Here is a 144,179-nt window from a genome sequence, read left to right as displayed (position 1 = left end):
TAGGAAAAGGTGTGCATGATCTAAATTACATCTGAAAAATCCGTAAACTAATATCAATTACAGCCAATACATAAATAGTAATTGCCAAGTACTAGACATTTTACATATTAATGCAGCATATCTCATGAGGAAATCTAAACCTCCTTTCAGAAATGAGCAAACAAATTCACAGAAAGGCTGAGTCATTTGCTGATGTCCTGATGTTAATGAATGACAGGACTGAGAGCTGAAGTTAATCTGTCACAGTTTTAGCTACAGCAATCTGCTGAATATGAGCCATGATACAGCAAATAGCTTTCTTTTCAGGATGCATTTGTTTTAGAGACCATGTTGTAGAACTCTTTGACTACAACGTGGAATATTATCACAGAAAGACACACACATACACCACACACTTACGTATCAGTTACCGTCACATCACTGTGACTTCAATACCTGGTTGCAATATTCTTTAAAGAGGTAAGATTTAATTCTTTGCAATGTGGAGAGGAAGCACAGTGGAAAAACTATGTAAGTGGTTGTGGGAATCTGAGCTAGAGGATGCAGAAAGCAGAACAGGGAGTGGGGGTGGGGGCAACTTGGTATAATCTTCAAAGATCTGCATATCTAATGATGTACTTTTTGACCCATCCTTGTAAAGACTTCATGGAGGCTAAAATGTATTCTATTAGCTAGAGAAAAATGAGACTTGAGGTAGGAGAATTTCAGATTGAAACCATCATAACACTCCAGCCATCATGCAAGAACAGACACCTGAGGCTTACCAAAGCAAAGACATTCTAGAACAATGCACATTGCTCTTACTTAAAAACAGTTGAATAACTCTATTTTCCATATTGCTACTAGATCCTCTGTTAGCTGCTACATATAAACATGCACACTGTATCAGCTACATATCTATCTATCTATCTATCTATCCATCTATCTATCTATCATCTATACATATAAATCACATATAAATTTCAATATGACTATCCAAGTTTAAAATGTAAGCTATGTCTAAGCATGTTCAGGAAACATAACCAAATTTCACAGTTGTGTGAACTCAAGCAATTCCCCTCTCTTTCTAGCTTAAGCAATATTATGTAGGTTAATGAGATGGTGCTCTTTACCCATATCAGATATGTAGTTCCCTTTATTTCTTCCATATAGCACTTTAAAAAAAAGTAAGAAAACACAATATTACAAGGCTTGCTGAAACCAGAAACCAGATTGTTGTTCTTAATTTAGAACTTAACAATATCTGGGCAGTGAGTGTAATAACTCGGCATTCAGGGATTGGTAGGGAAACATGGACGCCTTTTAAGCTTTGCTATGAAAGTTTGGATTCTGGACTTGCAGTCATCTATAAAGTTGCATGTCTTTGTCTCTCTCTCTCTCTCTCTCTCTCTCTCTCTCTCTCTCTCTCTCTCTCTCTCTCTCCCTCTGTGTGTGTGTGTATGTGTTTGTCCATGAGTGTGTCTGTGTGTGCATATCTGAGAAAGAGAGTTTTCTTTCTTGTCCCAGTTTCTATGAACTGCTTTGCCTTTTGTATTCTTTGCCAAGAGGAAAGAAAACAGATTGTTCTTGCTCAGAGCATTCATCTGACTTGACTGATGCCAAACCAAAAAGAGCCCTAAGCACATAATAATAATTGCTCATGTGTACACATCACTTTACAGTTTACCAAGGGCTTTCTGTTGCACTGATAGACTCTGAAAACTATGTGATAAGAAGTCTACTGATGATTTCATTTAAGTTTGGGCAAAAGAAAGCCTGTTCTGAGAGGTAAAAAATAAGGACTTTGGCATCATAACACATTTGTATATTCTAGATCCTCTTCTTTTCCACCAATATTTTCTTCATATGGCCTTAAGGAGCTTTTGGGACATAAAGGACAATGCTTAGTTCTTCCTCATTTACAAAACCCTTTTCTCTTGTCACTTCACTTTCACCATCACAAGACTCAAGCTGTTATCATTTGAGAATCAAAAATGTTCAAACTCATATTAGTAGCCTGATGTAGAATGGAAATTATTGCCTAGTTCTCCCTTTAAAGCCCCTTGGTGGCTCACAGGGCTGTTTGAAAATGAGGGGCATGAAGACAGCATCTTCAACAAATGGTGCTGGTACAATTGGATGTCTACATGTAGAAAAATGAAAATAGATCCATACTTATCAACCTGCACAAAACTAAAGTCCAAGTGGATCAAAGACCTCAACATAAAACCAGACACATTAAATTGGTTAGAAAAAAAGTGGGGAATACCCTTGAACTCATTGGCACAGGAGACAACTTCCTGAACAGAACACCAACAGCACAGGCTCTAAGAGCAACAATCAATAAATGGGACCTCATGAAGCTGAAAAGCTTCTGTAAATCAAAGGATCCCGTCATCAAAACAAAACGACTTCCTACAGATTGGGAAAGAATCTTCACCAACCCTCTATCTGATAAAGGACTAATATCCAGTATATATAAAGAACTAAAGAAGCTGAAAAGCAGCAAACCAAGCAATCCAATTAAAAAATGGGAAAAAGAGCTAAACAGAGAATTCTCTGTAGAGGAATATCGAATGGCAGAAAAGCACTTAAAGAAATGCTCAACCTCATTAGCCATTAGAGAAATGCAAATCAAAACGACCCTGAGATTTCACCTTACACCCATCAGAATGGCCAAGATGAAAAACTCAAGTGACAACACATGCTGGAGAGGTTGTGGAGAAAGGGGAACCCTTCTCCACTGCTGGTGGGAATGTAAACTTGTACAACCACTCTGGAAAGCAGTCTGGCGCTTTTTCAGACAAAAAGGAATAGCGCTTTCTCAAGATCCAGCCATACCACTCCTGGGCATATATCCAAAAAAGGCTCAAGTACACAATAAGGACATTTGCTCAACCATGTTTGTAGCAGCTTTATTTATAATAGCCAGAAGCTGGAAACAGCCCAGATGCCCCTCAACTGAAGAATGGATACAGAAATTGTGGGACATCTACACAATGGAATATTACTCAGCAGTGAAAATTAAGGAAATCATGAAATGTGTAGGTAAATGGTGGAACCTAGAAAGGATCATCCTGAGTGAGCTGTCCCAGAAGCAGAAAGACACACTCAGTATATACTCACTCATATAGACATAACATAGTATACACCTACTAAAAACTGTACATCTAAAGAAACTAAGCAAGAGAGAGGACCCTGACTAAAATGCTCAATCCACATCCTGAAAGGCAAAGAGGCTGCACATCAGAAGATGAAGAAAACAGGAAACAACCTAGGAACCTGCCACAGAGGGCCTCTGAAAGCCTCTGCCCTGCACACTATCAAAGCAGATGCTGAGAAGTATGGCCAACTGTTGGGCACAGTGCATGGAATATTATGTAAGAAGTGGGAAATAGTAAGAGCTGGAGAGGACAGGAACCACACAAGGAGAGCAACAGAACCAGAAAACTTGAACACAGGGAACTTCCCAGAGACTCATACTCCAACCAAGGACTATTCATGGAGATAACCTAGAACCCCTGCACAGATGTAGCCCAGGGCAGTTCAGTGTCCAAGTGGGTTACATAGTAATGGGAAGAGGGACTGCCTCTGACATAATCTGATTAGCCTGCTCTTTGATCACCTCCCCCTGAGCGGGGAGCAGCCTTACCAGGCCACAGAAGATGACAATGCAGCCACTCCTGAGGTGATCTGAAAGACTAAGATCATAAGGAAGGAGAAGAGGACCTCCCCTATCAGTGGACTTGGTGAGGGGCATGCATGAGGAAGGGGGAGGGGGAGTGGGATTGGGAGGGGAGGAGGGAGGGACTTATGGGGGAATACAAAATGAATAAAGTGTAATTAATAGTAAAATAAATTAAAAAATCTGAAAAAAAAAAGAAAATGAGGGGCATTGGATCCTACTTTAAAAGGGAGATTTAAGTAATTTGAATGCATGAGCAGTGGGAAGGCTTCCACACATCTCGAGCCCAGGTTAACTGAATGAGGCCAGGTCATCAACAGTGAACAGTGGTTGGGGTTAAGAGCAGCTGTCGCTGTGTGCTCATAATTGAGAATAATTGAGATTCTGTCTCAAACCACAGAGCTCTGAATTAGCCAACTCAGCCTCAACCAGGAAGCATCTGTTTCAATCTCCAATGGCAACAGTTCAATCCTCACTCCAGCATGCCATTCTTCCCTGCCAACTGGCAAACAGCTACTACTCAAAGTATGCAGGTTTGTAGACCACACTGAGGCCCAGGAAAAATCCAGTTATATCAGCTTCTCATGGTGAGTGAATAGCTGTATAAGAAATGGAGGGGCTTAACACACTGCCAAATAAAGACAGGGAACTGACACCATTAAGGACATATGAGCCATCATATTTGTAGACTAGTTTGTTGAGATGTGCCTTATAACACAGTGGGCGAGAGATAATAACACTTTGCAGAGGAAGAGATGGACCCAGAGAAGGTAGCCTACTGGTTCCCGATCACCGAGCTAGAGGATCACAGACCTAAAACTAGATCTTTCATATCCATGGTGTAAAAGCTATGACCTTGCCACATTTCCACTCCCACTCATGCTCATCATCAGGGTTGTTTTTCAAGCAAATGGACCCAGAAAACAAGCTGGAGTAGCTATCATAATATCCAATAAAACAGATTTTCAACCAAAATTAATCAAAAAAGATGAGGAGGGGCACTTCTTTCTCATCAAAGGAAAATTCCAACAGGAGGACATCACAATTTTGAACATCTATACCCCAAATACAAGACCACCTACATTTGTAAATGAAACATTATTAAAGCTGAAATCACACATTGATCCCCACACCTTAATAGTGGGAGATTTCAACACTCAACTCTCACCAAGACACAGATTATCCAGTCAGAAGCAAAACAGGGAAGGAAGGGCACTTACAGAGGTCCTAAAACCAATGGACCTAATAGATGTCTACAGAACTTTTCACCCAAATTCAAAAGAGTATACCTTCTTTTCAGCATCTCATGGAACCTTCTCCAAAATAGACCATATAGTTCGTCACAAAGCAAGCCTCATCAGGTTCAAGAAGATTGAAAAAATCCCTTGTATCATATCTGACCACTATCGTCTAAAGCTGGACCTCACTCAGGATGATCTTTTCTAGGTCCCACCATTTCCCTGCAAAATTCATGATTTCCTTGTTTTTGATTGCTGAGTAGTATTCCATTGTGTAAATGTACCACAATTTCTCTATCTATTCCTCAGCTGAGGGACAGATGGGTTGTTTCTAGGTTCTGGCTATTACAAATAAAGACAGATAGTCTGATGGTGAAAGGATAGGAGCTCCACAAGGACCAAATATATCTGGGCACAGGGTCTTTTCTGAGACTGACATTCAACCAAGGACCATGTATGGATAGAACCTAGAACTTCTGCTCAGATGTAGCCTGTGGTAGCTCAGTAGCCAATTGGTTTCCCAAAGTGAGGGGAACAAGGACTATTTCTAACAGGAACTCAATGACTGTCTCTTTGGCCTCTCCACCCCCAAAGGGAGGAGCTGTCCTGTTAGGCCACAGAGGAGGGCTTTGTAGCCAGTCTTGAAGACACCTGATAAAATAGGATCAGATGAATGGGGAGGAGGTCCCCCCCCCATCAGTGGACTTGGAAAGGGGCACAGTGGAGATGAGGGAGGGAGGGAGGGACTGGGAGGGAATGAGGGATTGGGACACGGCTGGAATACAGAGTTAATAAAATGTAACTGATAAGAAAAAATAAAATTAAAAAAAAAACAAACTGAAGGAGAAAAAAACACATGATCATCTCCTTAGATACTGAAAAAGCATTCAACAAAATCCAAAACCCATTCAGGTTTAAAGTCTTGGAGAGATCAGGGATACAAGGTACATACCTAAACATAGTAAAGGCAATATTTAGCAAGCCTTTAGCCAACATCAAAGTCAATGGAGAGAAACTTAAATCAATCCCACTGAAATCAGGGACAAGGCAAGGATGCCCACTATCTCCATATCTCTTCAACATAGTACTTGAACTCCTAGCTAGAGCAATAAGACAACTAAAAGAGATCAAGAGGATACAAATGAAAAAGGAAGAAGTCAAAGTATCACTATTATTAACACACGATATGATAGTATACATGAGCGACCCAAAAATTCAACCAGAGAAATCCTTCAGCTGATAAACTCATTCAGCAAAGTGGCTAGATACAAAATTAACTCAAGAAATAAAAATCAGAAGCCCTCCTGTATACCAAAGACAAAATAGATAAGAAAAAAATTATGGAAACAATACTCTTCAAAATAGCCACTAATAACAAAAAGTACCTTGTTGTGAATCTAACCAAGCAAGTGAAAGACCTGTTTGAAAAAAAAAAAAACTTCAAGTCTCTGAAGAAAGAAGTTGAAGAAAATATCAGAAGGTGGAAAGATCTCCCATGCTCATGGATTGGTAGGATTAACATAGTGAAAATGGTCATCCTGCCAAAAGCAATCTACAGATTCAATGCAATTCCCATCAAAATACTACCACAATTCTTTACAGACTTTGAAAGAAAAATTCTCAACTTTATATGGAGAAACAAAAAATCCCAGAATTTCCAAAACGATCCTGTACAACAACAGATCATCTGGAGGTATCTCCATCCCTGACATCAAGGTGTACTACAGAGCAACAGTAATAAAAACTGCATGGTATTGGCATAGAAACATAATGGTGGATCAGTGGAATCGAATAGAAGACCCAGAAATAAACCGACACACCTATGGATACATGAGTTTTGACAAAGAAGCCAAAACCATTCAGTGGAACAAAGACACTATCTTCAACAAATGGTGCTCGTCCAACTGGATGTCTACATGCAGAAAAATAAAAATAGATCCATATTTGTCACCCTGCGCAAAACTAAAGTCCAAGTGGATCAAAGACCTCAACATAAAACCTGATACTCTAAATCGGTTAGAAGAAAAAGCGGGGAAGACCCTAGAACTCATTGGTACAGAAGATTACTTCCGGAACAGTACACCAACAGCATAGGCTCTAAGCCCTACAATAAATAAATGGGACCTCATGAAACTGAAAAGCAAAAGACACTTTCATCAAACAAAACTACAGCCTACAGACTGGAAAGGGTCTTCATCAGTCCTATATCTGACAGAGGGCCAATATCCAGAATATATAAAGAACTAAAGAAATTAAACAGCAACAAGTCATCCAACTAAGAAATGGGGAACAGAGCTAAACAGAGAACTCTCTGTAGAGGAATATTGAATGGCAGAAAAACACTTAAAGAAGTGTTCAATGTCTTTAGTCATCAGGGACCCTGAGATTTCACCTTACACCCATCAGAATGGCTAAGATCAAAAACTCAAGTGACAACACAGGCTAGAGAGGTTGTGGAAAAAGGGGAACACTCCTCCATTGCTGGTGGGAATGTAAACTTGTACAATCACTTTGGAAATCAATCTGGTGCTTTCTCAGACAATTAGGAATAGTGCTTCCTCAACCATCCAGCTATACCACTCTCAGGTATATATACCAAAGATACTCAAGTACACAACAAGGATTGTTCAACCATGTTCGTAGCACCTTTATTTGTAATAGCCAGAACCTAGAAACAACCCATATGTCCCTCAGCTGAGGAATAGATAGAGAAATTGTGGTACATTTACACAATGGAATACTACTCAGCAATCAAAAACAAGGAAGTCATGAATTTTGCAGGGAAATGGTGGAACCTAGAAAAGGTCATCCTGAGTGAGGTATCCCAGAAGGAGAAAGACACACACTGTATATACTCATATGTGTGGATACTAGACCTATAAGATAAGATAAACATACTAAAATTTGTACACCTAAAAAAGCTAAACAAGAAGGAGGACCCAGGGTAAGATGATCAATCCTTACTTAGAAAGGCAAATGGGATGGACATTGGAAGTAGGAGAAATCGAGAAACACGACACCATAGAGGACCTCTGAAAGACTCTACCTAGTAGTGTATCAAAGCAGATGGCCCAACTTTGGGTAGAGTGCAGGGAATCATATGGAAGTAGAGGGAGTTAGTAAGACCAGAGGAGGACAGGAGGTCTGAAAGGACCAAATATATCTGGGCTCAGGGGCTTGTCTGAGACTGTTTCTCCAACCAAGGACCATGCATGGATATAAACTAGAAACCCTGTTCAGAAGTAGCCCATTACAGCTCAGTATCCAAGTGGGTTTTCCTAGTAAGGGGTACAGGGACTATCACCAACATGAATTCTGTGGCTAGCATTTTGACCTCCACACCTCCTGTGGGAAGAGTTGCCTTGCTAGGCCACAGAGGAGGACAATGCAGCCAGTCAGGGTGAGACCTGATAAGCTAGGGTCAGATGGAAGGGAAGGAGGACCTGCCCTATCAGTGGATTTAGAGAGGGGCAGGGAGGAGATTGAGGAAGAGAGGGTGGGATTGGGAGGAAATGAGGGAGGGGGCTACAGCTGGGATACAAAGTAAATAAACTGTAATAAATATATAAGAAAAGAACTTTTGAAACAATGCATTCCTGGCCTTGTTTCTCCATCTAACTCTAGAAGATCAAGAGCTGACTTCTTGAGCATCTGTGATGTAAATGAGAATGAAAATATTTCAGTAATCTGGAAGAGATATTACTTAACACTAATTCAAAAACCATGATGACAGAAGAAAATGGCAGTGAGGGCTTATAAATTATAGCTTTAAAGTAGTGCAATAGTTTTCTCTTGGGAGAGACAGTACAGTCATCATAGTTGTATGTTACATAGGGAAGGATAGGATACTCTAGAGCATAGAAAGGTATAAGACTTCAGTTTAAATGGTTGTATTATATTACATTATTCATAAAGTCTTGCTACTATGCTATGTTATCAATAGCTAAAATAATAATAATGACTATCACAGTGGGTGGGAAGAGTTGTCTTCTTTTTGAAAGCCCATGTCTCCTCATGAGGAAGGCCTGGGTGTTGGTAGTTCCACAATTCAACAAACCAGATGAAGCCCTCAGAATAGAAACCTGGCAATTGCTGAGGAACGAAAAATGATTGTTTTTATATTACCTTGCTTGTGGACTGCTGAGAACAGGCTTGTGTTTATTATGTTAATGGATCCTCTGTGATTCTCCCTCTCATGTATAATTGAGATGGCCTTTTTAAAAGCACCTCCTTCTAGGGTTGGGAAAAAATGAAGTGTTTGTTTGGATTGGTAATAACTAATAACAGGAAATAAGCAACTACATCCAAGAGAACTGCAGGAAATGAGGATAATGGTGAGGCAAGGGGGATAAGGAAGAAAATACAAGTTGCAGCTTTGCAGGAATTCAGAACAAGCAGAGCAATCACCCTTTGCTTCTCCAGTCACACCTTTTATGATGTTGTTGGCACTTCATTTTAGGAAGTGCTAAGATGACTCAGTCAGTGCCAACCAAGTGTTCCCAAGAGACAGAGGACTAAAGATTCCACAGGGAACTGGAAAGGGCTGATGTATTCCTCTGAGCCTCATTTTTACAATTTCAAAAGTGGTCAGACTGAAAGAAATTGAAGTTTCTCAGCTATACTTAATTACCTTTTGTTGTTTGTTTAATGAGGTTACCCTGCTTTAGTGAATTGTATATTCCTGTAGGTTCTAGAGTATCAAATATATATCAAGTACCTACCCCGTCCCTGAAAACAGCCAGATTCTCACATCCATCAACCAACATAGACATTTGTCTTACTTAGCAGAAAGATGGAATGAAATATTTCAATAAACCAACATATGGAGAAGTTATTTTCAGATTGTGATAGGAGATACCAGGAAAACAAAATAGAATTATAATCATGTGATAAGCAATGCTTACAAAAGCAAATCATTTGAGTGGGAAAAAGGTGATATTTAAAATTGAGAGCTGGTGACCAGAAGAAACAATCCAAGTTCAGATGTAAGGATAAGGCGTAAACAACAGCTACCATGGATTTCCTGAAGCAAGAATCTGTCGTATTTTAGAATGGGGAAAATGCTTAGATAACTGTGGACCAGTGAGTAATGGGAAAGGGTAGAAATCAGGTCAAACAACAAACAGGGGTTGCTGCATAAAAGGCCCAATAATCACAATGGATTTTAATTCAGTTACAAACATTCAGAGAGCTTTTTGTAAATTGTATGAAGTTTATGAAAAATTGAAATTCTCATACTCATATGACTGATTACTGTTTAGATGAGCTAAACCATTGGGTAGGGCTTAGATCGATAACTTTTTTGATTTCATAAAATTCTGAATCTCATTCTTTTATTTTTTTTTGGGGGGAGGAAATGGTTTATTTTCCTTACACTTAAACATCAGAGTCTACCACTGAGGGAAGTCAGTACAGAAACTCAGGGTGGAATGTGGAAGCAGGAGCTGATGCATAGGACATAGAGAAATGTTGCTTACTGACTTGCTCCTCATGGTTTCCTCAGATTGATTTCTTATAACATCCAGGACCACAAGCCTAGCTAAGTTACCATACACAGTGATTTGTGCTCTCACACAGCAATCATTAATTAAGAAAATGCACCATTCTATATTCCTCTACAGAGAATTCTCTGTTTAGCTCTGTACACCATTTTTTAAATTTTTTTTTTGTCAGTTACATTTTATTTTATTTTATTTTTTTTCTAGGATAGGAAAGGTGTTTTTTTTTATTAATTACACTTTATTCATTTTGTATCCCCCCATAAGCCCCTCCCTCCTCCTCTCCCAATCCCACCCTCCCTCCCCTTTCTTTTTTTTAATTTTTATTTTTCTTTAAATTTTTCATCACTTACACTTTATTCATTCTGCTCTATATCCCAGCCATGTCCCGATCCCTCATTCCCTCCCAGTCCCTCCCTCCCTCCCTCATCTCCACCGTGCCCCTTTCCAAGTCCACTGATGGGGGGGACCTCCTCCCCATTCATCTGATCCTGTTTTATCAGGTATCTTCAGGACTGGCTGCAAAGCCCTCCTCTGTGGCCTAACAGGACTGCTCCTCCCTTCGGGGGTGGAGAGGCCAAAGAGCCAGTCATTGAGTTCCTGATAGAAATAGTCCTTGTTCCCTCACTTTGGGAAACCAATTGATTACTGAGCTACCACAGACTACATCTGAGTGGAGGTTCTAGGTTATATCCATACATGGTCCTTAGTTGAATGTCAGTCTCAGAAAAGACCCTGTACCTAGATATATTTGGTCCTTGTGGAGCGCCTATCCTTTCCCCATCAGACTAACTCCCAATCTTTCTTATGATTCCCTGTACTCTGCCAAAGGTTTGGTCATGAGTCTTTGCTTTGAAAACACTGCTAGTTAGAGTCTTTCAGATGCGCTCAGTAGACTCCTGTCATACTTTCAATGCACATCCCATCTGTCTTTCTAAACGAGGATTGATCATCTTACCCCATGTCTGCTCTCCTGATTATCTTTTTTAGGTGTATAGATTTCATTATGTTTATCATATCTTATAGGTCTATATAAGTGAGTATATCCCATGTTTGTCTTTCTCCTTCTGGGATATTTCACTCAGAATGATCTTTTTCTAGATCCCACCATTTGCCTGCAAATTTCATGATTTCCTCCTTTTTGATTGCTGAGTAGTATTCCATTGTGTAAAAATACCACAATTTCTGTACCCATTCCTCTGTTGATGGACATCTGGGTTGTTTCCAGGTTCTGGCTATTACAAATAAAGCTGCTATAAACATGGTTGAGCGAGTATCCCTTTTGTGTACTTGAATGAACTTTGGGTATATACCTAGAAGTGTTATAGCTGGGTCTTGAGGAAGCACTATTCCTAATTGTCTTAGAAAGCGCCAGATAGCTTTCCAGAGTGGTTGTACCAGTTTACATTCCCACCAGCAGTGGAGGAGGGTTCCCCTTTCTCCACAACCTCTCCAGCATATGTTGTTGCTTGAGTTTTTCATCTTGGCCATTCTGATGGGTGTAAGGTGATATCTCAGGGTCGTTTTGATTTGCATTTCCCTGATGGCTAATGAGGATGAGCATTTCTTTAAATGTTGTTTTTTTTTGCCATTCGATATTCCTCTGTTGAGAATTCTCTGTTTAGCTCTTTTTCCCATTTTTTAATTGGATTACTTGGTTTGCTGCTTTTCAGCTTCTTTAGTTCTTTGTATATACTGGATATTAGTCCTCTGTCAGATAAAGGGTTAGTGAAGATTCTTTCCCAATCTGTAGGCAGTCGTTTTGTTTTGAAGACGGTGTCCTTTGCTTTACAGAAGCTTTTCAGTTTCATGAGATCCCATTTATTGATTGTTGCTCTTAGAGCCTGTGCTGTTGGTGTTCTGTTCAGGAAGTTGTCTCCTGTGCCAATGAGTTCTAGGCTGTTCCCCACTTTTTTTGCCAATTGATTTAGGGTATCTGGTTTTATGTTGAGGTCCTTGATCCACTTTGACTTTAGTTTTGTGCAGGGTGATAAATATGGATCTATTTTCATTTTTCTGCATGTAGACATCCAGTTGGTCCAGCACCATTTGTTGAAGATGCTGTCTTTTTTCCATTGAATGGATTTGGCTTCTTTGTCAAATATCAAGTATTCATAGGTGTGTGGGTTTATTTCTGGGTCTTCTATGCGGTTCCATTGATCCTCCTTTCTGTTTCTATGCCAATACCATGCAGTTTTTATTACTGTTGCCCTGTAGTACAGCTTGAGATCAGGAATGGAGATACCTCCAGATGATCTGTTGTTGTACAGGATCGTTTTGGAGATTCTGGGTTTTTTGTTTCTCCATATGAAGCTGAGAATCTTTTTTTTCAAGGTCTGTAAAGAATTGAGTTGGTATTTTGATGGGAATTGCATTGAATCTGTAGATTGCTTTTGGCAGTATGGCCATTTTCACAATGTTAATCCTACCAATCCATGAGCACAGGAGATCTTTCCATCTTCTGATATCTTCTTCGATTTCTTTCTTCAGAGACTTGAAGTTTTTCTCAAACAGGTCTTTCACTTGCTTGGTTAGAGTCACACCAAGGTACTTTATGTTATTAGTGGCTATTGTGAAGGGTGTTGTTTCCCTAATTTCTTTCTCAGCCTTTTTGTCTTTGGTATATAGGAGGGCTTCTGATTTTTTTGAGTTGATTTTTGTATCCTGCCAGTTTGCTGAAGGTGTTTATCAGCTGAAGAAGTTCTCTGGTTGAATTTTTGGGCTCGCTCATGTATACTATATCATATCATCTGCAAATAGTGACACTTTGACCTCTTCCTGCCCGATTTGTATCCCCTTGATCTCCATTAGTTGTCTTATTGCTCTGGCTAGGACTTCAAGTACTATGTTGAAGAGATATGGGGACAATGGGCAGCCTTGTTTTGTCCCTGATTTCAGTGGGATTGATTTAAGTTTCTCTCCATTGAGTTTGATGTTAGCTATAGGCTTGCTGTATATTGCCTTTACTATCTTTAGGTATGTGCCTTGTATCCCTGATCTCTCCAAGACTTTAAACATGAATGGGTGTTGGACTTTGTCAAATGCTTTTTCGGCATCTAAGGAGATGATCATGTGGTTTTTCTCCTTCAGTTTGTTTATGTAGTGGATTTCATTGATGGATTTCCATATGTTGAACCACCCTTGCATGCCTGGGATGAAGCCTACTTGGTCATGGTGGATGTTATCTTTGATGTGTTCTTGGATTCGGTTTGCAAGTATTTTATTGAGTATTTTTGCATCAATGTTCATAAGGGAGATTGGCCTGAAATTCTCTTTTTTTTGTTGGGTCTTTGTGTGGTTTAGGTATTAAGGTGACTGTGGCTTCATAGAATGAGTTTGGTAGTGTTCCTTCTGTTTCTATTTTGTGGAATAGCTTTAGGAGAATTGGAGTTAGCACTTCTTTGAAGGTGTTGTAGAATTCTGCGCTGAAGCCATCTGGTCCAGGCTTTTTTTGGAGGGGAGACTGTTAATGACTGCTTTGATTTCCTTGGGAGATATAGGGCTATTCAGTCTTTCTACCTGATCTTGACTTAGTTTTGGTAGATGGAATCTTTCAAGAAAATTATCCATTTCATTTAGATTTTCAAATTATGTAGCATATAGGCTTTTGTAGTATGACCTAATAATTGTCTGGATTTCCTCAGTGTCTGTGGTTATGTCCCCAATTTCATTTCTGATTTTGCTGATCTGGATAGTTTCTCTCTGCTTTTTAGTTAGTTTGGCTAAGGGTTTGTCTATCTTGTTGATTTTCTCAAAGAACCAGCTTTTTGTTTCATTGATTCTTTGGATAGTTTTATTTGTTTCTAGTTGATTGATTTCAATCCCTAGTTTGATTATTTCCAGCCATCTGCTCCTCTTGGGTGTATCTGCTTCTTCTTTTTTTTTCTAGGGTTTTCAGTTGGGCCATTAAGTTGTTTGTATGTGATGTTACGAATTTCTTCTTGCAGGCACTTAGTGCTATAAATTTTCCTCTGAGTACTGCTTTCAATGTGTCCCATAAATTTGGGTATGTGTGCCTTCCTTTTCATTGAATTCTAGGAAGTCTTTAATTTCTTTCTTTATTTCTTCCTTAACCCAGCTGTCATTGAGTATTAAATTGTTCAGTTTCCATGTGCGTGTTGGCTTTTTGTTGTTTCTGTTGTTGTTGATGTCTAGCTTTAGTCCATGGCGGTCATATAGAATACAATGGATTATTTCAATCTTTTTGTATCTGTTGAGGCTTGCTTTGTGACCCACTATATGGTCTATTTTGGAAAAGGTTTCATGCGGTGCTGAACAGAAGGTGTACTCTTTTGAGTTTGGGTGAAACGATCTGTAGATGTCTATTAGGTCCATTTGATTTAGGGATTCTGTGAGTGCTTTTATTTCCCTATTTGGTGTCTGTCTAGTTGATCTGTCCCTTGGTGAGAGTGGAGTGTTGAAGTCTCCCACTATTAAGGTATTAGGATCAATGTATGATTTAAGCTTTAATAGTGTTTCATTTATGACTGTCAGTGCTCTTGTATTTGGGGCATAGATATTCAAGATTGTGATGTCCTCTTGGTGGATTTTTCTTTGATGAGAATATAGTGGCCCTCCTTATCTTTTTTGATTAACTTGGGTTGAAAGTCTATTTTATTATATATTAGGATGGCTACTCCAGCTTGTTTTCTGGAACCATTTGCTTGAAAACAGTTTTCCATCCCTTTACTCTGAGGTAGTGTTTATCTTTGTTGCATAGGTGTGTTTCTTGGATGCAACAGAATGTTGGATCCTGTTTCCTTAACCATTCTGTTAGCCTGTGTCTTTTTATTGGTGAGTTGAGTCCATTGATATTGATAGATAATAGTGACCAATGCATGTTGGTTCCTTTTGTAATGGCGTTGGTGGTCTAACCCTGTTTCATTGCTTGTTTTCTTTTCATTTTTTGTTGGGATATTATCTGTATGCCATGTTTTCTTGGGTGAATTTGTTTTCATTGGATTGGAGTTTTCCTTCTAGTATCTTCTGTAGGGTTGGTTTGCTGTGTAGATATTGTGTAAATTTAGTTTTGTCATGGAATATTTTGTTTTCTCCATCTATGTTGATTGAAAGCTTTGCAGGGTATAGTAGTCTGGGTTGACATTTGTGATCTCTTAGAGTCTCCATGATACTTGCCCAGGCCCTTCTGTCTTTCATAGTTTCTGATGAGAAGTCCGGTGTGATTCTGATAGGTCTACCTTCATATGTTACTTGGCCTTTTTCCCTTGATGCTTTTAATATCTTTTCTTTGTTTTGTAGATTTAGTGTTTTGACTATGATGTGACATGATGTGTTTCTTTTCTGGTCTAGTCTATTTGGAGTTCTGTAGGCCTCTTGTGTATCTATTTGTTTGGCTATGTTTGCCTGTGTTTCTTTAAGGATATTGTCTATTTCTTCTTTCTTTGCCTCCAATTGACTGGCCATCTCTTTGAAAGACTTGTTCATTTCCTCCTTATGAGCCTCAAATAATTGGGCAAGCATGGCTTTAAAATCATTTTCCTGTGCTTCTGCTGAATTGGAGTATCCATCGATTTTGGGGTTTGCTGGTGAAGTCATGATGTCCTGATTTATGTTGGAAGTGTTCTTTCGCCTACCCCTGGCCATTGGCTTACCTGAAACCTTCCCTGTTTGTTTTTGGATTCTGCAGATCAGACTGGTACTGTCTCTCTCTGGCGTCTGGAGAGTTCTTCAGGAAGCTGAGAACTCTCAGCATGTGCTGAGGACTAGCTGTACCTGTGTGAGGAAAGTACACAGGCGCAAACGGGGCAAATGCAAGCGTGTGTGTGTGTGTGTGTGTGTGTGTGTGTGTGTGTAAGTGTGCGTGGACATGTGTCTCGAGGGACAGAGTGATGGCTAATGTTGAACCCTTCAGTGTTTTGGAGGGGCTCTGCACTGTATATGTCGCAGGTGCTAATGATGATCGCAGCGCAATTTCTGGCATTAACTGCCTTAACTTTTCAGTTAGACCCACAGGGCAGGAACTTCAATGTCCCTAGTGCCCCTCTGTTTCCCAAAGTGGGTATGTGGGTGGGAGGGGGTTCGATGCCTGGCTTCTGTTTTAGAAGGACCCAGGATCTGGGGAACTGCAGATTCTCAAGGGTGCACTCACTTACAGTCAGGTCACTTGGCAGAGATCTTGGTATCCTGGTTTGGCCCTGCTTCTTTGATGTGTTCCACCAGTTCTGTGCTGCTGTCACTGCCAGGTTCTGAGGTCTTGCTGCAGCTGGAGATTTCAGGGTGGTCACATCAGCAGGGATGGGGTAACCAGGCTCTCTGTTTTCTGGTTTGGCCCTGGTTAGTCTTAAACTGGAGGGTTGTTGTGCCCTGCCAGCTCAGTGCTGTTCTGCCACCAAGTCCCGCTGTAACTGGAGACTGGGTTGCTAGTCCCGATGCTTTCTGAGAAGTCCTGGGGTCTCTTCATTGTGCTCTCCAAGCTTGGGAGGCCCAGTGCCTGGTGTGTCCAGGTTGTATGACGTTTCTGCCTGGTTTTGGTGAGTATATAGCGTATTCTCTGTCACTGTGGGATTGGGCGGGCCGTACCGTCAGTGATGGCGATCCTGAGGAGCTAGTATGGCGTCTAGCAGATTCGCGCCCTGGGAGGATGGTGCAGCCGCTGTGCAAATCTGGGACTCCGGGACAGGTACTGCTGGCTTTTGTCTGCCGCTAAAGTGCTTGGGGCTCCGCCTCAGAGGCTGTATACCCCAGGCAGTTAGGTCTCCGCTGAGAAAGATGAGTCCACTCTGCTGCTGTGTGGAGGGGGAAGGAGGTCTGGGGGAAGGGAGTGCCACAAGATCAAAGGATCATTTCTCTCCTTCCCCAAACAAGTCCCCAGGTGACCGGAGACCAAAGTTTTCACCTCCTGCGATGTTCCCTGTTGTTTAGAAAGCCTCACCATGGTTTTCCTGGGTTAGAGGGCCTTCCATTCACCAACTCAGAAGTTCAGGTATCCCACTGCTCAGAAACTGTGTGTGCTAGTCGCCATCTTGGCTCCGATCCGGTACCCTGAATCTCCTTCTATTCCTTTTTTATTTTTCATTTTTATTGATTACAGTTTATTCACTTTGTATCCTCCCTGTAGCTCCCTCCCTCCCTCCTCCCTTCCCAATTGCACCCTTCCTTCCCCTTCTCCACCCATGTCCCTCCCCAAGTCCACTGATAGGGGAGGTGCTCCTCTCCTTCTTTTTGATCCTAGTCTATCAGGACTCATCAGGAGTGGTTGCATTGTCTTTCTCTGTGGCCTGGTAAGGCTGCTCCTCCCTCAGGGGGAGGTAATCAAAGAGCAGGCCAATCAGTTCATGTCAGAGACAGTCCCTGTCTACATTACTATGGAACACTCTTTGACACTGAACTGCCATGGGCTACATCAAATCTATGGAGTACAACTTTTTAATCAGATTAGGACTGTGTGCCTCAATGGCAACCTTGGCAATATTTAGTAGAAAGACAGAGTTTAGATTCCTGAAGTGTGTAGCTGAAGCTGCTGAGTCCAGCTTCTAAGCCCGTGTGTCTTCTGCTCTGAGGTCCTTACAATGGCACCTGCTCATTTTTGCTGTTGGTTAGGATAACTACAGTTTTACTGAGAGCTGCTATATATAAATGACAGGCTGAACACATCTTATTTTATTCAAGTTTTAATGTTCTCACTAAGCTTTGCAAACACTTGTGTAGCATTTCTTTTTGATTATGTTTTATTTCTTCAATTTAAATTTAAACTCCCAAGTGCTGTATCCTTGCAGGGTTTATATTTATATAAAATCTCGCCTCTATCACTAACCTGGAATAATCTGAAAAGTAGAGACTGTGCATTTATATGTGTGTATGTGTGTGTATGTGTTGTGTGTATCTCTGTGTGTGTATCTGTGTGTTTTTGTGTGTGTGGTTGTGTATATGTGTGTATGTGTGTGTGTCTGTGTGTGTTTGTGTAATGTGTGTATGTGTGAGTCTGTGTATATGTATATGATGTGTGTGTCTGTGTGTTTCTCTCTGATATAGAGCTATAGATCTAGATATTGATTTAGATATGGATATTGATATACCATAAGTTATATCATTGTTAGCCTTAAATCTTTATGTTGAAATCCTAAACCCAGAAACTCAGATTGCATCTGAAGACCCTTAAAGAGGTAACTAAGGTTAAAAGAGGTTATAATAGAAGCCCTTATCCAGTAAGACTTGTGTCTTTCTCCATCTATGTTCATTGAAAGCTTTGCAGGTTATAGTAGTCTGGGTTGGCATCTGTGATCTCTTAAAGTCTGCATGACATCTGCCCAGGCCCTTCTGGCTTTCATACTGTCTGAAGAGAAGTCCAGTGTGATTCTTATACGTCTATCTTTATATGTTACTTGGCCTTTTTCTCTTTCTGCTTTTAATATCTTTTCTTTGTTCTGTAGTTTTAGTGTTTTGACTATGATGTGACATGATGTGTTTCTTTTCTGGTCTAGTCTATTTGGTGTTCTGTAGGCCTCTTGTATGTTCATGGACATCTCTTTCTTTAGGTTGGGAAAATTTTCTTCTATGATTATTTTTGAAAATATTTTCTGGACCTTGGAGCCTGGAATCTTCTTTTTTTCATCAATTCCTATTATTCTTAGATTTCGTCTTTTCATGGCGTCCTTGATTTCTTAGATATTCTGTGTTTGGGTCTTTTTTGATTTTACTTTTCTTTCAGAGAAGTATCAATTCCTGGAAGTGTATTTTCAGCACCAGAAATAATGCTTACCTTTGTGGTTACTGATCTTTTCTCCAAGTTCTCCAGCTCTAGGGTTTTCTCAGTTTGTGTTTTCTTTATTGATTCTAATTGTTTTCATGCCTTGCACCATTTCCTTCATCTGTTTGCATGTGGATTCCTGTCTCTCTATGATGGTCTCTATTTTTTTGTTCGTTTCCTCTCTATATGGCACTAATTGTATCTCTACTTGTGCCTCTATTTGTTTGGCTATATTTGCCTGTGTTTCTTTGAGAATTTTGTTCATCTCCTCTGTCTTTGCCTCCACTTGGTTGGCCAAACCTTTGAGAGATTTGTTCATTTCCTCTTTAATTGTCTGTATTTGTATGGCTATTGCTCTGAGAGATTTTTTTGTTTGTTTGTTTCCTCTTTATGTGCCTCAAATAATTGGATAAGCACAGCTTTAAAGTCATTTTCCTGTGTTTCTGATGAATTGGAGTATCCATCAGTTTTGGGGATTGCTGGTGAAGCCATAATGTCCTGATTTATGTTGGATGTGTTCTTTCACCTCCCCCTGGCCATTTGCTTATCTGTAACCTTCCCTCTTTGTTCCTGGATTCTGCAGTTCAGACTGGTACTGTCTTTCCCTGGTGTCTGGAAAATTCTTCAGGAAGTTGAGAGAGGTCCTGTGATTTCAGTGTGTGTGTGCTGGTGTTTCAGCTGTACCTGTTGGAGGAAAGCCAGAGGGCACAAAAGGAAAAAAGCAGGCAAGCGTGTGCATGGAAGAAGTGTGCCTTTGAAGGACAGAGTGATAGAAAATGTTGAACCCTTGAATGCGTGAGAGGGGTTCTGCCTTGCAGGCATCTAAGGGGTTACTTGTGCATGCACTGTAGCAGGCTCTGGTGATAATTCCGGTGCAATTTCCTTATGCAATACCTGAATACCTCAGTGGCCTACAGGCTACTGGTATTTGGCTCTGTCTGATCTCCCAGCATTATCCTCCTGAACTCTACTGTTGGACCTGCAGAGCAGGGGCTTCAATGTCTCAAGTGACCCTCTAATTCCTGAAATGGGTATGTGGGTAGGAGGGGTCTGATGTCTGGCTGCTAGTCTAGAAGGACCCTGGATCTGGGACTGTGTAAGCAGCTAGGATCACACTCACTCCCAAGCAGGTCATATCAGCAAGTATCAGGGTATCCTGGCTCTCTACTGTCTGGTCTGGATTCGCTTAATTATATGCAAGAGGACTGACGAGCTCTGCCAGCTCAGTGTTGCTAGGAAATCCAGTAGCAGCTGAAGACTGGGATGTTGGTCCAGATGCCTTCTGGGAAGTCCTGAGGGCCCACCACTGTGTTCTCCAGGCCTGGGTGGCCTGGTGCCTGCTGTGCCTAGCTTGTTGGCGGCTCTGCTGGACTTTGGTGGTTATATAGCCCAGTTTCTGCCACTGAGAGTTTGGGCAGGCCATACAGTCAGTGGCTGGGAGACCCTGTGGAGTTGGCATGCAGTCCCCAGGCAGTGAGCAGAGATCTAGGTGAGCTGGCTGTGGGCTGTGCTGAGGAGGAGAGAGGCCTGAAAAAGGGGAGTGCAGGAAGATCAAAGGATCGTTTCTCTCCTTCCTTGAAGAAGTTCATGGTGACCTGAGACTAAAGGTCTCAACTCATGTGATGTACCCTCTTGTTCAGAAAGCCTCACCATCGTTTCCCTGGCTTTAGTCGTTTCTCCACTCACCAACTACGGTGCTTCAGCTCCTCTGCCTCTCAGAAACTGCGCGTGCTCGTCGCTGACATCTTCAAGATCCCCGACTTGTGTCTTTCTAAATCTTTCTAGAATCCAGAATGAAATACCTTCTATGGAGGCCAGTATGCTAAGCACTTGTGCACGTACTAAGCTAAGAAAAGAGCGGGGAAAGCGCAGTAGGAAGGCATCCAGACGAAAGTTGCAAAACGAGGTGTGAGGAGGCGCCAAAAACCCTACCTGCTGACCACTTACCTCCAACTTGTAGTCACTGGAGGAATGAGTTCTGTTGTTCTAAGCCCTTCAATCAGGACAGTTATATACATAATTAAGTCCATTGTGTACTCTGATAATATATCACTCTTCCAGTCACTGAGAGTGCAGTTGTATTTTTATCTGGGTCTGTCCTGAGGTTTTGCTTTTCTTGTAGTTCATGTTTCTCAAGAGGAAAATTTAAAAGCACTGACTTATCTGTCTGTCTTCAGTAAAAGTGCAGACACAAAATGAGGGCAGTACCAAATTTTCATCCTGCTTTTCATTATCTTGTGGACTCATGTGACAAATCAAAGTGTTTTAGCAAATCAGCTTCTAAATGCCCAATTTGATGTGTGTTTGTCTTCTTCATTGGTGTGCCTCACTCAGCACATAGTAGGAACTCAAGTCTGATCAATGAGCAAACAAATCATGCTTGTCATGAAAACTGATCTTGAAAGTGACCCAAGGTATTAGTTATTAAACTCTCTTGTGCTAGTAGAATCCAGAATAAAATATCTTCTATGGAGGCCAAGTATGTTAAGTGTTAAATTTAAAAATCCTGTGACTGAAGAAACAGTTGACAGGTCAGGAGGCCTCTGAAGTAGAACTGAGAACATTCTTGTTGTAAGATGGATGATAATCTACAGCCAGTGCCAGTAAACATTTTTCATTCCCGTGCAGCTATTCAACTCTGCCACAATAGCACAAACACAGCAATGTTCAATTTGTTTATAAACGACTAGGAACTTATTTCAATAATTTTTCACTAAGAGAAACAGAAAGGCCAGGCTTTCCGACTCAAACCTGTAATTACCGGTATCGAAAAGCTAAACACTAGAATTGTAAGTTTAGGGCATATCCAGGCTACAGAGCAAATTTAAAGACACTATGAGAAACTTTCATGTGTCTTAAAATAAAGCTTTGGGAAGAGCAGAAGATGTAATTAAGTGGTTCAGTGCTTTTCTCTATGCACAAAGAACACGAGAAACACGTGCATTCACAAAACCACATATATATAAGCATATTCACTGACACACAGACATGATCACATTCACACATACATACAAAGAACACATGCACATAAATACATGCACTTACATACCTTCACACCATACATATATGCATATAGCCTCACAGGCCCATGCTCACATATGTTTCATACACATACATATATTCACATTTGTGTATCTCACAACCAAAACCTGTATGCCTGTACACATTCACATTTATACACATTTAATTTATGTAGCAGTCCCCACACAGACACATGCACACACTTAATCACATATTAGCACATAATGCACACTTATGAACACATGCTTACTTTCACACACGCATGTATCTTTATGTTTTTCCACACATATACTCTCTCTCCTCTCTTTCTCTTTTTCTTTCTCTCTGTCTCTACTCCTATCTTTCTCACATACACAAGGACACACACATGCAAATTCACTAAACATACAAAAACATATAGGGATGTAAATTTACAAACACATAAATATACACAGTCATAAACATGATAACACACATTTGCATGCTCATATACATATATACATACTCTCATAAACTTTCTCTCTCTCTCTGTCTCTCAAACAAAATATTCTAATTTAACTCATGCTCCATACTTTATTTCTGATACGGAACCACGTTTTTTCCCCCACCGTTGTATGAGTGTGCCCCAGAGACACTGGAAGATTGGGTGTGCTAAAGTCCTATTATAAGTTTCATGTCTTGTGCTCTATAATACAGGACATCATCTGTAGGGCATACATGGTTCTAGTTTTCTTTAGTGAGATCACATTTTGGCCAGCTCTCAAATATCAGCAAAATAAATTCTGAACTTCTTAGACATGCACTGAATTTTTATGAGTCTATTTTTTTTAATTTCAACCATCCTTTGTCACTAGTACTTCTATGTGTTCAGTATTTCCAATCACATTTAAATAGGGGACATTTTAATTTATTCTTTTTCATGCACATGAATATTTCAAAATTATATTTAATTTATTTTATTTATTTTTTTGTGAAAATCAGGTACGTTTTATTCTTGTTAACATGCGTGCGCGCGCGCGCGCGCGCGCGCACACACACACACACACACACACACACAATACAACGGGAGAGATGAGAAACTTACTAAAACCAGCAAGTGCAATTTGGGCTTGTACATGAAATCCAGGCCTTCTCAAGAGGACAAACCAAAGATGACGCTGTTGTACTCCTAATCCTCCAACTGTGGTGGCTCCGGACACTCAACAGGAGTCAGAAATGCTGATGGACGGAATGGGAGGCAAAACCAATTATCCCGGTCTGTCAGTTTCAGGTAACAAGAAAGTATAAAAACAATGTTTGGGATAAAGGTTAGGCTGCTCAGGACTGAAAAATTCTCAAATTTCAAGCTAAGGATTTCAAAACAAATGTACACGAATACTTGGTTGTTTTTCAAGTTTACTGTCTCATTTTGAACTTGTTCTATTTGGTTCTATGTGGTAGCCACTATCTGTACATACAAAGCACTCCATAAATCACGTAAGTCCTATCTGTAAACTTCCTCCTTAGATTTACACTGTTCAGAGCCAAAGAGACAGATGATGAGACTGGAAAGTGACAAGATTCTTCAGGACATGTGTGTACATATGCACTTTTGTACATGAATGCCCTAGAACATGTTTGGAGAACATGAACTGCAGAGATCAGTCCTCTCCTTTCACCACATCAGTTACAAAGACTGAGGTCAGGTCTCCAGACTTGGCTAGAAGCTTCTTGGACCCCTCAATAAGTTATTTTCTTCCTGGAGGCTGTTTTCTATTTATATTCATCTCATTCATCCTTTCCTTTATATCTTTTGATGTTTGATAAATGTTAATCCCTCTACCACACAGAAACTGTCTTAATTTGGGCATAAGAAAAGGACTACAAGAGAAATAACCAATACAATAGTTTATACAAATTCAGTTTGCACAAGAACACAAAGTAGCCCCCAGGTTATCCTGGATTTTATCCTTAGTGGATTCTGTCTCCCACAGACAATTATAGTGGCTCACTAGCACTTGTGCTCATCAGGATATGATGGTCAAAAAGATTTCAGTTAAGGACTTAAATTTTCTTTGTAAAAGTCATGACCCATTAGGTGTTTACATTATTTCAGTTTTCACCCTTTAGTCAAAACTAAGCTCATCTATGAGGAAGTGTAATGCCTATACATCAAGTTACATACTGGCAAGCTCTATTGTCAAGAGGGCTAAGGAAGAATAGATGGATTCTTTTATAGAGAATAGAGAGAGAGTTAACACTCTCTGTGAAAATGTCTGAAATATTAGTTATTTGGTGTCACTGTAAACAACCTTGTCACTTGTTTACAATCTGACAGAAACAACTTGTAGGGGAGAAAGCTGATTTTGACTCATGGTTTCAGAGTGGTTTTGCCTACCACCTTATGGAAAGATCAGTCTAGAGTATTGTGTGTGTGTGTGTGTGTGTGTGTGTGTGTGTGCGCGTGCGCGCGCGCGCATTCATGTGCACATGTGCACAGAGCTCCCTCATGGCTGTGGTAGTTTTGGAGGGGGCAGTTCACCTCACAGTGGACCAGAAAACTGAAATTGTGGCAGGAACCAGGGCTAGACAGAAGTAACAAAGGCCTGCCCTTAATAGGCAGCTCCTGTCAGCTAAGCTCCCACCTCCTAAAGGCCCCAGAGTCACCACAAAGTGCATCACCAGCTGGCTGCCGACCACTCAAAACACAAGACTGCAGGGAACACTCCAGATTCACAGCAAAACAACTGATGACCACAGCTCTCTTTGCCCCTCTCCCTCCACAGATCTGTCTTTCTTCCCTGGCTCACCTTGGTTCATCATCATTTTCTAACTTGTTTACATAGTGAAAACTGCAGAGGAGGTAGGTTTTCTTTTCTTTGTTTTGTGCTCATGGTTCTCAGCACTAGACTTATCACTAGACAGAAAGAGCAGTGTCTTCAGTTCAGTCAGAAACCATCCCAAGAGATATTTTCTTCATATATATGCCCAGATATGAAAAAGTCAGAGACATCCAAGTAATTCAGACAGTTATGAGAGCCAGAGTCAAGGTAAAGAAATGCTAATTTTCTGTCCCCATAAAGAATATCTGAGATAATTAACCTGATAGAAGGTAAAAGTCTATTTCTGCTTACAGGTTTAGAATTTTCAGTTTATGGGCTCACAGACATATTGCTTTCAGTATATGGTGACAGTGTATATCATGGAAGAAGGGTATGGTAGAGGATTCTCTTTCCCCTAACTCCATTGTAGCAGGTAATCAAAATGGAGGAAGTGGGAGTAGGGAATAGGGTCCTACTATCCCCTTCAAAGGGAAGCCACCAATGATCACTCCCTGGCATCTGAAGGTTTTACCTCCCACCAATGACACTGCATCCTAGGAAATAAGCCTTCAGTGCTATTGGGGACAGTGAGGATCCTAACTCTCTCAAGAACTATACACAGTGGGAGCAGAAGATCAAGTTGGTTCAAGAAAGTGTTTAGAACCAGTACCGAGAACCTACTGTGTTGTTGCTGAGAGAACCTGCTCTGCTCCTGATAATAACAAGTGGGAACAGTCCCAACCTCCTCTTCCCAGCATGCTATTCTCTACCTAAATCCCAACTTTTTTTAAAAGCAGGAAAAGCTCTATGGTTCCAACTGGTCAAGTATGAATCATTAACTGGCTGTGATTAATACCTGCTGATCTTATTATGCCTTAAAAATCAGGAACCAAGTGTCAGATATTAGCATAGTTTTTTTGTTTTGTTTTGTTTTGTTTTTGCATGTCTTTGACCTTTTCAATAGGCACTCTGACATCAGCATCTTCACAGAAAACACTGTTTTTCACTCTGAAGTAAGCAACTCAGCCTGTGGTGCTGGGAATTAAGAGCAGAATAAATGCATGCATTTAGGCCTTGAGTCTGGGTATAATTTCCAGTTTAGCTGTTTACACTGTACAATATATCCATGCAAATGGGAAGTTAGATGGTTAAGGGGTCATTATCTCTCTATATTTAAAACATATAGTGGGTGATATCAGGATAGGTTTCATCTCCTTTTTCAGCCAAACATCCTCCTTAGATACCCTAACCCCTTTAAGCCCTCATGCTCCCTGTATCTCCCAAATTCTGGTATGTTTACAAAGACAGTTGGGCTGCATGTCTGTGGGAGGCTTAGGATGCTGTGAATTATGCAAATCCTGGCTCTTATATGATCACTTATTCTGGTGGTGCGTGTGGGCCTGTGTGGGCTGAATGGTGTGACTTCTGATTCTCACCCTGCAGGGACTCTTAGCTGCCTGACCTTTTGAGGTACTCAAGCGGACCACTTTTCTTAATTCCTAATGCCCTCCACCTCTACTTCTCTTGTCTTAGCACTCTGATTTTTGACTCGTGCCTGGTTCTTGACACACACAGCTGTATTCTCAGATTCATATTTTTTTTTCTCCTGCAAGTGTGAGGTTCATCACCTGGCTAAAACAAATCAAGTGCAGTTTCCACCCCCCCATTCCCGCTCTAGTTTCTAATCATTCTTTAAAGCACTGATTTATTTTCTCTAAATAATGGGAAAAGTGCAGCACTCTAAAAGGATAATGATAAAAGGAAACTTTCTTGCTCTAAGCATCACTATATATATATACACACACACAGACATTCATCTTAGTTAAAGAACACTCATATCAGAAAAAAACCATTGTGGGATACAACAGACCGAAATAAAATATATAAATGTGCATATAGTTGTATATGCAATTTTATGCTTCAGTCTGCTGGCAGAAATAGCCTCCTGAGGTCAGCTGCTTGGAAGCATCCTGATCCCATTCTAATAAAGATCCAATGGCATTTACGTGGGATGTGCCACCAGGTAATTCTAACACCACTGCCACTACTTTATTTCAGTAGTACCCTGAAGTCACCATAATGCCACTAATCTAAAGGAGGAACATAGGAAAGTTGGGTAACAACATTCCTTTCTGCTAAAATCCTACAAGGATAGCAACCATAACCTTGGGATGATCAAGTTCTATGACACATACTGGTCCTCACCTCACCTGTGTTCTGGGAGGGCATACTGTCTCAGTATAATGACAGGTGATTTGGTTATACTTTCTTTCTCTCAATAATAGTCATTTTACCACACCTTGAGTTTAAACATTCTCAGCTGTATTTAATTATAGTTGTCAGTCTTTCTTCCCCTATAAATTTCTCTGTTGAATATGCAAATAGAAAATGATCATAGATGTATAAAGATAGTGCTTCTCTCCAAAAATTCCCTAAGGGTACCACACTGTGGAATCTATGTTTAGAATCATTTATAAGGTCACCTCGAATTCACTGCTCACTTTAGTAGCACTTAAACTTACAATTAGTACTGTTATAGTAATATCTTACAGTTATGTTTGTATGTAGTATATATTTCTGAATACAGGACATTTATTTCTATTACAATTGCAATTTGCTAAAGAATAAATGTTTTCATATATTGATCTTATAAAATTATTTAGGTATTTAATAATGCACCATATGGTTTATCTTGGAGCACATTTTCTGTATACTTGAAAAATATATATCAACAGTTTGTTGTATGTTGTGCTATCATTGTCAGCTATACTAATAGATCTGATAACTTTGTTTAGATATGTATATGTGACACTTCTTATAAATTGTCAATTTGGCAGCATCTAGGACCACGTGGGAACAAGGCCTCTGAGCTGTAATGAGAGATTATCTTGATTTATGTGGGAAGGCTCCTCTTAAGTATGGATTGCATTAGGCAGGGTATCCTAGAGTATATAAATATGGGGACATGGAGTTTAAAAGCAGCTGACAGTCAACTATCTTTTTTCCTGATTGTGGGTGGGATATGGCCAATTTCTAGAAGCTTTTTCTATGTACACTTCCCTACCATGAAGCACTAGACCTTGAACTGTGAGCTAAACCAACAATAATAACAGCAGCAACTAAAAATTATTACTTCTCTTATAAGTGGCTTTTGCCAAATATTTTATTATGACAACAGAAAAACAGGACAATGTCATTATCATTATTATTATTACTGGAGAAGAGTATCATCTTTTTAAAATTTAATCTTAAAATGTTTTCAATTTTACATCCTTATTGCAGCCCCTTCCCTCTGCTCCTCCTCCAATTCTCTTTCCTTCTTCCCTCTTCCTTTCTCTTCAGAAAAGTGGAGCCCAACCCCAGTGTGCCCCAGCACATCAAGTCCTACCAGGACTAAGTACATCCTTTTCCACTGAGGCCCAACAGGGCAGCCCAAATAGGCAGAATGATACACAAGCAGGCAACACAGACTCCATGTCAGTGACAGCACCTGCTCTAATTGCTAGGCACCAAACTAACTGAAGAGTGGATAAAGAAAAGATAGTACATTCACACACAATGTAATACTACTCAGCTATTAACAACAAGAAAGTCTTGAATTTTGTAGGAAATGGATGAAAATAGAAAATATTACCCGGAGTGATGTAACCAAGACCCAGAAACACACACAGGGTATGTATTCATTTATAAGTGGATATTAGTCATATAGTACAGGATAAACATGCCACAGTCCATAAACGAAAGCATCTAAGTAACAAGGAATGGCCAAGGGAGGATTGAGTCTCTTCCAGAAGGGAAAATAAAATAGACATTGGAAATGGATGAAAAGAGAGAATGGGAAGGAAGAGGAGATGGGAAGGGGAACCAGTGTGGGGAACAGGTTGGGGGAGAGCAGGGGTGGTAGGGGAGAGGGAGGGAAGAGACACCAATGGAGGGCATCTCTGAGTATCATAATTGTAAACGTGCTTCAAGTTTTCTCATTTTCTTCATTAATTTTTTCTATTATTAGCCATAAACACATTTATGACATCTATTGCTTTTGAATGACTTGATCACTTTCTTCACCTCCCATGGTAAAGACCATAGCAACAAAGGTTCACTAACAGCAGTAGTAAAATTTTAATGAGTGATAATGTATTTTGATGGACTTTAGCTCTCTCCCAATTAGACACATATTATTTTTTTTTCAATGCAGTTTATTCAGGAACCTTGAACAATCATCTGACCCTGGGTAAAGCCAGCCCACTTTAAATAGCCTCTGGGTAACCAACCTCAGCATGCCACGTGGGCAATGCAGATAGGTCCACATACATGGAAGCAAGCCAGATCCTCAGCCTTAGCCAAATGTGGAGTTGTTTGTGACAGAGAGCACTCACCATCGGGAAGGTGGAAGGCGGAAACCAGCTCTGTCTTTCAGACATAGCATTCCGCAGCTCTCTACAGTTCCCCCTTTTTGTTTTGGACGCATCAGGCAAGAGTAGAGGTCTGATCTCTGATAATAGAAATAAATTGGGACTTTGTACCGATGTTCATTTAGGTGTCATCCACCCAAAGAGCATCACACCCGTCAGATACATTTTTCTCAGAGGCGGGACCTGGGGCATCAACCCGCATGCAATCAGACATGCTCTTCTCTGGGTCGAAAGTGGCTGACCCTGAGTGCAGTGCTTAGCCTTGCATCCTGAGCATAACATTTTGGCTTTTTATGGTAGCCAAACATGCTTGGGGAGACTGTCCTGCTTCAATGGCTGTAAAGGCCTGAATGGTCATGGCTGCATTACGATGTTGTGAGACTCTAATCTTGCATATATACCACAGGCAAACCAAGGTGACCAACACCAGAAGGCCTGCTAACGCTCCCATGCTCACCCATTCCTTCAGATGATTCATGGCTGCAGCAAGCCATGATGATAATCCTGTGGCTAGTCCTGCGTCCACTCTGGTAGAATTTACTGTGACAATGGCCACTCTCAGCTGCTCCATCGTAGTATCGAATTCTCCAGTCCAATTACCTAAAATATAGCTCGACAATTGTTTAGACAGATTTGCAGCACAGGGAAAATTCTCATGTTGTATGCTAGTGACTCAAAGTCCAGCATACTTTCATTGACAGCCAAGTTGAGCAATTTGCCATAGGGTATCAATTTGCTCCTGCACGAGGTCAATCCTCTGATTGAACACCATCAAACCTCCTTTTGGTTGAGCATTAATTCCTTTTTGTACATATAAGGCATGAGCTACATTGGCTAAAAGGTTATTCAGAGTCTGAGCAGTCTGCCCAGTATGACTCATGGCTAATGCTGTGGTGGTAGTTCCAACAGCCGCCAATGAGATGGCAGTAACAATGGCAGCTGTTATTCCAAGATCCCTTTTCTGTCTGAAGAGAGTCATAGTGTGAGGGCATCAACGGGCACAGGCACCCAGCGAGGCATGCGAGTAACCAGCTAGTAAATTTACTAGCATTACAGCCTTGGGCAAAAAAGCAAGTATCATTATCACGATTACTTGGCTCTATCTGGCTAATAATGAATAAAAATGGGGGATATATACAAACAGGTGTGGGCTTATAGGAAATATTATGAGAAGCCTTAACCCCCTCGTTGGAACATCCTGCATCAGTTCTAGAACTAGCAGTGGTGGTGTCCGAGGTCTGAGTAGGTTCAGGAGACCATTGCCCCCAGGGGCGAGACGTGCTCCATGTAAATTGAGTAACTCCATGTTTTCCTCCACTTTTGAAAGTCATTTAAGGTTCTTAAATTATTTTTCCCCCTTTTTTAAAATTTTTCATCAATTACACTTTATTCATTCTGCATCCCCCCATAAGCCCCTCCCTCCCCTCCCAATCCCACCCTCCCTCCTCCCTCTGTATGCATGCCACTCCCCAAGTCCACTGATAGGGGAGGTTCTCCTCTCCTTTCTGATCTTAGTCCATCAGTTCACATCAAAAGTGGCTGCATTGTTCTCTACTATGGCCTGGTAAGGCTGCTCACCCTCAGGAGGAGGTGACTAAAGAGCAGGCCAGTCAGTTCATGTCAGAGGAAGCCCCTCTTCACATTACTATGTAACCCAATTAGACTCTGAACTGCCCTGGGCTACATCTGTGCAGGGGTTCTGGGTTATCTCTATGAATAGTCCTTGGTTGGAGTATGAGTCTCTGGGAAGTTCCCTGTGTTCAAATTTTCTTGTTCTGTTGCCCTCCTTGTGGAGACCCTGTCCTCTCCAACTCTTACTATTTCCCACTTCTTACCTAAAATTCCATTCACTCTGCCCAACAGTTGCCCATCAGGCTTAGCATCTGCTTTGATAGTCTGTAGGGCAGAGGCTTTCAGAGGCCCTCTGTGGTAGGTTCCTAGGTTGTTTCCTGTTTTCTTCTTCTTCTGATGTCCATCCTCTTTGCCTTTCCGGATGGGGATTGGACATTTTAGTTAGGGTCCTCTCTCTTGCTTAGTTTCTTTAGATGCACAGGTTTTAGTGGGTTTGTCCTATGTTTTTATGTCTATATGAGTGAGTATATACCATGTGTGTCTTTTTGCTCCTGGGACAACTCACTCAGGATGATCCCTTCCAGATCCCACCATTTACCTGCAAATTTCATGATTTCCTTATTTTTCATTGTTGATTAATATTCCATTGTGTAGATGTACCACAATTTCTGCATCCATTCTTCAGTTGAGGGGCATCTGGGTTGTTTCCAGCTTCTGGCTATTACAAATAAAGCTGCTACAAACATGGTTGAGCAAATTTCCTTTTTGTGTGCTTGAGCCTCTTTTGGATATATGCCTAGGAGTGGTATGGCTGGATCTTGGGGAAGCACTATTCCTAGTTGTCTGAGAAAACGCCAGATTGATTTCCAGAGTGGTTGTACCAGTTTACATTCCCACCAGCAGTGGAAAAGGGTTCCTCTTTCTCCACAACCTGTCCAGCATGTGTTGTCACTTTAGTTTTTGAACTTGGCCATTCTCATGGGTGTAAGGTGAAATCTCAGGGTTGTTTTGATTTGCATTTCCCTAATGCTAGTGAGGTTCAGCATTTCTTTAAGTGCTTCTCTGCCATTCGATATTCCTCTACAGAGAATTCTCTGTTTAGCTCTGTTCCCCATTTTTTAAGTGGGTTACTTGGTTTGCTGCTTTTCAGCTTCTTCAGTTCTTTATATATACTTGATATGAGTCCTGTGTCAGATAAAGGGTTGGTGAAGATTCTTTCCCAATCTATAGGAGGTCGCTTTGTTTTGATGATGGTGTCCTTTGCTTTGCAGAAGCTTTTCAGTTTCATGAGGTCCCATTTATTGATTGTTGCTCTTAGAGCCTGTGCTGTTGGAGTTCTGTTCAGGAAGTTTTCCCCTGTACCAATGAGTTCTAGGGTATTCCCCACTTTTATTTCAAGCCGATTTAATGTGTCTGGTTTTATGTTGAGGTCTTTGATCCACTTGGACTTCAGTTTTGTGCAGGGTGATAAGTATGGATCTATTTTCATTTTTCTACATGTAGACATCCAGTTGGACCAGCAACATTTGTTGAAGATGCTATCTTTTTTCCATTGTATGGTTTTGGCGTCTTTGTCAAATATCAGGTGTCCATCAGTGTGTGAGTTCATTTCTGGGTCCTCTGTTTGGTTCCATTGATCCACCATTCTGTTTCTATGCCAGTACCATGCAGTTTTTACAACTGTTGCTCTATAGTACAACTTAAGATCAGGGATGGAGATACCTCCAGAAGATCTTTTATTGTAGAGGATTGTTTTAGCAATTCTGGGTTTCTTGTTATTCCATATGAAGTTGAGAATTTTTCTTTCCAGGTCTGTAAAGAATTGTGTTGCTAATTTGATGGGAATTGCATTGAATCTGTAGATTGCTTTTGGTAAAATGGCCATTTTTACTAAGTTAATCCTACCAAGCCATGAGCATGGGAGATCTTTCCATCTTCTCATATTTTCTTCTAGTTCTTTCTTCAGAGATTTGAAATATTTTTCATACAAGTCTTTGACTTCCTTGGTTAGGTTTACTCCGAGGTACCTTGTGTCATTTGTGGCTATTGTGAAGGGTGTTGTTTCCCTAATTTCTTTCTCAGCCCTTTTGTCTTTTGTATACAGGAGGGCTACTGATTTTTTTTTAGTTAACTTTGTATCCGGCCACTTTGCTGAAGGTGTTTATCAGCTGTAGGAATTCCCGGGTAGAGTTTTTGGGGTCACTCACGTATACTATCATATAATCTGCAAATAGTGATAATTTGACTTCTTCCTTTCCAATTTGTATCCCCTTGGTCTCCTTCAACTGTCTTATTGCTCTAGCAAGGACTTTCAGAACTATGTTGAAGAGATATGGAGTGGGCAGCCTTGTCTTGTCCCTGATTTCAGTGGGATTGCTTTAAGTTTCTCTCCGTTCAGTTTGATGTTGGCTATAGGTTTGCTGTATATCGCCTTTACTATGTTTAGATATGTGCCTTGTATCCCTGATCTCTCCAATACTTTAAACATGAATGGATGTTGGATTTTGTCAAAGGATTTTTCAGCATCTAGGGAGATCATGTGGTTTTTTTTTCTTTCAATTTGTTAATATGGTGCATCACATTGATGGATTTCCGAATATTGAACCATCCCTGCACACCTGGGATGAAGCCTACTTGGTCATGGTGGATGATATCTTTGATGTGTTCTTGTATTCGGTTTGCAAGTATTTTGTTGAGTATTTTTGCATCAATGTTCATAAGGGAGATTGGCCTGAAATTCTCTTTCTTTGTTGAGTCTTTGTGAGGTTTAGGTATCAAGGTGACTGTGGCTTCATAGAATGAGTTTGGTAATGTTCCTTCTGTTTCTATTTTGTGGAATAGTTTGAATTGGTGTTAGCTCTTCTTTGAATGTCTGGTAGAATTCTGCGCTGAAACCATCAGGTCCTGGGCTTTTTTTGGTTGGGAGACTTTCGATGACTGCTTCTATTTCCTTGGGGGATATGGGACTATTTAATTGATTTACCTGGTCCTGATTTAGCTTTGGTAAGTGGAATCAATCAAGAAAATTGTCCATTTCATTTAAATTTTCAAATTTTGTTTCGTATAGACTTTTGAAGTAAGTCCTAATGATTGCTTGGATTTCCTCAGTGTCTGTAGTTATGTCCCCCTTTTCATTTCTGATTTTGTTGATTTGGATGGTGTCTCTCTGCCTTTTAGTTAGCTTGGCTAAGGGTTTGTCTATCATGTTGATTTTCTCAAAGAACCAGCTCTTGGTTTCATTGATTCTTTGAATTGTTTTATTTGTTTCTAATTGATTGATTTCAGCCCTGAGTTTGATTATTTCCAGCCGTCTGCTCCTTCGTGGTGTGTCTGCTTCTTCTTTTTCTAGGGTTTTTAAGTGAGCCATTAAGTTTCTTGAATGCGCTGTCTCAAATTTCTTCTTGAAGGCACTTAGTGCTATGAACTTTCCTCTTAGCACTGCTTTCATTGTGTCCCACAAGTTTGGGTATGTTGTGTCTTCATTTTCAGTGAGTTCTAGGAAGATTTTAATTTCTTTCTTTATTTCTTCCCTGACCCAGCTGTCTTTTAGTACCAAGTTGTTCAGTTTCCATGTATGTGTAGGCTTTTTGCTATTTCTGTTGTTACTGAGGTCCAGCTTTATTCCATGGTGATCCAACAGGATACAAGGGATTATTTCAATCTTCCTGTATTTGTTTAGGCTTGCTTTGTGACCAACTATGTGATCTATTTTGGAGAAGGTTCCATGAGGTCCTGAGAAGAAGGTAAATTCTTTTGTGTTTGGGTGCAAGGTTCTGTAAATATCTGTTAGGTCCATTTGATTCATGACCTCTGTTAGAGATATTGTTTCTTTGTTTAATTTCTGTTTTGTTGACCTGTCCTTTGTTGAGAGTGAGCTGTTCAAGTCTCCCACTATTAGTGTGTGGGGATCTATATGTGGTTTAAGTTTTATCAATGTTTCTTTCACAAATGTGGGTGCCCTTGTATTTGGGGCATAGATATTCAGGATTGTGATGTCTTCTTGGTGGAATTTTCCCTTGATGAGTATGAAGTGTCCTTCCCCATCTCTTTTGATTAATTTTGGTTGAAAGACTATTTTATCAGATATTAGAATGGCTACTCCTGCTTGCTTCTTGGGTCCATTTGCTTGAAAAGCTGTCTTCCATCCCTTTACCCTCAGGTAATGTCTATCTTGTGACTTAGGTGTATTTCTTGTATACAACAGATTGCTGTTTTTTGTTTACACATCCATTCTGTTAGTCTGTGTCTTTTTATTGGAGAATTAAGTCCATTGATATTGAGAGACAGTAATGACCAGTGGCTGTTAAATCCTTTGACTTTGATGTTGGCTGTGGTCATACGGTTGTGTGCTTTGTTGCTTTTTGTTTTACTGAAGTGAGGTTATTTATTTCCTGTGTTTTGGACACATATTATTATAAAAGGGAAATAGTAAACTTTACTGTGACAATTAGAAAAATTAAGTAGCCCTTTAGATAAGATAATAATACAGTTTCAATATTAATTTTAGTATTTCACTATCACTATATTATGAGAGAAGTAACAATGTGGTAAAAAATTTAAATATTTAAAAGACTTAGTAAGCTATTTCCAATGGATACATGTAAAAATACTTCTTACGTTTCTCTCTCTCTCTCTCTGTGTGTGTGTGTGTGTGTGTGTGTGTGTGTGTGTGTGTGTGTGCGTGTGTGTGAGTGTGTGTGTGTGGAAAGAAGGAACTTCAGTCAAGGAGTTTTTTCTATCAGAATTGACATTGGGCAAATCTACGAGAATTTTTATGAGTTGATAGGACAGCACCCAACCCACTGTGGATAATGCTACCACAAGCAGTTTGATCCTGAGTTTCATAAGAAACAACATGAGCAAGCCATGAAAAGCAAGTCAGTAAAGAAAATTTCTCCATGGTCTCTGCTTTAGTTCCTGCTTCCTGGTTCCTTTCTTGAGTTCTGTCCTGGCCTCTGGCAGTGATAAGCTGTGACATGGGAGTTCTAGGAAGAAATAAAGCCTTTACAACTAAATCAGTTTTGGTTAGTGTTTTATTACAGCAGCAGAGATGCTTAACTAAGACACAGAGAAAAAAATTAAAAATATGATAAATATCAATATTTTGTAAAATTGGGTAAATAGCATATAGATATTCCCATGAGTCGTTTTCAACTTTCTCTAAAATTTATGCATGCTTTATTTTGTAAAATCCTGAAATATGCTTTTTCACAAGAGAGTTTCATTTGGTATCCATAGTGTCACTTCAGCTCCTAATCTCACTGTTTACATGGCAATTTTATTCCATCATTTTCTTTTTAGTTTCCTTGACTTCACATGTAAGTACTGCTTGGTGACATTGCCTTTTGCTTTTTTAAATTTAGTTTGACAATCTCACTCTTTTGATTGCAATGCTGAGTTCAATTACATTTACCACTACTCATATAGTTGGATTTAAGTGTGCTTTTTAAAATTAGTTTGCTATTTGTCCTCTCCTACCCTCATTTAGGTTAATCAAATATTTTGGACTATTTCATTTTACTTCTTCTGTTTATTCTCAACTATGCCTCTCCTCTTGTTTTCAGATGGTTGCTTGGAGATTTCATGGCCTCCTTTCCTTACACAGTCTGCTAGAGCTCTTGTCACTATTCAAGTAAATTGAAAGCTTTGAGCATTAGGATTCTATTGGCCATTTTCCTGTTTTTTGGTGTCACGTGTTTAATTCCTTTGAAATATATATACCAAGTATAATTTTGATCAAGTGCTTTGCGTTTATGCTAAATTAATAAAATAAAAATGTTTTGTATTTACTCTTATAACAAGTATTTCTAGTTATCCCTTCCCTGTAAATATGTCTTGGTTTTCAGATCATGAACTACTTTTGTGATTCTTGTAATTCCAGACTTTGATAGACATATTACTTTACTTTCCCAAACCTACATATATTTGAATTTTACCTACATTTTGGGGGGTTGGGAGAATACGTTTCAATTTTTTCCCAATGCTTTGTTGCTTAAATATCTAGGCCATGACAAGACAGAGTGGAATACCTTATACTAGATTCTCAAAAAGCACCAAAACAAAACACAACAGCAAAACAACAACAACAAAAACAAACCACAGTAAATAATCACTTCCATTTTAGAACATTAATGACACAAATAATATAAAATTAAAAGGTCAAACAAGGACTCTCAGATGTTCAAGCCTGGACAGTGTGTCATCATCTCTTCCTGCTGCCTGAAAATCAAGATGTAGAACTCTCAGCTCCATGTATGCCTACACACACCATGTGTGCCTATACATAGCCATGCTTTACGCCATGGAGATAATGGGCTTAACATTTGAAATTCTTGATTAATCAAGTAGTTTCAAGTCATGAATAAGATGGTTTCCCCTCCTCTTGAGTAAAGAGGAAATAGAATATTTCCTCACCATAAAAAGCATTTAACAGGGCTGTTTCCAGCTTCTGGCTATTACAAATAAGGCTGCTACAAACAAGGTTGAGCAAATCTGAGCACAGGGGTCTTTCCTGAGACTGCTATTCCAACCATGGACTATGCATGGAGATAACCTAAGACCCCTGCACAGATGTAGCCCAGGGCAGTTCAGTATCCAAGTGGGTTCCATTGTAATAGGAAGAGGGACTGTCTCTGACATGAACTGATTGGCCTGCTCTTTAATTTCCTCCCCCTGAGGGGGAAGCAGCATTACCAGGTCACAGAAGAAGACAATGCAGCCACTCCTGATGAGACCTAATTGACTAGGATCAGAAGGAAGGAAAAGAAGTCCTCTCCTATCAGTGGAGTTGGGGAGGGGCATGCATGCAGAGGGTGGAGGAAGGGAGGTATTGGGATGGGAGGAGGGAGGGAACCACGAGGGGGATATAAAGTGAGTAAAGTGTAATTAATAAAGAAAAAAATGCATTTAACAGGACGGTGTATGCAGGCAGAGGACATCAAGAGGCCCACCTGCCATGGGTACCACAGTGATGTCTAAGTGTGTGGTGCAGAGATGGGCGAGAAAGAGAAGCAGAATGGTTTGAGCACTTTGAAGAGGCAAAAAGGAAGAGTATGTGAGGGAACAGAAGAATAACCTGATGTGAGTAGCATGCCCCACCACATAAGGTCATGGTGAAATCCCTGCCTATGCTGCTGCTGAGGGCCATATCTGAATCTATGGCCTTGCAGAAGCCGGGATCTGTGTCAGTGCCCATGGCCCATGTTGCCACAGAAGATCATGTGAGTGTCCCTGCTCTGGGCTACTGACTGAGACCAGGTTGATGTCCAAGGGCTGTGCAGAGCTGGTCCCATCCTTCACTGGCTGCAGCACTCAGGAGAGCTGCTCCCCCACCACAGTAGAACTTGCCCTGGTGGCAGGTGGGGGACAGGCCTCATGGCAGCCCCATGGGTTGTGTCCAGTAGATCCAGCCCTGCCCATCATTTGCCCTGTTGTGGTATGTGCAAGGGAGAGATACCTTTCACTACCCTGCACCCGTCTATACCTGTGGCATTCAGGAAGAGCTGAGCCCAAGGTCATGAGAGTGGGAGAGTCAGCCCCATCTCTCACCAGCTACAGCACTTGGGTGAACTAGCCAGGACAGTGTTGAAAAACTGGCCATGATGGCTTTGGTGCAGGAGAGCTGGTGAGGTGATTAAATCAGCTACCACCCAGGCCAATATCCATGGCTTTGAGTTGACCCACTCAAATATCTACCCCAACTATGAACTGCTGGAGCCTGTGAAGGGTCCACTCCTGCAGATCCATAGCTGCAGGATCTCCATGACACAGGGCAGCAATAGAATATCTCAGAGTAAGGATTCAGTATTGATAGTGTAGCAGTAGCCATTTGCAAGTAAAGATGCTTGGACAAAGCGTATATACTATGTAAAGCACAGTGACACACTACACCATCCACAGTGAAATTCTGTGTTTGTTTGTCTGTTTTTGTTTGTTTGTTTATTTTCTTGTGGTGGAAGGTTGCAAAGGCAGAAGGCAGATATGAAACGATTAGGAGAAGAATGGGTTAGGATACCTGAAGTGAAATTTACAAAGAATCAATAAAAAGTTTTTTTAATTAAAAAGATAACACTTTGTTGTTGTTGTTGTTTTATTTGTTTGCTTTTCACCAAAAGTAAAATTTACCTAATCCAACAGGGTTCACAGATTCACGCTAAAGAGTGGTAGCAGGAAGCAAGTCTGCAGTCTGGTTCTATATAACTCAGTAATATAGTAAGTCCCAAACATGCTCTGGTCTCTAAGGTACTAAAGCGCTTCTTAAAGCAACTAGAGACCCATAAATAGTAAACATGACCTGACAAAAGAATGGAAATGTTAAATAAAATGCACTCAGCATAGTCAGAGACAGTTGTATTTGCTTTCTCTCTCCTTCTCCACTCTCTCTGTCTCTCTCTCTCTCTATATATATATGTATATATTCATATCTAAAGAGTATATGGATATACTTTTTTTATCCATACAAAAATAGTCAGAGACAGTTGTATTTTCTCTCTCTCTCTCTCTCTCTCTCTCTCTCTCTCTCTCTCTCTCTATATATATATATATATATATATATATATATTTGTATCTAAGGAAAGTATGTATGGATACACATTTACACATTTTTGGCTTGTTAACCTTGTAATATGCATTGCCCTGACCTTGCCTTCATCTTTGCTCTCACCCTTTCTTCCATTAAAATTTTTACAGCACCCAGAGTCATACTTCTGGCTTACATACTTCTTTGGACTGATGCACATTGATTTTACAGTAGTGTTTACTAAGAGTCTGGACTCTCTTGTCTCCAAAGGACCAAAGACGTCTTCACTGTGTCTTCTTTAAGACTTATTTAAAAAATACCCCAACCTTTTGTTTAACCTCACGTCTCCTGGGAGCCAAATGGTCCCAGTCTTCACAAATCCACTAAAGTCCTCTAAATCTTTTCCTCTGTGACTTTAAGATTCAGATCATAGTCTCTTTTGAGAAGTCAGGTGTGATTTTGATGGGTTTGCTATTATATGTTACTTGGCTTTTTTCCCTTACAGTTTTCAGTATATTTTTATTTTTTTGTTCTGTATACTTACTGTTTTGATTATTATGTGGCAGGAGAATTTTCTTTTCTGGTCCAATTTATTGGTGTTCTGTAAGCCTCTTATAATCTTATAGACCTCTCCTTTAACTTGAGGAAATTTTCTTCTTTGATTTTGTTGAAGATATTTTCTGGACTTTGGAGCAGGGAATCTTCTTTTTCCTCTATTCCTATTATTCTTTTTTTATTTCTTTTTTAAATTTTTTATTAATTACATTTTGTATCCCCCGTAAGACCCTCCCTTCTCCCCTCCCGATTCCACCCTCCCTCCCCCTTTTTCATGCATCCCCCTCCCAAAGTCCACTGATAGAGGAGGTCTCCCTCCCCTTCCTTCTGATCTTAGTCTATCAGATCTCATCAGGAGTGGTTGCATTGTCATCTTCTATGGCCTGGTAAGGCTGCTCCCTCCTCAGGGGGAGGTGATCAAAGAGCAGGCCAATCAGATTATGTCAGAGGCAGTCCCTCTTCCCATTACTATGTAACCCACTTAGACACTAAACTGCCATGGGCTACATCTGTGCAGGGGTTCTAGGTTATCTCCATGCATGGTACATGGTTGGAGTATGAGTCTCTGGGAAGACCCCTGTGTTCAAATTTCTGGTCTGTTGCAATAGAATCATCTTATAATTTTAAAACTGTTCCTTTCGAGTGTAAATTTCAATTGGTTATAATATACAGAACAAAAATAAATAACAAAGATGAAAATAGAAGGTAGGTGATGATGCTTCACTCTATGAGAAATTAAAAAAATAATTAAAATCGTCAAAGAAAATACATGTAATGAACTGTCTAATTTGACAACAAATTTCACAGTGAATGTATAGAATTGGAAAGAACACCAGGAATTTAAAATATATATTCTATGCTAATATACTTCTAATGCATATGTACATATACACAGGCATATATTGTGTGTCTCATATATCAATGGATCAAAAATACTATTTCTCCAATAGAAATTGACATTCAACCTACAGTTTAAGAATGAACATTAATAGTATCCATGAATTTATAAGTAGAGTAAAATAATTCCTATTATTCTTAGGTTTTGTCTTTTCATATTGTGTTGGATTTCTTGGATGGTCTGTGTCAAGAATTTTTTAGGATTTAACATTTTCTTTGATGGATACATCGATTTCTTCCATTGTATCTTCTACACCTGAGATACTTTCTTCCATCTCTTGTAGTCTGTTGGTTATGCTTACCTCTATAGTTCTTGTTTTCTTCCTTAAATTCTTCCTCTCCATTATTTCCTCCATTTGTGTTTTCTTTAATTTTTCCAATGATATCTTCAGATCTTGAGTAGTTTTGTTTAATTCCTTCACCTGTCTGATTGTATTTTCCTGTTTTTATTTTAGTTCCTTCAGCTCTGTTTCTTTTATTTCTTTCAGTGATTTAATTATTTCTTCTCTGAAGGCCACAAACTGGCTGCATCTTCCCGTATTTCTTCACGGATGGCTATAATTTGCTTTTAACTTTCTCCATTTCTTTATGGATAGCCATGATCTGTTAAACAGAGAATTCCTGACAGAGGAATATCAAATGGCAGAGAAACACTTAAAGAAATGCTCAACCTCATTAGCCATCAGGGAAATGCAAATCAAAAAGACCCTGAGATTTTACCTTACACCCATCAGAATGGCCAAGATGAAAAACTCAAGTGATAACACATGCTGGAGAGGTTGTGGAGAAAGGAGAACCCTCCTCCACTGCTGGTGGAAATGTAAACTTGTACAACCACTCGAAATCAATCTGGCGCTTGCTCAGACAACAAGGAATAGCGCTTCCTCAAGATCCAGCTATACCACCATTTGGCATATATTCAAAAGAGGCTCAAGTACATAATAAGGACATTTGCTCAACCATGTTTGCAGCAGCTTTATTTGTAATAGCCAGAAGCTGGAAACAACCCACATGCCCTTCAACTGAAAAATGGATACAGAAATTGTGGTACATCTACACAACGGAATATTATTCAGCAATGAAAAACAAGGAAATCATGAAATTTGCAGGTGAATGGTAGGATCTGGAAAGGATCATCCTGAGTGAGCTATCCCAGAAGCAAAAAGACACACATGGTATATACTCACTCATATAAACATATAATATAGGAAAAACCTATTAAAATCTGTGCACCTAAAGATACTAATCAAGAGGGAGGACTCTGGCTAAAATGCTCAATCCCCACTCTGAAAAGCAAAGAGGATGGATACCAGAAGAAGAAGAAAACAGGAAACAAGTTAGCAGCCTCCCACAGAGGGCCTCTGAAGGCTATCAAAGCAGATGTTGAGTCTTATGGCCAAACGTTGGGCAGAATGCAGGGAATCTTATGAAAGAAGTGGGAAATAATAGTTAGATCTGGAGAGGACAGGAGGTTGAGAAGGAGAGCAACAGAACCAAAAAATTTGAGCACAGGGGTCTTCCCTGAGACTCATACTCCAAGCAAGTACCAGGCATGGAGATAACCTAGAACTCCTACACAGATGTAGCCCATGGCAGTTTAGTGTCCAAGTGGGTTACATAGTAATGGGAAGAGGGACTGCCTCTGACATAATCTGACTGGCCTGCTCTTTGATCACCTCCCCCTGGGGGTGAGCAACCTTACCCTGCCATAGTAGAGGACAATGCAGCCACTTTTGATGAGACCTAACAGACTAGGATCAGAAGGAAGAAATAGAAACCCTCCCCTACCAGTGGGCTTGGGGAGGGGAGTGTGTGGAGAAGGGGGAGGAAGGGAAGGACTAGGAGGGGAGGAGGGAGGGAACTAGAGGGGAGATACAAAGCAAATAAAGTATAATTAAAAAAAAAAGATTCAGATCCCCCAGGAAGGATTTTCTTCACAGAATCTTTCTTCATAGTCATGGCCAATTTAGAGTGAATGGCCTGGCCGTGAGCCCATCCTCATAGTTTTGGACTTTCCCACATTTACAGTATTAGTGGAGAGGATAAATCCAAACTCTCTTGAATCTTCATTGAAGGGCTCCATATCTTTTAGTGTACAATCAATGATATTTCCTGGTTTAAGCAACTGATCTTTCAAATCTTCTTGTGTCTGTCCCTATAAGAACAAAGATCATCTTCTGTGAATTGCCATGTCCTTGCTAAGTAGACTGGAGTGGCCTTCAGCCTTCTCTAGCTCTTGTTTTAGGTTTCTGCTGCACATGGCCCCACTAACACTGCCATGTAATGCGGTTCTCCAAAGGAGTCACCCTCAGGATTTCAGGAGCTCAGGTTGCCAGGGCACTTCTGACATGACATGTCTGTCTAGGCCTGGATGGTTTTTGAACCTTAAACATCATAGGACACTCTTACCCTGCTTGGCTACAGAGGCCGAACCCTGAACCTTCTACTGCCAGGATCTCTTTCTGGACTTTCACTAAACCTTGACAGGTGGATTTCCTTCCTAGCCTCTGCCACCCAGGACAGACTGGCCCTCAGTTTCTCTCTGGCCTACATGGTGCTTCTGCCTGCTTCCTTGATTTTGCACCCATATATTTGTCTTATATAAGATTGTTGTTTGAATATGTTGTATCTCCCTTAGAACATGAAGTATAAGTCACTGTCTCTATCTGACATGAATTAACTTGCCAGCTTATTTGTTTGTTTGTTATTGTTAGTTACATTTTATTAACTCTGTATCCCAGCTGTATCCCGCTCCATTATTCCCTCGCAATCCCACCCTCCCTCCCTCAGTTTCTCCCTGCCCCTTTCCAAGTCCACAGATTGGGGAGGACCTTCTCCCCTTTAGTCTGGCCCTGTTTTATCAGCTTTTTGATCACTTTTCCACTGGAAGACTGCCTTGCCAGGCCACAGGGAAAGAAGACATCCTCAGTCCTGATGTGACTTGATGAGCTGGGATGGGTGGGAAAGGGACCACCCCTTTAAGAGGAAAATGGGAGGTGGAGAGAAGGAGGGAGAATGATATTGGGAGAGGAGAAGGGATGGAGCTACAACCAGGATAAAAAGTGAATAAAAAATAAATGAAAAGAAGCAACTTAAAGTACGAGAGGCATGGAGGCTGAAGCGACTCTCACTGTGGCAGAAAGGAGTGAGGCAGCCTCTCTTTTGGAAGGAGAGTGATGAATGTTACTACTCAATCCCTTCTCTGTCATTCCTTTCCTGTTTGTCCAGGACCCAGGGCACTGCACAGTGCATTCACATTTACTGTATGTCAGGCTCTGCAAACTCTCCCAGAGGTTCTTCTGCTACCAAACAACTTGGCAATGAAGACTTATCCTTACAAATGGTGTTTCATCTTCTAATCTCTTTTTTGCATTGAGAAATCAGCCACCAGTTAAACCAGTGTTTTGTTTAATGTAATCATCATGTGTTTGCATTATATAATGGGTTATGATTTCACATTCCTCAGAGTTCACTTTTGTATTTGTTGTAACTGCCTGAAAGAACCTTCACATATTTTGTAATCCTAACACTTGGGTAACATCAGTCATATTTTTTACTCCAACGGCCACATTTTCCCACTTTTTTTTCTGTTTCATCTAATATTATTATTTAATGCTGCTATTGTTATTATGTTCTGGGGATTTCAGAGATTGCAACATTGAAGATTTTCATAGCTACATAAATTGTACTTATAGGAGGTTTTTCATTTGTTTTTCACAAAAATGTCAGATTGTTATAGACAATTCAATCTGTAGCATTCTAACAATGCATCCCATTCTTTAAGTACCTCTTCCAACAGTGAGCCTACTACCACTTTAAAGAGACTGAACTCATCGTCTGAAACCTCTTTTCAAAACATCTACCTCTCGGTTTATCATAATGAGCTGCCTTTGTGATTTCACTCAGGAGCCATAGCGACAGGCCTATTGTCTTTTTTAAATGACAGTATTTCATCTATCTAAAAACAGTGATCATATTTCCTATCACTCATATCTTTCTGAAAATGTAAGTTTTCATTCAATCATATCTTTTCTAACAGATTTTAAAACAGGTTTCATAGAAGATCTTCAGAATATTTGAGAAGTCCTGTAATTGACTGCCAAATTGTTTACCCATGTGTAACAAATTCTCTGGGAGTGGCTTCCACAGTGCTTCAGATCTTCAGACTTCTCTGCACTGCTAACTGCTTCACAGAATATGGTTAGAGCTTTATCTCCACGCTGGATTACGTGAAGATTTCAGCAGGAAGGCTGCAGTTCTATGTGGTTTGCCATAAGTGGATTGCCTATCATGTATCCAATAGAAAAACCGGGCGTTGTTGAGTACAAGTGGGTGGTAGTACTATTAGACACGTTGGTGCATTACTTACTATCTTATCGCTATTGTAAAATGCCCTGACAAGAGCAGTTTAAGGAAAGGGGGCTTACTTTGTCTGATAGTTTGACAGGAAGTCTGTGAAGGCGTGAAGCTGAGGAGATAGGACTGTAAGGTTGAAGCTCACACTGTGTCTTCAATCAGGAACCAGAGAACAATGAATCCTGCTCAGCTCACTTTCTCCTTTGCTCACAATTCAGGACTCCAGCACCTAGAGAATTTTCCCCATTCAGAGTGGGTCTTCCCACCCCAATTAACCTAGACTGGATGATTCCACATAGACATGCTTGTCGGCAAAGTCAGTCAACATAATCTCTCATAGAGGCGTCCAGTGGTTTGTCTCTCAGGCGACCCTGCATCCATTCAGCTGTACAGTCAGTGTCGACCCCACTTGGTGGTGCAGCAGCTGGGAAGGGTAGAAGAGAGAGTGAAAGGCAAGTGCATGTGTGGGAAAGTCTCACTGTGATTCACAGAAAAATGCAAAGATCAGAATAAGGCACTTTTGCCAGAATAATCTGCAGAGTGTTTCAAAGCTTTCTATTTGTGTTTCATCTCAGATGTAAGTTAGAGTTACTAGGGGAGGACCTAAATAAATCTGCATTAATTCAAATGGTCACACCGACAGCTAACCTCTCTTTTCCCCACCTTTAATTTCTGGGCCACTCTGTTAAGCCAAAGAAGCAAGGCCTAGAAACAAATGGTCTGATAATTCGTAAACACATTCCATCAGAAAGAACAGAGGATTCTGGTGAGGCAGAACTCAGCAGCTTTCTTGTTCTGATGTTGAATACATGGAGAATGAGAAAGAAAAGGTGACTTGGCTCTATTCACGCTGATAAAAAATGAAAAGGTCAGGGCAGAACCATGTCTGCTAACTTCACAGATGGCACTTTCTCTGCCATACAATTTTATCTAATGATTATTTGGTTTGACTCACAACTCAGGCCTCTATCATCTGCCTCACAGGTAATTGTGACAAATTATCTGTCTTGATTTTGTCCTTTGTGAGAGTCATTATCATCTCAGTTTATCGCTCTGTAAACTTGGTACAGTCCTGACTTTAAAGATTCTGATGTTTTGAGGTTAAATTAATATGGACCCTAGTCCTAGGATGTCTCAGATGAATAGTGCCCTGTTGATGCAAAATATTATTAAAATTTACCAGTAGTCTGGACTGTGACTCCTACTACATCATGTACCATGTTGTGTTTAAGAAGGAGCAAGGAATATTCTTTTATATTATTCTTCATTTGTTTATGTAGAACCAAATCAGTGAATAGATAGATATATCCAAGTCAGTGAGACACACACACACAAGTGTATATGTACATGTATACATATGTGTATGTATATGTACATATACATATATACACTAGAAAGCTTCTTTAAAACTTTTCTGCAAGGCACATGATACATGCAATACATGAAGGTCAACAACACTTACAGGCAAGACTTGCAATGGAAGGATGGGTAAACCAATGTACCCACAAATCCTTTGGCCCCAAATTTTTTCTGCTTACAAGATGTGCAGGTATAAAGATGGAGCAGAACCCAGAGAATGGTTAATCAATGACTGGCCCAATTTGAGACACATCCTATGAGAAAGACACAACTCTTGATACTATAAATCATATTCTGCTATACTTGCTGATAAGAGCCTAGTATAATTGTCTTCTGAGATGCTTCACCCAGAAACTGATGGACAAAATGAACAGACCCACAGCCAAGCATTAGACAGAGCTTGGAGAATCTTGTAGAAAAGGAGGAGAGAAGCAAGATGCAATTGGAACATAAAGTAGATGAATAAGTAATGAAAAAAAATCAAATGGAACAAGGCAGAAAAGCCAGTGTCTCCGCTGCTGCTCGGAATTCCACCTTGGCCTTGGGCTTGCCCAGTTCATTCATATCTTATAACTGAATTTTAAACTGATCCCAGATCACAGGGAGAATTTGTAGGTTCCTAAGTGCTCTAAAAAAATGTTAAGGCAATAGGGTGATGGGAAAGAGCTCCAGCTAAAGAGAAAAAGGGAATATGGACTTACATACTGGATTACTACTCATCCTTTAACCTTCTTGGTGACCTGGAAATAATGTTTAACTTTGACAGGATACTTTATATAAGTTAAAGTATGCCAGCTACTTTACATAGCATCTGATACTTGATAAATAAAGACTGCCCAGATTATGGATTCTGGAGAGAGAAACTGCTGTAAATATAGCAGGACACAGCATAAAGAGTAAAGAAGGGCAGCCTAGGCTATAACCTTCCAATAACAATTATGTAGCAATACTGAGGCGACTGAGGAAGCAATGTGTAGCTAGTATCTTCAGCAGATATTTAGGAATCTATTATCTTCTCTGGCAACATTAATAACTCACGTCTATTTTCCTCATTGCTTTTGAATGTGGTAGCTCAAGTTCCGGATACACTTGCGTTTTCACAGGTTACTGCTGCTCAACATGCGCGTGACCAATATTCTTCTGGCTTCCTGACAGCTGCCTCTCACATCCGCACAGTAAATGGAGCACGTGGGACTGATGATTGCATGTTCTGTTTTCATCTTGATGCTTGATTTGGTATTTGACAAAGTTCCTTCTGAGAATCAGAAGAAATAGAATCAGCTTAAAGGATAGTTTTAATATGTCAAAATTAATTTGAATCCTGCGTTTATCTCTCACAGTGCTCTGTAGGGGAAGATGAAGACACATGTTTTCCCCATTTTATTGCAACAGCAATGGAGATCTGGAAGCAGTGAAAAAAGTTACTAGTTAACACCATGCAGGTAGACACCAACTGCTAACAGGCGGAGACCAACCCTCTGGTTCCCTGTTCCATCCTCGTTCACAATTTATTAGGCTCAATTTTTGTAGTTCTTGTTTTGTTTGTTTATTTGTTTGCTTGAAGAGTCTCATTATCTAGTCAAGTTTGGCTTAAAACTCTTTATGCAACACAGACTGTCTTCTAAGTTGTGATTACTCTGCCTCTATATCCCAAGTCTTGTGACATTATCCATAGATAGTTACATAAGAAGCTTAGACTGGCATCACAACATTGTATATTGACACTGTCTTGATGAACAATCATAATAAAACAAAAACAAAACAACACGAAAGCAAACAACCAAAAAGAAACAAGCTTTCATCACTGAGTCAAACAGGTTCTCTCTAAAATAAAAGAGGGTTTCACCAGGAAGACATTTCTCTCAACCAGTCCTGAAGTTCCCAGGTGGCTTATTTTATACTTAAGATATATAATGCCCAAAGTTCCCTGTTCTTTTGTTGGGTCCCAGCACCTGAGTGAATAACAGCATCCCTCACACTATGGCTTCAGAGACAGAAACGGTCCAAGGAGTCGTCTGAGGTCTGCAACTCTGGGAGAAGGCACAGCCGAGCCTAAGACATGGCAAGAGCCATAGAGGTCTGGACTTACATTCTGCTTTTTCCCTGATTAATTTTGTGGCTAATGAATTTTCAGGCTTTGTGATATATGATTCTCTGTCTAGGACTGAAGGGGGAAAAGGAACTTTTACTTATTAAATAGAACATCTTTATGTACTGAGTGGTTGAGCAAATGAATGTGATTCACACAGAATTGTGTTGGCAGGATAGTCCTACAGAAAAAACCTAAGCATTTGGGAGCCTAATGTGGGAGAGAAAGAGACAGGAAGAGAATGACACAAATGTCTAGCAATCAAAAGGGAATAGAAAAAGGAAACAGTTCCAACTTGAGACTGAGATAAAGGGTCACAATATCAAAGGAGAGAGAAATGACAAGATCTCTCTCTCTTTCTCTCTCTCAAACACACACAGACATACACACATCTCTCCAAATTCTCACAAGAAAGATATTCATTAAACAAAGAAGAATAAAAGCAATTATCTAGTTTTAAGTTGTGATTACAGTGATGGATCATTCTATGGGCATAGAACTTCATGCTTAACAGCTGAGTTTAATATGTAATATAACTGGCAAGGAATGACAGAAACATAAAATCTAGTTGTTCATTCTTCAATTTTAGGAAGAAAATGTAGAAACAAAACTGACAAAGCAAAACACATTGAGCCAATATCTATTTTATATGTGTTTTAAACAGATAACATTTTTGATTTTGGAAATTACAAAATAGCTGAAACATAGAAAATTATGCTATAGTAAAACATGCGATCCACATTCCCACAGCAGTCTACCATATGTTCTGCTATGATTTCATGTTTCTGTGTACCTAAATTTTATCTGTTGAAATCCTAAGATGATTATATCAAATCCCAGAGTCTTAACAAGGTGATTATGCCAAGAGGAATATGCTCTCAAGAGTAGGAGTAATGTCCTTACAAAAGAAGTCACAGAAACTTTCCATAACTTTTCTTACTCAATGAGGACACAAAAAAAGTCACAGAGACTTTACTTCTTTCAAGGTGAGGATACTGCTTGAATGTCCCTTTCTAGATTTCAAATGTGTGTTGGTGCCTTAGGCTTGACCTTCTAGGTTCCAGAATGTGAGAAATTAATTTGTATAGTCTAAAGCACCAAATCATGGGTATTCTGTTAGAGTCAACTCTGTAGATACACTTTTTTTTTTTGTAAGTCTGAATTTAAGCTGTCTAGGGAAAGGTGAAGGTTGACTTGGGATACAGCTCAGAGGGAAAAGCAATTTCTCAGCATGCAGATGGCATTAGGTTCAACCCTTAGTATGCAATAATAATGCTCATTTCCAAAAGAAAGAGAAAGACAGACAGTTGAGTGAGTCCATTGTGTTATCTGCAGCCTGGGAATCCCTATCAATTTCATAACTCAAGTATAAACCCACTTTTACTGATGAGATACCTGAGCTTCAGAAGTTTAGGAACTTTCCCATGTGATAGCAACAAACTAGCAGAAATTCCTATTTATTTAACGATATGTTTTCTTCAGAGATGACATACTGCTCCAAAGTAAAATGTCGTTTAAGAATCAGGGTTTTTCCACCCTGATTTGTGGAAAGAAGACACTAGACTACGTTGATTTTTCTCTTCTGTCCTGCTCACACTCTTCACTTTTTATTGGCTGGGTAATTAGGAGATTTATTTTTGTTCCTTAAGGATTAAGCACACATTCACCCCCACTTCATCTCAGGTCTAAGGAATGTTGACAGGAAACTTTGCACACTGGTTTTCCTCTTCTTGTTTCTTCCCTTCCTGTTAGCATCAGGATCTCAGGATGCCTTATTTGTTAATTCATTGCTGTGGCTTGTAATTAGCTGAAATCTTTGTGCTTCCATCTCATAGACGTTGCTATAGTAATCATGTTAACATAGGTGACACTGTGTTACATGAGTATGATGAAGAATTATTTTCAAACAAATATTAATTTCACCGGTATAGAATGCTAGATGTTACCACACACACACACAAAAAAAAAAAACTCATTCAGAAAGCCAACATTAGTACATATTTTTCTTCTAGTAATCAATTTGAATGTGAAAATTCCATATGGTCTTTTTCTGCTGTATGACTTCATAATTATGGAGTGCAATAAAGAATTATTGCTCTAAGATAGAAACAGCACACTGACATAGGTTGACAAGGTTATGACTTAAAAAGAACTTTGAATCAAAGAGCAAGGTGGTTTTCTGGAAAAACTTTGCGATCTGGACTAACTTCCACAGACTATCCATGAGTCCTTCCTTGCCTAATGCCTCAGTTCTACCATCTGTTAAATAGGAATGGGAGCATCTACTTTGACTGAGATGCTTTGGCTGAGAAAATATGTTCAAGGCACTTGGCAAATCATAACTATAAATCAGGGCTACTCTCTTAGTTTTATATTATCATAAAGTTGTATCATTTCATAGCAAGAAGAGGTAATTCATCTTTTTTCTTTTAGGCATGGATACTATATTGCAGTTAATTAAGACAAGAGGGCTTGAACTAGGTAAAATTATTTAGATAAAAGATCTGCACAGTCAAATGCACAAAAACGGGGAGATGGAACAGCCATCTGGCTCTGGACTCCAGACTCTAGAATATAAAAGGAATCCATATTTGGAAAGACATTGCTGTTTTTATTGTACATTTCAGTTCTCAAATACATCTACTTATTGCCAGTTGAGATTTAGGATATGTTACATGGTGTATGCTAAAGAATCCTTTTCAATCTAAATTGTTTTCAGTGCGTGTGAATGAGTGAACTAGAGCCCAAAGAATGGGACCACTAATTTCGATCCAAAAAGAATTCCTACCTAGATTGGCTATTTGGATATGAAAGTAGAGTCTTTTAAGGAATATGTATCATTCTCAAAGTTGTGAAGGTTAGATACTTAAGAATAAGGACTTCAGTGTTTGAAGTCACAAGTCAAAAAAATTAAAGATCATGTACTTAAGGAGACATTTCTCATGAACACAGACTGCAGTGGATAAGTTTGAAGCTTCAAGGTTAAAGAGTACGTCGAGTGTGGCTGAAAGTAGTTTATGCATGGCATAAGAATTTACACCTTGTTTGGAGGAATGGCCAGACACTTCCTAGACAAGTAGACAGCCTCATGTTTTAGGGGCATATAATATGGGTCATTTTTATTTGCCCTCAAAAGAAAAATTTGCAACTGACTTTTACACTAAAAAATAACCCTCATGGATGTTTGTATAAAATGAATTTTCCATTCCAAGTTAAATTAAATTACCAACGTTTCATATTTTGGGGGCATCTTCAATACATGGGATCTGTATTTGACATTGAGAGCAGTTATTTATAGATGGTGTTGGGAATTGTTATGGTAGCAGCTGGACAGTGGGGAAGTGAAAAGTAGTTTGTCCTTGATTACAAGCAGTTTCACATGAATTCATTAAGCACGCATGATCCTTTACAGCACCCTAGTTCAGTTGGCCCCCAAGTTCTGGGAGTTCTAGGTGCTGAACACAGGCATATAAGAAAATCAAGTTACTGCAGAAAGAAGTATCAAAAGCACTTTATCCAACAGTGATTGGACTTAGAAAACGGGGTCGGGGGCCTGATGTTGGCTCAACATAGATGAGAGAAATTTTATGCCCCATCAGTCATAAACTTTGCTCATCTGTGAAAAGCTGTAATGTGTTTTTAAATTTTTATGAGTAGCCATTACAAAAACAAGCAGACCATTAATCTGATCATCTTGAACCATAGGCCAGAAAGACTGCTGGACAAATAAAAGGCAAACATTGCGTTAGAAGCTCTACTGTGATCATTCAATTCTACTTGGTGATCTTAGCATTTCCACCCACCTCTCTGTTAGATGCACACATCACCTTCAATGATATGAGCCTCAATAATATTCGACTAGCAACAGTCCAACATAGTCTACAGCTCGATGGCCAGGCCCTGACTCTCATTCTTTCTCCACTTCCTTTCTTCTCTGTGATATTGAAAATGTTGATTCTCATCCAGAAAAAGCAATAGCATATCAATACAAACAAACTTCCTCTTCAGTAACAGGATTTACAAGGCCTTCCTGCATGAGCACCTGCTGGATCTCTGACCTCTCTTTCTTCTTGATGTTATGAGTCTTTTATCCTCCATTGTACTAAAGTTTGCATGTCCTGTGGCCAAATAGCTTTTCTAGTCAGTTTTTACTCATTTAACAAATATGTACCAAATATTGAGTCAGGCTGGTGAAATTTTTATAATAGGGACAGAAAATAAATGCTATAGGTTCTGTGTTGAATATGACTACCATAGTAGGAAAAAAGTAGAATAACATATAATTCAATGGGAAAGGCTGTTTTCCAATAAAACTTTGCTTTTTGAAAGTAAACAGAGAGTCATATTCAAACCATTGACAGAGCACTGAGCCACATACAGGATATTATGAGTCAAGTAAAATATGGTATTTCTTATTTAAATTCAAACTCTCCATCCAAGCTATTTTTGGGCTATGTTTGTTTGCCTTTGTACTATGAGGCAGGATTAAGTGGTTATGAACGAATTCTTAGCACCTATAATGCCTAGAATACTGACTATATTGTCTTTTCCAGAATAGAGTTTCCAGATTCTAGTTTATAATAACAGAAAGGTTATTATTTGAGAACAACGGAAGGAGTGAGACAGATTTAATTTAGAACTTAGCCAACACACTGTCAACAATAAATAGAAATAACTGTGTGTCAACCCTGTGATAAGTGATAAGTATATTCTTAATATTTTTCAAAATTGTACTTAATGTGCTAATCAGAACATTTATATAACATAATTATTGCTGAGTTCAATTTATAAACTTGAAGATAGCTTACCTAAGGTACACAGCATTTAGACTGCAGTAATCCAGACCCGGCTTCACCTGTTCCCAAAGCTACTTCTTAGTTAATCTGGGCCAGGAAGGGTAGACAGAAAAATTGCACAACTAAGAAAGAGTGTTAAAGACAGGGAAAACAGTCTTTGCTAATGTTCTCAGTAACTGAATAATTTGGAGCGTTAAGAGGCAGGAGGAGGCAGACCAGGAAGGGCCAAATGGTTAGATTATGAAGAGGCTTGATTGACAGAATAAAGTCTTTCCCTCAAATGTTTTTCATCGAAGTTTGTATATATGGATAAGCCAAACAGTTCCATCAGAGGGTGTGACATTTTGGAATGTAGGTTTCTCTCATTCATTGACTTTTCAGTTGTGTCATGACACCCGTCAAGTTGTCACCACTGACAAGCTCAAGCACCAGCATCTCTCACAGTTAAACTCCTCTTTTGGAGCAAAGACAGTCTCAATCTATTTAGAATGCTTCTCTTGTACAGCTGATCACCTCTGATATTTATTTAGAGATATTAAACAGCAGAAATATTAGGCATTGGGGGTTTCTATGGAATTGGAGGCCTGACTCATTTCAGAAGTGCCAAGAAATGTTGAGTTATTCTAAATTTGGCATAGGAATGCTGTCAAATACTCACTTCAAAAACAATGCCAAGTGCTTCAGAATTTCTCAGCTTTGAATTTCTATTTACATACCAGAGTGGTCAAAATTCTTCCAGCAGCCAAGAAAAGAGACCAAGGTCCCAGGAAAGGAGAAATATTTTCTGGGCCAGAGCCCTGGTTGAAGAGTGCCAGTGGGATGAGGTATGGATACGTTTGGACAGTGAGCTATCCCAGTTAAGTGGCCTAAATATGAGTATGAACCAGTTGACTGAGCAGATACAGCATGCTTCAAGAGGTTGAATGGACAAAAGAGGATCACAGCCTCTTCAGAAAACCATATTTAGTAAAAGATTGGCTTTTTCCACAGAAGTTCAGCACTTACAGATCCAAAGAAAGGCAGACCTCATCAGAAAATGTGGAAGCACTTTCTGTGAATCAGAAAGGGCAATGGAATGATCTGAGTCAGATGGTAGCTGAAAGCTTGCTCATCATCTTTTTGACTCCAGAGAAAATTGTATGACTAAATAGAATGTGTATGCACTGATATGAATTTGAGGAAGTATAGCTCAAAACATACTAAAAGTATAACATGAATTTGGAGGCTTATTTTACATTAAAATCCTAATTAAACGTTATGTTACTTCCATCAAAACAAGCATTCTTTTTAATATAGATTTGAAATGTGTGTTATACCATGGCATTGATTCTTGGCACACCCTAGAGTTATTGATACTAACCTCTGAGAATAAGCAGCTGATATCATATAATACTAGGCACCCTTACATTTCCCATGGCTCTCGGGATAACCATTTCTGATTACCATAGATATAGATATTAAGAGAAGTATAGTTTAATGCCATCTGATATTCCTTCTGATTTTGAGACTCTGTGATGTTAGACCTCACTGAATCCTTCACTAATACATTCCTAATAGGCTGTCCTTTTCACCTTACTCCAGTAATTTCTATAATGTAAATATATAATAATATTAAATATACTATGTATATTCTGATATATTCCAGCATTCTTTGTAAGACACATTAAAGTTTATACACTTGGGAACTGGGAAGATCTGGTTTCAAATTTTAGCTCTCCATTATTGATTTCTCCTGTGACTTTAGATATAATTGCTAATCTGCTAAACCTTAATTTTTTGGTATAAAATGAGAATTAAAAAATATATCTCCTTTCCAGAATTGTTCTAAGTGTTAATAGACTAAAACACAGAAGGTTCTGTTATAGTGCCAACAGTACAAACCAGGCACAGAAAATGGAAGCTGCGATACGGTGAGTGGGTGTCTGTCCGTGTGTATTTCTGCTTATAACAAGTACCCAACAGTCTTTTACATAGAATTATTTATCATTTCTTTAATGTGTGTAGATGTCCAGCATGCATATACTCATGCATGTAGCACCATGTACCCATGGTGACCACAAGAGGGCATCAAGTATCTGGTACTGGATATACTGATTTTTGTTATGAACTATAGTAAGGGTGCTGGGAACTGAACCCAAATCCACTATAATATCAGTAAGTACTCTTAATTACTCTTAAGTACTCCAACTCCAAAACAACAGTAACAAATACAAGTGGACTTGACTGGAGCTGAGTCCTGACCTGCGAGTAGAGAGGTTTAATGATTCCAAACTAAGCTATAATCGGAATGAAGAGTCCTCTGAAAATTGTGTCACTTCATTTGTTTTCTCCAAGAAGCTTCTGAGATGCAGGAAACTCTGGAATTCATGTTTGAACAGATACAAGTTATTCTGTACACAGAAATAAGGATTGCATCTTGATATACAACAGATGTCTAGCTCTTTGTACACAAATCATCCTTGCAGAAGAGGACAGGGCATAAGAGAGGAGACTGAAAATCTCCTCCAACGTAATTCTTCTTCCACAGAAAAGTAGACCCATGCTTCTTATCATTACCAGCAATCAGTAATTGACTGAATACTCAGTAGACCAACTATCCCCAAAGTAAGCCCGTAGCAGAAATGCTGTGGTTCAAACTTTCTTCATGAAAGTTAGTGCCCTAATCCATCAGAAAACCACCGATTAAGAATTCAGACTGAACAGGCCACAGAAGATGACAATGCAGCCATTCCTGATGAGATTTGATAGACTAAGATCAGAAGGAAGGAGAGGGGGACCTCCCCTATCAGTAGACTTGGGGAGGGGCATGTGTGAAGAAGGGGGAGGGACGGTGGGATTTGGAGGGGAGGAGGGTGGAGTTTTGGGGGGGATACAAAGCAAATAAAGTGTAACTAATAAAAGTTAAAATATATATATATTCAAACTTGACACTCCCAAAGGTGGAATATTTCTGAAATCCTCTATTCACTCAAGGCAATGGAAGCTCCAAGGAAGTCATTGAGCATCTCTGATATGCCATTCAGCAGGAAAGGACTATCTCCAGAGACCTAAAAATATGTAGTAATTTTGGGGGGAAACCAGCACATAAACCCAGTGTTCTGGTTAGTTTTAATGTCAGATCTGTACAAAGTCAACTATGAAGAGAGAACCTCAATTTAGTCAATGTCTCAAAAATGTTGGCATGTAATCAAGTCTGTGGAGGCATTCATTTCATTAATGATTGATGTGGGAGAGGCCAGTGCATTCTGGGAGTGGCACCTGTGGACAAATAGTCCTTGGTTATATAATATAAGCGTGTAGGCTGAGTAAGCCTTGAGATCAGGTCAGTAAACAGCCTTCCGCCATGCTCTTTACTTCAGTTTCTGTCTCCAGGTTCTTTTGTGCTTAAGTCTCTGACTTTACTTCCATAAAGGATAGACTATGAAACGTATAAACCAAATAAACTCTTTCCTCTACAAGTTGCTTTTGGTCAGGGTGTTTTTATCACAGCCATAACAACCCAATTAGGACTCCTGGTACACTATATCAACAGAATCTATGGTGCATATACAGAATAAACCTATAAAAGAAAATTATGGTTATAAATGCTTTTATCTGTTTCCTTTCTTACTGAAACTGAACAGTTACATGTCTTAGCCCTTGCGTTGGCAGCGTTTGGGCCCTTGAGAATTTCGAATTGTTTGCATATTGTGGATCCTTATTATGAATGTCTCATTACTTGAGTTCAGATAGTTTTGTTTGCAAAAATGTCTCCATTACACAAAAAATATTCAATAAAAATATTGTTATAAAATTAGTCTGCCAAGGTGTCTACCTCATTTCCTCCCATCTTGTCAAAATAAGTTTTTCTGTTGTTATTTAGGCTGTCAATGACTTTATAAAATATTTTGAATACTCACATGATAATGAGAAAACAATACATATCACCTGCAAAATGAAATTGCAGTCCTCTGAAAGCAGCTTAAAATCATAAAGTTGTTGAAAGTCATGCTGTGGTTAGCTGGAATCATGGTTGATGCCACTGGCAAATGAGAATTTGCCTGAGTTAGACCAATTAACAATTGAAAAAAGGGAAAATCAACATGGAAGATGATCAGAAACTTCAAAAGAGAAATATTTGAATATCAAAGGATTAAGAGATGCCTCAGGGAAAAAATGATGAATCTCTCAAATATTTTTACAAAAATTACCTTTCCTCCTAATCATGATATGAAAGTTAAATGTGAAGGATTTCATTTCATTTGATCATACAATTTTGTCAGAAAAATTACTGTTAGAAAATCAAGATCGAGCTCATTTTCTCTTCATTTTATGAATTAGCATGCAGTTAAAAGTATCAAATAAATTCTGACTATGTAAGTGAAAATAAACTTATGTTCATGCATTTTTGTTTTATTTGCCAAAATGAATTTCTTGCATGACTTTTTTTGGAGGAGGGGTATTCCTATCTGGTGTATATTTGCTGTGCAGGGAATTTGATTTGGGACAGAATGTTCTGTTGTGACTGTGAGTACTAATATCAGGTTGCAGAGTCTGGAGACAGGATACTGGTTTTTAATTAGAGTTTGGGTTTTCATCCAGATACTTGGGAAGATCTTTGACTTCCCTTTTCCAATGTTTTACACTGAGATGATGGAAGTAACGGTTATTTCACTCGAGCAAAAGATAGCAGTAAGCCAAAGGTAGTGGATCCAGAGTCATGGGCTCTTTGCATTTTTGTCAGCTTTCCTCCATGACTGTCTTCATCTCATTTCAAGCATTCACTCAGAGGATGTTTCAAGATTCTGTATCCCCTTCTTCTCCTCCTCTCCGTTTTTTATATTTTCTCAGTTTTCCAGCAATTATTTCAGAAAGACATCTAATATCATTTCTCTTGCCTCACAGTTATTGGTATGACAGAACCAGCCAATAGTTTTATATTTTTTTATGGCTCAATCTCTTCTTTTATTTATATTTATTTAGTTATATGTAGGTATTGCTTAGATATGAGGAAATATACACCACACACACACTTCTTTTTTCCCATTCGCTTTCACAGGTTACCCCTAATCGTTACCAATGAGCAGACGGTTAGTTTAGCAAGTCAACCCTGGGAAGCTCAAAGAATTTGTTTAAAATAAGTGTCATCAGCCAAATCAGGCAATACTTGATACCGAAAATGTTCATAGTTTTTGTTGGTTGTTGTTAATTGTTTTGCTTTTGTTTTCTGTGAGTGTGGCTTTCTTTCTTTCCTTTTTTCTTTCTTTTTTTTTTTTTTCAAGTAGGATGTATTGTTGAGTTGTTTAAAACTTTTTTTTTTCAGCCATGAGTCTGATGATTTAGTGGCATCTGTAAAATTGAACTTGTCCACTTGCAATAGGCTATGATCTTTTGTTTTCCTTAACCTATAAACAGGGGTTTTCTTAAAATAACAAATGAGGAGGTCTCATTGTAAGTACCATCAGTGATAAGCATTAGAGCATGGCAGCCTCTCAATTAAAAAAAAAAAAGAAAGAAAGAAAGAAACCTGAATGTTCTAAGTTCTACTTGGAGAGATTTAGTTAAGGTTTCTTGGGTGATAGATCTTTGGAGGTTCATGCTTCTGGCTTGGCATAATAATCATCACTGCTACCTCCATTAACCAGTATGCTTTGTTATGAGCTGCTATCTACCAGGCAAAATACACACACACAAAGAAATTCACTACTTCATTTAATCCACCTACAAACTCAATGAGACAAGAACTATAATCCGTGCGATGTGACTGAGGGCGTAGAAGCCAACAAGTACAGAATATATCCTAACATTTTACTTTCTTTTTCATTATATTAATGCAGACTCTGTCTCACATTTTTTTGACTTCAGAACCTATTTGTTGAGTACACTTGCTGAGATATGCCTGAATATATACCATCAGACCCACTATCATTACATTTGACAGTATGAATGTCTGATTTCTCGAGTCAGAAAACATGTTGCCTACAGTTGTGTGCCTTATAGGTGATGGCAGATATTTTATGAGCTGCACTGAATTTTTTATTTTTTTAAAGTTCTGTCGACATTCAGAATAGTACATGTAAGAGACAGGATGGCAAAGTCATGGACAGTACAGACTGAAGGAAAGCTTTAGGACTTAGATCTGATCCTTACTAGTAGAGTAGCTTTGGGCTGACTCTCTTTTTTAATTTAAATTATTTTTATTATTAGTTACATTTTATTAACTTTGTATCCCGCTCCCTCATTCCCTCCCAATTTCATCCTCCCTCCCTCATCTCCTCCCTGCCCCTTTCCAAGTCCACTGATAGGGAAGGACCTCCTCCCCTTTCATCTGATCCTGTTTTATCAGTTATCTTCAGGACTGGCTGCATAGTCCTCCTATGTGGCCTAGCAGGTTGCTCCTCCCTTGGGGGTGGGGAGGTCAAAGATGGGCCTGACTCTTGCTACTTTTTACCTTACCTGCAAATGTGATACAACATTTCCTACTTTGAAAGATTATCTTAAGGCATTGTTTCTGATACTCTTATGCTAGTGTATGTCATATTCTGTACTAAGCACTAGGTGCTGGTGTTCTGTTTTCTTTTCTTTTTTTTTTTTTGGCTGAATCTGGGGGCTTCTCAGAAAAGAGTGGGTTTAGAATTTCTTGGCCTAAATTTTCCATCTTTTGATAGCCACTGGATTGTTTAGGTATCTGAGGCTCTCAATATTTTGGTAAGAATATAACTCAAACGATGTTTTCATCGTATTATTTTTTCCTAGATATTCCTCTTGGACCATATTTGTCTGGTATCTTATTAGAAAATTAAAAATACAAAAAAAAAAGAAAAGCTGAAAGAAAAAAAGAACATGACTCAACAACAAAGTACCCCTAGATCACATAACTTTCTGATATTAAAATAAGAGGAACACAGTTTTAGATTGAGTCTTATAATTCTATTGATTATTATTATTTTTATTATTACTATTATTATTACTGTGGTTGAGACAAGGTCTTTCACTGTAGCTCAGGACAGTCTGAGACTTGTTATGTAGCCCAGGCTTGCCTGAAACTGAACTTGTATTTTTTTTCTTGAGTTAGAACTCCTGAGTTTTAGGGATTGAGGGATTGCTACCACATCTGGATCAATTTTGAGACTGCATAAATAGGGGCTTGTGACATTTGCACCAAATATTTATTGTCATAAGTGTCTGCTTTGTGACAAATAAACAGAAATTAAATGTATTAATAAAGAAGGGAAAACAAGTAGCTTTTTGTTTCTATAAGTGAAAAAGATAGTTTTTGGTCATCTACCTTCCTCAATATCTGTTTGTCAATAGTAGCTATTTATTTGAAAAATACTGCATCTGCTTACATCTGCTTGTCTTTCCACTAAAATGACATGTAACTGATGCCTGAGGTTCTACAACTTCAAAATATATTTCATATTTAATTTATTACACAACTCTCCATTACCATTCTCTGTGATGAACTGTATAGTTTAAAATTATTATTTGTTAAAGATTTTACAGGGTTTCTTTTTAACTTGATGGCTGCAAAAAAAAAATCCTTTTCTAAAGGCATTTGAAAGAAAAAGAAATTCAAGATAAAAAACTTCCCAGGATTAAGGATCTGTTCTGCTCTCTTCATCTCCAGCTTCACACAGAGTATCCTTATTTTTCAAATAGGCTTTCACTTAGGAAACAGATAAGAGGGATTCAGTTCATTTTCACAAATATTGGGAATCCAGTATCAATCAAAGCTGAAGATAAAATGTTAAAATATAATCATGTTTCCTGCCTCGGAGGCGCAGCCCACGGTCGAGAGCTGAGGAAACACAGGCACATTTTTCAGGGAGATGTGATATGTGCTCAGTTTCCACATTTTAATAGAAGGCTGTAGTTCTACTTGATAAATAAACATCCTGCACAATCATTCACTGTTATTTGTAATTTAAAGAATCAAATGCTATGACTAAACACCAAACTGATGGTGATTTTCCAAAATGCATTTCTCAAGACTTTCCTGTCAAGTCTTTGAAAAGAGCCATTTTCTTCTGTCTAGAAAAACAGTAGCTGTAAATCAGATGAGCATAAGGAATATAGAGGCCCTTGACGAATTAAAGAAGTATGAAGCATGTCACATTAAAGGTAACAAAGAAAGAATGTACTTCAAACTAATTTGTGCCATGCTGTATAGGTCTACCAAGCCAGGCCACACAAAATTTTTACAAAAATATGGATAGAATCAGTGCACATAGATTTGACTGTGATTGTCAGAACCATACTCTATTAAACTTCAAGTTTCAGAATCAAAGACACTGAAGTTCCAAGAATTAAAATAGTTGTTTTCCATGGCTAGAACAAAAGACTACAGGTAATGAAATATGGCAGAGTGACTATTGTTTGTACTCTGGCCTTGTATATAGGCCCTGATATTTTCCATAATTTTTCTGGTCACGAATTTATCATCGATATTGCACAGTAGTTGCAGCTAATGCATGGACACTGATATCATCATTGCTATAATCATCATCATCATCATTATCATCATCATCACTACCACCGTTGTTATTACCAACATGTTAGGTTTTCTGTTTCCATCAATTTCATGCCCATTAGCTTGTGGTAAAGTTAAGAATGCTTTATTTGCCAGGGGCAGAGTCACACATCTGCAATCCCAGCACTGATGGAAGCAGAACTCTGAGTTCAAGGCCAGCCTGGTTGTCCTGGACTTGCTTTGTAGACCTGTCTTGAAAAACAAAGCAAAGCAAAACAAAACAAAACAAAAAGGAGTTTCTGATCTTAGCTGTTCTGATGAGTTTAAGGTGAAATCTCAGGGTAATTTTGATATTTTGATTTGCATTTCCCTGATAACCAAGGACATTGAACAATGCTTTAAGTGTTTCTCTGCCATTTCATATTCCTCTATTGAGAATTCTCTGTTTAGCTCTGTACCCCATCTTTTAATTGGATTACTTGGTTTGTTGGTATTTAACTTCTTGAGTTCTTTCTATACTCTGTGTATTAGCCCTTTGTCAAAACCTCAAGGGACAACACATACTGGAGACGATATGGAGAAAGGGGGAACAGTCCTCCATTGCTGGTGGGAATGTAAACTTGTACAAACACTGGAAATCAATCCCGAAATCAGAAAATTAGTAATAGTGCTACCTCAAGATCCAGTTATACCACTTCTAGGCATATATCCAAAATATGCTCAAGTATACAACAAGGACATTTGCTCAACCATGTTCATTGCAGCTTTATTCATGATACCCAGGATATGGAAACCACCCAGAAGTCGCCCAGTGGAGGAATGGATGCAAAAATCATGGTACATTTATGCAATGGAATACTACTCTGCAATTACAAACAAGGAAATCATGAAATTTGCAAGCAAATGGTGGGACCTAGAAAAGATCATCCAGAGTGAGGTTTCCCAGAAGCAGAAAGGCACACACACTATATACTCATTTATAAGTGGATATTAAACATGTAATGTAGGATAAACATCCTAAAATCTGTACACCTAAAAAAGCTAATCATGAAGAAAGACCCTGGGTATGGTGATCAATCCTCCCTCAGAAAGGCAAATGGGAAGGACATTGAAAGAGGGAGAAAACAGGCACCAGGATAGGAGCCTACCACAGAGGACCTCTGAAAGACCTACACAGCAGGCTTTTAAAGCAGATGCTGAGACTCATAGCCCAACTTTGGACAGGGTGCAGGGAATCACCACTTTGGAAGTCAATCTGGTGTTTTCTCAGATAATTAGGAATAGTGCTTCCTCAAGATCCAGCTATATCACTCCTAGGCATATATCCAAAAGAGACACAAGAAGGATATTTGCTCAAGCATGTTTGTAGCAGCTTTATTTGTAATAGCCAGAAGTTGGAAACAGTCCAGATGCCCCTCAACTGAAGAATGGATCCGATCTGGAAAGTATGGTAAATCTACACAATGGAATACTAGTCAACCATAAAACAAGGAAATCATGAAATTTGCAGGCAAATGGTGGGGACTGGAAAAGATCATCCTGAGTGAGCTATCTCAGAAGCAGAAAGACACACATGGTATATACTCACTCATGTAGACATATAAAATGGGATAAACCTACTAAAATATATACACCTAAAGAAACTAATCAAGAGAGAGGACTCTGGTTAAAATGCTCAATCCCCATCCAGAAAGGAAAAGAAAATGGACATCAGAAGAAGGAGAAAACAGGGAACAAGTTAGGAGCCTGCCACAGAGGGCATTTGAAAGGCTCTGCCTTGCAGACTATCAAAGCAGATGCTGAGTCTTATGGTCAACCTTTGGGCAGAATGCAGGGAATCTTATGAAAGAAGTGGGAAATAGTAAGATCTGGAGAGGACAGAAGCCCCACAAGGAGAGCAACAGAACCAAAAAATCTGAACACAGGGGTCTTCCCTGAGACGGATAATCCAACCAAGTAGCATGTATGGAGATAACCTAGAACCCCTGCACAGATGTAGCCGATGGCAGTTCAGTATCCAAGTGGGTTCCATAGTAATGGTAACAGGGACTGTCTGTGACAAAAACTGATTGGCCTGCTCTTTGATCACCTCCCCCTAAGGGGGGAGCAGCTTTACCAGGCCACAGAGGAAGACAATGCAGCCATTCCTGATGAGACCTAACAGACTAGCATCAGAAGAAAAGAAAAGAAGACCTCCCCTACCAGCCGACTTAATGAGGGGGAGGAAAGGAGTGATTGGGAAGGGAGGAGGGAGGGAGCTACAGGGGGTATACAAAGTAAATAAAAGTGTAATAAATAAAGTGTAATTAATACAAAAAAAATTTTTTTAAAAAATGAAAGGGAAGGTGAAAGACCTGGATGGGACAAGAGTTCCACAAGGAAAGCAACATAACCAAAATTCTGGGCACAGGGGTCTTTTCTGAGACTGATACTCCAACGAAAGACCATGCATGGAGATAAACTAGAACCCCCTACGCAGATGTAGCCCATGGCAGCTCAGTCTCTGTTTTCCTTAGTAAGGGAAACAGGGGCAATCTTTAACATGAACTCAGTGGCTGGCTCTTTGATCACCTCCATCTGAGAGGAGGTCACGGAGGAAGACAATGCAACTAATCCTGATGATACCTGATAGGCTAGGGTCAGATGGAAGGCGAGGAGGACCACTCCTAAGGGTGGACTGCGGGATGGTAATGGGAGTAGATGAGGGAGGAAGGGTGAGATTGGGAGGGGACCAGGAACGGGCTACAGCTGGGATATAAAATGAATAAATTCTAATTAAAAATAAATTAATTAAAGAAGAAAAAATAATGCTTTATTTGGGTGCTTTTGTCTATCCTTGTATTTCTTTTGATAGCTACATTTCCTATTGCATGAATAGCACCAAAATGGGAGAAAGATAATGACATTGGATAAAAAAGAAAAATGCCTTTTGCTTCTTTCAGCCAAAACTCAAAACAGACTAAGTACAGTTGTATAGCTGAAGGCTGTATTTAGAATTTGACAATAGAAATCATATATGCAATAGTTTGGGGGCTTTTGTTGAACCAGCCATGAGTGGAAACAACCTCAATGTGAAAATATCCCTGAACACGTTTGCTGATCAGCTCAGTGAACTATAAGAGTGTTGATGCATACACTGGTCAACCAACAGCTCTAAAGGGAAACACCAAAAATCTATTTTTAGATTTCAACCACAAAGCCACAGGACACGATCATGTCAAAGGTTAGGAAGAAGAAAATAGAACAGAGGAAGATTCTTTTCGACATTGGTTCATCTCTCAAATGCTTCATCATACTGTCTTTTTCCTAGCTATTATTTTCAAGTGGTAGGGGCCTTTATGATACTCCAGCCTGATATTGTCATTTCATCCTCAAGGAAACTAAGGCTCAGAAAGATTGATAGTCATGTTTGAGGTCACATACCAGGTCAGAGCTGTCTTTATCACAGGCTTGAAATTCAGTGTTCATTTTATATTTCTTGAATGGTATAAGAAGCAGTTGGTTTTCACCTTTTCCAGGGATAGAGAGATAGTGGCAGCTGATTGGTCACTTGACCAAGTGATCTCACTCATGCAAGTTGCAGGCCACAGAGGTGTAATGCCAAGGTTGGTGTATTTTCTGTTGGTGATATTTTTTACTTCAATTTTTAAAAGATTTATTTCTTTATTTTATGTATGTGAGTGTTCTGTCTGCATGGATATGCACGCCAGATGAGGGCACCAATTCCAGTATAGGTGGTTATAAGCAGTCATGTAGTTCCTGGGAATTGAAGTCAGGACCCCTGGAAGAGCAGACAGTGCTCTTAACCACTGAGCCTTCTCTCCAGCCTCTTTTTACCTCAGTTTTATAACCAGTTTTTAAAACATGTAGTTTTGCAACTTGCATGAGTGAGATCACTTGGTCAAGTGACCAATCAGCTGCCATTATCTCTCTATCCCTGGAAAAGGTGAAAACCAACTGCTTCTTCTACCACTCAAGAAATATGAAATGAACACTGAATTTCAAGCCTGTGAAAAAGAGAGCATGCACTACACATAAACTTTATATTGTTTGATACTTATCATTCTTAATTTAAACCCACAGCAACACAAGAAGAATGAATGAGCTTTTGACAATCAAACAAAAGTATTTTAGAACTTGGAACCAAATTGAAAACTGCTGAAGAGAAAACTAATTTAAAGCTAGGTAAGTTTCACAGCCTTTTAAATTCTATCTAAATTGTGTGTTATTAAATATAATTAGTACCCCTAGTAAACATCCTATCCCCATGTGAAAAAAAAAAAAAAAAGACTTCCATTGTTACAGAAAGAAAACATCACTGAGTAGAAAGACTCGTCAACATAGATAACCACAGTTCAAGAATGTAAAATTATCCGGAACAAAGACAAAACCTGCGTGCCCCCATCAGTATTGAGGCTGTATAACATAAGCTTTGTACAGTGAGTGATAAAAATAGCACCAGAAGGGCTGATCTTTCAAACTCAAACTTATAATTATGCAAATATCTCTCTGAGACATTAGTTCACTTAAAAATTATTTTAAAAATATGTCCTTTGACTTTTTTTCTGAAATGGTTTAAGGTGACTTGGCAGTTAAAAAAAAGCAGAAGAAATAACATGGAGGGTTATTTGAAAAGGCATTTAGTGGGAAAATGCAGATAGAATTGGCACTTTTGTGCACTTGAGTTGAGAAGATTATAGTACAGGGACAATTAGTTTATTTTTCTGCCAGCTGAGCCACTTTGAATTACACAGTATTAGAAAATATACAAATACATTCAGACAGAATATTTTTCCTGGCCTTTAACCCAAGTATGTACAGACATATTAAATGGGGAAAGGGATATAACAGGGGATAAACTACAGTATTCACTGCACTTTACAACCAGAATAAAAAAAAAATAATTAAAAGAGAGAGAAATGCTCTTCACTGGGCAAGTCACTCACTGGACCTCTAGAAAGGCAGAGGGTGTGACATTAAATCATGTTTCAAGGCAAGCAATTTTGTGTGGAACTGATATAATGGTGTTATAGTGCTCAGCTTTCTGATGCCCTCACTTAATGCTTGAGTAGAACTTGGAAACTTCAGATAAATGACTAGTTAGCATGTCCATTAGACTGCTTTCCTCAGATGGAAGGTGTCTGACATAAGCTTTGGCAGAGAGCTGTGCTCATTTCAAACTCTCATGGAACCACTTAAGGGTTTCTTTTGCCACTATCCCACGATATTTATGTAAGGAGAATGTTGTGTCAATTCTCCTCTTTCCATTCAAAATATGGTTTTAAGTACTAAAAGCCAGGGATTCAATGATTAATAGTCATATCATAGTTAAGCACTTTCAAAGGTTTGGTTTCTTCACAAAGCATAGAATTCAGAGACTAACATTACTCCTGTTTAGTATGATGCATAAGATAGTTTCTCAAAAGGACACTGATGGTCCTTTTATCCATACTTTTCTCAACGTGATTTTATAGACTTTCCCACCATCATGCGGTTCATTCTTCTACCATTTGAAACTATTTGAGCTTTGGTTTTGCTATGGCCAAAAATATCATAGTTGAAATGACTGTTAGGTTGATACCCTACTCTCTAGGGGCCTGCTCTGTTTTGTCTGGGTCCTGGGGAATCCTTCTGATACACTGTAAAAACAAGTTGAAGATAATTATCTGTTGAACTGTGACATGAATAAGTACCAGACATCCCCATCACAACAACCAACAGCCAATCTACAAAAGCGAAGCTGCCTAGCAGACCTGCATCCTATTATGCAAGCAAGCTCAAGGAACCACATCCAATGCCAAGTGCAGTTAATTTGCCAACCAAAAGCATAGTGGACGTATTAAAGGTGTCATTGTTTTAATCAACATGTTTGGGCTGTTGATTTCCTCCAAATCACTCACTGTAAGTTTTACTAAGAATATGCCAATAACAGCACTTTTTATTTGTATAGAATATTTTTCATTGCAAGGTGTTTTGTGATTTGATATTAATGCCTCCCTTTCTGAGTATCAATAATAATGAAGACCAAAATCCCAGTTTTGTTACAGGGTTGTGGTGAGTCTTAGAGAAAGCATGAGGAAGAAACAAAAACAAAACCACAGACTTTGTCCAATGGGTAGTACATCCTAGACAACTGATAAGAGCTTATTTTTGTAAGGAGGCTATATCGTGTCATTGTCACAGGAATACATGCTGTGTCAGCATGACCCTGGGATTATGAAATGGGTTGTACGAGGTCACATGAAATAATAACTGCAGACTCAAAAGGTCCATCTAGAACTCTTGATTTCAAACGGTTTGTTCTTCACTTTCTATCAGAGTATTTGGGTTTAAATGTGCTTTTAATCTAAGGTTGAATAAATTGAATCATCTATCTTTACAAGTCTGGGGTGAAAAAACAACTAATTAAACTGCTTGTAGCTGTTATAGTGAAAGGGAGGAAAGTTCTATAAATGCTTAATAATCACATTGACAGACTGGAAGACACTATTTGCTTCTCTATCTGTTGAGACTATTCTTTGGATAAAGAGAATTCACTCTCTCTCGAGTTACACAGCCACCCTATCACTAAATTCACTCTGACTGCATTTCTTTAAGGATTTATAAGATAGAAAAGAAACTAGAAAGACAGATTAAAAACATTTTCTTGATAGAGGCATAAAGCTCTAAAGATGCGAAACACGGAGGGGAGCCACAGACAGGAAAAGACTGGCGAAGATTAAATGTGTACGTGTCACTAATCACTATATTCAACTTTTCAGAAATGCTCTTTGTGCCGATAGACATTTGTAGGAAGAGAGATTACAAAGAAATGGGAAGCAGAATTGAGCCACAAAGTTTGAAGGCAAAATATAATGTGATTAAGCTTCAAGTGGCTTGTAGCCAAATGTGGAGTTCTCCTTGTACAGTCCACTTAACCTGACCTTGATTTAAAAAGCTATTCCATGTAAGCATGTGCAGAGGGATGTGCAAGGAGCTGAGATGGTAAAGCTCCCAGCACCTTCCCCGCATCACTGTGCTTCGTTACTAAGGATCTCAAAGTCTGACTGATTACTAGGCAATTATTACCAGGCAATCTCAAAACCAGCTCCTCTCGGACATCCCTGGCTCTGTTTGAAAGGCTTTCTTTCCACCCAGGTCGTGGGAGTTAAGAGAAAAGAGACCTTTGCTGTTGTTGCTTTGTCTTGAGCCAACTATTTCCCACAGCGGGAAGGAGAGGCAGATCTCGTAAATGTTTACAAAACGCTTTATGTACACACACAGAGAGAAGAAAATTGTGTGTGGAGAGATCACACAGACTACGTGGGCTGCTGTGTCACAAAAGGGGAGATTGAGGCTGCGAGGAAAAATGTGGTTTTCTTGAGATTGCAAGTAGAACTGGGATCTGGCTGCAGAGCACACTCTTCTAGTGCTATTTGTACCGTCTATGGTCTTGTGTCCTAGGAAACAGTGATCAGATGCCCTCTCAAGCACAGAGTTCATTCTTGCAGAGCAGCTTGTGGAGACAAACAAAGATCTTCTGCAATTCTGCAATCACCCATGACCTTTTTTCTATCCAGGTCATATTGCAAAAAGACCCCCATTATCAATCATTTTATTAAAGCACCTAGTCAGACTCAGAGATAAATCAGTTAATGAACTACTTATCTTCTTCCTGCTGGGTCAAGGTAGCCAACCAGACCACTGGAACAATCTCTCCTCCCCACATAAGGAGGGTGCGGGGGTACCCTCTTTCAAAAGCACTTCCAGCCAAGCTCTCAGTGAGTGCCTTCTCTCCAAGGCTTTTGCTATTCTCATCTGATACGCATGTTGTTAGTCCCACTGGCATTCCCTTTGTGTGTGATTCCTTAATACTAGAGGAAGTTGGCATCTTGCTCTTTTGTCTCCCTTTCATCCTTCTGTTCTACTCTTGTCTTTGATACCTGTCTTACCATAAAAGATTATTCTTGCTGATTTTGCAGGAAGACTTTCTTATGTAACTTGCTGTGAGTCCACAGCCTCCACTACACCCCTTGCTTTGCCCCGTCTCACTTCATGAGCACATATCTCTCTGTTGATCCAAGAACTCCATGGCCTATGTTCCTTCCTATCTCGGGGGCCATCTCATTTCTAATCCTTTTGATTCACTCCCAAACTCACTGGCATAAATGGAGCCAGAATAACTGAAATCAAACACTGCATTTTAGGTGTTACATGGCACAGCTGTGTGACATGGCACCCAATCTTTATCCTTGCCCTTGGAGCTCAAAAGACCTACATCTACTTCCAAAGTTGTTATTCACTTGCTTTAAAACAAAATTATTTCACCTATTGGTCCTATGTTTTCACAGTTATGAATCAAGGAGTGCTCCATCATTCATTCATTCAATTATTCATTTACTAAGCATACAAAATTGGTCCTAGTCTGAACCAGGCAGATTACTTATGTCTGTTTAAATGGATGCTTCACAGGGAGGTCATGCAAGGTAAACTTTCAGACTTCTGAGCAAGCCAAGGTGACTCATTCAAGACTGTCAGGAGAGTGTCCCAAGAAAAAGCCTGCAGTGGGTGGGAGCAGAGCATTGTCTATCTGCAAGAATAAGTCAGGGTGTAAGGCGTGGTTTGCAGCATAGAAGGCTTCAGTGAGCTGGGGGAGGGGAGGAGCTGCAGATCTACCATTTTACAAGTCCTTTCCACAGCATCCTGTGGTTGAAAATAGATAGGGAGTGAGACAGAAATAGCAGCACCTGCTTAAGTCAGAACTGTTTAAATCTGAAGTTTCTTGCAACTTGAGCCTCCAGGAGATGTGCACAGAGGCAATGGATGCTCCTGCTACTGGAAACTACAAAAAAGCAATGTTGGCCTTTAACATCTTTTTTAGCTGCTAGAGCTTCTGTGGGCCCCGTGTCTCTGCTCTCCTTCTTCCTCACTCATGGGGTAACAAAATGCATATTGCACATCAGGTCATGGCTTTGCTCTCAGCTTCCTATGTGATATCTGTCAAGATTCGATTTCCTCAGCTTGGGAATCTGAGGGGGAGGGTGCTGAACTTCTCAGGGTCGATGCAGCAGCACTCTTCAGTAAGTTCCTACATGGCTCCTCAACCCACACTCTCTCTCCTTAGTATTCTATGACAGGTTTCAAGCATGCTTCTGGAAAAGCCTTCATTCAGGAGATGCAGCCCTTTGTTGGCCAGAGTAACAGCATCAAATAATGTCCAGGTTCTTATCTCCATGTTAACTCTCTGCCCCGAGGATCTCAGTGAGAGAAGTAACCCTGGCTTCCATGGAAGGACCTGAGCCAGAGGAAAACTAGTCAGGTGCTGAAGTGGGGCAGTTTTGTAACATCAAGTAGGACTTTCAATGGTTGTTTTTTGACCCCAAGACTCTCTTGTTTGTGTCAACTTTTCTTCTTAGGCTCACTCTCCCTTTCCATCAACTTCTTCTACACCAAATATTTAGAACTTCATGCCACCCACAGTTTTCTTTTGCATAAGTGTCCTGTTACTAATGTCTATTCCTCTCACTGTTTTACTGCTTCCTGCCTCTTGTAATCTAGGATGGCCTCAAATTTAGTTAGTAGCCAAAAATAGTCTTGATGTCCTGATTCTCCTCCATCCATTACTGAATGCTGGGACACCATACTTTTACCAACCTACAAGGACCATCCATTCATCAACAATCTTCATTTTGCCTAGTCATTATTTGGTCCTTTGACTTCTCTACTTTTTTGGCCTACCATCTTTTAAGTAGTTTCCTTCTTCATTCCGTTTTTCTCTTTGCTCTTCATATACTGCTCTTCTCCAATCTACTTCTTATTTAATACATGTTATCACTTCATCATTTGATCCTTCCTTCCTCTCTATTCTTCTACATTCATACCCTTGGAATTGAGAGAGAATTTCTGAGAAATTTACCTAACATTCAAGATGGATTAATAATAAATATAATACATTTTCTTGATGTGGATAGACCTGTAAAGAACCTGGATTATGAAAGACAAAATTAAACACAGTGCCTTAAAAATAAACATTAGCAATGTGGAGAGTTTATGACAGTAGCAGAACACCTACCTAGTATTTTTAAGGTAGTTGGTTCAACCGCCAACACTACAAATAAATAAATAATTAAATAACTAAATAACTTTTTTTTGTTGTATTGAGCCCAGTCATTTTCATTATCTGCATATACAGCAATAAGAAAATATTTCTTTTTTTTCTGTCATTTCTTAAGTTCCTGTTAACACTCAGTTCCTCTTAAATGAAGAAAAGAACTGATTGCTTGTGATTCCATTACTCCCTGAATTCCCTCTGTCATGTTGCATTTTACAGTATTTTAAAAGGCTTACTTCAATTGCCCTTGTGTTTAAACCAATTGTAGTGGGTGACATGGCTATTCAGAACTGTCTATATGGCTGGGAACTGTGCCAGGGCATGTTAAAGGCCAAGGAAAAGCATATGGCAAGGCGAGTGAGCTACCTGGATCGTAACATGTAGGAAGGTTTTGTTTTTACAATACACATTCAGCACAAATGTACCAAATGGTCTGGTGAGTGGGCTTGGTTTGCTCCTTCTTCTACATTTTTCAGTCACATTTACAAATCACACTCATTTTCCCTTTGTGTCATTCCCTGTTCTTACTTACATATGCCATAGCTGGACTCAGCCCAGCACTCTTATCTTCCCTTTCCACTATTCATTCCTTTTTATTTTCTCTCTGTAATTCCCTCCAGTTCTTTCTCATTTTTTGCTCTATCTGATTCTTGTAAACTCTCTTTCCTGTGTCTCTTTCTTTATTGATTTATATGAAGTTATTTTGTCCATGAGGGAATGGATTCCTTTGATACTCCAAGAGATCAAGCTGGGCACAAAAGCTGAGGATAGCTTTTGTTTGATATGGACAGTTTTATACTCATTCTATTCCCTGGGTTTTCAAACAGCTTGTGGATCTCTGAACTTAAAACATCCAAGGCAGGACATGCTCTTCTCAAGATGATTGGCAGTTTTTAAGTCTTTGATAACCATTCTTAGTAACTCACTCAACAGAGATCATCTTATTTGTTGAGCCTGTGTTCATACCAAAAAGATAAATTATAGTTTTGTGTATTTAGCAAACAGTGAAAGGCCCAAGTGCAGATACTTTCTCCTCAGTACCTGTTTGTTACACCCTTCACATTTGAAAGTCAAAATCTTTCAAAAATTTACAATTACCATTTGAGGGTTATTATTATTTTTTTTTGCCATTGCCTATGCAATCATTTCACTAGTTAGTATATTCTCCAAGATAAATTTTGCTTAAAGGAATTTAAAGTTGTTATGTAAGGCACAGGTGGCTTTAAAAACTGTAAGATGAAAACATAAATTTTAATGGACAATTTGCAGGAAAACTGAACAACACATTTCACAGGGTAGGCTTTGTCCTCAGTGTGGTATCTGCAGTGCAGCGTTCTGTGACCACAGAGAGGTTTTCAGCATGTTAGAAACCCTGCTTTTGGATCACCATTCTGAATTCAATATATGTTCTAATAACTCAGGATACATTAGAAGACAAAATTGTAGATTCGTGGCAATCTCATAGTTAGGAGATATAGTCTCTACCTGAGTAAGAATAAGGTTATATTTGATTAGGAAAAACAGGTAATGAAAAGAGTATTTGAAAAAATACTAGGTTCAATAAATATATAGCTTTTTGTGGGGAGCTAAGCTATGGCATTTCTCTGTAGAGGAATTAACAATATTTGACAAGATTTTTAAAAGAATATATAACTTAACCTAATATTTCTATTTTCAGAAGTGAGTTTTACAAATAACTTTGTGCATCAAAGAATAGATGTAAGCACACAGCGAACACTGACACATTGGTGGCAGAAGCAGAAATGGTCAGACCTGACAGAAATGTTCATCTGTAGAAGACTCATTATACCCATAGTTCGATATACATTGTAATTGCTAAAAAGAGTTAGTTTTAGGTAGCAGGATACTAAAGCTGATAAAAGATAATAGCATACAAAACAATATTACCCTTAAAATACTTTTGCTTAGTCAAAATAGCTAAGCTGGAAGTTTAACTGAGAATGTTCTTGATGATATAATTCTAATGATGGAAGTCCTCAAGAGATGTTCTCTCTGAAAATTCATAAAGGGAAAAGAAAGCTTTGGCGTTTTTAGTAAGATATTCTTTCTTTATCCTAGTTGCTCAATCAAACAAAAATATAGAAGCCATTGTAGTGCAATTTCATAGATGTGTTTAAAGTTAATAATCAGTTGACTTTTAATTAATCAAAAGGGAATATGGTTGAGATTTTCCAGAGTTCATTTAGAAGATAATTCTGTCTAGCCACCACCTGGACAATAGAAATTTCAAGCAGTAATTGTGATATTCTTATCTGGTTTCCCTTTTTGCCTTCACTATTTTTCTTATAACTGATTTGTTATTAAGTGACATAACTATGTAAGCAAATTGAATTTAATCCATATTGCAATGTGTATATGCAAAAGTTTGTGCATGTATACAATGGTATACATATTATATTACATATATAGTGTAGTAAAATTTGAGCATGAATAAAAACATACAGAACATACCTATACATTTCTTTTTTTTTTTTTTTCCAATGCAGTTTATTCAGGAACCTTGAACAATCATCTGACCCTGGGGAAAGCCAGCCCACAGCTTAAATAGCCTCTGGGTAGCCAACCCCAGCGTGCCTCGTGGGCAATGCAGATAGGTCCACATACATGGAAGCAAGCCAGATCCTCAGCCTTAGCCAAATGTGGAATTGTTCATGACAGAGAGCACTCACCATCGGGAAGGTGGAAGGCAGAAACCAGCTCCATCTTTCAGGCGCGGCATTCCGCAGCTCTCTACAGTTCCCCCTTTTTGTTTTAGACACATCAGGCAAGAGTAGAGGTCTGATCTCTGATATTAGAAATCAATTGGGACTTTGTACTGATGTTCATTTAGGTGTCATCCACCCAAAGAGCATCAGACCCGTCTGATACCTTTTTCTCAGAGGCGGGACCTGGGGCATCAACCCGCATGCAATCAGACATGCTCTTCTCTGGGTCGAAAGCTGCTGACCCTGAGTGCAGTGCTTAGCCTCGCATCCTGAGCATAACATTTTAGCTTTTTATGGTAGCCAACCATGCTTGATATGCTCTGTTGAGAAAATTTATGCACTATAAGTATACAGAAAAACATGGTGGAGAACAGTGTATTTCTTTTTAAATTACAGTACATATTATTTTGGTAACATTTCACTATGACATTTTCGCATGTTTCTGAAGTTTATTTAGATCATACTCACTCCCTTTTTACTCTCTCTTGATCTTGTTCACCTTGACCACACTTCTATTTAGTAGAACATAGCCTATTTCCATATTACTTTAAAACTTCTAGATTCATGACGTTTTTCTGACTTATTGTACCTAATATAATTTCTATTACCATGCTTATTCTTGAAAATTGTATCATTTTATTATTTTTTTTCTTGGCTAAAATTTACTCCAATAGTTCATGTATAATGTTTTATTTATCTGTTAATTTGTTGTGTGTCTGTGTTGATTCCATCATTTAACAATTGTGGTTAGATTTGTGATGAGCATAGATTACAGGTGTCACTGCACTATACTTACTAAGATTCTACCAGCCTCTTACCGTGGGCTTTTCTTGCTAGTTGCCATAGAATGCTATAGAATATTATAGAATGTAATAAGCACAAAAGCTGTAAGAGGAATCGTATCCACTTCATCGGGATTTAAAGATGGTTGTGAGCTACCTTGCTGGTGCTGGAAATCAAATCTGGGCCCTCTGGAAGGTTAGTTACTGCTCTTAACTTCTGATCCACTTCTTGAGTTTTACTCCTCTTTTCAGTACTTTCTTTTTTGAAATATGAAAGTGGAACATATTCTTTTCAAGGAAAATACAGTTTTAATTATTTCACTTAGCCTAGTGCTTTTATCATTTCAAAAGTTCTTTCTCTTTCATTTTAAATTATAGTAAAAACAAAAACCCACATTTAATGAAATAAATCTTTATTTACACTTGGAAATTACTGTTCTAAGTGTACAGTTAAATAATACTAAATATATCTACTTTCATGTGCAACATAAATCGAGTTCTTTTTTACCTTATAGGATTGGAGCTATATCCTTTAAGCAGTATCTGTCCTTTGCTTCACCATCAACAAATGGCAACCACCATTCTACGATATTTTTTCCTGCAAAGTAAACTATTTTGGACAAGACATCAAGAGGGAAAGTAGAAACACTTTTGTACTCCTTGGAAATAATTCAAGTATTGTTTTATCAACTATTTTCTCATGTTTTAACACATACTTTTAAAAATGCATAATTTCCATCAAGTTACCAAATATAAAATTGATTGACAGAAGGTCACATCAACTAGCTATTGGTTAAATACCTTTTGATGTGAAGATGAATAAAATAAATGATAATAGAAATTTAGGGAGCATATGGGGTATTTTAGGAATTCTAAGATCATGGATCACCACAGTTGAGTCATTATTTTTAGTAATAAAAAAGTCTAAGGTAAAGGCCAAGGAGGAAAATTCCTGTGCTCTATTGCAATCTGCAGGTTGCGTCTGCAAAAGCTACATACTGCTGGTCTTCTTACTCACTAATGTACCAGAACATGGGTTATTTTTAGATTTGATTTAATTATAACTTTTGAAGCTATGGAAGAATATGAAAAATTTTCTTTATGCAGTCTTATAATTAGATAGCTTCAAATAATATTAAAATTATAAAATTATTAATGATAAATTAGGTACTCATTGAGAATATAGTCTGTGTCAGACACTATTTTAATTCTTTAATGTGGTAGATTTGTTTGTTTGTCTTTAATGCCTCTATAAAGTAAACCTGTGCTATTGGACTCTTTCAGTATAGAATCTGTATTGTGCAGAAGTCATTGAGCAGATCTGTGGATCACACATGATCTCGGACACCATGATCACATATGATCTTGGATGCTTATCATCAGTGGAGATCATTTGAAGGCCACAGGTATAAACAGTGAGTTGTGATTCAAGGCAAGAAGGTCTGAGTCCTAGGAGCAATGTGAGCCAGGGAAAGCAGGAGAAACCCAAGTTCTTGCTCACTCTGTGCATTGGCAGACACATGTGAATGCCAGAGCTGCTTTCATTCAAATTGGAGCTCTCCTTGGCAAGCAGTGTCTAAGTCAGCACAGTTTACACGGTAGGCTTGTCCACACACAGCAGCTAATGCCTCAGTTTTCTTGACTATTACTCTCTATTATTAACTAGATTATATCTAGAATCATCTGGGAGTTATGCTTCTGGAATGTGCTTGTGAAGAGTTACCTTAATTGGATTAACTGAGGTAAGGAGACCCCCTCACTGAAGGTGGCACCATTCCATTACATGGTGTTCTGGACTCTATGGAAAAAGCAAAAATAAACTCAACACAAACATTTGTCACTTAGTGGTTCTTGTCTGTGGAAGCAATTTGACCCAGTGCCTCAAGGCTCCTGTGGAATTGCCTCCATAATGTTCTTGAATGGTGTGCCAAAACAAGCTGTTTCTCAACAAAGTTCATTTTAGATTTTTTTTTTTTCACAGCAGCAACAACAGAAACCAAACCCAAAACAAACCATAACAACAAAATTCCAGAGCCAGTTTAGGTTCCTATAATTTTCAATTACAAACTAAACTCACTCTGTTTCTCTAGTCTATGGATTATATATTGTATGGTTAGCCACAAGTGTTAATAAATACCTCCTGAAAAATAATATAGATTTTAAATTATTGTAGAACTGGAATCAAAATCATCAAATGAGTAAGCTAAGTACTAGAGAAGTACTATATTTCATACACATAACAACATGAAATTAGAATAGTATACTGACATTTGAAAGAAATATGTAGGCAAAACAAATAGCACTGGATTCTAAATAAAATGCTCCAAAAATAACTTGAATTTTTTACTAAGTTAGAAAAATGATCTTCAAAATATTACTATATTGAATTAGATGGGAATAGGAAGAGGGAGTAAAAAAGAGACAAGAAAAGAAGAAATGAAGATTCTCTATTTCTTTAAAAGTTTACTATCTAAATTTCTGAAAATAAGTTTGCTTTTCCTTTTGTTTGTTCATGTGTGTGTGTAATCTCTTTGTGTGAATTACAGCAGGACATAAATGGTTTGTAGTGAAGCGAAAACAACACAAAACAAAACAAAACAAAAATCTCAAAATAAAAACTGAATCAATCCTAACTTGCTCTGTACCCAGAAGATAACACAGCCTGTGTCTCACCTGGTGAAACACTGAACTTTTGGGCAAGATCATTTCTGTCTCTCTTCAGTCCTGTCACACTGCCCAGCTGTTTCCATTATATCCCTTGAAACTTCCTTCTCAGTCATTGGTACTGAAAGGGGGTGGGAGGTTGTCAGGGGATAACTTCCGAATTGGAGATGAGAATAAAACACCCACATTCAAATCAGTTTGGTTTCATTAGCAGTTTCCTCTCTGCCTTCTCCTCCCAGATGCAAAGTGGAGTCTGGAAACTGCTTGCGCATTACGGCTGCTGTAGAACCAAGCTATAATTTTCAAGCTAATGGAAGACGTATTGGCAAAAGTTGACATTAAGTGGAACTAATTGCACTGTAACTGCTAAATAACTAAGAAATAACTACCATGTAATTTATGGTGCAGTGTGGACTATTCAGTAACTTCCAGGCTCTTCATATTGCAAGGAGCTCAATGATGCATGAGCTGCCAAACTTCCTACCATTCAGAGAGCATCTAAGCTGAGGACTGTGCTGCAAACATGCAAGGTGGCACTTTGGAAAGGTGATCTGCCCTACTTAAGGATACTGGCTTTATCCCAGTGCTGAGCAGATGAGAAGCACCCCTCTTAGATTCCTCCTCGCAGATGCATTGCAGGCTGCAGTTCCAAACTTAGTGCATACTTTAAAAGGAATTCCTTTTAAAATATGATTTTGATGATGGATGGACATTTCCCAAGAGACAATATAAATTAAAGAAGAAAATAAGGGCAGGTAATGAAGCACAGAGGGCACTACTCTCGCTTGGATGACACTGCCCACATCCCTAATTGAACTATGAATTCCAAACCTTTCATACCATCTTCTGAACCACAGTGTTACTGAAGACTTTTTTAATTTGCAATTAACTATTCTGTTAACCCACTTGTGTCTCCATAACATTTTTGTATGGTTAAAAGCATTTATTTTCAAAAGCTAGAAATTGTACTAAGATAATGACCCTTGCTTACATTCCTTATATGTTGCCCTGCTATGTAAATAGTACTTTCAAGTGGCCCTGAAACTGAAGACAATGGCTGCACCTCCTTCAGAACAAATCAGGAGATCATACTTCAGCAAGGGGATTGGTTCTCATGGGCCCCTTTCCATCACTGACTGTTGGCAGGCCTAGGCTTGGGTAGGCTTCTTTGAATCATTACTGTATCTGGTCACAGTTGATGGCATTTAAACTCAGACCCCAAAAGGAAACAACAACTTGAGAATGTAGGAAAGAGTCTTATAGGGAGGAAGGGGATAATAGAGGTTGAAGTGAGAGAGGTGCCTGAGAAGAGTTACAATAATTAGAATGCACTTTATACTGTAAAAAGTTGTCAAGGAACAAATTTAGTAGAAGTTACTAAAAATAAAATAAACAATACTTCTCAAGACTGTGATCCACCAACTCAAGATGTGTATAATTTATCATGGATATGCTGCTATGTCTATCCCTTAGAAATTCATACTTTAAGACTTGAAATCCTATAATGAGGAAACTTGTCTGTGTTTTGTTTTTAGCTTTCTATAACTGTGAGCTGCAGGAATTCATCTGTGGCTCTGTGCATAAGAATATTTTATGGGCTTAATGTACATAATTGCTTATAAAATTATTGAATGTTTTAATGAACATAAAAATGTGAAAGAACATTGTATAAAAAGTTAAACTTAAAAGTCTTTCCTATGAATATACCATTTTGTCTCTACATTAAAAAAATGTTTACAGAAAAAAAAAAAAAGAATATTTTATGATGCTTCTCTACTCCCATCTTCTCTTACATTCTTCTTCCTTCAGTGCACTGGTAATCACTGTGGAACAATCCCTGGCCTTAATTTACATGCTTTCTTTCTAGCAGGCAGTTTCCTATGTATGATGGCTCAATTTATAAGCATTCCCATTGACACTACCCTCTCTAAACATTTCCTCTTTGAACCAGGCAGAGCTGCATGTGCATTTGGATTTCAGAGGAATTTATTATGGATCTATGAATAATGTTGTATAATTAATATTTGTACTCTTCATTTAAGCCAGGGATTCACAATGTTGACACTGTTGACACTTTGTTTTTGACACTACTTTATTGTATATGACTGTCTCATGCACTGACAGCTATTTAAGAGAAGCCCTGGCTTCCATTCAGTAGATGCCAGTAACAGCAACACCCTGTCACGAGCCTAGTGCCCCAACTAAACGTATGTCTAGCACGCATGAATGTTTCCCAGGAAGGGTAAAAACATTCAATGTAACTTGATTAATTGATTTTTCCATTCAACCTCATTTCCAAAATTATTTATTTGAGGTAGGTTTATTGAAAGAAATTAAGTGAAAAATAGAGTGTGTTGAATGTCTATGTAATAAGTAGTTATTTGGTAAAGACATTATATGAAAATGCCTCCTATATGCCTGGCATGACTATCTTTGCTGATTAGTTAATCACCAAGCTTACCGTAAATCCTCTCCCTGGGAAAATAGAAATGTTATTATATTCCTGGTTGAGCACGAATATGTTTTGAGATTAATAAAAGCAGATATTCTGAAGAAGTGGTTTTCTTTTTTTTTCCCATAATTTTATTTTTCTCATTAGTTACATTTTGTTAATTCTGTATCCCAGCTGTATCCCTCATTCCCTCCCCAATCCCACCCTCCCTCCCTCATCTCCTCCCTGCCCCTTTCCAAGTCCACTAATAGGGGAGGACCTCCTCCCCTTTCATATGACTCGCTTTTGTCAGGTATTTTCCGGACTGGCTGCAAAGTCCTCCTCTGTGGCCTAACAGTACTGCTCCTCCCTTGGGAGGTGGGGAGGTCAGAGAGCCAGTCATTGAGTTCATGTTAGAAATAGTCCTTGTTCCCCTTACTATGGGAAACCAATTGATTACTGAGCTATCACGGGTCACATCCGAGCAGAGGTTCTAGGTTTGGTTTTCATCCTCTAGGTTGTGACCCCACAGGGGTCATATATCTGAGGTCCTGCATCTCAGGCATTAACATTACAATTCATAACAGTAACAAATTACAGTTATAAAATAGTAACAAAATAATTTTATGGTTGGGAATCACCACAACATAAGGAAATATGTTAAAAGGTGGCCACATTAGGAGAATTGGAAATCACTGCCATAGAAAATGTTCAGAAGTTCTTGAAATATCATATAAAGAGTAAAAATTCATTTTATTCAACATGTATTAATATTACAACCCACTACTCTATTTTTTTAAACAAATAAGTATAACACTCTAAGGACTAAAAAGAGGAATTACAGGGCTTGAGAGATAGCTCAGAGTTTAAGAGCACTGGCTGATAGAGGAAGACAATGCAGCCACTCCTGATGAGACCTGATAGACTAGGATCAGAGGGAAGGGGAGGAGGACCTACCTTATCAGTGGACTTGGGGAGGGACATGGGTGAAAAGGGAGGTTGGGATTGGGAGGGGAGGAGGGACAGAGGTTCAGGGGGGATACAAAGTGAATAAACTATAATTAATAAAAAAAGTTAAAAAAAAGAGGACTGGCTGTGCTTCTTGAGTATCTTGAGGTCCTGAGTTCAATTCCCGGTGACCACATGTTGGCCCACAACCATTGGTTCCTTCTTCTGGCATGTAGGTACATATCCAAGCAGAACACTGTGTACATAATAAATAAATCCTTTTTTAAAAATAGGCTTCACATTTTTATTTAACAATTTATTCAGAAACTCCTGAAAGTTATTTTCCTGATCTTTCTTTATTTTTATCAATAGCATATTTTGTACTAATTAAATAATATTTAAGGTAATAGGATTATCATAAGTGCACCCATTTTTATTCTTGTATAAGTCTGAGATTATTGTAGACTTTACTATGGTTTCTGGTTCTGTGTGTTCTCTGTTATTTCTTATTTTCTTCATGAATTTTCTACATTGAATTTTCACTCTTTTTTTATGATGATTTGCCTTTAGGTTGTTTTAAATTGTGCTAATCTTATTTATGCTTTATTAAAATTAAAGCAAAACAACCAAACAAATAGATCCAGAGATACATCCCATGTGCTCAAAGGAAAAATGAGAACAAATAAAGTCTGATTTGTTTCTATAAGAGAAAAAAAAAAAAAAACAACAACCAAACAAACAAATAAGGCTATTTCTACACTAGGTATACGCATTTAACATCTTAGAAAATTGGTTCTTATCTCTCCTTTTAAGGTTTGAGATTATGTTATTATAAAGACATAGCATTGTTTGGGTATACACCAGACAAAGGAAAATAGAAGAAATATTATGTGAATTGACTGAGTTAAAGGATTGTGGGGTGAGGTGGGAAATAATGTTAAAGATGGAAATAAGATTAGGGGGATAAGATAGAGGGAGGGTTGTTTGGGAGGAAACAAGGGAAGGGGAGTCAGCTGGGATACAAATTGAATAAACTGTAATAAATAATAATAATAATAATAAAACAAAGCCAACTAACCAGGGCCCAGAGGGTTTTGCTTAGACTGAAGCATCAACCAAGGACCATGACCTAGGCCCCCTATGAAAATGTAGCAAATGGGCAGCTTAGGCTTCAAGTGGGTCCTCTAGTAAGGGAAGTGGAGACTGCATTGAACAAGGACTCACTTGCTAGATTTTAGATCACTTTACCGGGTCTGACTGCCTTGACAGGCCACAGGGGAAGAGGACAACTTTAGTCCTGTCGTAACTTTATGAGACGGGGTGGATGGGAAAGGGAACTCACTCCCCTTTTCTGAGGAAAAGGGGATGGGAGAGGGAAAGAAGGTAGGGCTGGAAGGGGAAGGAGGGAAGAGGCTACAAGGTTGTTACGCGAATAAAATAAATAAATGAGAAAAACAAAAGTGCCCTCTCCTCCTGACAATGCCTTCCTCCTGCCTTGTGGTTGGGGATCACCTGCTTTTTATTAGTCAATGTATTTACTTTACAAATTGAATGCAATTTCTCCCCCTTTCTCTCCTCTCAAACCTCCCTACACAGCTCCCTTTCCTCCTCCCATCCACTCACCCTCCAGTTCCGGTTTCTCTTCAGAAAAGGACAAGCCACGCAGGGGTATTAACTGGCCCTGGCATATCAAGTTGCAGTAATAATAGGTGTATATTCTTTTGAGGCTAGAGGAGGCAACTCCTTAGGTGGAAAGGATCACAATGGCAGGCGACAGAGTCAGGCCTGCTCCTTTTGTTAGGAGACCCACTTGAAGACAGAGCTACACAACTATGCATATGTGTAAAGGTCCTAGTCAGTCTCACGCAGGCTCCCTGATTGGAGGTTTAGTTTCTGTGAGCCGCTAGGGGTCCACTTTACTTGATTATGTAGGGTTTATTGCTGTGTTATATTTTTTCTTTATTAATTACACTTTATTCACTTTGTATCCCCCCTGTGGTTCTCTTCCTCCTCCCGTCCCAATCCCTCCCTTCCTCCACCCTCTGCATGCATGCCCCTCCCCAAGTCCACTGGTAGGGGAAGACTTCTTTTTCTTCCTTCTGATCCTAGTCAATTAAGTCTCATCAAGAGTGGTTACATTGTCTTCTTCTGTGCCCTGGTAATGATGCTTCCCCCTCAGGGAGAGGTAATTAAAGAGCAGGCCAATCAGTTCATGTCAGAGACTGTCCCTGTTCCTATTACAATGGAACCCATTTGGATACTGAACTGCCATGGGCTACATCTGTGCAAGGGTCTTAGGGTATCTCCATGCATAGTCCTTGGTTGGAATAGCAGTCTCAGGAAAGACCCCTGTTCTCAGATTTTTTGGTTCTGTTGCTCTCCTTGTGGAGTTCCTGTCCTCTCCGGATCTTACTGTTTCCCACTTCTTTCCTAAGATTCCCTGCACTCTGCCCAAAGGTTGCCCAAAAGTCTTAGCATCTACACTGATAGTTTGCAGGGCAGAGCTTTTTAGAGGTCCTCTGTGTCAGGCTCCTGACTTGTTCCCTCTTTTCTCCTTCTTCCAAAAGAGTCTCAAGTACACAATAAGGACATTTGATCAACCATGTTTGTAGCAGCTTTATTTGTAATAGCCAGAAGCTGGAAACAGCCCAGATGCCCCTCAGTGGAGGAATGGATGCACAAATTGTGGTATATCTACACAATGGAATATTACTCAGCAATAAAAAAAAAAAACAAGGAAATCATGATATTTGCAGGTAAATGGTGGGATCTGGAAAAGATCATCCTGAGTGAGCTATCCCAGAAGCAGAAAGATGCACATGGTATATACTCACTCATATAGACATATAATATAGGATAAACCTACTAAAATCTGTACACCTAAAGCAACTAATCAAGAGGGAGGACTCTTGCTAAAATGCTCAATTCCTATCCAGAAAGGCAAAGAGGCTGGACATTTTGCTGTGTTATTAACAACTCTGTATCCTACAATCCTTCCTTCTCCTCGTCCACAGGACTCTCTAAGCTCTGAATCTCTGCATCTGTTTTCATAAGTTGCTGGGTGAAGCCTCTCTGATAAGGCTTGTGCTAGGCTCCTGTTTGTAAGTATAGCGGAATAGCGATAGCATTATGAGAGGTGGGCTTCCTCTCATGGCACATGTCTCAATCTGGACTAGTCATTTGTGACCACTTCCTCAATATCTGCTCCCAGATAATCACATAGGCAGGAAAAATTGTAGGTCAAAAATCTTGTGGCTGGGTTGGTGTCCCAATTCCTCCATAGAAAGTCTTGTCTGCTTTGGAGAGTTGGCTAGTTCAGGCTTCCTATCTCCCCTTGCTAGGAGTCTCAGCTTGGGTCACTATCACAGAATCCTGAGGTTTCCATTGCCCTAGGTTTCTAGCTTATCCTAGAAATGCCCACCACCCATTCTAAAATGTCTTTCCCAGTACTCTCTCACTCTATTCTCACTCAACTGATACCTCCTGTTCACATCTCCACATCAACCTCTCCCCAGGTCCCTCCCTCCATCCACGCATAATGTTTATTGTATTTCCCCTTGTATCTAAATAAAGAATTCTCCATAGTAGAATCTTTTCTAATGGCTGAGAAGCAATTAATTAGCCATTAGGGAAATGAAAATCAAAACGACTGTGAAATTCCATCTTATACTCATCAGAAAGGCCAAGATGAAAAACCCAAGTGACAGTACATGCTGGTGGGAGAGCAAACTTGTACAGAAATCAATTTGGTGATTTCTCTGAAAATTGGGAATCTATCTACCTCTAGATGTTGCTATACCATTCCTGGGCATATACTCAAAGGACTCTCCAACAAACAATAAGAAAACATGTTCTACTATGTTCATAACAGCTTTATTCATAAAAGCCAGATACTAGAAACAAACTAGATGATAAAGAACATGTGGTAATTTACACAATAGAATACCACTTGGCTATTAAAAACAGTGACATCATGAAATTTGCTGGCAAGTGAGTGGAACTAGAAAAGATCATTCTGAGTGAAGTAACGCCAACATAAAAAGGCAAAGATGGCATGTATTCACTTATAATAACATTATCCATAAATTAAAGAATAGCCATACTACAATTCACAGACCTAAAAAGGCTAAGTAACAAGGAAGGCTAAGGTGGGATGCTTGAATCTCCTGCTTTACTGTTATGCAGTAGAAAACATTATTTTACAGGAACGTCCATCTAGCATGTGAAAAAAATGATGCTGTGATGAAAGAGTTATGTCTTTGGTAAGTACTTTCAGTCTTAAAAATATTTAGCACATTGAGTATTTTCTTAAAAGCAGAGGGCTTCATTCACTTATCACACAACCGTCTTGAGAGAAGGGCCAAATTTTGGATGGGGTTAGTTTTATTTGTCTGCTTGTTTGCTTTGGTGGGTAGCAAGTTAGAAGCATGCTCTCACTCGTTCTCCATTAGGTTTCTGAATTTTTTAATTCATATATATTCAGCAGATTTTGTAACTCCTGTTAGAATAAGATCCCTGTTCAAACACATTTACTTCATAAAAATTAGGGAGACCTTTGATAGACTTGTTTTTTAAGACTCTAAGTCTATAAAAATACAGGTCAGTGTCTCTCAAATTTTAATATCAGTGCCACCTAGCAATTTTGGAAACCTGTATACACTAATTCATATGGTACAAGGTTTTGCATTTTTTCTTTATGTTTTTGAGTATATAGGGTTTGTGGATTTTAAGCAAATAAAGTATTAAAGTATATTGGAAATAAAACTATTAAATAAATAAAACTATTACACAAATGGAGACATTTATTTATCTAAAACATATATCAATGATATTTTCCGTATTTTAAAATAATACATAAAGGAATATTAGAAGAGTGTGATAGAATAAACGTCTAGGGTCTGAAAATCCAGGTTCCAGCCTTATAAATTTAGGAAAACTTTGTCACTTCTTAAGTCATTAAGGGAATGATATACCTACTTCAGGGAATAAATAAAAATATATAAATGTCTCATTCTTATTTAATTGTATGACTAAACTAACCATATGATATTGTAGTTTCTTCATGTTGCACAAGGCAGGTGCTTCAAGATGAAACTATATTTAATGCAGTCATTTATATGGCAATGCTTTCCTTGCAACCATTTCAAAAGACAATTCTGCCTACCATTTGTGAGAAGAAATTTGAACGTCTATATTCTCATATACATTTACTTTCAGGAAAAACAGAACTTTGGATATATTTTCTGGTCCATTAGAATTATATTATGTAGGTACAATCTACATATATTTCCCTTATCTAGAATGGCTGAATTTGGGATGAGTGAGTGCTATTTTAGTATTCTCTATTTAATAAAAGGTGATTATGAAAATTAAAAGGTAAGGCATACCATACAACAGAAGAAGAGAATAAGTAGTGTGCAGCATAGCAGATTGCTATTTACCATTGACCGATATTAAGTTTTAAAAGTTGATGTTGCTACAGAATACAATACAACAACAGTGATGGATAAATTCTATTGGGCCACATTTGCCTCGCTGCATGTTTCATATGAATAAAGTTTTATTGTAAAGCAATCATGTTCATTCATATGCAAACTATCCATGAAAGCTTTCATATTTTACAGCAAAGTAGAGTTGTTCTGACCTTCTTTATTGATGGCAAAATCGAAAGTTTTACTCTTTGGCCCATTGTTTATAAAATTCTGCTCTAATATAATAAATCTAATACATCCTACTTTCCACTATGTACCTCATCTATGTAATTTGTAAAAATCTCCCGAATGACATCTATTAGCCAGAAAGTGGTGTGCATGCAGTAACAACTGTGAACCCACAGTGGCTGAATCTGTATTCTGGAGTGGATAAGAGCAATACTCTTATTAATATAAATTTCATAGTGCTGCAGCTTCACGTAGCATATATAACCAATGCAGCCATAAAACAAAACAAAACAACAACAACAAACCAAACTGGATATAAATATAACTGTCCCCATTTTGTGAACAAAGAAAATGTGAGTCAGAGGAGTTAAGGAAATAATCTGCGGCCAAGCAGTTAATCTGTGTCAATGCTATTTGAAAACCACCAAAGGATATTAATAGTTAGAAACCCACATTCATTACCCTGTTGACAGTGCTTTTGAAGTTTGTTTGGTATCTCTCCTCCTCTTTCTTCCTTTGTTCACTTTCCTGGCTGCAGAGATGTATCAGTGGTTCAGGGTGTCTTTCTGTTAGATTATTATTCTTTGAGTTCACTCCATGTTACACATCTATGTTCCAGTCTCACTGAGCTATACACCCTCACCAGTACCTCTCGCATGTGCTGGGTTTAATGTTTCTCATAATCAGGTACGGGCTGCACCATGCTATTTCTACTCTGGGATTTTTGACATCCATTTCTTAGTCAAATAATATGTGTCCCCCCATCAGATGATCACCCAGAACTAAAATCCACACTGGATCATATTCAATCGTCATTGGGATGCAGATGGATGTGGCTGCATATGAAAGCCTTCACCATTTCTTTAGCATTTCCACAAAAAATGTTATGTTACAGTCAGGATAAGCAGACCTTTGGGTGTGGAATCAAGAAACTTTGTCTTAGGTCCTTTCTATACCACTAACTGTTGTCTCCTCATTTTGAAAATTTAGATAATTGCAGGTATCCTACATACTAAGTGTGAAATTAAATGGAGACAAATTTTGTGATGGCATTTTGTGTAAATATAGATAATTACACATATATGGGGTGCTGGTATTAAAGCTAATTTTACTCTCATGTATTGTGTGAGTGCATTTAAGTTGTCATGTTAATATGTTAATTCTACAATGTAACAAAGAGAGAAGATAGAATATTGAGGCTTACAATCAAAATGTGAGTACGAAACAGTGCTTTGTTGGAAACTGGACATTCAAAGTTGGAAAAGACCGTAATCACAATGGTAAAATGTCTCTATTCTAATAATCAAGCTTTGTGAACATAGGCCACATTGGAGGACCTTGAAATCCTGTCTAATCCAAATAAGCTAAGTAGTTTCTATTTAGCATAGGAGAAGAAGAGGGAGGGAGAGTGGGATTGGGAGGGGATGGGGGTACTACAGCTGGTATACAAAGTGAATAAACTGTAAAAATAAAATTAAATAAAAATTAAAAAAGATCACATCCCCATAATTCATGGTTATATAGTCCAAAAAATATATTATTATTATTTATTAGAATATAGTCATTTATTATTTATTAGAATTTGTACCCCAGCTGTAGCCCCCTCCCTCATCTCCTCCAGTTTCCACCCTCCCTTCCTCTACCCTGTTATGTCCCTCCTCTAGTCCACTGACAGGGGAGATCCTGCTCCCCTACAACCCGACCTAGCCTATCAGGTCTCATCAGGATGGCCAAGCTCTGAGCAGAGTGCAGGGAATCTTACAGAAGAAGGCAGACCTAGAAAGACCTGGAAGGGACAGTAGCTCCAAATGGAGACCAAACAATATGGAGCCAGGGGGTCATGTAGATACCGATGAATCAACCAAAGAGAGGACTTATAACCTCTGCTTAGATGTAGCCCATAGACAGCTCAGTTTCCATGTGGGCTCCCTAATAAGGGAAGCAGGAGCAGTCACTGGCATGAACTCGGTTTCCTGCTCTTTGATCAGCTACCCTGGAAAGGTGGCCTAACTAGGCCACAAAGAAAAAGAAATAGTGTCTATTTCTTAAAGAATATTTTGTCCTTTGTAAACTCTAATGCACTCTTCAGTGCTTTTTGTTATTCTTTTTAAAATAAGATTTTGTGAGGTCAAACATGTAGGGATTGAACAAAAGGGTTTCTTTCAGGAGTAATTAAAATATTTTAAAATCAATGATGGTGGTAGTTGCCCAATTCTGTCCCTCCACTAAAGCTGTCTTTTAAAAAATATTTTCTTTTTTTTTTTAACTTATCGGTTATTTTATTTTATTTTTTTTAATTTTATATATTTATTTTGGGTAGGACTTACAAATGAGAGAAAATGAGTTTTAATTTGCTTAATGCCATTGTTTTTTTTTTTTTTTTTCCAATGCAGTTTATTCAGGAACCTTGAACAATCCTCGGACCCTGGGGAAAGCCAGCCCACAGCTTAAATAGCCTCTGGGTAGCCAACCCAGGCGTGCCACGTGGGCAATGCAGATAGGTCCACATACATGGAAGCAAGCCAGATCCTCAGCCTTAGCCAAATGTGGAATTGTTCCTGACAGAGAGCACTCACCATCGGGAAGGTGGAAGGCGGAAACCAGCTCCATCTTTAAGGCATAGCATTCCGCAGCTCTCTACAGTTCCCCCTTTTTGTTTTAGACGCATCAGGCAAGAGTAGAGGTCTGATCTCTGATATTAGAAATCAATTGGGACTTTGTACTGATGTTCATTTAGGTGTCATCCACCCAAAGAGCATCAGACCCGTCTGATACCTTTTTCTCAGAGGCGGGACCTGGGGCATCAACCCGCATGCAATCAGACATGCTCTTCTCTGGGTCGAAAGCTGCTGACCCTGAGTGCAGTGCTTAGCCTCGCATCCTGAGCATATCATTTTAGCTTTTTATGGTATCCAACCATGCTTGGGGAGAATGTCCTGCTTCAATGGCTGTAAAGGCCTGAATGATCATGGCTGCATCACACTGTTGTGAGACTCTAATCTTGCATATATACCACAGGCTTTCACTCAGGATCAGCCGCTTTGGACCCAGAGAAGAGCATGTCTGGTTGCATGCGGGTTGATGCCCCAGGTCCCGCCTCTGAGAAAAAGGTATTGGACTGGTCTGATGCTCTTTGGGTGGATGACACCTAAATGAACATCAGTACAAAGTCCCAATTTATTTCTAATATCAGAGATCAGACCTCTATTCTTGCCTGATGCGTCTAAAACAAAAAGAGGGAACTGTAGAGAGCTGTGTAATGCCTCGCCTTAAAGATGGAGCTGGTTTCCGCCTTCCACCTTCCAGATGGTGAGTGCTCTCTGTCACAAACAACTCCACATTTGGCTAAGGCTGAGGATCTGGCTTGCTTCCATGTATGTGGACCTATCTGCATTGCCCACGTGGCATGCTGGGGTTGGCTACCCAGAGGCTATTTAAAGTGGGCTGGCTTTCCCCAGGGTCAGATGATTGTTCAAGCTTCCTGAATAAACTGCATTGAAAAAAAAATCATTATTATTATTTTTTACAATTTATTCATTTTATATCCCAATTGTAAGCCCCTCCCTCATCTCCTGGTCCACCCTCTCTCTCTCTTCCCCTAGTCTACTGAAAGGGGGAGCTCTTGTCTCCTGCCATCTGACCATAGCTTATCAAGTTTAGTCAGGACTGACTGGAGCTTCTTCCTCTGTGGTCTGGTAAGGCCACATCTCCAGGGGGAAGTGATCAAAATCAAAGAGCAAGTAACGGAGTTCATGACAGAAACAGTCCCTATTCCCCTTACTCAGGAACCCACACAGAGACTGAGTTGCCTATCAACTACATCTGAGCAGGAGGTCTAGATACTTTCCATGCACGGTCCTTGGTTGATGCATCAGTAACTACCAGGGCCTCCTGGGCTCAGAATTTTTAGCTTTGTTGGTCTCCTTGTAGAGCTTCTGTCCTTTCCAGGTCATTCTATCTCCCTCACCCCCCTTCTTCCATGACACTCCCTGCACTCTGCTGAATGTCAGGATCTGCTTTGTTTCCTCATTGGGTGGAGCTTATCCTCTGTTGGGTGGAGCCATTCAGAGGACCTAATCGAGATGTCCCTCAATGGAAGAATGGATACAGAAATTGTGGCATATTTACACATATTGCTGAGCAATTAAAAACGAGGAACTCATGAAATTTGTAGCAAATGGTGGGAACTAGAAAAGAGCATCCTGAGGTAACCCAGAACCATAAAGATATGCATGGTATAAATTCACTTATAAGCAGATATTATGTATGGTATAGGATAGCCATACTAAAATCTGTAGACTAAAGAAGCTAAGCAACAAGGAGGACCCTAGGGAAGATGCTTAAATCTCATTCAGAATGGCAAACAGGATAGACACCAGAAGCAATGGAAGAGAGGGAACAGGACAGAAGCTACTGTCTCTACGGAGTATTTCTAGATACTGGAATCCTGACATGTTTTCTGTACATGTCACACAACTGTGTGCAGGTGTTCATTTACCTGAGCACTTTGGAAGGTGCATTGTTCTTTTGTCCCCATTTTTGTAATTGAGCATCGTTCGACATGACTTCCTTTGGTCAATGAATTATGAATGGGAGGTTTTTTCTGTCACATAGATTTTTTCTTATTTACTTTTTATTCATAATCATAAACTTAACCCTGCGACCCAACTAGACTTGGGTCTAGACTAGGGGAATGCGGATAATATGGAACCCAAAGAACTTCAGTGAAAGCAGAGATCACATAGATGTTATGAGCTAATAGGAGATTCTATGCAGTCTTAGAAGCTAAGTATCTGTGATACAACATTTGCGTGCCAGATTTGGCGTTTCTCTCTCCTAATTACCATTCAGAAGGAATTGGTTTATTAAACTAGTATATTCTGAAGAATAAATGGATGCTTCTTGTCTTTAATCCCACTCATAATTCTTACTAGAGATGTCTATATATTGCCCTCCTTTCGGGATGTGTTATGAACCTGTTTGAAAACTCTTCTTTGGCAAAAGCTTCTGAAGTTACAGCTTGGTTTATAATTGCATACACTGAGCAGTAAGAACTGTCTCAATGATTCTAGGTACTGAGCAACAGAAACAAGTAAGGTTTGCATCACAGATATTGGGCTCCAGGGGAATCTGTACCTCCTTAATAAAGAACTAATTTGCCTATACCTTCTCAAGGAGTTGAGTTCTTCAAAGACATTATGAAAGCCCTCTCCTTCCTTCCTTTTGGCGTCTCTTTTTCCTGGGGTTTAACTGAGATTATATGTGGGAGTGTCATATTCAATACAGTGCAAAGTGATACGTCCATATTAGTTATTATTTTCCATTCTTTAAAATTAATCCAACATTTTCTGCCCAGTTCACATTACAGAATTGTATTAAATTCCATTTGGAAGATGCTAGTAAAATTATCTCATAAATTTTAAATACTTATGCATACCTACCCCATTACTCCTAATTTATATGTTCTTATTAATAATATATATATTTAGTTGTTACCACATACAACTTACTAAACATCTTCTACTGAACTTGTGATTTCTCTGCTGATCATTGGCTTCATTTCCTGGAACATGGTTAGAAACCATGTATATTGAGGACTAAATGAGGAAAAAATCTGCAGATTTCTTCATAGGATCTGTAATTTTGTCCTTCATAAATCACAGATATTGTTAATTATGGAATTTACCATGTTTTTAGGCAGCATTCTTCAACACAACTAAAGTCATCATAAGATAAAAATTGTTTGATTATCTGACATACAACAGCACAAAATAATGTGGGGAAGATCACCATCGATGAACTCTCAAGGAACACCTTGTCAGACGTAAGGGTGAATTGCCATTCTTGCCATACATTGAGTTTTGTTTCCACCTGTCCATTTGTTTTTAAATTTGATGTCAGATCAGACCTCTGTATGTAGTACTTTCCCCCCCACTCTTGTAGGGCATACAGTAAGTAGTAAATAAGTGCTTTCTTGACCCACTGAAATGTTAGCATTGTCCATTACCCAACATAACCTACAAATAAGCAAATCTGGACATGGAAGAAGATGTCTTGGTAAAATGGAACACAGGAAAGATGTTTTTTAAGCCCCTAAATTTCCACCATACCAGTTCATAGAAAGGAATAAAAACATGGCTAATACCTCTGCCTTTTAAATATTTCTGTTGCTTTTTGATGTAGAAAATTATGGTTGGACTTCTTAGGAAGTATCATTATAAACAAAAGAAATGAATAACAATAGGGCAGAGAAAATAAATTAAGGTGGAGAATTTCAAGGCTGATCTCTTTGTGAGGTTGTTTCAGTTCTGTGTTTGATATTTGGCAGCCACAGGTAGCACTGACTGAAGCTGGATTTCTTTGCAACAAAGGGAAATAAAACCAGCACTATAAAATTGCAGACAACCCTCTTGCCACCAAATAAAAGAAATCAGGCTGACGAGTCCAAAGCTCCTTTCAGGTTTAACATCATGGTTTGATTTTTAATTTAAATCTGGACAAGGGTCAGGAAGAATGCTGCATTTTCATCTTTTTCTTTTGAAGTTTTCATGAGAAAACCTTTCAATTTTAAAGGATCAGGGGAAAAAGAACCCTACCACATGAAGGGAATTCATTACTTATAGAAATAAGCAGGTAAGTTTGGACAAAAACAAAAATAAGCTTGCAACACTAACACCAGAAAAGCAATGAAACAAATCATATGAACATACTTATTAAATATAAGAAGTAATGAGAATAAAAGAGTCTTTCAATGATTAAAGTCAGTTTAGATTTAGTGAAATAGAAAAATGGAGGGATATAACATTTTATGAACAGCTGCTGTGTCTCTAGGATGGCAATACATTTCCAAAATACCAATTTTTTTTAATAAACTTTCATGAAATACATATTTTTATCATTATTTGTGAAGGTGTTTTGTAAATTATTTAGTTTTTTCTTTTAGCTTGCTAATCTGTTGATTTTATATTTTATCCTTACTGTAGTATAATTGTCACATTAAAATTATATGTTTACACTGTATGAATGCTCTTCTGATAAACATTGTGAGATTGCTACTCCAAGGGAACTGATTAGTGATAACAACTCTACTGTCTTGGAAGAGTTCAGGCAAACACTACATTGGAAATAGTGATGGCCACACATTGTGCATTAGGTTTTCAAAATATATTCATCTTAAAATTTCATGTATTTTTCTCTTTTGATCAACAAGACTTTTCCTGTCCTTTAGTTTTCTGACTCTTTTGTTTGTCTAAGAGCAACTTGTGGGTGTTGGTTCTCTCTTTTCATCCTGCAAGTTCTAGGAATTGAGCTCATGTTCCAGGTTTGGCAGCAAGTCTCTTCCTGGTGAGACATCCTTATGCTTTTAACCATCCCCAAACCCACCTCCACCTATGTGAGTTAAATCATGGGATGTTTCTCTTGTTTATAGTTTCTTTTACTTAACACCATACCCTTCAGGCTATGTCATAATAAAGTTCCAATAAGAGTTTTCTTTTGTTGTTGTTGTTGTTGGTAGTGGCGGTGTGTATGTGTGTGTTTTGAAATACAGAAATCAATCGTAAAATTCTAGAGACCAGGTGGCTAAACTAATTTAGAAAAAGAAAATATAAGTCACTATAACATTTCCTAATTTTTAATTACATCATAAAGATATGGTATTTGTTGTATTTATTTTTCCTATTTCTGGGATGAAAAACCACACACAAAGAAAGGAGAAACAGGACTTAAAACAGCATGGTGCTGAAATAAAAAACACATACAAGACAGTTGAACAGGGTAGTCATCAAGTAAATACATGCATATATCCTCAGCTGGTCTTCAATAAAGAGTACACATAAAGGGACATAAACCAGTCCTTGTACTAGAGACTTTGATGTTGACAAAAGCTGTCCAGTTTGAACTCTACCTTACTCATTACTTGGAGGCTTCATTTAATCCCCTTCATACATTTTATGAAATTTCCACTGCACTCGATTGTTATTCCATCCACTGAATGTCCTTCAATTATTACTCTTTCCCCAGATTTTTCTCATTGACCCATCTCTGCCTATTCCCCATATGAATCCTTAAACAACATAGGTTGTCAACAAGAAAATAGCTGATCTTCACAAACTGACAACAAGACACATCTATACACCAAATGCAAGGGCACCCACATGTGTAAAAGTAATATTAATCAAACTTAAACCACACATAGATTCCCACACATTAATACTGGGAGACTTCAACACCCCACTCTCAGCAAAGGAAAGGTCAACAAAACAGAAATTAAACAAAGAAACAATAACTCTGACAGAGGTCATGAGTCAAATGGACCTAATAGACATCTACAGAAACTTTCACCCAAACACAAAAGAATTTACCTTATTTCAGCACCTCATGGAACCTTCTCCAAAATAGACCATATGGTCCCCCCTATCAGTGGACTTGGAAAGGGGCACGGTGGAGATGAGGGAGGGAGGGAGGGACTGGGAGGGATTGAGGGATTGGGACATGGCTGGGATACAGAGTTAATAAAATGTAACTGATAAAAAAATAAAAAAAAAAATAGACCATATGGTTGGTCACAAAGCAAGCCTCAACAGATACAAGAAGATTGAAATAATTCCTTGTATCCTATCTGGTCACCATGGACTAAAGCTGGACCTTAACAACAATAAAAATAGAAAAAAGCCTACACATACATGGAAACTAAACAATCTGCTACTAAATGACAGCTGGGTCAGGGAATAAATAAAGAAATTAAAGTCTTCCTAGAATTCAATGAAAATGAAGGCATAGCATACCCAAACTTATGGGACACAATGAAAGAAGTACTAAACAGAAAGTTCATAGCACGAAGTGCCTTCAAGAAAAAATTCAAGATATCTCCTTCAAGCAACTTAATGGCTCACCTAAAAGCCCTAGGGGAAAAAAAAAGAATCAGACACATCAAAAAGGAATAGATGGCTGGAAATAATCAAACTCAGGGCTGAAATCAATCTATTAGAAATAAATAAAACAATTCAAAGACTCTATGAAACTGAGAGCTGGTTCCTTGAGAAAATCAAGAAGACAGACAAATATTTAGCCAAACTAACTAAAAGGGAGAGAGAAACTATCCAAATCAACAAAATCAGAAACAAAAAGGGGGACATAACCAAAGACACTGAGGAAATCCAAACAATAATTAGGTCTTACTTCAAAAGCCTATATGCCATAAAATTTGAAAATCTAAATGAAATGGATGATTTTCTTGACCTATTCAACTTACCAAAGCTGAATCAAGACCAGGTAAATCAATTAAATAGTCCTATATCCCTTAAGGAAATAGAAGCTGTCATCAAAAACCTACCACACACACACACAAAAAAAAAGCAGAGGGCCAGATAGTTTCAGTGCAGAATTCTACCAGACCTCAAAGAAGAGCTAATACCAATACTCTTCAAACTATTCCACAAAATAGAAACAGAAGGAACATTACCAAACTCATTCTATGAAGCCACAGTCACCTTGGTATCTAAATCTCACAAAGACCCAACAAAGAAAGAGAATTTCAGGCCAATCTCCCTCATGAACATCAATGCAAAAATACTCAACAATATACTTGCAAAGCGAATCCAAGAACACATCAAAGATATTATCTATTACAACCAAGTAGGCTTCATCCCAAGCATGCAGGGGTGGTTCAATATACAGAAATCCATCAATGTGATTCACCACATAAACAAACTGAAGGAGTAAAACCACATGATCATCTCCTTAGATGCTGAAAAGGTATTTGACAAAATCCAACATCAATTCATGTTTAAAGTCTTGAGAGAGATCAGGGACTCATGGCACATACCTGAACATAGTAAAGGCAATATACAGCAAGCCTATAGCCAACATCAATTTAAATGGAGAGAAACTTAATGCAATCCCACTGAAATCAGGGACAAGGCAAGGCTGCCCACTCTCTCCATAGCTCTTCAACATTGTTCTTGAAGTCCTTGCTGGAGCAATAAGACAATAAAAGAAGATCAAGGGGATACAAATGTGAAAGGAAGAAGTCAAAATATCAGTATTTGCAGATGATATGATAATATACGTGAGTGACAGCAAAAATTCTACCAGGGAACTCCTACAGCTGATAAACACCTTCAGCAAAGTGGCTGGATACACAATTAACACAAAAAAATTAGGAGCCCTCCTGTATACAAAAGACAAAAGGGCTGAGAAAGAAATTAAGGAATCAACACCCTTCACAATAGCCACAAAGGACATAAAGTACCTTGGTGTGACTCTAACCAAGCAGGTGAAAGACTTGTATGAAAAAAAATTCATCTCTGAAGAAAGAATTAGAAGAAGATATCAGAAGATGGAAAGATCTCCCATGCTCATGGCTTGACAGGATTAACATAGTAAAAATGGTCACCTTACCAAAAGCAATCTACAGATTCAATACAATTTCTGTCAAACTACCAACACAATTATTTACGAAACTTGGAAGAAAAATTCTAAACTTCATATGGAATAACAAGAAACCCAAAATTGCTAAAACAATCTACAGTAAAGGATCTTATGGAGGTATCTCCATCCCTGATCTCAAGCTGTACTATAGAGCAACAATACTAAAAACTGCATAGTACTGGAATAGAAACAGAATGGGGGATCAATGGAATTGAATACAAGACCCAGAAATAAACCCACACACTTATGGACACCACAAAAAAAGACAGCATCTTCAACAAATGGTGCTGGTCTAACTGGATGTCTACATGTAGAAAAATAGATCTATACTTATCACCCTGCACAAAACTAAAGTCCAACTGGATCAAAGACTTCCATATAAAGCCAGACACACTAAACGGCTTAGAAGAAAAAGTGGGGAAGAGCTTTGAACTCATTGGCACAGGAAACAACTTCCTGAACAGAACACTAACAGCACAGGCTCAAAGAGCAACATTCAATAAATGGGACCTCATGAAACTGAAAATCTTCTGTAAAGCAAAAAACACTGTCATCAAAACAAAGTGACAGCCTACAGATTGGGAAAGGATCTTCACCAACCCTATGTCTGACAGAGGGCTAGTATCCAGAATATATCAAGAACTCAAGAAGTTACACAGCAACAAGTCAAGTAATCCCATTAGAAGTGGGTACATATAAGCGAGCATATCCCGTGTCTGTCTGTCTCCTCCTGGGATACCTCACTCAGAATGATCTTCTCTAGACCCCACCATTTGCCTGCAAATTCCATGATCTCCTCCTTTTTGATTGCTGAGTCGTATTCCATTGTGTAAAAATACCACATTTCTGTACCCATTCCTCCGTTGATGGACATCTGGGTTGTTTCCAGGTTCTGGCTATTACGAATAAAACTGCTACAAACATGGTTGAGCAAATGTCCTTATTGTGTACTTGAGCAAGTTTTGGGTATATGCCTAGCAGTGGTATAGCTGGGTCTGGAGGAAGCTTTATTCCTAATTGTCTGAGTAAGCACCAGATTGACTTCCAAAGTTGTTGTACCAGTTTACATTCCCACCAGCAATGGAGGAGGGTTCCCCTTTCTCCACAACCTCTCCAGCATGTGTTGTCAATTGAGTTTTTGATCTTGGCCATTCTGATGGGTGTAAGGTGATATCTCAGGGTCATTTTGATTTGCATTTCCCTGATGGCTAATGAGGTTGAGCATTTCTTTAAGTGTTTCTCTACCATTCAATATTCCTCTATCATGAATTCTCTGTTTATCTCTATTCCCCGTTTTTAATTAGATTACTTGGTTTGTTGCTTTTCAGCTTCTTTAGTTCTTTATATATACTGGATATTAGCCCTCTGTCAGATAAAGGGTTAGTGAAGATTCTTTCTCAATCTTTAGGCAGTCGTTTTGTTGATAAACATAATGAAGTCTATATACCTAAAGAAGATAAACAAGAAAGCAGACACGAGGTAAGATGATCAATCCTCACTTAGAAAGACAAATAAGATGTGCATTGGACATATGACAGGAGTCTACCACAGAAGGCATCTGAAAGACCCTACCAAGCAGCTTTTCAAAACAAATATTAAGACTCATAACCAAACCTTTAGCAGAAGGGGAGTTAGTATGACAGGGAAAGGATAGGAGCCCCACAAGGACCAAATATATCTGGGCACAGGGTTTTTTTTCTGAAACTGTTTGTCCAACCAAGGATGATATATTAATATAATCTAGATCCTTTACTTGGACAAAGCTCATGGTAGCTCAATAACCAATTGGTTTTCCATAGTAAGGGGAACAGGGACTATGGTTGACAGGAACTCAATGGCAGGCTCTTTGACCTCCTCCCCCCCAACCCCCCTCCTCATACTAGGCCACAGAGGAGGACTTTGCAGCCAGTCCTGAAGATACCTGATTAAACAAGGATAGAGGAAAGGGGAGGAGGTCCTCCCCAATCAGTGGACTTGGAAAGGGGCAGGGTGGAGATGAGGGAGGGAGGGTGAAGATGAGGGAGGGAGGGTGGGATTGGGAGGGAATGAGGGAGCGGGATACAGCTGAAATACAGAGTTAATAAAATGTAACTAATAATAATAAACAATAAAAAAGTGGGGTACAGAGCTAAGCAGAGAATTCTCAATAGAGGAATATCTAATGGCAGAGAAACATTTAAAGAAATGTTCAGTGTCCTTAGTCATCAGGGAAATGCAAACCAAAACGATCCTGAGATTTCACTGTACACCCATCAGAATGGCTAAGATCAAAAACTCCAGTGACAACACATGCTGGAGAAGTGGTGGAAAAAGGGGAACACTCCTCTACTGCTGGTGGGAATGTAAACTTGTACAACCACTCTGGAAATCAATCTGGTACTTCCTCAGACAAACAAGAATAGGGTTTTCTCAAGATCCATCTATACCACTTCAAGACATATATCCAAAAGAAGCTCAAGTACACAATAAAGACATTAGCTCAACCATGTTTGTAGCAGCTTTATTTGTCATAGTCAGAACCTGGAAACAACTCAGATGTCCCTCAACTGAGGAATGGATACAGAAATTGTGGTACATCTACACAATGAAATATGACTCAGTAATAAAAACCAAGGATATCCTAAAATTTGCAGGTAAATGGTGGGAACTGGAAAAGATCATCCTGAATGAGCTATCCCAGAAGCAAAATGTGGTATATACTCACTCATATATAATATAGGATAAACCTACTAAAATCTGTACACCTAAAGAAACTATTCAAATGGGAGGACTTTTGCTAAAACTCAATCCCTATCCTGAATGGCAGAGGATGAACATCAGAAGAAGGAGAAAACAGGAACAAGTCAGGAGCCTGCCTCAGAGGACCTCTGAAAGGCTCTAACCTGCAGATTGTCAAAGCAGATGCTGAGACTTATGACCAACCTTTGGGCAGAATGCAGGGAATCTCATGAAAGAAGTGGGAAACAGTAAGATCTGGAGAGGACAGGAACTCTACAAAGAGAGCAACAGAACCAAAAAATCTGATCACAGGGGTCTTTCCTGATACTGATACTACAACCAAGGACCATGCATGGAGATAACCTAGGACCCCTGCACAGATGTAGCCCATGGCAGTTCAATCTCCAAGTGGATTCCATAATAATGGGAACAGGAGCTGTCTCTGACATGAACTGATTGACCTACTCTTTAGTCATCTCCCCCTGAGGGGGGAGGAACCTTACCAGGCCACAGAAGAAGACTGCAGCCACTCCTGATGAGGCCTAATAGACTAAGATCAGAAGGAAGGAAAAGAAGACATCCCCTATAAGTGGACTTGGGGAGAGGCATCTGTGCAGCAGGGAGAGGAAAGGAAGGATTGGGAGGGGATGAGGGAGGAAACCTCAGTGGGGATACAAAGTGAATAAAATGTAATTAATAAAGAATTAAAAAAGAAGTAAAATATTCTTCCTTATCAGTGGACTTGGGGAGGGGTATGTGTGAAGAAGGGGGAAAGAGGTGGGATTAGGAGGGTAGGAGGGAGGGGTTTATGGGGGGAGACAAAGTGAATAAAGTGTAATTAATAAAAATTAAAAAAAACTAATTTTTGCTCATCTTAATTAAGATTAATGGAGGCATACTTGAAAAAAAACCTGTTGTATTGACTGTTAGACTAACTAAACATAGCCATACATTTAAGTACAGCCTAGGCTATATAATGAGGCCCTCTGTCAAATAAACAAATGGCTTTAAGTATATGCAAAGTTTAGAAGTACTTTGACCACCAGCAAATGAAATCAAAACCACAACAGGGTATCTTTTTACAACTGTTAGGAAGGTTATCAGAAAATAAAAAGGGATTGAGAAGAATGTTTAGAAACTCAAAATTTGGTAGTGGGAATGTAAAGTGCTTCAACAATTATGGATTTCCATATATATGTGGATGCCAGCAAGTAAGCAAGGTGCTTACTATCAAGAATGATGGCATAAATTTGATTCCATGATTTCTCAAGGTTGAAAGAGATCTAATTGAGAAGTTGTCCTCAGACATTACATACAGGCGTCCCTGTGGTGCTCACAAGCATGCAAACACACACTCAGAAGCATATATATGTGCATGTTTGTTTATATATATATATAAACAAAGGCAAAAAATGAGCAAAATAGCTGCTATATTATCCATGCATTCCATTATAGGAATGTTTGCATTTAAACAAAATGAGAGTTAAACACACACACACATATATAGATATAAATATGTGTGTATATGGATAGATGCATATATATATTCCAATGTTTACTTTATAATAGCCTATGTATGGATCAGATAAATCAAGATAAATTAAACACACACATACACAAACAATGCAATAATCTTCAGCTTTTTTTTAAAGGAAAACTTTGCCTCATTCAGATTTTATGTCTCAGATAGACCCTTCTACTTCCAGGAAAAGAAACTTAACACTTTTAAAAGTGTAAATGAGGCCAATGGGTGGCTTGTACTTCATGTGAGTCTCCTGGACAGTATGTGTGGGAGGGGGTGGGGAGCTGATTTTACTATGGACTCTATATCTATTTCCTGCTTTTGGATCACTTCCTCCTGGCAGGGTGCTCTTGTCTGGTCTCAGTGGATGAGCGTATACTCAGCCCTGCTCTAACTTGATGTGCTGGGGAGGGTTGATACAGCAGGAGAGGAGAGGTAGGCTCTCCTTTTCTTGGGGGAAATGGAAAGGGCAAGTGTGGAGGACAAGAGCAGGTGACTGGGAGGAGAGAAGGGTGGGGGCTGCCCTTGGTATGTAAAGTAAATAAACTTGAAAGAAAGAATGAAAGAAAGAAAGGAAGGAAGGAAAGAAGGAAGGAAGAAAGAAAACCATACAATGGAAAAAAGATATCATCTTCAACAAATGGTGCTGGTCTAACTGGATACCACATAGAGAAAAATGCAAATGGACCCATATCTATCACCCTGCACAAAATTTAAAGTTCAAGTGGATCAAAGATCTCAACATAAAACCAGACATACTAAATAAAGATGAATTAGATCAACAATTAATAAATTGGAACTTCATGGAACTGAAAAGCTTCTGTAAAGCAAAGGACACTATCAACAGAACAGAAGGACACCCTACAGATTGGGGAAAAAATCTTCACCAACCGTACATCTGACAGAGGGCTAATATCTGTAATATACGAAGAACTCAAGAAACTAGACACAAACAAACCAAGTAATCAATTAAAAAATGGGGTACAGATGTAAACAGAGAATCCCCAACAGAGGAATATCAAACGGTGGAGAAACACTTAAAGAAAAACTCAATATCCTTAGTTATCAAGGAAATGCAAATCAAAATGACTCTGAGATTCCATCTTACACACATCAGAATGGCTAAGATAAAAAACACAAGCAATAACAAATTCCAGAAAGGATGTGGAGAAAGGGGAGCCCTCCTCCATTCCTGGTGGGAGTGCAAACATGTACAACCACTTTAGATATCAATCTATTGTTTTCTCAGAAAATTGGGAATAGCACTATCTCAAGATCCAGCTATTCCACTCTTAGGCATATACCCAAAAGACGCTCCACTATTCAAAAAGGACATTCTCTCAACTTTGTTCATAGCAGCTTTATTCATAATAGCCAGAATCTGAGACAACCTAAATGTCCCTCAATGGAGGAATGAATACAGAAATTGTGGAACATTTATACAATGGAATACTACTCAGCAATTGAAAACAAGGAAATCATGAAATTTGCAGGCAAATGGATCGAACTAGAAAAGACCATTCTGAGTGAGGTAACACAGAACCAGAAAGACACGCATGGTATATATTCACTTATAAGCAGATATTAACTATATAACATTGGATAACCATATTTAAATCTACAGACCTAAAAAGGCTAAATAACAAGAGGAACCTTAGGGAGGATGCTTAAATCACATTCAGAATGTCAAACAGGATAGACACCAAAAGCAGTGGATGAAAGGGAGCAAGATGGTAGTCTACTATAGAGGGTCGTTTGCAAAGCTCCACCCAACAGGGAATCAAAGCAGAGGCAAAGACTCACAGCCAAACTTTGGGCAAAGCACAGAGAGGCTTATGGAAAAAGGAGGGGAGAGAAGGACCCAGAGGAGATTAGAGCCCCACAAGGAGCCCAACAAAGCTAAAAATTCTGAGCCCACCGGTTCCTGCAGAGACAGATGCACCAACCAAGGACCATGCATGGAAAGAACCTAAACCCTGGTTAGTTACCTAATAAAGGAAGCAGGGGCTCCCTCTGACATGAACTCAGTTTGCCTACTCTGTGATCACTTCCCCTAGAGATGAGGTCTTGCTAAGCCACAAAGGAAGAGGATCCAGAAAGCCCTGATGAGACATTATAAGCTACGGTCAGATGGCAGGGGAGTAGAACATCTCCGTTCAGTGGACTAGAAGGAGGGATAAGGGAAAAGAGGGAGGCAGGGTGAGAATGGGAGAATTTGAGGAAGGGAGCTACAGTCAGGATATAAAATGAAGAAATTAAAAAAAATAATACATATACGAGAAAGACAGAAAAAAGGAAGGAAGGAAGAAGGAAGGAAAGAAAGAAAAAAGAAAGAGAAAAATGTAACTGAACCTCAATGAATTTGGGGCTGACAAGATTTGAATCTTACTCTGAGTGATATACAAATAAAGGCATTTTCAAATGTTTTTACTCTCCTCCAATGGTAGATTAGAATCTTTCTCAGGGCTTTTTGCTAGCATACCGCTAATACCAAGAGAATAAAATTTATGTAAAGCTGAATAATGAAGAGATATCTCCTAACACTGGAAGAAAATCATTCATTTTGCAGCAGAGGCCATTGGTGCTAATGGATTCTATCAGAACTATGTAGAAAAATAGTTCGAGATTGAAAATAGCAAATTAGCTGTTGTTCATTCTCTACTGGGGTATTTCCTGACCCTTTAATCATTAGTTCAATGTCACTTTAAACTCGATGGCTGTGTAGGGACCACTCTGTTTTGTATAGCGAAATGTGCCTATTTTGTAGTCAATCATTCTCTGAGTAAAGCATTCAAATTCTGGACTTCAGCTATAGGATTCACAAAGAAAATTCTGCAGTACTTAAGATTCCTCTGTTTATAATCATCTGCATTTCCCAACTGCCACAGAAATGATATAAGTTGTCTTGGGAAAAATGACATTTCATTGACACACAGTGGATAATAAAATGACATAATTATGTCCAAGGTGCATGAATATTTTAGAACTATGCCCAGAGAATATAAAATGAATCCCTTAAAATTCTGCAACTACAGCAAGCTCGTGGCTCTCCCATTTTACTCAGCTTTCTGCTTGGTGACTTTTTAAATTAATTTTGTCACTAGATCCATGTGGGCCATTCCTTATATTTAGTCATTTATTCCACTTCTATCATTTTCCAAGTTCAATGTATCACACTCCAAGAAGTGTCTTTTGACACTCATAGATTATTTATTAAACATAACTTCTCAAATTGTGACTTCCAACGTTTACAATTTGGATATCCTATTCAGAGAGTGGCAAATTATTGCTTAAAAACTGAATGAAAAGAGGTTTTTTTTTTTTTTTCTTTTCCTAAACATTATTATTCTGTATACCCCAAGGGGCCTTTAATAGCCTTTAATACACAAGAGAATTTTTTTGTAATTACATCTCTTCTTTTAGAGTTCCTTGCATGTAGGAGACAACTTTCAATAAATTCTGCATGAAAAGAGTTATTAACATTCCAATCTACACAAAGAAATAGCCCTCAAAAACTTCAGAGAACTATATAATATGACAATTGAAAAAGATTTTAATCAGTTAAAGGCTTTTTGACTTGAGTAATGTCAGCTTCTGGTAACACCCCAGCCTACCTCAATGAAGAAATTGAACACGATAAAATCTCCATTTGTAGATAGCTTCACTAATTCCAAGCTAGCCACTGGGCAAAAATGCTCTAGATCTCTCTATAGACAATATGCTGTCCAAACTGGGACAAGAGTTGGACACAGGCTGAATTGACTGCCAATATCTGCCATGACAGTGCAAGCAAGTCCTTCATATTTCCTAATTCACAATTATGTTTATGATATATACTGGGCCAGAAGGCTGAAGATGATGATACAACATTATATAGAGAGAAAATGGCTGACTGAACAAAATGTCTTTTTTCCATTTCTTAGTTTTGGAAGCTGCTTGTGGACTGGGGGGGAGGGCTAGAGGGAAAAGGGAGGAAGAATGGGACAAAGAGGAGATGAGGGAGGAACTACAATCAGGATACAAAGTAAATAATTTATAAAAAAATAAATTTATGTATTAAGTGGGTTACATAGTAATGGGAAGAGGGACTGCCTCTGACATAATCTGATTGGCCTGCTCTTTGATCACCTCCCCCTGGGGGGGAGCAGCCTTACCAGGCCACAGAAGATGACAATGCAGCCACTCCTGATGTGATCTGATAGACTAAGATCAGAAGGAAGGAGAGGAGGACCTCCCCTATCAGTGGACTTGGGGAGAGGTATGCATGAAGAAGATGGAGGGAGGGTGGGATCGGCAGGGGAGGAGGGACAGGCTTATGTATAAATGTATAAAAATGTATAAAGTGTAATTTAAAAAAAAATAGTGTTGCAATCAAAGATCAGGCAACTGAGTTCATGTCAGAGGCAGCCCCTGCTCCCCTTACTTCCTGGCAATGCAGTGTTGCCAAGCCACAGAGGAAGAGGATCCAGGCCATCTTGATGAGACTCGATAAGCTAGGGGCAGATGGTAGGGGAGAACTCCCCTTTTCAGTGAACTAGGAGGAGAGGATGGAGGAAGAGTGAAAGACTGTGGGACTGGGAGGAGTTGAGGAAGGGGGGTATAATTGGGATATAAAATGAATATACTGTAAAATTTTAAATATATATATATATATATATATATATATATATATATATATATGAAAACAGAAGAGTGTTGCAAAGCGGTTACCCTCTGTGACAATGTGGGATCTGAAATAATAAAAGATATCTAAAACCTCTAATCAGAAAGAGACTGCAAACTATGCTCAGGAATAAATAGGGAATGTTCTTTGAAACCTATTTTGGATGTGAGCAGTAGGATTAATGGAAATTGAAGAACTTCAAGGGATAGTGTGATGGACTTTTTTTTTTCAATGCAGTTTATTCAGGAACCTTGAACAATCCTCGGACCCTGGGGAAAGCCAGCCCACAGCTTAAATAGCCTCTGGGTAGCCAACCCAGGCATGCCACGTGGGCAATGCAGATAGGTCCACATACATGGAAGCAAGCCAGATCCTCAGCCTTAGCCAAATGTGGAATTGTTCGTGACAGAGAGCACTCACCATCGGGAAGGTGGAAGGCGGAAACCAGCTCCATCTTTAAGGCATAGCATTCCGCAGCTCTCTACAGTTCCCCCTTTTTATTTTAGATGCATCAGGCAAGAGTAGAGGTCTGATCTCTGATATTAGAAATAAATTGGGACTTTGTACCGATGTTCATTTAGGTGTCATCCACCCAAAGAGCATCAGACCAGTCCAATACCTTTTTCTCAGAGGCGGGACCTGGGGCATCAACCCGCATGCAATCAGACATGCTCTTCTCTGGGTCGAAAGCTGCTGACCCTGAGTGCAGTGCTTAGCCTCGCATCCTGAGCATAACATTTTAGCTTTTTATGGTATCCAGCCATGCTTGGGGAGACTGTCCTGCTTCAATGGCTGTAAAGGCCTGAATGATCATGGCTGCATCACACTGTTGTGAGACTCTAATCTTGCATATATACCACAGGCAAACCAAGGAGACCAACACCAGAAGGCCTGCTAACGCTCCCATGCCCGCCCATTCCTTCAGATGATTCATGGTTGCAGCAATCCATGATGATAATCCTGTGGCTAGTCCTGCGTCCACTCTGGTAGAATTTACTGTGACAATGGCCACTCTCAGCTGCTCCATCGTAGTATCGAATTCTCCAGTCCAATTACCTAAAATATAGCTCGACAATTGTTTAAAAACCAAAAACTAACAACAAAAAAAATATAAGTTCTGAAAGTTTAATCCAGGGAAAACATCACACTGCTATGCAAATGCTTTTTTTGTGGGGGGAGCTTTGTTGTATCTGTTCATTCCGTTGTTACACATCACTAATTGCATCACCACTGCTAATGTTTGATGTGATTGCAGAAATCTTGTCTGTTTCTTCATTGTACATTGTCTTACAAAATGTCTTTTTGTTTTGTTTTCTTCTTTTTAAACAACAAACTTCAAGCCAGTGAGGATACACTATGTAGCAACTGTGTGGTGAGACGATTATAGTATGAGTGTGAGAGACGACTGGAAAGTCACTTAGTCGGACATGTGCTACCCTCAGTGATAATGTGGGCTCACAACAGGATGGATTATGCTATTCCTAAAGCAGTCTTACTTGCTACACTATTCAAAGACAACAGCAAGGTCAGAAGCCCCAATATAGGAGGTGGAGGGATGGCTCAACGATTGTTTCACTGACACTAGTTTGGTTCCCAGCACCCACACTGGGTGGTTCCACCATTAGCTTCATTCCAGGGGATCCAGCATTCTCTCCAGAACCCCAAAGGCACCTACACTCAAGCGCAGATACCCACACCTAGACACATATTCTTATTTTTTTTTTCTGACCCTAGTCTATCAAGGCTTTATCAGGACTGGCTTCATTGTTTTCCTCTGTGGACTGGTAAGGATGCACAGAATGCTAAAATCTTTAGGTGAAATGCTTTGCTTTGCTTTAAGTTTTCTGCTACACATTCCCACATACTCATTATTTATAAAAGGAGAAATAATTCTCACAAGAAAGTTTATGGAAATACCATCTGAACCCAGAGTCTAACTTAGCACCACCTTCTCCAGAGGAAACTGCTGTCCTGTTCCTGGAGTAGTTCACCTACCAGATGAAAACAGATGGGTTCATCTATGCTCCCCTACTTCCAAAATGATCAAATCCATTTCGTCAAAGAATCGAGAGAAACTGCTAAGTTTGGTGCATGGCAGAGCTGAATCGGACTAACACCATTCACACTGACAATCTTGTCAGTCAGTAGTCATGTGATCTGGGACTTTTCACTTAACGTTTGCTCTAACCTTGACTCGCTGAGATCATTGTTTCCTGCTTCATTCAGTTCATTTAAGGATTCTATTGTACACCATAACAAAATGCCTCAAAAGCTTATTAAACTTGGTAATTACTTTTAATTGGCTGGTGCTCACATAAAGTATTGTGTGTATCTGTATATCATAATGTTTAAACTATAAATGATCTAGAACTAAGAAAAGTTGTGTTTTGCACATCCTGAAAAATGATTGAGATAACCACACTCTTGGCGTTGAATGAGTGAGTTTATTAAGAACAATTAAGGCCACTGTAAAAAAAAAAAACATTTAACAAGTTACTGGTAAAATATAGTTTCATAAGCATAGATAGTTTGACAATAGATCGATAGATAGATAGAGAGATAGATAGATAGATGATATTCAGATAGATGCACAGATAGACCGATGGGTAGGCTGGTGGATAGATACATGCTTATATGATAGAAAAATATAGATTCAAATGCTCTAAACATCCAAGAGAAAACCAACTTGAGAAGACCTACTGAGGCAGCCAGTTGGATTTCCAACTCAAGCTGGGCTCAGACAGAACACAGTGCTTCCTCTACTGAGATAAAGTGACAAACAGCAGGTAAATAAATAGCGTCATTGCATCAGATGCTCAAACATCTACTATAAACTAAGACGGGCAGGGAAGGCTGTCAGCTAGAATACTGGAATGAGCTTTCTCTTCTCAGATGAGCTACCCGTGGAGGAACCTGAAGCCTCTTTATTCTATTGAGGGCACATTTGTGTCATTAGGTAAGCAATAGTAACATCTGGGGGGAATATTTTATTTCTAGCTCTTGTCAAGCATAGAGTATTTTTATTCTTGTGCTGATTTCTGTTACCTTTGTCACAAAGTGAGAAGGAGTAGCCAGTCTGTTACAGGATATTTGACCACACTGTGAACCCCAAGATCGTGTTATTTATGAAAAAAACCTATTTCTAGTTGTGGTGTTGCTCAGCCCTAGCATACACCCTTAATCCAAGAGTTTTCTGTTTAAAAAATGTAAACATATTAATTAAAATCAATCATAGGTCAAGAGGAAGAGCAAACAACCAGTAGAGAGGAAACGAACATAGGATTATTAAGAAAAAAAAAAAAGGCAGAGAGGAAGAGGGAATCAGAAGGATGAAGAGAAACGTACTCAAGAAGTTGCAGGAGGAACACTGATTTTGAAGTTTTTTTTGAGATGGTGTGGGAAAGGGGGCATTACTTTCTTCAAGGACGTTGGCAAAGAAACAAGGTTAGCTGGGGATTTCTCTACCACTTTATTGGTAAAACTGAACATTTGTGAGCTTGTTAAAAACAACATTCAGTGCTCCAACATGTAATATAACCACATGGTCAGAGAAATCACTCCAATTGTAGACAAAATGAAAAGCCATCAGATTTTGTAAGACACCTGGGAAGTCTCCAAGAAGAGAGTTAAATAATACTAAAAGGAAAAAAAAATTCCCACATTAAGGATAGGAAATATCATAATACAGAGTGTTAGGACCCTGCGTATTGCTACTTTAGATGGCTTGAAAATAGAAGTAGAAAATGAAAACATAAATGACTTAACTGGGATGGATGTAAGAGCAATTATAATTACTATCAGTCTCATAATTCATATTTTATCCTTAATAAACATGTTTTTTATATTTGTGCCAAATATAAAAAGTGGGTTGAGAACATACAAGCTTTAGAAAGACTTGTAAATGAAAATAATAAAAAAAAATACCTCGGGCAATCAGTAGAGGAATTTAGAAAAGAGCCTACCATGACACCACATGAAGAAACTGAGGAGGGGTGTCCCAAGTTGTTAGAAAACCACCCTTAGTCTATCCAGTTGCTACACAAGGACTGCCAGCAGAAAACAGTCAGCCCCAAGGTTGTAAAGAAGTTAAATAGAATCCTACAAAAATATTAAATTTGAGAAGATTTAAGGAAATAGTTATTTCATATGGTATGCAGATAAATAAACTTTGAGTTTATACAAAAAGAGAAAGGGGAATGTAGGTATATTTATCCACATATACAAAGGTGTATTTAGTTTCAATTTTTCAAATTACTTTTTTAAAAATTCCAATTGATGGACATCAGAAAAAGAAAACAGGAAACAACCTAGGAACCTGCCACAAAGGGCCTCTGAAAGGCTCTGCCCTGCAGACACTGAGACTTATGGCCAAATGTTGGCAGAGTGCATGGAATCTTATGTAAGAAGTGGGAAATAGTAAGATCTGGAGAGATCAGGAACCCCACAAGGAGAGCAACAGAACCAGAAAATTTGAATACTGGGGTCTTCCCAGAAACTCATACTCCAACCAAGTACCAGGCATGGAGATAACCTAGAACCCCTGCACAGATGTAGCCTAGGGCAGGTCAGTGTCCAAGTGGGTTACATAGTAATGGGAAGAGGGACTGCCTCTGACATAATCTGATTGGCCTGCTCTTTGATCATCTCCCTCTGAGGGGAGAGCAGTCTTACCAGTCCACAGAAGATGACAATGCAGCCACTCCTGATGTGATCTGATAGACTAAGATCAGAAGGAAGGAGAGGAGGACCTCCCCTATCAGTGGACTTGGAGAGGGGCATGAGTGAAAAAGGGAGAGGGAGGGTGGGACTGGGAGGGGAGGAGTGAGGGGCTTATACAAAGTGAATAAAGTGTAATTAATAAAACAAAATAAAATTTAAAATTCCAATTGAAAGATAATAGTTTTTCTGTTGCCAAAAACCGGTTTGCCACAGAGTGATATAAACTGCCAGTATAGAAATGCCTGAGATTTACGCTTGGTGTAGGGTTTGTTTTTATCTTTGCAGGAGAATAAAAGCATCGAATCAGGAAATCCAGAGACCACTGGGAAAGTGGAACATCTGAAGTCAAATGATGTTTATCCAGAAGAAATGTCACAAGAAAAAGTGTAAATTGGCCAAGTGGTGATACCCACCTACAGCTGACTGTCCTGAAATTCCAGCCTGGAGCACCAGACTAGCATCACTGACTCCCATGCCACCATCTTGCCCAAGTGGTCGTAAGCACAAGAAACCTATGCAGATGTGGGGGTGGGGCAGCCCAGGTGGGTGCTCCCTTCTTTCTTCTTGCCATGCAAGAACAGTCTCATAACAGATTCTCAAATGCTTGTCTCTGCTCCCTTCTACATTCATGAGTGACAAACTGTCTCTATGTGGTCCCAATTCAAATAAAAATTATAGCTGGATTTGGGTTGGGTTCTGGCTCTCACCTCTAAACCCATGCATGCCTGTTAAAGGAAATTCCAAAGAAGAAGAGCCACCTGGAATTAGAGGAAAACAAAACAAAACAAAACAAAACAACAACAACAACAACAAAATAAGGGGCTATTCTATTGCCACTAAGATTATAATCTTGGTTGTTTCCTGTTTTTTTCTTCTTCTGATGTCCATCATTTTTGCCTTTCCGGATGGGGATTGAGAATTTTAGTAAGGGTCTACTCTCTTAATTAGTTTCTTTAGATGTACAGATTTTAGTAGGTTTATCCTATGTTGTATGTCTATATGAGTGAGTATATACTGTGTGTCTTTCTGCTTCTGGGACAGCTCACTCAGGACGATCTTTTCCAGGTCCCACCATTTACCTGCAGAGTAAATTTCATGATTTCCTTATTTTTCACTGCAGAGTAATACTCCATCGTGTAGATGTACCACAATTTCTGCATCCATTCTTCAGTTGAGGGGCATCTGGGTTGTTTCCAGCTTCTGGCTATCACGAATAAAGTTGCTACAAACATGGTTGAGCAAATGTCCTTATTGTGTACTTGAGCCTTTTTTGGATATATGCCTAGGAGTGGTATGGCTGGATCTTGAAGAAGCACTATTCCTAGTTGTCTGAGAAAGTGCCAGATTGATTTCCAGAGTGGTTGTACCAGTTTACATTCCCACCAGCAGTGGAGGAGGGTTCCCCTTTCTCCACAACCTCTCCAGCATGTGTTGTCACTTGAGTTTTTCATCTTGGTCATTCTGACGGGTGTAAGGTGAAATCTCAGGGTCGTTTTGATTTGCATTTCCCTAATGGCTAATGAGGTTGAGCATTTCTTTAAGTGTTTCTCTGCCATTCGATATTTCTCTACAGAGAATTCTCTGTTTAGCTCTGTTCCCCATTTTTTAATTGGATTACTTGGTTTGCTGCTTTTCAGCTTCTTTAGTTCTTTATATATACTGGATATTAGCTCTCTGTCAGATAAAGGGTTTGTGAAGATTCTTTCCCAATCTGTAGGCAGTCGTTTTGTTTTGATGATAGTGTCCTTTGCTTTACAGAAGCTTTTCAGCTTCATGAGGTCCCATTTATTGATTGTTGCTCTTAGAGCCTGTGCTGTTGGTGTTCTGTTCAGGAAGTTGTCTCCTGTGCCAATGAATGCTAGGGTTTTCCCCACTTTTTCTTCTAACCGATTTAATGTATCTAGGTTTATGTTGAGGTCTTTGATCCAGTTGGACTTTAGTTTTGTGCAGAGTAATAAGTATGGATCTATTTTCATTTTTCTACATGTAGACATCCAGTTAGACCAGCACCATTTGTTGAAGATGCTGTCTTTTTTCCATTAAATGGTTTTGGCATCTTTGTCAAAAATCAGGTGTCCATAAGTGTGTGGGTTTATTTCTGGGTTGTCTGTTCGGTTCCATTGATCCACCATTCCATTTCTATGCCAGTACCACGCAGTTTTTAAAACAGGAAACCACCTAGAAACCTGCCACAGAGGGCCTCTGAAAGGCTCTGCCCTGCAGACTGTCAAAACAGACGCTGAGGCTTATGGCCAACTGTTGGGTACAGTGCATGGAATCTTATGTAAGAAGTGGGAAATAGTAAGAGCTGGAGAGGATGGGAACCACACAAGGAGAGCAACAGAACCAGAAAATTTGACTACTGGGTCTTCATACCCAGAGACTCATACTCCAATCAAGTACCAGGCATGGAGATAATCTAGAACCCCTGCACAGATGTAGCCCATGGCAGTTTAGTGTCCAAGTGGGTTACACAGTAATTGGAAGAGGGACTGCCTCTGACATAATCTGATTGGCCTGCTCTTTGATCATCTCCCCCTGAGGGGGGAGCAGCCTTACCAGGCCACAGAAGATGACAATGCAGCCACTCCTGATGTGATCTGATAGACTAAGATCAGAAGGAGGGAGAGGAGGACGTCCCCTATCATTGGACTTGGGGAGAGGCATACATGAAGAAGATGGAGGGAGGGTGGGACTAGGAGGGGTGGAGGGAGGAGCTTATGGGGGATACAAAGTGAATAAAGTGTAATTAATAAATTAAAATTTTAAAAAATATTATAATCACATCATATTGCTTCTCTAAAACTTTTCTTAAAATAAAATATCCCAAGATTTACAAGAATATATATATATATATATAATCTTTCTGTTGTGATACTAGTGGTCATAAAGAATACTAATTAATTCTAGAAATAAGATTCATTCATCTTCCTGTACCTGTTTTAAGGTTTCTGTCTGAAGCACATAACTTGAGGAACAACGTTTCTGTACTTCAGATGTACTTAATAGATTGTTGTCCTCAACACGTTTGGAGATCTGCATTCAAATCTGAACATGGTATTAAAAGTCTTTAAGTTTTCTACAATAAGTTGTGACCATTACTAACAGTAACCCTTGAGTTCTCCAAGAAGATGATGGGGCCCTGCAATGATGAATCCTCCTAGGTGCCATAAAGCTAGCTTCTGGAAAAATCATCCCATACCTCTTCTGCTGCCAGGTTCTACACAAACAGGGGCCATGTTTCGGTTTACTGCTGCCTTCTACCTAGCCAGGATTACTGCTAACCTGACAAATACTACCCAAATATCAGATTTGCACTACAAACTGCTCACCATATTCAAACTGTTGAGTTCATATGGTACTGATATGAACATTTACAGAACTTTGAACTAAAAAATGCTTAATCCTAAGACTGCCAAATACAACCAAACTGGACATTGTGGGAAGCTTGGCAGAAATATTTTCATTATTCTAAATTGTTTTACTGTGTCGGAACTAAAACCTTTCCTTTTATTTAGACAAAATAATGCAGAATATTTGACTACACTGTGTACCTAGAGATTGTGTTATTTACTGGAAAAATCTGTTTCTAGCTGTGTTACTGAGGCCTAGTACACACCTTTAATCCAAGAGCTTTCTGCTTGAATATTGTAACTGGATTAAATAAAGTCAAACACAGGTCAAGAGGCAGTACAAAAAAAACTAGTTGACAGAAAATAAACACATGATTATTAAGAAAAATCCATAGAGAGGAGTCAGTAGGACAGATAGAAGCACATGAAGCACAAGGAACAGTGAGTTTGAAGGAGGTTGTTTGAGATGACATAGAAGAGGGGGCATTCCTTCTTTTAACGATGTCTGATGAAGAGGACGGTAAGCTGGGTGCTTTCTCTGCATCTCTGACCTAGCAGGCTTTGACCCCAGCATCTGAGCCTTTATTGGTAAGATCAAATGATTGAAATTTTGTTTTAAAAAAATCCATCATTAGAAAAAAGGATGCCTTGGATAACACTTTGTTTTTATTGTTTGTTTCCCTTCAACTTTTAAAATGTTTCTTTATTTATTATTATTTATTACAATGTATCAACTTTGTATCCTGGCTGGAGCCCCTCTTCCTAGTCCCACCCACCCTCTGTCTTCTCCCCCTGTGTCCCTCCCTCCCCTAGTCCACTGATAGGGGAGGTCCTCCTCCCCTTCTATCTGACCTGAGCCTATCAGGTCTCATCAGGACTGGCTGTATTCTACTTCTCTGTTACCTGGCAAGACTACTACCAGGAAAATGTGATCAAAGAGCCAGCCACTGAGTTCAGGTCAAAGACAGTCTCTGATCCCCTTACTAGGGAACCCACTTTTAAAGAAGCTTTTTTTTTTTCTCAGCAGGAAAAGATGTAGGCAACAACCTGAACTGCAGAGCCTGATTTATTGAACTCAAAGAACACATGATAATTTTCCAATATAATGTACCTTACTGGTATAATTCATTTCCACTATAGGAAAAAATATCATCAATAAGAGAAGATGTAAGGATAGCTAACATTGTGTAAATGCCTCTACAACTTGCCTTGTTGAAGCAGTATATTTGTGTACTATTTTATCAAATAAAAATTATTTTAGAATCCTTTGCAGATAGGAAACCACAGTGCTTGATTGTCAACGTGGTTCATTAGAGTTGTTAATTTGAGGCTCCTAGGCAATATGCTAATAGTTCAACAGTATATTGCTTCTGATTTGTCAGACCGCAAGTGAGTAATTCATATATGTTGAATGACCAATAAATATAAATTGTTTTGTAAAATAGTGAGGGAATATGTTTGCTTAAAATTGGTTTTAATTTAATTATTTATTTTCCCATTTGTTTATGTTCATTTGTTCATTTGTTCTGAGATAAATACTTGCCATGTAGGAGCTACTGAGTCTAGGCTGGATTCAAACCACTTGTGAGAAGTTGCTGGTCTTAGCATCCCAGATGCTACAGTTACAGGCATACACCATATTTGGCCATTCTTTGACAACTTTGAAAGATTTCTTTAACTCTCTCTCTTTATCTGTGTGTGTGTGTGTGTGTGTGAGAGAGAGAGAGAGAGAGAGAGAGAGAGAGAGAGAGTATGTGTGGTTGTGTGCATTTAAGTACTGGTGCCTACAGAGGCTAGATAGGGTATTTACTACCCCAGAACTAGAATTGTAGATTGTGGCTCCTTTGACCTGGGTGTGGGAAATCAAACTTGGTACCTCTTCAAGAGCAGAACACAATCCACCAACTGCTTTTCCAGCCCATTTAAATATATTTAAAATATTTATTTTCTACTTATCTGTCATGTATGTATGTATGTATGTATGTATACACATATATGTATGTAGTATATATCTATATATGCATAAATAAGTTTTTAGACTTTCTAAAAAATTTCTCATAAATTTTATTTCTTTCTTACCAAATGAAACTAATCTCATTCTTCTTGAGTGTCAGTCTGATAACAAAACTCAATACACAAACTGATTTCTACAAACTGATTGTGTAGCACTCTGCAAATGACCATATGGAGAGATTGACTAAATATTAGTCCTCACTTTCCTCCCTGCAGTAGAACATGTTTGGGGGATAGAATGATGGCACATCAGGAAGAGTGTTTGGGTCTCAAATATCAGGATCTGAATTCAAATCCCTAGCATTTTTATCTATAAAATGGACATGGAAATGCATTTGGAATTCCAGGGATGGGAGGCAGGGATAGTTGGATAACCAGGGACTTGCTGTCCAGCAAATCTAGCCATCCAGTTATCTGTCATCAGACAGCATGTGTGACAGATTTGTCTCAAAAATGAAGTGACAAATTATTCAAGTCACTCAAAATCACAATCTGGCCTCTAGTTTATGACTGCTGCATGTATACAACAAGCAGAAATGTGTGCACACACACACTCACGCAGATTTTCTTTGTTTTTCCATTTCATGATCTAGACTTAAAGCACACATTAGCCAGAGTTTCAGCCAGGTAGAACACACACACATCTCTGGTTCTGTCCCCTACTAAGGTCCCTGTTATGTTCAGTGCATGTTTAATATGGATGAGCAATCATCTCTAGCACTGCATTTCACCAGAATCTAGAGTACAGGAGATCCATCATGATATGTCCATGACCATTACTCCAGGGGAAAAAAAATGTCTCAGAACTTGTGTATTAAAATTTACACCTGAATATGAAACAGCATTTCCTTGATTGATACTGTTCAAATTTACATCCATAATTTTGAGAGTCAGGGATGAAAGAACAAACATTGTTGAACATACTGTTTTTACTTCCTATAACTCATAACTATCAATAACAGCCTAGAAGTGAAATCATAACTTGTAGATTGAAGTAGAAAGTATGAATGTATTTGCACTATGTCCTGAGTGCAGATGGCCACTCTAGGCTAAAGAGCTCTTCAGGCTATTCTTCAACTATCCTGCTTTGAGGTTCACCCGGCCTACTCCAAAGCATCAGCGCTGCCTTGAATTAGCTCATTCGACAAGAGTTAGTGACCACGACTGTCACCATGTTTAGTCATATGATTTTATTTGTGCATTTTATTTGACCATGTGACCTATGAGCAAGATAATTTCTCAGTTGTAAATACATTACAAGTTTTTAGAAACATCTCTAGTAGAAGCATGCTCAGTCTATATTTTAAAATATTTTAAAGTGTTTTATACAATATTTCTCTCTTTATCAAAATACATATAAGAAGAAAATACATTCCTGTATTAATGATGTTTTTGCAGTCTTTCAGCATGTCATTAAAATAGCCTGGTAAATTCACATTGTGTGAAGGAAAAAAAAAACACAACATAGTGTCATATTCTCAATGGGGATGGTGGGTGCCTTTGTATTTGATGAAATGATCTGAGTCATCTTTGTCTGTGTCTTTGCAACAGCCCATCCTCTATAATCTCCCAGCTGCCACTTCACCTCTTGAACTTTCACAATCTGGCTTCCTTCCTGACATCACTTACATTTACATTTGTGCTCCACTGAGACAGAAAGGCACAAATCCATCCAGTCACAGCAAAAAGCAGACACACACACACAGAGAAAGAGAGAGAGAGAGAGAGAAGCAGAGTGACATTTAAGTTGAATAAATTCAGTGTCACATAGACTAGGACTTTGGTAAGTCATCTGTACAACTAGGCCTTATGTTAAGTTAAAATATATTGAAGCAAAATCAGCAGAAATGGATGATATTAGGATTTTTACCAGGATGGGGAAACTGTATTAGGCAGAATATTTCATACTTGATGAACAATTAGCTTTTTGGTTTTATACAATATGTTTGTACAATAGTAATGCTTTTGTAACATGTGGGATTACTAGGTATCATTAATAATATTGCTGTGTTGATCAGAAAAAAAACTTATCAATAGTAATTACTACCTTTTGATAATGGGCACTAGTGATATAGTTTCTAAAACTGCTAAGGTTATAATTTAGTCTATATCCTTGAAGCCCCCATTTCCCAAATGCTACTCTTTTCTCTGACAACACCCTTCACATCTTACAACCCTCCTCATTCTGAAGCTCTCACTCAGAGTAACTAAGTCCTTTAATGTTGAGTAGCAGGCGCTTTCCCCATTTCTCACTTGTATAAAGACGGTATATCACAAACCAATGGATATATGGAATTTACTATCTTTCTTCCAACTCTGTGTGGTAGTTCTCTTTTTTCTGCTCTACACCTTTGTTTAAACTTTGAGTGTTCCACTTGAGTTAGAAGGCATAAGAAAGTATCCAAACTGGCACTAGGAAGTCTGCGTAAGCCTTAATATACACTAAACCATGACTTAAAACAATTTTCTAAGTAATGAATTTTAATGTTTAATTACAAACCATTTTATTCCTGTTCTAATTATTCTATGTCAGGCTTAAGACCTATTATGGTAATGTGCACCAATAGTTTATACAAAATGTGTGAAATTTATATTACCTTGTATAGTATATACAAGTATAGTTTATATACAGCATATACCTTATGTAGAACATATACAGTATATGCAAAGTGCATGCACAAATATTATTTCTAGTATGAAGAATCAAATTGTTTGAGTGTGTATTATATATACATAAATGGCCATATGAACATATATTTTATTTCCTCTCTATTACTCTAACAAATTTATTAGATTATCTTATGAGGAAAAAGATGATTTTGGCCCTTATATTTTACTAGTCCATGACTAGTTTGCTTTGCTGCTTTGAGAAAGTCAGAACATCAAGTGACACTGCAAGCCAGAGCATACCCTTTACCATACAAAAAGGTAAGCAGAAAAAGAAAATAAGAAGAGACGATGTCCCAACAATCATCTCCGGACCAGGCTCCAAAGATCTCAAGTAGATGGTATCACTTAAATTTCTTTCATCTCTGAGGAGTAGCACAGCATGGGAACAGGGTTTGGACCTATGGGAGATTATAACCCGAACTACAGCACATGCCATCATCTGATAGAATAGCAATAACTTTAAGAAAATCTTACAGTCCTTTATAACTCCCACAGATGCAGCCGAAAGACCAAAAGATCTTGTTTGAAACTTTACATCATCTCATCTAGCTTCCACACACAGTTGTCTAAATTCAGGACCCTAAGGATTTCTTCACAGCTTTTGGAAGCCTGGTTAAACTGCTTGTGGTGAAAAGAAATTGGATGTAAACTTTTTTTTAAATTTTTTATTAATTACACTTTATTCACTTTGTATCCCCTCTGTTGTTCCCTCCTTCCTCCTGTCCCAATCCCTCCCTTCCTCCACCCTCTGCATGCATGCCCCTCCCCAAGTCCACTGATAGGGGAGGTCTTCTTTTCCTTCCTTCTGATCTTAGTCAATTAGGTCTCATCAAGAGTGGCCACATTGTCTTATTCTGTGGCTTGGTAATGCTGCTTCCCCCTCAGGGGGATGTAAACTTTTAATTTGTCTTTTTATGTCTTGTGATTTGCAAAGGCAGGAAATTTGGGCATGTGTTAGTGTGGAAAGAAACAAAGGCAAAATAAGACAACTATCAATGCCTTTACTAGTGAATGCATGCAAAGTTCATAGAATAATAAGATCGTATTTTAAACATAGAGATTTGGAAAGATGAATATAGAGATGCCCAGAGAAAGTGGCATGATATAAGATTAGAAACTGAAACTTAAAATTAAATATGAAGATGTCTGAAATTCATAGATAGAGCTTTAGATGTTGTTACTGGATTTGCTTGCTACTGGGAAAAACAATGATAGAAATTCGAATCTACTGAACAATATTGAGTACTCTGGGTTTTTTTTCATACATCCTCTGTAATAATTAATTAATTAATTACTTTTGAGACAGTGTCTTGATGTCTCCAGAGTTATGACTTGAAAAGGAGAGCCCCTGACCCCTTACTCCTCAGCATGTTTTGAAGGACCTCTGTACTTCCTGATATGCACAGTCATAAGGAGACTCTGTCATGCATCCTGTCAAAAGAAATCATTCCCTCTTTACATTTCTCCTGTCATCTGCCCACTCATTTGTCACAATGATGAAAAAAATCATTAATAAACAATATTTATAGACTGGTCTCAAATTCATCCTTAAATCCCAGGCTGGCTACAAATATCATATCTTCTGCTTCAGCTTTTTCAGTTCTAGGTTTGCAGGAATGCACCACCGCTTCTGGGGCCATTACCTATATATTTTAAGTCAATATTAACATATGGTTGTAATTATTTTCACCTTCTGAGTAGAAAAGCCTCAACAAGATATTTTGAGAGTATCAGGTAGGTTCATGGAAAGTGAGTTTTGAAGTCAACCTTGAACAATTGGAAGTATCTGAGCATGAGAGTATAAAAAGAGACAAAGCTAAGGCAGCAACCTTATAGAAAATATGCAAATACAGAACAAATAAGGCACCAAAGAGTTTGGGGAGAGCGGCAATCTAATATGTAACCCTGAAATCTTGTTTTAAGGTGAACTGAAAGTTGAAAACTTGCTCAAACATATTCTGCTGTATCTGTATGCATTCCATCTTTCCCTCTTGAAGTTTCAGCTCCATGGAGGAATTTAAACAAGATTTTCTATTACTGAATTGGATGAACATCTTATAAAACAGCTGTATCTTTATCAAAAGACAACATAATATTAATTTCTCACTGGTCCTGGAAACTCATGTAAAATGTATGGGCTGGTTTTTAATTTTCTCTAGTGCAGGTGGCATGCTGAGGTTGGGCTAGGGGTGTGCACTGGAAGGAAGTCTCTTGCAGAATCAGTGAAGTCATGCAGACCCATGCATGGAATGACCTTGCTTGTGTGCCAAACTTCAGGCAGAACAATAATGAGAAGGTAGCAGAACTAATCAATTTGGAACAGGGCCCATTCCCTCCATCACTGGGGCCATTTAGAATGCAGAAGGTGTCCTAAATTTTTCCTCAAGCTTGCCCTTTGAACACAAACACAATGCTTTCTCTTACATAACTCAACAGAAAATGAAGGTTTGCCAGCAAAAAAGAAGCAGAATTAGTATCCTTGTGAATTACTTCTTGTTTTGTTTTGTCTCCCTTAATCGTTTTCAACTTTTCACTTTGTCAGAACTCATGGAAGTTTTGTCCTTTCTTCCTATACCTACTGTCATACCCTCAATAATTTACTAACTATAAGTACTTTATGTGTTTTCCTAAAACATTTGAAGGAATTTTCTGGATGAGAACCAAATTTCTCTGAATATCATTCCATTCATCTATGAAATGGAGATTTTAAAAAACAGAACGATTTTTTAAAAGATTTGAGTGGAATGGGATCTCATTCTGTCTATATGCATCTATCTATCATCGATTTATCATGTGCTTATATATCTATCTATCATGTATCTATCTATCTACCTAGGTACCCAAATATTTATCTATCATCTGTCTGTTTGTCTGTCTGTCTATCTGTGTATGCACATTGACACAGGTATATGTGCATATTTATTATTTACAACTATGCCATAACGCTTCTCTCCAGCCATATATACATTTACTGATTTACTTATCTTAATTTAGTTTCCCAGTAATTCTGAGCCTTTATTTTTGCCTTTTTTAATGAGAATAATTCTCTCAATTTTTAAAGAGGTTGGGGAGATTAATTGATGTATATTTGCTGATATAAACAATTAGTCAGTTGTTATTAATGTCTGTAATTTCAAAAACTATTTAAAAAGTACAAATACTTAGTGTATATTTAGAGTATTAATCATTGAAAAAATAATTCAACAATTCTAAGCTAAGGCCTAGAGTCAAAGATTTCTTTTTAATTTATGCTATTTCATTGCTGTTGTAGACGAATATATATTTTTACTCACATGAGTGCTTTTGTCATTGGCTGCATGGACAGAAGCCCAGGAGAACTTGACTTTCTGGGATTGCTGGAACAGAAGGCTTAAAGGTTACTAATCTCTTCTAGTCAGAGGGCAGCAAGTGTCTGGTCGATGGCAATGCTCTGTCATGCTCAGATGGCTACTGTAGAGAATACAAAAGATCTGCAAAGAATGTGAATTAGATTTTAAATACAGAAGATTCTATGCTTAGGGACCTTCAAACACTGGCATTTCTAGATATGGACAATGTTTTGCATTAAAATAAAACACAAAGCCTTTATCCATTGATATTCTAGTACTAGCCTACAAAGAGTCAAGTCAGGGTATGAACAAAAGAGTTGTACAACAGCCTTTTTAGAACATAACACGGCCGTTATTAAAAGAAAACAATTCAGTGTCTGTAAACTTACAGGAAGTCTTGTTCAAGATAGCCACATCGCAGTCTTGTAGGAAAAATGACCATTATTACAGTTACTTTTTATTTGTTTATTTTTTAAGTTTATACTTTTTATATTTTTTATTTTTATTCAATTTACATCCTTGTTGTAACTCCATCTCTCCTTTCTCCAAGCTTCACCCTTCTTTCCGCTCCCTCCCTCCTCTTTTTCTCAGAATAGGGGAGCTTCCTTTCCCGTCCACCCCAGCTCATTAGTTGCATCAGGATTGAGACTGTCCCTTTCCCCTGTTGTTAGCATGGCAGTTTGCCAGGAGGAAGTTATCAAAACCTGGCAAGAGAGTCCCAGTCTGATGCAATCTCCACTTTCCTTCCTAGAGGACCCACAAAAAGCCTAAGAGGATATAAAGAACTCAGGAATTCAAACAGCAAAAAATCAGTTAGTCCAATTAAAAAATGGGGTACAGAGCTAAACAGATAATTCTCAATAGAGGAATATGAAATGACAGAGAAACACTTAAAGAAATGTTGAGCATCCTTAGTCATCAGGGAAATGCAAATCAAAACGACCCTGAGATTTCACCTTACACCCATCAGAATGGCTAAGATTAAAATCTTAAGCGACAACACATGCTGGAGAGGTTGTGGAGAAAGGGGAACCCTCCTCCACTGCTGGTGGGAATGTAAACTTGTACAACCACTCTGGAAATCAATCTGGCGCTTTCTCAGACAACTAGGAATAGCGCTTCCTCAAGATCCAGCCATACCACTCCTGGGCATATATCCAAAAGAAGCTCAAGTACACAAAAAGAACATTTGCTCAACCATGTTTGTATCAGCCTTATTTGTAATAGCCAGAAGCTGGAAACAGCCCAGATGCCCCTCAGTTGAGGAATGGATACAGAAATTGTGGTATATCTACACAATGGAATATTACTCAGGGATGAAAAAACAACAACAATGACAACAACAAAACAAACAAACAAGGAAATCATGAAATTTGCAGGCAAATAGTGGAAACTGGAAAAGATTATCCTGAGTGAGGTATCCCAGAAGCAGTCTGATACACAGGGTATATAATCACTCATAAGTGGATATCAGACTAATATAGGATAAACATATTAAAATCTGTACACCTAAGGAAGCTAATCAGGAAGGAGGACTCTGGTTAAGATGCTCAGTCTCCATTCATAAAGGCAAAGAGGATGGACATTGGAGGAGGGAGAAAACAGGGAACAAGAAAGGAGCCTATCACAGAGGGCCTCTGAAAGGCGCTACCCTGTAGGGAATCAAAGCAGATGCTGAGACTCATAACCAAAATTTGGGCAGAATATAGAAAATCTTATGAAAGAAGTGGGAGACAGTAAAACCTGGAGAGGAGAGGAGCTCTACAAGGAGAGCAAAGGAACCAAAACTCTAGGCACAGGGGTCTTTTCTGTGACTGATACTCCAATCTAGGACCGTTCATGGAGATAACCTAGAACTCCTGCACAGATGTAGCCCATGGCAGTTCAGTATCCAAGTGGGTTCCATAGTAATGGGAACAAGGACTGTCTCTGACATGAACTGATTGGCCTGCTCTTTGATCATCTTCCCATGAAGGGGAGGGGGGAGCAGCCTTAGCAGGCCACAGAGGAAGACAATGCAACCAATCCTAATGAGACCTGATAGACTAGAATCAGAAGGAAGGAGAGGAGGACCTCCCCTATCAGTGGACTTGGGGAGGAACATGGGTTGAGAAGGTGGAAGGAGGGTGGGATGAGGACGCGAGGAGGGAGGGAGCTACAGGGGGGATACAAAGTGAATAAACTGTAATTAAAAAATAAGCAAGAAAGAAAGAAAGAAAGAAAGAAAGAAAGAAAGAAAGAAAGAAAGAAAGAAGGAAAGAAAGAAAGAAAGAAAGAAGCCTAAGCTGCTCATCTATTGCATCTTTATAGGCGGCCTAGGTCCACTTTGTGCATGACCCTTGGTTGATGCTTCAGTCTCAGCAAGCTCCTCTGGGCCCTGGTTAGTTAGCTTTGTTGGTTTTCTTGTGGAGTTCCAGTCATCTCCCAGTCCTTTTCTCGTTCCTCCTACTTTTCCACAAGACTCCCTATACAACACCCAATGTTTGGCTGTGAGTCTTTCCATCTGTTTTGAGGAGCTTCTGGGTAGAGCCTCTCAGAGGACAACTCTGTGAGGCTCCTGTCTGCAAGTTTAGTAGAGTATCGTTCATAGTGTCAGGGGTTGGCACTCTCCGATAGGGTGGGTCTTTGCTTGTGCCATCAATTGGTTGGTCATTCATTCACTCTCTGGTCTATATTTACCCCTGCACATCTTGTAGGCAGGGTAAATTGTGGGTCAAAGTTTTTGTGGTTTGGTTGGTGTTTCCCTCCTGCTGCTAAGAAGGTAAGTAGCATATAGGATCCAAGGGAGGATACATAAATTTATCTTAGAGGAGGAGATAGAGTAGACAAAGGTAGTGACTGAAGTGAGGGAACAATGTAGGAGAGGGGGAGCAGAGAGGTAAGAGGGTAGAGATCCAATGGCTGGCGCTTTGACCTCCCTACCCTCCAAGGGAGGAGAAGTCCTGTTAGGCCACAGAGGAGGGCTTGGCAGCCAGTCCTGAAGATACCTGATAAAACAGGATCGGATGAATGGGGAGGAGGCCCCCCCCCCATCAGTGGACTTGGAAAGAGGCAGGGAGGAGACTAGGGAGGGAGGGAGGGATTGGAAGGGAATGAGGGAGTGGGATACAGCTGGGATACAGGGTTAATAAAATGTAACTGATAAGAAAAAATAAAATAAAATAAAATAAAAGAGGGTAGAGATCAGAACTGGAGAGAGTGAGGGCAAGAGGACAGAATGCCTGTAATAAAAAGAGAAACTGGGGGTGGGTATATCTCTGTGAAAAGCTGGAGACATCCCAGGAAGATATGATGGGCATTCAAGCAGAGACTCCTAGTAGCACAGTAGATAGAGATCAAAGAGGAAATCCTCTAACTAGACTAGTTTATATTCCTTTGTGGACTATTTTGCACTAATTTTAGGTGCAATTATGTCTTTTACATGATTGAAAGGAAGCTGTAGAGAAAGATGGATTGTAGTATGTTTGCCATACAAGACTAAAGATTCAGGTTTGCTCTTTAGCACCTAAATAAAAGTACAGTGTAGTGTAGTGTTCTACAACTGTCATTCTAGTACTGGAGTAATGAAGACAATATATTCCAGAGCTCAGAGGCCAGCCAGGCTAGCCCAATCTACAGGTTCTAGATCCAGTGGAAACAATATCCCAAAAATAAAACAATACCATGATGGCCATCTTCTGAGGAATGACTCCTGATGAAGATGTCTGGCTTCTATATACACGCAGGTACACAAGCACATACACTCCACAGAAAATACACACTTACATGCACACATATATGCACATGCATACATGCGTGTATACATACCCACACACATGCATCTACCTCAAAGGCCAGATTGTTGCTAGCCTTGGCTTTGTGGACCATAGTGACTCTGTTGAAATTCCCAGTTCTGCCTTTAGAGCAAAGAAGCAGCTGCAGATGGCAGGTGAATGGCCAGTGCATCTGTTGCTAAAACTAACTTAAGAGACAACCTCAGGGAGAGCAAGATGTGGTCCTCTTTGCAAACGCTGACCTTGTCCAAGAGGACCAACATAGCTCCTGCCTGGGCTTCAACAGTCCCTGCTAGGGATGTCATCAGGGGCCCTCTCGGCTTTTCTTGACTGACGGTTTTGGGTTTTGAGCCATAGCCTGTGGACAGACCTTGAGAGATGAGGTGCATAGTCCACTGAGGCTACACTAGGCTTGAGGGCTGCAGGGGAATGAGAGCACCAATGATAGCTTGCTGCCTGGAACTCCATGGAAGCATCCAGAATGTGCCCTGAAGTGAGATCTGTATACACCCAAAGAGACAGAGAGACAGAAACAGAGAGAGAGAGAGAGAGAGAGAGAGAGAGAGAGAGAGAGAGTCTGAAATGCCCTTAAACACTAATGTAAGTATTATGAATCATCATAAAGTAACAAGTACAGAGCGAGCTTCTATAAGACTACTTCATGTTGTATGTCAGAAAAAAATGTGTTGCATCCTTAATCCATCGATTCCATACAGCAGCTACATAAGATAAATAATTTGGAGCATCATATAATGAGGATTTATAAGATTGAAACTTAGGTTAATGATGATTTGACACTGTGATTTGCTGGCCAGCATAACTACACAATATGCACAGGATGCATTTTCTTAAGGTTGGGAGGTTTTGCTAATTAGAGAACTCTTTGTTTAACCAAACAACTGTAACTATTTTGAATAAGTACTGTTGGAAGAAGAAAGTAGTTTACAACTGAAAATTATGGTGTCTAACGGGGGAAACGAAAAGTTGAAATGCATAGAATGAAACAATTGTAGAGAAGAGTATGAAATAAAGTAAATCAGCCTTTCCTCATATTAAGAGTAAAAGAAAATAAAAAAATGCAGTCCAAGAGTAATTATAGTGGTATCTGGTTGTAACCCTGGCATGTGGAAGTTAGAAGCTATTAACTTCTTAATTCAGAGCCCTCCCTAGGATACACAGTAAATTATAAGTCAGCAGAGGCTACATAGAATTTTTTCATCTTGAAGTAAACACAGAAAAAAAAAACAACTAAAAATAATTCAATCAAAAACTAAAAGGTATGTTATCTAACTGTACATTGGAATTTTCAGGTCTTTTTAGTGAAACAAGATTTGTAGGTATATGCATTTAAATGTCATTTCCTAGCCAATTCTCTTCTTATAACCAATACATAGTTCAGTCACTCTGGAAGGTATGGAAGTACCAGCAAGGCCATTTTCTTAGAGTCCTGGCCATTCTGACAGTCAAGGCATAAGAATGCTTTAATTTCTAAATTGCTTATGTTAGTATTGCAAATATGCTTCGCAATTCTTATCTTGACAAATCAGTTCTTTGGTTCCTGAGACTTTTGCCGAAAGTTTAACTGAAAGTTGTGTTTTTACTCTGTGACATTATTAAGTTATGAGCTGTGTTCCCTCGACTTTCTAATGTATTTTCTTAAGCAATATTTCCACAGAATAGTAAACTTCATGAGGAAAAACATTGGCATGGGAATTAATGCTTAACATTTTGCCTTAAAATAAAGTCAGACTACCTAATAAATTGCATATTTCTCTGTCTTAACAAGCATATTCAGGCTAAAAAAAAAAAAGACACATTTTTCATTTAAAAAAAAAAGCAGAGAATCATTTACTGTTTGTTTTGTTTCTTAGGTCTTCCAAAATAATTTTAAAAAATCCAAAATAGCAATATACTTAGCAGAAAAATGAATGTGACAGGGCAGTGCAAAATAGTTTGTGACAATGATTTAGCCAGTGCAAAGAGACATATCCAAGCACAGAAGTAAATGTCTAGTAATTCACAGGGAAAATAGTAGCATTGAGTGTTCAGGACATTACAAGCAATTTAGCCTGCCTACATCATAGATCTGGTGAGAAGTATTCAGTGATAAGAGAAACACAGTCAGAGTCTGGCTCTTAAAGTCTCTAAGTTTTGGACTCTACCTATTGTTTAATTAACAATCTTCAAAAGGTTTCAATGATAGAAAGCAAACTACAGAATGCATTTTCAGTAGTTCACCTTTCCAAACACTGAAAAATGTTTTGGATGGCAACAAAAGTAGAGATGCTGAGAAAAGAAACGCTGGTGTGTAGTCCAGGGTGATGACTGCGAAAATATTTAGGTCAAGCAATTTTGAGGTAAGTTATTGTTTGGATTTATAGTTTGTCAAATTGTTCCATGTGTTGAGGCTTTATATGCTGATGGTAGTATTTTTACCTATGATTCGTTCATGAGGGAATTGACTTTATCAATGGATGAACTTAGTCAGGAGAGCTCATAGCTTAATGAACTGTCAGAGTGGAACTTAGTAGGAAGTAGTAGGATACAGGGCACATTTTCTTGGGGGAGAGGGGAACTAGAACCTTTTTTATTGAATTACCTTTTTATACACATTTTTATTAACTTAGTTCATTTATTTATTTATTCACTTTACATCCTGGTCATAGCCCCCTCCCTCCTCTCCTCCTGTCCTCACCATCCCTCACTCTTCTTCCTATCCACTCCCTCCTTCTTAGAGAAGGGGACCCTCCTTCCACCAACCCACCCCAGCACATCAATTTTAGTCAGGACTGAGCACATCCTCTTACCCTGAAGCCCGAATAGGAAGCTCCTCCAGGGAGAAGTGATAAAAACCGGGCAAAGAGTTCAGGTCCAAGGCAGCCCTCGTTCTACTTACTAGGGATCCCACACGAATCAGGGGATGACTATCCGCTACATCTGTGTAGAGCATCTAGGTCTAGTCTATGCATGATCCTTGGTTGGTGTTTCAGTCTCCATAAGCTGCTCTGGGCCTTAGCTAGTTGGCTCTGTTGTTTTTCTTATGGAGACCCTGTTCCTTCCAGGTTCCTCTATCATTCACCCCAATTTCCCACAAGACTCTCTATGCTTTGCCCAATGTTTGGTTGTGAGTCTCAGAGTCTGTTTGATCAACTGCCGATAGGAGCCTCTCAGAGGAAAGGAAGGCTAGGCTCCCATTTACAATCATTGAAGAGTATCATCAATAGTGTTTGCAGTTGGCTCTTGCCCTTGGTCCAAGCATTTTTTCAGTATTTCCTCAGTCTCTCCTATATCTCTATCCCTGCATGTCTTGTAGGCAGAATAAATTTTGGGTCACAGTTTTTATGGGTGGATTGGTGCTCCCCACCCTCCACTAGAAGACCTGTCTATTTAGAGGCTGTCATCTTTAGTCCATGACTCCTGCTATGAGGAGTCTCAGCTAGAGTCATGCCCATATCCTTCCAGAAGCCTACCCTGTCAACTGAAGAGTTATCTTAATACTAGCTACTGTCTTGTTATCTGCTTCATGGATATTATAAACTAAGCAGCTTTACTCAGCTTTGCCTTTCCATTAATAGAATTCCTCATTATGCTCTCAGAGACATTGAACCTACTGAAACCAATGAAAAAAGAGAACAAAATAAAGGTTTTTTGCTTTACTTGATCAAGCATTAAAAAGAAACAGATGCAAATAACACAGTGCATATAAAAGAAAAAGTAGATTACACATAAGAGTTTATCATGTTATCAAAAATATACTATTATTTTTCAATATGAGTATCAATTCCTGGATTCATTCTGTATCCAAATACTTATGCTGCTTTAAATTATGCCCTGATACTGGGCAAAAAATTTTAAGGGAATATCTGTTTATATGTTAACACCAAGTATTATATGGTTTCTTTGTCCTAATGATATAGCCACATTAACATTTTTTAATAAAAATGCACTTTTGAGAGCCAAGCCTGTAGTAGGTTTATATCTAGACCTAGAAGAGCTAACAGTGTGGTTTTAATGACATTGATCTCATGAAGCCTATAGTCAACCAGTAGTACAGATAAAAATAAAGAATAAATGAATGAATGTCTGTATGAATGAATAAAAGAATGAATGAGAAATATAATCTTAGGTGGGGCTGAGTACCATAATACAAGAAGATACAATAAAGAATGTTCTCACTGGGTAATTTTGTAAGGTCCTTCAGAAAACTGACATGGAGATGAGACCTGATTTCAGAGTACCTTGCAGAAATATCTAGGTGAAAGGAATTTAGCAGTGTGAGTATTAAGGGAAAATGTAGTAAGCTTGATATTTCCTAGGACCATTATTTATTCACAAATAGAACTTTTTAGAGGGGGGTTCTTTTAATTGGAAGAAATGTAAGGAAATTACTTACATTTCTATAATCTTTGTGAATATAGATTTGGTATAGAAAATAGTGGTTGCATATATAACCCTAGGACATATGCAAAAAGATATGAGGAATGATTTTCCAGTTTTAAAATAGTCAGTTGAAAAATAATAGCTAACAAAACCTGAGTAATAGATAACATTAATTGAGTTAGAGAATTCCAAGTAAAATTTTCAGTGTTTTACATTGGTTCTTTCACTTATGAATGAATGTTGATGATGGAACAATGGAATTAAGAGAAGTATGATATTTTCAGACACCAACATAGAGGCTTTCACAAAAAGTCACCATCATCTCAAATTCATTGCATCTAAACTTCCAGTCTTCTGCCTTGAATAAGTCTACGTTTCATTTTGTTTCCTTAGTGACTTTATTATCTTCCACTTTCATTATCCATAATTTGGAATCAGTTTGATCTCTCCTCATTGTTCCCTTTTACTTTATAATTTACTTAATCAGTTTATTAGCTTCAATTCGGCAAACTTACATTTGTAAATCTCCATTGAAAACTGAAAGGCAGGGAGATCCACGATGGTGGTGCCATGAGGACACTGCCTCTGAGGAGCAGGAGAGCAATGTTGGTACATCAACCAAGAGACCGAACTCTGGACCCTAAAACAACAGCAATCGTGTCTCCCAGGTGAGAGGAAACTCCATGGTGTGGGAATCAGTTGGGTCCACTCTCAGGTCACCCAGCCAGAACCCAGAAGAGATCCCAGGTCACACAGGCACTCCATCACCAGACCAGAGCCACATGCCTCTGTGTCCTGATCTCCTTCCCAGGTTAAACAGTGGGCAAAAACAAAACAAAACAAAACAAAAAACAAAAGCAAACAATCAAACAAACAAAAAAACACCAGAGACTGGGAGTCCCAGTCACGAGAAAAACCCACAGGGAAGGAAGGAAACGGGACTGACCTCAGGTCACGCAGTCTATCCTTGGAAAAGCTCCAGCAGACCAGTGGGCACATGCCACCAGACCTCAGTGGGCTTCCAGCCACAAGCACAGAGACCTGCTGCACGCCCAACTCTCCTTCACAGACAGAACTATGTGCCCGAGGGCATCAGGGGCTGGGAGTCCCTGTCAGGAGAAAATCCCACAGGGAGGGAAACAGCTTAGAGCACTCAGCCGACCCCCATCACCACCACCGCCAGCACACAGGGAAAGTTCTGGAGAAAATGTCTCAGGTTCCTGTCCAGTCACCAGCTTGGAGCCACCACCCACCAGCACCTGCACGCTCTACGCGCCACCCCAAACACCACAATCTGGGACTTCATGTTGGGAAAACTCTATGGTGAGGGAAACATCTGATCTTACCTGAGGACACCTAGCTTCTAAAAAGGATTCTGGCTATCCACAGACTGCTGTTTCTAGCCTCCAGGTGCACACATGAGAGTAGAGCTCACCTGCCACTGATTACTCTTGGGTAATGGGGCACAGAGCCCCAACCTCAAAACTACAGAAGCCTGAGATCCCCGAGATCAACCTCCAGATACTACTCCAAGGGGCAACCAGTTATCCCTAATTAAACTGACCAAACCACAGGCACCCAGGTTACAGCAACAGCTCACTAACTTTACAGCAAGAAATCCAGAAGCAGGGCAGGTGTCTCCAGAACTTCTCTGAGTGAGAGAAGAGCCCTCTTGACTAACAAAGACCACAGTTACCACTCAGGTCTGTATGCCTAAGGTAAGCTGTGGTAATTCCTGAAAAACCCTGGCCATTCAGTGACCATACAAAGAAAGCTAAGGAGACTCCTTCAGGAAAAATCATCTTCCTGCCAAGAGGATTCTCTCTACCACAGGATTCCAGGAAGCACCAAAACTAACATCCAACACCTAAGATAGAAAATGGGTAGAGGCCAGTGTAAAAGCTCAGCCAACAAAAGACAGCAATATGGCATCTCCAGAACCTAGTTATCCAGGGGCAAGCAGCCCTGGACACCCCAGAATAATTGAAATTCAAGAAGATTACCAAACATCTTTGCTTATGAAGAGGATAACAGAGGAAAAATTAAAGACATAGAGGAAGATAAAGACAAACAGATTATGGCCATCTGTAAAGAAATAGAGGAAGCATTGTCCTCTACTATGGCCCGGTAAGGCTGCTCCCCCCCAGAGGGAGGTGATCAAAGAGCAGGCCAGTCAGATTATGTCAGAGGCAGTCCCTCTTCACATTACTATGTAACCCAATTGGACTCTGAACTGCCCTGGGCTATATCTGTGCAGGGGTTCTGGGTTATCTCCATGAATAGTCCTTGGTTGGAGTATGAGTCTCTGGGAAGTTCCCTGTGTTCAAATTTTCTTGTTCTGTTGCTCTCCTTGTGGAGAACCTGTCCTCTCCAGCTCTTACTATTTCCCAGTTCTTACCTAAAATTCCATTCACTCTGCCCAACAGTTGCCCATCAGGCTCAACATCTGCTTTGATAGTCTGAAGGGCAGAGGCTTTCAGAGGCCCTCTGTGGTAGGTTCCTAGGTTGTTTCCTGTTTTCTTCTTCTTCTAATGTCCATCCTCTTTGCCTTTCTGGATGGGGATTGGACGTTTTAGTTAGGGTCCTCTCTCTTGCTTAGTTTCTTTAGATGCACAGGTTTTAGTGGGTTTGTCCTATGTTGTATGTCTGTATGAGTGAGTATATACCATGTGTGTCTTTTTGCTTCTGGGACAACTCACTCAGGATGATCCTTTCCAGATCCCACCATTTACCTGCAAATTTCATGATTTCCTTATTTTTCATTGCTGAGCAATATTCCATTGTGTAGATGTACCACAATTTCTGCATCCATTCTTCAGTTGAGGGGCATCTGGGTTGTTTCCAGCTTCTGGCTATTACAAATAAAGCTGCTACAAACATGGTTGAGCAAATGTCCTTTTTGTGTACTTGAGCCTCTTTTGGATATATGCCCAGGAGTGGTATGGCTGGATCTTGAGGAAGCGCTATTCCTAGTTGTCTGAGAAAGCGCCAGATTGATTTCCAGAGTGGTTGTACAAGTTACATTCCAGCAGTGAAGAAGGGTTCCCCTTTCTCCACAACCTCTCCAGCATATGTTGTCACTTGAGTTTTCGATCTTGGCCATTCTCATGGGTGTAAGGTGAAATCTCAGGGTTGTTTTGATTTGCATTTCCCTAATGGCTAGTGAGGTTGAGCATTTCTTTAAGTGCTTCTCTGCCATTCAGTATTCCTCTACTAAGATCAGAAAGGAGAGGAGAACCTCCCCTATTAGTGGACTTGGGGAGTGGCATGCAAGCAGAGGGAGGAGGGAGGGTGGGATTGGGAGGGGAGGAGGGAGGGGCTTATGGGGGGATGCAGAATGAATAAAGTGTAATTGATGAAAAATTTAAAAAAAAAGGGAAAAAATAATTTAAGAACCTTAAATGACTTTCAAAAGTGGAGGAAAACATGGAGTTAGTCAATTGGCATGGAGCACGTCTCGCCCCTGGGGGCAATGGTCTCCTGAACCTATTCAGACCTCGGACACCACCACTACTAGTTCTAGAACTGATGCAGGATGTTCCAATGAGGGGGTTAAGGCTTCTCATAATATTTCCTATAAGCCCATACCTGTTTGTCAATATCCCCCATTTTTATTCAGTATTAGCCAGATAGAGCCAAGTAATTGTGGTAATGATACTTGTTTTTGTGCCCAATACTGGAATGCTAGTAAATTTAGGTATGCCCTGGTTACTCGCATGCCTCACTGCGTGCCTGTGCCCATTGATGCCCCTCACGCTATGACTCTATTCAGACAGAAAAGGGATCTTGGAACTATAGCCACCATTGCTACTACCATCTCATTGGCGGCTGTTGGAACTACCACCGGGGCATTAGCCATGAGTTATACTGGGCAGACTGCTCAGACCCTGAACAATCATTTAGCCAATGTAGCTCATGCCTTAGTTGTACATAAAGGAATTAATGCTCAACTAAAAGGAAGCTTGATGGTGTTCAATCAGAGGATTGACCTCGTGCAGGAGCAAATTGATACCCTATGGCAAATCGCTCAACTTGGCTGTCAATGAAAATATGCTGGACTTTGAGTCACTAGCATATAACATGAGAATTTTTCCTGTGCTCCAAATCTGTCTAAACAATTGTAGAGTTATATTTTAGGTAATTGGACTGGAGAATTTGATACTACGATGGAGCAGCTGAGAGTGGCCATTGTCACAGTAAATTCTACCAGAGTGGACGCAGGACTAGCCACAGGATTATCATCATGGATTGCTGCAGCCATGAATCATCTGAAGGAATGGGCGGGCATGGGAGCGTTAGCAGGCCTTCTGGTGTTGGTCTCCTTGGTTTGCCTGTGGAATATATGCAAGATTAGAGTCTCACAACAGTGTGATGCAACCATGATCATTCAGGCCTTTACAGCCATTGAAGCAGGACATTCTCCCCAAGCATGGTTGGATACCATAAAAAGCTAAAATGTTACGCTCAGGATGTGAGGCTAAGCACTGCACTCAGGTTCAGCCGCTTTGGACCCAGAGAAGAGCATGTCTGGTTGCATGCGGGTTGATGTCCCAGGTCCCGCCTCTGAGAAAAAGGTATCAGACGGGTCTGATGCTCTTTGGGTGGATGACACCTAAATGAACATCAGTACAAAGTCCCAATTTATTTCTAATATCAGAGATCAGACCTCTACTCTTGCCTGATGCGTCTAAAACAAAAAGGGGGAACTGTAGAGAGCTGCGTATTTCCGCCTTCCAACTTCCTGATGGTAAGTGCTCTCTGTCACAAACAATTCCACATTTGACTAAGGCTGAGGATCTGGCTTGCTTCCATGTATGTGGACCTATCTGCATTGCCCACGTGGCACGCTGGGGTTGGCTACCCAGAGGCTATTTAAGCTGTGGGCTGGCTTTCCCCAGGGTCCGAGGATTGTTCAAGGTTCCTGAATAAACTGCATTGAAACAAAAAAAAAGAAATAGAGGAAGATAAAGACAGTTTATGGCCATTCATAAAGAAATACAGGAAGCTGAAGCCAAACAGTTTGTGGCATTCCAAGAGGAAATACTTAAATCACTGAAAGAAATAAAAGAAAAAGTAGAGTGTTCAAACAGGTGAGGGAATTGAAGGAAAAACAGGAAAATACAGTCAGATAGGTAAAGGAAATCAACAAAACAGTTCAAGATCTGAAGACATAATTGGAAAAATTAAAGAAAACACAAATGGAGGAAATTATGGAGAGAAAGAACTTAGGGAAGAAAACAGGAACTACAGAGGTAAGCATAACCAATAGACTACCAGACATAGAAGAAAGAATCTCAGGTGTGGAAGATAAAATGGAAGAAATCGATATATCCATCAAAGAAAATGTTAAATCTAAAAAATTCCTGTGGTATATATGCAAGATTAGAGTTTCACAACAGTGTGATGCAGCCATGATCATTCAGGCCTTTACAGCCATTGAAGCAGGACATTCTCCCCAAGCATGGTTGGATACCATAAAAAGCTAAAAGGATACGCGCAGGATGCGAGGCTAAGCACTGCACTCAGGGTCAGCCGCTTTGGACCCAGAGAAGAGCATGTCTGATTGCATGCGGGTTGATGCCCCAGGTCCCGCCTCTGAGAAAAAGGTATTGGACGGGTCTGATGCTCTTTGGGTGGATGACACCTAAATGAACATCTGTACAAAGTCCCAATTTATTTCTAATATCAGAGATCAGACCTCTACTCTTGCCTGATGCTTCTAAAACAAAAAGGGGGAACTGTAGAGAGCTGCGAAATGCTATGCCTTAAAGATGGAGCTGGTTTCCGCCTTCCACCTTCCCGATGGTGAGTGCTCTCTGTCACGAACAACTCCACATTTGGCTAAGGCCGAGGATCTGGCTTGCTTCCATGTATGTGGACCTATCTGCATTGCCCCCGTGGCACGCCTGGGTTGGCTACCCAGAGGCTATTTAAGCTGTGGGCTGGCTTTACCCAGGGTCAGATGATTGTTCAAGGTTCCTGAATAAACTGCATTGAAAAAAAAAAAAAAAAAGACAAAGCCAAAAAAAATAAAAAATAAAAAAAAAAATAAAATAGTTTGTGAGTTAAATAAAGTACAGCTCATAATAATATAAAAAAAAAAAAATTCCTGACATAGACCATCCAAGAAATTCACGAAAACATGAAGACAAAACGAAAGAATAATAGGTATAGAGGAAAAAGAAGGTTCCCTCCTTCAAGGCCCAGAAAATATTTTCAACAAAATCATTGAAGAAAATTTCCCCAACTAAAAGGAGAGGCCTATAAGAAAACAAAAGGCCTACAGAACACCAATAAATTAGACCAGAAAAGAAAATCCTCCTGCCACATAATAATCAAAACTGTAAGTATACAGAACCAAGAAAAAATACTAAAAGCTGCAAGGAAAAAGGCCAAGTAACATATAATGGCAAAACCATCAGAATCACACGTGACTTCTCAACAGAGACTATGAAAGCCAGAAGGGCCAGGATTGATATCATGAAGCCCCTAAGAGAACACAGATGTCAGCCCAGGCTACTATGTCCTGCAAAAGTCTCAGTCCTCATAGACAGAGAAAACAAGGTATTCAATGACAAAACATTTCAACAATACTTACACACAAATCCGGTATTACAAAAGACACTAGAAGGAAAAATACAACCCAAGAAACCTAACTGCTTGCAAGAAATCACAGGAAATAATTAACCTCACTACAGTAAAACAAAAAGCAACCAAGCACACAACCTGATGACCACAGCCAACATCAATATCAAAGGATCTAACAGCCACAAGTCATTAATCTCTCTCAACATCTTGGACTCAATTCTCCAATAAAAAGACACAGACTAACAGGATGGATGCATAAACAAGACCCAAAAATATGTTGCATACAAGAAACACACCTAAGGCACAAAGATAGACATTACCTGAGGATGAGGGGCTGGAAGACAGTTTTCCAAGCAAATGGATGCAAGAAGCAAGCAGGAGTAGCCATTCTAATATGTGATAAAATAGTCTTTCAACCAAAATTAATCAAAAGAGATGGGGAAGGACACTTCATATTCATCAAGGGAAAGTTCCACCAGGAAGACATCACAATCATGAACATCTGTCTCCCAAAATACAAGAACATCCACAATTGTAAAAGAAAGATTAATAAAACTTAAACCACACATTGATCCCCACACATTCACAGTGAGAGATTTCTCTACCCGACTCTCAACAAAGGACAGGTCAAAAACAAAAACAAAAACAAAAACAAAAAAAACAGAAATTAAACAAAGAAACAATTTCTCCAACAGATATCATGAATCAATCAAATGGATCTATACCGAACCTTATACCCAAATACAAAAGAATTTAACTTCTTCTCAGCACCTCATAGAACCTTCTCCAAAATAGACCATAAGGGTGGTCACAAAGCAAGCTTCAACAGATACACGAAGATTTAAATAATAGCTTGTATCCTATCTGATCACCATGGATTAAAACTGGACCTTAACAACAATAGAAATAAAAAAAAAGCCTACACATACGTGGAAACTAAACAACTCGCTACTAAATGACAGCTGGGTCAGGGAAGAAATAAAGAAAGAAATTAAAGCTTTCCTAGAATTCAATGAAAATGAAGGCACAATATACCCAAACTTATGGGACACAAAGAAAGCAGTGCTCAGAGGAAAGTGCATAGCACCAATTGCTTTCAAGAAGAAATTTGAGATATCTCCTTCAAGGAACTTAATGGCTCACCTAAAAGCCCAAGGGGGAAAAAAAAAAAGAAGCAGACACACAAAAAAGGAGTAAAGGGGTGGAAATAATCAAACTAAGGGCTAAAATCAATCAATTAAAAACAAATAAAACAATTCGAAGAATCAATGAAACCAAGAGCTGGTTCTTTGAGAAAATCAACAAGATAGACAAATCCTTAGCCAAGCTAACTAAAAGGCAGAGAGACAATATCCAAATCAACAAAATCAGGAATGAAAAGGGGGACATAACAACAGACTCTGAGGAAATCGAAACAATAACTAGGTTTTACTTCAAAAGTCTATATGTCACAAAATTTGAAAATCTAAATGAAATGAATAATTTCATTTAGATAGATAGACAAGACATGGGAGAAAGAATAGATATTTTCTTGATAGATTTTTACTTACCAAAGCTGAATCAAGACCAGGTAAATCAATTAAATAATCCTATATCCCCTAAGGAATTAGAAGCAGTCATCAAAAGTCTCCTATCCAAAAAAAGCCCAGGACCAGATTGTTTCAGTACAGAATTCTACCAGACCTTCAAAGAAGACCTAACTCCAATTCTCTTCAAACTATTCCACAAAATAGAAACAGAAGGAACTTTACCAAACTCATTCTATGAAGCCACAGTCACCTTGCTATCTAAACCTCACAAAGACCCAACAAAGAAAGATAATTTAAGGCCAATCTCCCTTATGAACATCGATGCAGAAATACTCAACAAAACACTTGCAAACTGAATACAAGAAGACATCAAATATAAAATCCACTATAACCATATAGGCTTCATCACAGGTATGCAGGGGCAGTTCTATATGTGAAAATCCATCATTGTGGTCTGTCATATTAATAAACAGAAAGAAAAAAACACATGGTATTCTCCTCATATGCTGAAAAATCATTTAACAAAATCCAACATCCATTCATGTTTAAAGTCCTGGAGAGATCAGGTATACAAGGCACATATCTAAACATAGTAAAGGCAATATTCAGCAAGCCTATAGCCAACATCAAACAAAACAGAGAGAAACTTAAAGCAATTCCACTGAAATCAGGGACAAGGCAAGGTTCCCCACTCTCTCCATATCTCTTCAATATAGTTCTTGAAGTACTTGCTAGAGAAATAAGACAATTGAAGTAGATAGAAAAGATACAAATCAGAAAGGAAGAAGTCAAAGTATCACTATTTGCAGATGAAATGATAGTATACATGAGTGACGCTAAGTATTCTACCAGAAAGCTCCTACATCCTTCAGCAATGGAGCTGGATACAAAATTAACTAAAGAGAGAAAGAGAGAGAGAGAGAGAGAGAGAGAGAGAGAGAGAGAGAGAGAGAGATCAGTAACCCTCCTGTATACAAAAGAAAAAAGAGCTGAGAAAGAAATTAGGGAAACAAAACCCTTCACAATAGCCACAAAAGACATAAAGTACCTTGGTGTAACTCTAACCAAGCCATTCAAAGACTTGGATGAAAAAAATTTCCAGTCTCTGAAGAAAGAATTAGAAGAAGATATCAGAAGATGGAAAGATCTCCCATGATCATGGCTTGGCAGGATTAATATAGTAAAAATGACCATGTTACAAAAAAAAAAAAAAATCTACAGATTCAATGCAATTCCCATCAAATTACCAACACAATTCTTTACAGACCTTGAAAGAAAAGTTCTCAACTTCATGTGGAATAACAAGAAACTCAGAATTCCTAAAACCATCCTCTACAATAAAAGATCTTCTGGAGGTATATCTATCCCTGATCTCAAGCTGTACTATAGACCAACAGTAATAAAAACTGCATGCATGGTACTGGCATAGAAACAGAATGGTGGATCAATGGAACTGAACAGAAGACCCAGAAATAAACCCACACACTTATGGACACCTGATTTTTGATGAAGATGCCACAGCCATTCAATGGAAAAAAGACAGCATCTTCAACAAATGGTGTTTGTGTAACTAGATATCATGTAGAAAAATTCAAATAGATCCATACTTATCCCCTTGCACAAAACTAAAGTCCAAGTAGATCAAAGACCTCAAAATAAAACCAGACACATTAAACCTGTTAAAAGAAAAAGTGGGGGATACCCCTGAACTCATTGCACAGGAGACAACTTCCAGAACAGAACACCAACAGCACAGGCTCTAAGATCAACAATCAATAACTGGGACCTCATGAATCTGTAAAGCTTCTGTAAAGCAAAGGACGCTGTCATCAAAACAAAGCGACTGCCTACAGATTGAGAAAGAATCTTCACCAACCCTATATCTGACAGAGGGCTAATATACAGTATATATAAAGACTTCAAGAAGTTAAACAGCAACAAATCATGTAATCCAATTAAGAAATGGGGTACAGAGTGAAACAGAGAATTATCAATAGAGGAATATCAAATGGCAGAGAAACCCTTAAAGAAATGTTCAATGTCCTTAGTCATCAGGGAAATGCAAATCAAAATGACCCTGAGATTTCACCTTACATCCATCAGAATGGCTAAGATGAAAAACTCAAGTGACAACACATGCTGGACAGGATGTGGAGAAAGGGGAACCCTCCTCCACTGCTGGTGGGAATGTAAACTGGTACAACCACTTTGGAAATCAATCTGTTGCTTTCTTCGACAATTAGGAATAGTGCTTCCTCAAGATCCATCTATACCACTCCTATGCATATATCCAAAAGACCCTCAAGTATCCAACAAGGACATCTGCTCAACCATATTTGTAGCAGATTTGTTTGTAATAGCCAGAAGCTGGAAACAGCTCAGATGCCCCTTAGATGAGGAATGGATATAGAAATTGGTACATTTATACAATGGAATATTACTCACAGATAAAACAAAACAAAACAAACATAAAAAAAAACAAGAAAATCATGAAATTTGTAGGGAAATGGTTGGAACTGGAAAAGAACAACCTAAGTGAGAAGCGGAAAGACACACAGGGTGTATACTCACTCATAAGTGGATACTAGACTAATACAGGATAATCTAAAATCTGTACACCTAAGGAAGCTAATCAGGAAGGAGGACTCTGGCTAAGATGCTCAATCCCCATTCAGAAAGGCAAAGAGGGTGAACATTGAAGAAGGGAGAAAACAGGGAACAGGACAGAAGCCTACCAGAGAGGGCCTCTGAAAGGTGCTACCCTGCAGCTTATCAAGGCAGATGTTGACTCATAGCCAAACTTTCGGCAGTGTGCAGGGAATCTTATGAAAGAAGTGGGAGATAGTAAGACCTGGAAAGGACAGGAGCTCCACAAGGACAGTGACAGATCCTAAAAGTCTGGGCACAGGGCTGTTTTCTGAAACTGATAGTCAAGCCAAGGAACACTCATGGAGATGGTCTGGAACCCCTGCACAGAAGTAGCCTATGGCAGTTCAGTATTTAAGTGGCCTCCATAGTAATGGGGACAAGGACTGTTTCTGATGTGAAGTGATTGGCCTGCTCTTTAATCACTTCCCCTGAAGGGGAGGGGGGAGCAGCCTTACCAGGCCACAGAAGAAGACAATGCAGCCACTCCTGATGAGAGCTGATAGACTAAGATCAGAGGGAAGGGGAGGAGGACCTCTCTTTTCAGTGGACTTGGAGAGGGACATGGGTGGGGAAGAAGGAGGCACAGTGAGATTGGAGGGGAGGAGAGAGGAACAGGGGGATATAAATTGAATTAACTGTAATCAATAAAAAGAAAAAAGTGAGAAAAAAACTGAAATGCAATACACGTGCTGTTGTTCATGATTTTATTTGACAAAAAAAGGCAAAATAAGGAACAATGTAGTTTTGCACTAGGACAGCCATTACACTATGCATTTTACATTTTGACCACCTATTAACAATTTTCTTTTATATTTTATTTAGATGTACTTTAAGTATAAACATATACTTACTTATGTTCATTATTTAGGTGAGAGGAGTCATAAGTTTCTAAGTGATACATTTAGGTATCATAGTATACTATATACTTGACATATTAGACATCAAGATTTTACACAGTGAGTATTAATTATATAATACAATTTCATTCATAGATATGCTTTAAGTTACTAATTTAATAATTTCCTATATTTATTTTCTTTTAGTTTGTTTTTATTTATTTTTATTTTTTTTATATTAATCACAGGCTTTTTACTTTGTATCCCATTAGTAGCCTCCTCCCTCATTTCCTCCCAATCCCACCATCCCTCCCTCCTCTCCTTCTTGCCTCTTTCCAAGTCCTCCTCCCCTTCCATCTGATCCTAGCTTTGTGCAACTTATGTCTGAGCCTATTAGTAATTTTTTTTTCTCAGTTCATATAGCAACCCCCAACTTCTGACACTGCTTACACTTCATTTTCACCTCTTTGATTGTGTTCTTGTGGTCTGCCACTGGACATAAGTTACAAAAGTCCTCCATTTTTATAGATATATACCTAACACCTTGGTGAGTTCTTAGCAAAATTATGCTAACGATTTCATTAATTATGCTAAGGATGCATGAATAGTAAGGGATTAGGAACAAAATCAGGGCAGAGACAGAAAGACAGTGTGATAGAAATATGGTGAGTACAGGAACATGTGACTATTACTTATATAAATTTTCTAATCAACATACTCTAGAATAATCCTAGAGATAATTTTTTCTGAGTCTGTTAATAAGAGCAGGAAAGCCCACCATAAGAGTCACATATATATAAACAAGAAAGTTAGCGGACTGCTAACCTTTCTCACCCCTATTTCATAATTCCACACACACTGTGTCCAGCTGCTCCAAGTCCCTGCCACCTTGCTTCTGTGATGGGGTGTGTCTGTGAGCTGTGAGTCAAAATAAACTCCCCACCATTTAAGTTGCCTTGTCAGGTGTTTGATCACAGAGACAAGAAATCTAACCGTCACAGAAATAGGGTATAATGTGAAACGGGCAGAGTAACATAAATCATGAATCATTGCATAGACTGTATTGCATTCTGATTCTTATATAAAGATGTTCTACCTCCCCAGGAAGGCTGTGGGGAGAGAATAAATATGCTGGGTTTATAAGGTATTAACAGAGTACTTTGGCAATTGACCTGAGGACCTAGAGGGATAATGGAGAAAAGATATCTTCCAGGAAGTGAGAATTCACATCCTCAGCCCTAATGGATTGTCTGATGTTCTTTCTTCTATACTGAGCATTTACATTAGTTTCACAATCATGCATTATAGCGGATCTGCCAACTTCTTTTCTGCTGGCATAGCCAAAGGTAACAACAGCCTGGAGCACAGTACAAAACTAATTTGTGGGAGCATAGTTATGCCAAGAAAACATAAACATGCTTCAGAGATGAAGGATTGATTAAAAATACATGGATACTCTGTGGATCTGAGCTATGGCCTTTGATTGTTTGGCATTTTCAATTCTTACATGATCATTATGGGGCTGCATTATAGATGAGAAGACACATTTCACTCTCTTAAGCATAGGGCTTTATGTCTCTCCCTTTCTACTCCCTATCTTCCATACTCCATCCCACTCTTAGAGACTTAACTCTTCAATTAAGTCCTGTTCATCTGTACTGCCAATTTTATCATAGTGGTTTCTAATGCCTCAGCTACTTTCTTCTCAGAGACAAGGGCCTTTGTTTACTCAGAAATAAAGAAAAGCCCATGCTTCTTGCTCTTTGTTGGAAAGATCTTGTCAGGTTTCCT

The 144,179-nt window shown here is 39.0% G+C and overlaps 1 long non-coding RNA gene across 1 annotated transcript; it reads right to left on the bottom strand.

Moving 5' to 3' along the window:
* Window positions 1-41,839: 41,839 nt before the first annotated feature.
* Window positions 41,840-122,727, bottom strand: LOC132652837 (uncharacterized). Its single transcript, XR_009590381.1, has 3 exons — window positions 122,598-122,727; window positions 47,616-47,832; window positions 41,840-45,642 (listed from the first exon to the last, which is right to left on the bottom strand). It is a non-coding gene; the product is annotated as an uncharacterized LOC132652837 (long non-coding RNA).
* Window positions 122,728-144,179: the final 21,452 nt, after the last annotated feature.

Source organism: Meriones unguiculatus, chromosome 3 (genome assembly GCF_030254825.1).
Source record: "Meriones unguiculatus strain TT.TT164.6M chromosome 3, Bangor_MerUng_6.1, whole genome shotgun sequence".
Lineage (NCBI taxonomy): Eukaryota > Metazoa > Chordata > Mammalia > Rodentia > Muridae > Meriones > Meriones unguiculatus.
The sequence above is the reverse complement of the archived record's forward strand: the minus strand, read 5'-3'. Positions and strand labels throughout refer to the sequence as shown.